Source organism: Papio anubis, chromosome 3 (assembly GCF_008728515.1).
Source record: "Papio anubis isolate 15944 chromosome 3, Panubis1.0, whole genome shotgun sequence".
Lineage (NCBI taxonomy): Eukaryota > Metazoa > Chordata > Mammalia > Primates > Cercopithecidae > Papio > Papio anubis.
This window is the reverse complement of record NC_044978.1, coordinates 113,752,252-113,896,430: the sequence shown is the minus strand read 5'-3', so window position 1 is coordinate 113,896,430 and position 144,179 is coordinate 113,752,252. Positions and strand designations below refer to the sequence as shown.

Here is a 144,179-nt window from a genome sequence, read left to right as displayed (position 1 = left end):
GGTACTCAATGTTTGTTGAAAGAAGTCTATATCCCGATGGAAGGCCTTCAAAGCTGTACTTTGTTAGTGACTGAATCACTTTTTTATGGAACGATATTGCAGATTATTAACTGGCCAGGCACAGACTGGAGACGAGAACTCTGGAGAAAGTTGTATGGGATAGACAGATGGAAGCAAGGACAAGCCAGAGAGATGTTAGAATGAGGGCAAGTGCTTAGAATACAGTTGTGGTTGAGACCCATAAGTATGTAACATTCAAATATATGTGATATGAGAGACAACCTTGAAAGTAAGGGCCTCAAAGGTATATAAAGTTATTTCAGTGATGTTTAAGCTTATTTATTCTAGTAATAGTGGCCTGGTCTCTCTAAGTATGAGGAATGAAAAAAAAAAAAAATCAGCTACAACTTTGTTTGAAATTTTAATGTTTGGCAAGTGATATACAGTTCTATATTTCAGAGATAGTGGAAAAAAGACCTCATTTAATCATCAACACAGTAAATACGATATCACAATCCAGATCAGGCATATCTTACACAAACTAAAAAGATTATAACCAATCTGGAGAATATTCCACACAATCTTCTTTTGGCTCAATACTGTTGACTTTTCAAGAAGCATGCCAAAACATATTGATAGTAGGAGGTGATGTGATAGATGAAAAAATTATAAAGGAATGATTTCTCTAGTCATACCTATGAATAAAGAAAAAATATTGAATTATCTATAAAATTTATATTCCAGAAAACACATACTGTATATAATATGTAAAATACTTGTGCACAAAATACATATAAGCATTCAAACATGCAAGCTAGTGTAATAGAATATAATTATTTATAGTTATTACTAATTGATAATATCTAGAGCTAAAACAGTAGGCTATTAATATTTATTTTATAAATGACTAAATGTTTGATAGTTAATAGCCAAACTCTTCACTGTGTTATGCAAATAAAGATTTTATTTAATGCTCCCATTAAATAAGAAATATTTACATCTCTTATCCAATTTTGAAGAAATATTTTCTTAATTTCCAAATAGTTTACTAGATATAAAATATAATATTACTTCCTACATTGATTATTTCTTGATATATTTGGATTACAGATTTGTCAAATAATTACACTGGGAAAATGTCCTTTTGGAAAAATTTTTAAAAATCTTCAAAAAGTAAAGTCTTCGTAGTCTATTTTATTAGAAACCTTTTTGTTAATAGTTTTATTTTGTAAATATTCTGCATATTTAATTTACTTCTGCCTTATAATATTCTTCTGGCATTGCCTTGCTTTGTTTATTTCTAGTTTACCTAAAGATTCAGGTCTTAATCTGATACAATTGATTTTTTCATTCTATCACAGTATCTTGTTCACAATTCTAATTTTGCACTTAGTAAACTTCTTTGTAAACCTATTTATCCCTCTAGAACTGAGGTTAAGGAAGGTTGTCAGCCTCTCTTTTTTTTTTTTTTTTTAACCAAGTTTCTCATATTGTGGGACTCATGATAAGCAATTTCAAAATACAGAATGAATGACATCAAAGGGAATATCACTATCCAGAAAATACAACTGCAACCTCAGCTCTCATTCATAACAATTATGGTGTTATTTTTCTCATATAAGGTTATTTGGAAGGGTTGCTTGATCTCTTTCCATTGTCAGGAAAACCAAACAAAAATAGAATCAAGCTGTGAGACCAATGCCCTTTCACATTATTCTTGAACTCCTGAAAAAGGATACGGGGTTGTCTCAGTAGTTGAGTCTTTCAGAGGAAGCAACCTAGGGCCAGACAATAGGTTGGAATCTTGGCTCTTTTACTTATCACATACAGTATGATCATGGGTGATTTATGTAACTTTTTTGTGCATTGCTTGTCTCATTTATACGTTAGTTTATAATGATAACAACTTTACAGGGTTATGTGACCATGAAACTAGTTAATATTGGAAAAAAGTTTAGAACTGTGGCTGGCACACTCTAAGAACTCAACAAACATCAGCTATTATTATCAGATTTGCTGTTGCACCCTTTGTCATGATGATGTATACTTATTATTTTACACATCTATGCATATAGGTTTTGACCAACAATTTAAGTTTAGCACATGTAGATAGAACAATGGAGATAAACTGAGGGAGACTAAATTTCAGAATGGAGAAACCTCTAATAATTATAATGAAAACATAAGGAAAAAAGGAGACCAGATAAAGTGAACCATGACTATAAGTCACCATTGACTTGATGCTGTGTCAGACTCTAAATCTACTGTGGAGGCAAATGCAATCTAGACTAGAATCTCAAAGGGAATGAAGTGATCGCAAGTAGGAAAGTAGGCTTTATATATTCATTTATATCTATATCTATATGAGTTTTTCCAGAGAAATTGCTGCAGGAAAAATTCATATAAAGTAGTTCAAATTGTAAAATTTTTAAAAATCTACTAAAAATATATGTATTTCTCCAAGCAGAAATGTTGAGTGAAAGTCTAAAGGCAAACTTCAAAGTAAACCAGAGTAGCCACTTGTCTTTGTGAAGATTTCTTCTAAGAGTCATTACTTCTGGTTAAATGCATCCAGATCACAGAGAAAATTTTCTATAGTTTATTTTTTAAAATTTCCAAAAAAAATATGCCTGAAAGTTACACAGATAACTCTTCTTTGTGAATCAAAAAGTGTATGGCAAAAATTAAAGTATTTTATAAGCCAATCTCTGATTTAAGGAGAATTTATCTAAATTATTAAAATTATTTCTTTGATGTTGTATTCTTAAGTGAAGATCCTACTTAAATTTTTGTTCAATGACTCGTCTTAAAGGTACTTACTCAAGCTCGAATTGCAGCAGTTAATTCAGGAATCTTACATGTTCTTCTTAAAAGAAAAAGAATAATGCATTTTAATGTACAAAGGCTATTTATATCTCACTTGAAATATTTAGAAACAATTTTAGACATCTAACACTCAAGCCTAAATTATGAAAGTCTTATTTTCTATAGTGATAATAATGAAGTCCTCCAAATGTTACATGCCTAAGAAATTCAATCACATCTCAAAGTAAAAATAGAAAATAGAATCCAGAGAAATATCAGATCTCAGACCCAGTCCTAGGACTTCTGATGCTAAATTATTATTATTAATTATTAATATTTATGCTAAATTTTCAGCTTTCTTTTTTTTTTTTTTTTTTTTTTTTGAGACGGAGTTTCACTATTGTTGTCCCGGCTGGAGTGCAATGACATGATCTTGGCTCACTGCAACCTCCACCTCCTGGGTTCAAGTGATTCTCCTGCCTCAGCCTCATTAGTAGGTTCCCGCCACCATGCCCAGCTAACTTTTTGTATTTTTAGTAGAGATAGGGTTTCACCATGTTGGCCAGACTGGTCTTGAACTCCTGACCTCAGGTGATCTGCCTGCCTCAGCCTCCCACAAATTGTTGGGATTACAGGTGTGAGCCACCGCGCCCAACCAATTTCAGCTTTTTAGATTCAATTTCCTGCTCTACCATTTACTTTTTTATGTTAAAGAAAAGGCATCCTAAGGCAAAAGATTTATTAAATGAAGGTAAACTATTAAATACAGCTTGGAAAATTGAATCCACTTCTTTTAATTTCAGAATCTGTTGTAAAATAAAATTAATATTATTTCTATCTTTCTACTTCAATGGATTACTGTAAAAATCAAGAGAATATATACATAAATGTTTAGAAAATTAAAATCTAATATAATGCAATTCTTTTTCCCTAGCATTATGATTGCAGTTATATTTGAACCATATGATTTTTATTTCATTACTGGCCTTGACATTTTGATTTAAATTTAATTTAACTTCTACATGATAACTTATATTCTTTTTCTTTATTTCATTTCTTTTAATCTCATTTTTCACAAAACACAATAATTATATATTTTTTAAAAAGACGAACATACCCAAATGGGAATATATGGGTAGATGTTTTCCTGAATGTGATTCCACAGGTTCATAGACTACAAGGGGAACAGCCTGGGCATACTGGGGGACAGTAAACTTCTGGAGAAACTGGTTGGTTTTCATCTAGAAAGAAATATAATTATTAATAATTAACCCACATTTAATCTCTCCCAGGGTTCAAAAGAGAGCTACATAGAAGCAAAAGAATTAAAACTTTGCCTATTTAGATAACTTTTAACTTATTCCAGATAGAACCAGCAAAAGGAGAGTTTACTTATGTAAAAATCGCTGTAAATATTTATATGTTATGGAGTAAACTTCAGAATTAAAGAGAGTCTCTAATTCTGATACTCACACAAAGATGTCTAAGAGAAAAAAATAAATTTACATGTAAGAAGCCAAGAGGAAAATTATTTGAATTACAGAGATAAGTGTCTCAGTTTATTATTTATTGTTCTGTATATAATCCTTAGAGTCAGAAAGGCTCAGCATAATTTTTTGTGATTTTACTGACTGGAATCTATGATACTGATCTTGTTGCTTAAGCTGTCTGAGTATCACTTGCCTTGCAGAATAATTTAAGTTAATATATAGAGAGCATTCTGATTAGTGCTAGTCACCTATTTTATGTTAAATGGATGTTCTCTACATCCAAGTTCGTTCTTTAAGCATTCTTCATAAACCTTATTATAGATTATTGTAGGTAATAGAGATGGAATTAAAATGGAAACTTTACACAGGATAATTTCCAGTTTTTATGAACATACAGTAAGTGTTGACTGGATCCATGGCTATGATATACAATTGATACAATGGTAGAATTCTTCTGGGATCATTTTGACAAAGTACAAAGATTTTCATAGCAACTAGAACTTATGAAACCAGATAGGTTTTTAGTTGGGAGAATTAGTTTGAGAACATTGAAGCAAATAGTACTTCTATTACAAAAATTTTACAAGAAATTTCAGTGTATAGGAGGATGACGACCATAATATTATAATTACTGCTATAGTACATTTATTGTATTATACAGTTTACATGTATTACCTGAAATGATCCTTACTAAAAAAATTAAAGTCAGAAGTATATTTACATGATCACTTTTTTGTTGAAGACACTGTAGTCGAGAGGGACAAAGTACTTAAAAAATGTCACAGCCATAAAAAAAAGGTGGAGCTGCAGTTGGAATATAAACTGCCTGACTCCAAAGCCTATGTCCTTTCACTGAGATACATACCCCTCTAGATCACACTGACTGATTACAAGAACTATAGTTTGAAAACAATCACCAACAGTCTTTATTTTGAGAAATCAGGTCATAACATACTGTCAAAGAGAAGTTGGAATATAGTTGTACTATACTAGTAACTTGATTAAATCATTTAAAATACAAACATTCTTTTTGAGATTTGTAATTGCTCAAAAATCAATAGATTAAAATTGTTTTTCTTAAAAGATATATTCATGTTTATTTGAAAATAAAGGTGCATACCACAATAAAAACAATAACACAACTACTATAGATTTTGAATTTGATTTAAAATACTTATGTGGTGGTTTAGACATGAAGTCCTTGCCCATACCTATGTCCTGAATGGTATTAACTAGGTTTTCTTCTAGGATTTTTATGGTATTAGGTCTAACATTTAAGTCTCTAATCCATCTTGAATTAATTTTCATATAAGGAGTAAGGGAAGGATCCAGTTTCAGCTTTCTACTTATGGCTAGCCAATTTTCCCAGCACCATTTATTAAATAGGAAATCCTTTCCCCATTTCTCGTTTTTCTCAGGTTTGTCAAAGATCAGATGGCTGTACATGTGTGGTATTATTTCTGAGGACTCCACTCTGTTCCATTGGTCTGTTTTGGTACCAGTACCATGCTGTTTTGGTTACTGTAGCCTTGTAGTATAGTTTGAAGTCAGATAGCGTGAGGCCTCCAGCTTTGTTCTTTTGGCTTAGGATTGTCTTGGCAATGCGGGCTCTTTTTCGGTTTCATATGAACTTTAAAGCAGTTTTTTTCCAATTCTGTGAAGAAACTCATTGGTAGCTTGATGGGGATGGCATTGAATCTATAAATTACCTTGGGCAGTATGGCCATTTTCACAATATTGATTGTTCCTATCCATGAGCATGGTATGTTCTTCCATTTGTTTGTGTCCTGTTTTATTTCACTGAGCAGTGGTTTGTAGTTCTCCTTGAAGAGGTCCTTTACATGCGTTGTAAGTTGGATTCCTAGGTATTTTATTCTCTTTGAAGCAATTGTGAATGGAAGTTCATTCCTGATTTGGCTCTCTGTTTGTCTGTTACTGCTGTATAACAATGCTTGTGAGTTTTGCACATTAATTTTGTATCCTGAGACTTTGCTGAAGTTGCTTATCAGCTTAAGGAGATTTTGGGTTGAGATGATGGGGTTTTCTAAATATACAATCATGTCATCTGCAAACAGGGACAATTTGACTTCTTTTCCTAACTGAATACCCTTTATTTCTTTCTCTTGCCTGATTGCCCTAGCCAGCGGCAACAAAAGCCAAAATTGACAAATGGGATCTAATTAAACTAAAGAGCTTCTGCACAGCAAAAGATACTACCATCAGAGTGAACAGACAACCTACAGAATGGGAGAAAATTTTTGCAATCTACTCATCTGACAAAGGGCTAATATCCAGAACCTACAAAGAACTCAAACAAATTTACAAGAAAAAAAAAACAACCCCATGAAAAAGTGGGCAAAGGATATGAACAGACATTTCTCAAAAGAAGACATTCATACAGCCAACAGACATATGAAAAAATGCTCATCATCACTGGCCATCAGAGAAATGCAAATCAAAACCACGATGAGATACCATCTCACACCAGTTAGAATGGCGATCATTAAAAAGTCAGGAAACAACAGGTGCTGGAGAGGATGTGGAGAAATAGGAACACTTTTACACTGTTGGTGGGATTGTAAACTAGTTCAACCATTGTGGAAAACAGTATGGCGTTTCCTCAAGGATCTAGAACTAGAAATGCCATAAGACCCAGCCATCCCATTACTGGGTATATACCCAAAGGATTATAAATCATGCTGCTATAAAGACGCATGCACACATATGTTCATTGTGGCACTATTCACAATAGCAAAGACTTGGAATCAACCTAAATGTCCATCAGTGACAGACTGGATCAAGAAAATGTGGCACATATACACCATGGAATACTATGCAGCCATAAAAAGGGATGAGTTTGTGTCCTTTGTAGGGACATGGATTCAGCTGGCAACCATGATTCTCAGCAAACTATCGCAAGAACAGAAAACCAAACACTGCATGTTCTCACTCATAGGTGGGAACTGAACGATGAGATCACTTGGACTCAGGAAGGGGAATATCACACACCAGGGCCTATTAGGGGGAGGGGGAAGTGGGAAGGGACGGCATTGGGAGTTATACCTGACGTAAATGACGAGTTGATGGGTGCTGACGAGTTGATGGGTGCAGCACACCAACATGGCACATGTATACATATGTAACAAACCTGCACGTTGTGCACATGTACCCTAGAACTTAAAGTATAATAATAAAAAAAAGAAAAATAAAATAAAATATTTATTTGAAATTCACTGGTGTGAAAGTTGAGAAGAAGAAAGAGTTGAGATTTTTTTTATATATATATATTTATATATATATGTGTATATATGTGTGTGTGTGTATATATACTTTTTTCTTTATTTGCACTGTAAGTTTATGAAATAATTACCAGCTGTTTCAAGTAGTTCTTTTCTTCATTTGACTTAATTTTCTGTTAAGAACCAAAAACAACTGTTATTAAAACAAAATAAATTACTACTGGGTAATATTAATTGCATTTTGTTTCAAAGATAATTACATACCTCAGGGAATACTTCAGCAGATTCCTAAAGGAAAGAAATTAAAAATTAGCTTTACTTGTATGACACACCAGCAATTGCATGTAACTAGTTATGCATACTGAAGAGCTAAAGCTAATTGAAAAATTCAGAGCCAGGTCATTGTTAATGAAGTGATCTTAATAACTGATTAGAGAAATCAATTAAGAATCATTACAACAAAACATTCATTATTAGGGCACACACTCTGTGTTAACAATGACACATTTCTAAAGATATGTGTTATTACAAAGTTTTCATCCAGGTGCCTTGTTCAGACAGTAAAAATGACTAGAGTAGTCAGGTAAAATAATGAACACATAGGCCAGATGAGTTGTGATGTAAACCAAAGCTCACATGCCGTTTCTAGAAGTGATATGGGTTCTTATACTGAGACTGAAAGAAATAATAAAATATGCTTCCTAAGGCACTGATGAGGAAGACCTTGAACCGTGCTTCAGGTCACAAGACTCCAGTTCACAATTCATATTTCCCCCTTCTCCAGGAACTTTTTCAATTGTGCTCACCTACCTGGCTCTTTCTATCACAATAGGCGTTTCTTATGGAAGTCACCAAACAACTCATATAATTCACCCTAAAGGATTATACTTATTATCTCCTAACTAATATTAGTTATCTCCTAAATAATCTTTAGAGAGTAAAACTTTAGTGAAAGCAATTGGCAGATTCTAGATTTTATACTGATCTGTTTTAAAAAATGAAGTTTCAGGCTAGGTGTGGTGACTTACACCTATAATCCCAGCATTTTGGCACAGTTGTATCATAGGTACTATGAAATAAAAAATAACTTTTTAAAATTTATGTAATAAAAGATAACTTTAAATTTTTATTTAATTTTAGTAATTATGACTTACTTCTTGGGAGATGCTGGTAGATTCCTTAGGAAAAGAAAAGATAAGACATCTTAATTATATATCAATTCAGTTACTACTTTCCACCATGCAGTTTCCCACTTTTTCACAAAATAACAAAACTAGGCAAATCATTAGGTGATATTCAGGGTATCTCTAGGCATATGTTATGCACCATTAGTAGAAATATATTTGAAAATTAACAATGTATAAAGTTGAGTCTTTATTCAGAAAACATATAATAAATTCCTCTTATCCAGTTTACAAATTGAGAATGGACACCATGACTCCTGAAGGAATATTGTTATTCAGTGACCGCTAGCAAAAGAAATGGTATTGAACATTTTTTTCTAGAGCCTGGTCCTGTAGAAATCTAATCTTGCTAACTTTGAATGTTACAGTTGTAGTCATCATCCACAAATTATTCTTATCATTGCTGCACTTTTTATTTCCTCTCATTCTGTAACTCTAATTTTATGCATAAAGAATAATAATTTGGAATAAAGGCAGTCTTGTATAGAATTTAATATCTGGAACTGGATGCCAAGACGTTGTCTACATGAGAAACTGCCTTGTCTCACTAGATAAATGATGCTTTTTTTTCTGTATAATAACAAATATTAAAAAAATCAATTTTATGACTTAATTAAATAATCAAGTGAAATATCTGTCCCTTTCTGGAAAAAGTTTAGTTAAAATCAGTCTTTTTTTAATTAAATTCTTGTAGTTTCCTACAGTAGCAACACACAAATAATTCTGTACCTATAAGAAATTACTAACTTAATTATTATATTTAAGAGTTGGCACAACTATTGGATTGTAGTTATTAAAGATGCCACATTTTAAGATGTAGAATACTATGTGTGGAAATGCGCTAAAGAATACTGCAGTGTTTCCATATAGCTATATATTCCTCAGATAAGGAAACGTGTATTTAGTTTTATGATAAATGCTGAAAATTATAGTGTTGAGCAGATGTCCTCTATCAAAGAGAAGTTTTGAACATTAAAGCATTTTCTTTACATAAAAAATCGACTTTAAAATCAAAATGTGGCAAAATGTTAGTGTATTAGCCATCCACTGGTAACTATAATTTACTTTTAGCTAAGCAGAAATATTTTAGTAAGAGGAATGACTGAGGCCAATTAAAAAACAAAAAGATAAGAGACAGATGGTTAAGTCCAGTGGAGTCTAAGGGAGAAAAAACTATTGTTTCCATGTGATAAATGGATCAAGGAAGTATCTTTCTTCTTTTTCCCTAAGTTAGATATATATAGTGTATGCAATTCAGCACCTTACCTTTACTATCTAATTGACTTTAAAGTCAAGGAGACTGCAAAATCTGCCATGGCATATACCTAAGATACAGAGATAAGTGAAGTAACAAAGACTTTGAGCACCATCGATAAATGGTGATCTTCTGAGGGCATGTACATTTGGGGAGTAAGGTGGATTGAAACTGGTAACTCTTGTTAGTAGTGCTTTTTAATAGTATTTTGGCTAATGATTTGTGGTTTATTTGTCTTCTAGAAAATATTATTTAAATTTATTTGAATTTCTACATTCAAAATGATTGGAACATTTTCCCTCTGGTTAATTTAATGTTTTCTTTCAAAAGAAAGTAAGAAAGAAGCAAACAATGCAAAGCTCACTGGAATAGGACTATTAGGATAGGTTATTGTCTTAATTTGATTCCCTGGGTTCATAACCATCTGAGATTGGTAAGAAGCCTGAAGATACTGGGGAAAGCTTAACTCTGGGTAATACTGGTTGATTTTGTTCTGTAAAGGAAGAAAATGATCAATATTTATATTAGTATTGAATCTTCTTCATGGCTCAGAGCATATCTGAGCAAAATTAAAACTTTTTAACATAATATATAAATTATGTCAGATTGACCAAGGAAAAACATTTTCAGTATAAAATTCAATATCATAGTGCTTACATTCAGAAAGTGAACTTTAGAATTAAAGAAATCATGTGGCTATTTTAGTATTTCTGTTGAAGTGAAGCTTTTTGCTGAGTGTAAAAAGCAAAAGAATGTGTATGAAGGGAAGTGGAGGCTTATCAAGAAATTTGTCTGAGTTTTTCATTCATTTTTCCACATCCAGTTGAAGAAGCTTTGCAGTTGAAGTAGGGACATCTCAGTTTACATTCCCTTTCCCCTGGACTGGTTGCTTTACTTCTCATAAGCATCACGTACCTTGAAATTTTATATCGATTGAAATATGAAGAGTGGTTTTTATAGTATCTGTCACATATGTGCATCTGAAAAATTTTCTATTATGTTTCTACTTTGATTTTGCTGTGAATACTTAACCAAAAATTCCTGTAGAAATTAAAGGTGGAATCACTTAAAATGGTACCTTCACTCTTGGAGAATTTCCAGTTCATGCAGACGATAATTAAATAGGTATGTAAAACGTGTTTTTTGTATTGCTTGGGGATAAGTGTTAAATGGACACATGATTACAACAAACAAGGGAAGAATACAATTAAATTTATTTAGGCAAAGTATAAAAAAGATTATTAGGGCAATTAGAATTTTCTAAAAATAGAATAGTTTTATTTTAGAGATCTTGCTTTAACATGCCCAAGATTTAAAATGGATTTTTTGTCTGTGTATACATTTAATAAAAATTGCTACTTTTGGTACATCTTAGAAAATTTTCAAGCAATTGATTATATAACTTACCTGTATTATCTAGCATCATCCTCATAAAAACCTGTAGGATTAGTATTACTAAATTCATTTTCTTTTTTTTTTTTTTTTTTTTTTTTGAGGCGGAGTCTCGCTCTGTCGCCCAGGCTGGAGTGCAGTGGCCGGATCTCAGCTCACTGCAAGCTCCGCCTCCTGGGTTTATGCCATTCCCCTGCCTCAGCCTCCTGAGTAGCTGGGACTACAGACGCCCGCCACCTCGCCCGGCTAGTTTTTTGTATTTTTAGTAGAGACGGGGTTTCACCGTGTTAGCCAGGATGGTCTTGATCTCCTGACCTCGTGATCCGCCCGTCTTGGCCTCCCAAAGTGCTGGGATTACAGGCTTGAGCCACCGCGCCCGGCCTAAATTCATTTTCAGTTGAGAAAAATATAAGGTCGAGAGGTTAAATAATAACTTGGAGAGCTGAAGTTGGAAGGGAAATCACTTGACTCTGAAGCCTATCCTCTTTCTTTGCACTGCACATTTCTCCAGTCCACAGAGGATGAGTTATGTGATTTCCTATGGCTTAGAATGAGAGTAGAGAAAAGCTTATAAATTCCTGTTGCTACTTCATAGAGCTGAGTGATGAATTTTGTGTTTGTTAAACTATGGTGATATCTGCATTAGATCACTTTAATTCCTTTCTTTTCTTTCTTGTTTGAGAGTTGAGGTCTTGCTATGTTGCTTAGGCTGGTCTTGAATTCCTGGCCTAAAATAATCCTCCTTCCTCAGCCTCCCAAAGTGCTAAGATTACAGGTATGAACCACCATGAATAGCCTAATAATTTATTATTATGTTTGCAATTCTTCCAAATTTAGTTGGATTGCTCATTTTTCTTAAAGGATAACTCCAGATATATTTGTTAACATAGTATTTATGTATCACAGTAACTACAACAGGAAAAAGTAACTTTATCAAAAACGTGGTGTTAAGCATTTCAATGTGGTGCTAAATATTTCATTGAGAAGAAATGATGTGATCATTTGGAAGAAGAAATAATTGTAAAATATATTCTTTTACTTGAAATAATACATTGTGTGAAAAATTTACCAGCTGCTTTAAGTCGATCTTTTCTTCCTTAGTCAGTTCATTGTTCTATTAAAACCCAAAGGATATATTAGAGAAATACAAAATGAAAATGTTACTAATTATATTAATTTTTTTGCAGATTCCTAAAGGAGCAAAATGATAAATAGCTTTACTTCAATGACATAGTAATAATTGTCTCTACATAATTTTAGGAGAAAGTTAGGGGTGAGTAATTATTCAGGGTCCAACCCACTAGCACTAAGATACTCTCATTTATTAAGAATTACATATGTTACATTATTTATCACCAGGACTTTTTCTGTCAACATAATAAAAGGACTAAAATATGTTTTATTTTGAATGCTTTATTAATTTAACATTTTTCACTCAATTTCATATGACTACAGAGTATAGGCAGGTGACGAAAAATATGGAAAATAGACCTGGTGAGGTGTAGTAAACTAAACCCTACATGCTCGTTGTTGAAATGACAGACATGGCTTAAGGCTCTCAGATTGAGATCAACACTTAAAATTAAGGAAAGACTAAGGCAAGCTTCCTAAGGCACTGATTATAAAGAACTTAGGCTTTGTCCAAGGTCATGGGGCACTGGACAGTAATCCACGATGACACTGCCTGCTCTTCTAGGGTACTCTTACAACCAGGCTCTCCACCACAGAATGTTTCACGGGTTGGTGACCTACACAAACTCTAACCCAAATCTTCATTCAATCTTTTTAAAATTTATTTATTTATTTATTTATTATTATTATACTTTAAGTTCTAGGGTACATGTGCATAACGTGCAGGTTTGTTACATATGTATATTTGCGCCATGTGGGTGTAAGGCACCCATCAACTCGCTGTCAGCACCTATCAAATCAAGTCATTTACATCAGGTATAACTCTCAATGCAATCCTTCCCCTCCCTCCCCATGATAGGCCCTGGTGTGTGTGATGTCTCCCCTTCCTGAGTCCAAGTGATTCATTGATCAGTTCCCACCTATGAGTGAGAACATGCGTGTCGGTTTTCTGTTCTGTGATAGTTTTGCTAAGAATGATGGTTTCTAGCTGCATCCATGTCCCTCCAAAGGGACACAAACTCATCCTTTTTTATGGCTGCATAGTATTCATGGTGTATATGTGCCACATTTTCTAATCCAGTCTGTCACTGATGGACATTTGGGTTGATTCCAAGTCTTTTTGCTATTAGGACAAGTGCCACAATAAACATACATGTGTATGTGTCTTTATAGCAGCATGATTTATAATCCTTTGCATATACAAATTCGGCAATGAGATGGTTGGGTCATATGGTACATCTAGTTCTAGATCCTTGAGGAATCGCCATACTGTTTCCAGCAATGGTTGAACTAGTTTACAATCCCAACAACAGTGTAAGTGTTCCTATTTCTCCACATCCTCTCCAGCACCTGTTGTTTCTGGACTTTTTAATGATTGCCATTCTAACTGGTGTGAGATGGTATCTCATCGTGGTTTTGATTTGTATTTCCCATGGCCAGTGATGATGAGCATTTTTCATATGTCTGTTGGCTGTATGAATGTCTTCTTTTGAGAAATGTCTGTTCATGTCCTTGCCCAATTTTTGATGGGTTGTTCATTTTTTTCTTGTAAATTTGTTTGAGTTCTTTGTAGGTTCTGATATTAGCCTTTGTCAGATGAGTAGATTGCAAAAAATTTTCTCCCATTCTGTAGGCTGCCTGTTCACCTGATGGTGGTTTCGCTGCAGAGGCTCTTTAGTTTAATTAGATCCCATTTGTCAATTTTGGCTTTTGCTGCCGTTGCTTTTGGTGGGTTTTTAGGACATAAAGTCTTTTGCCCATGCCTATGTCCCCTGAATGGTACTACCTAGGTTTTCCTCTAGGGTTTTTATGGTATTAGGGTCTAACATTTAAGTTCTAATCCATCTTGAATTAATTCTTTTCGTGATAAGGAGGGCAAGGATCCAGTTTCAGCTTTCTACTTATGGTTAGCCAATTTTCCCAGCACCATTTATTAAATAGGGAATCCTTTCCCCATTTCTCTTTTTACTCTAGGTTTGTCAAAGATCAGATGGCTGTAGATGTGTGGTATTATTTGAGGGCTCTGTTCTGGTTCCATTGGTCTATATTCTGTTTTGGTACTAGTACCATGCTGTTTTTGTTACTATAGCTCCAGTATAGTTTGAAGCTTGGGTAGCAGATGCCTCCAGCTTTGTTCTTTTGATCTCTTAGGATTGTCTTTGGGAGATGGGCTCTTTTTGGTTCCATATGAACTTTAAAGCAGTTTTTTCCAATTCTGTGAAGAAACTCATTGGTAGCTTGATCAATCTTTTTTAAAGTGGTTCTCAAAGTATTACGTGTATCAATATCTCCTAGAGGCCCTGCTAAAATACAGATTGCTCAGCTCCAAACCAGAGTTTTTGATTTAGTAAGTCAGCTGTGAAGCCTATGATTTTGTGTTTCTGTTTTCCAGGTGCGATAGTGCTACTTATCTGGGAGCTACCGTTTGAGAGCTGCTGTGCTAGACAATATTGAGAGGGTTTCCAAAGAGAAATGATGGTGAAGGAAATTGGCAAGCTCTTAATTTGCACAGGAATGCAATTTCCTGTAGAGCCATGTATGCCTTTGCAGAGAGAATAGGGCAGAATAAATAATTCTTCTTCTCAAGATAGTCAATTTCAGCTACTCAAAATAATTTTGAGTCATGTATGTGATTTTTCCATTTCTCCCTTTGAGTGTTTAGATGTAAATTATCAAACTATTGTATAATACTACTAGAAAGCTGCTATTTCTTTGATTTTAAAAGAAACCATATCTTATCTCAGTAGATGAACTGCTAGAAGTTTGCTTGATAAATTGAAAAGAAAATAAAAATAAAATATTTTGGTAATAAGAATAAATTGAATCCTTGAATAGCAGTAGTTACCTTAGATATATTCCACATTAATTACCTAATCATTGTACTAAACACCAAAAGAAGGATTGAAATAGGTTTCATAAGTTCTTATTATGAATCACCTTTGGAAAACAAATGGGAGGGATTCACATTATCTGTTATTTAAATGGAAGTATCTCCATTATGAGAATAAGGGCAAATTTAAGGGAATAAAAAGAATGGATGCAGGATGAAATTATAATTTTTAAAAATTATGAAATTAATTTCTGGATTCTTAAAAGAGGAATATTCCAGATGTTTTACAGACTATTATTAGTATTTAACATTAGGTATACATATTGTCAAATATAGTTTAGATGAATAAAAATATCTCACCATCGTATCTATTTTATTTGCAGTTTCCTAGTTAAAAAAGGATTAGACATATTATTCCTGTAGCATTGTTTACAAGGTATATTCTACTGAGTGTAAAGAGAAAACCCACCTACCACAAAGAGAAGCATTCGTTTTCATTTTATGGATTTGAATGAATTATATCGAAAGTGTTCATTTCATAATAAACGTGCTAACAGTGGTAAATTCAAATGTAAGCACCATGAAGAGGGATTTTGCTTGTTGTATTTACTTACTGTGGTGTTTCAGAGCCTCGAATATTGTTTTGGATACATTACTTCCTCAATAATATTTGTTAAATGAATGATTAAATACACAAAATTAATTTAGTCCATAGTTGGATAATTATTTTTAACTTTAAGTAACTGTAAACATTTTAATATATATTTGAAATACATAATTAGGACTTAAACCTGTGATTTGCAGAGAGATTATAAAAGTTTTCATTAAAAATAAATGTATTTAATTTTAAAAGAGAAAATTTTGAGATAAATATTAAAAATTAACTGAAGGAATTAAAAATCACAAAATTACTGGGTCTCTATTCTTTGTTGGAAATAACTCTGGAAGTGTTTAGTGGATTCCTTGATTCTTGCACAAATTATTATGCTTCAATCTAATTATTCATTGAATTAGGACAAGTGCATGCTGCTGTCCTATTTTTCAAATTTCTCTTACAACAAGTATACTTTTAATGTATGCTAATTTCAACTTTACTAAAGATTAGATTTGAAATCAAGGTCTTATACTTGCTAGAATTTGGAGCAAATGTCCTTCCAAAAACAAAATTGGAATTGATTCAAATCCTGATTCAAGAGAGACCTAATTTTCCATAATTCTTATATAGATTTTTTAGCATAAAATAATCCTTAAAAAATACATTAAATGGTCATCCAAAAAGTCAAGAATTAGTGAGGTGAAGAGTAGATGATTGATCATAAATAACTCCATTCAAAGAGATGACACTTTGAAAAGTTGGTTCACAAATGGGCCACAAATACGTTTTCATGTGATCCTTTCACATAATTTCATAGCAGTTAAGACAATAAAAACATCACTCACTTTACACTTGGAGATGAAAAAATAATACTCACACGGAAAATAATTTACAATTGATAAAAATACACCTCGTTAATCAAACACAACATTAACAAATGAATATCACCTGACTGATTTGGCAGACCATATTATTGTTTGGCTTAAACTTCTGAAAAAAATAAATAATATTCATTTTATAGCTATATAAAAATGACAAATTATTTTAAAATATTTAATGTAAGGAGTTATGACTTACTTCTTAGTAGATGCTGGCAGATTCCTTCGAAAAATAAATTAATATATTTGATTACTTATTTTTGAAATATTTTATTCATACTACCCAAATTAGTATCAATCTCTACCCATTATACAGTAGCTCAAGATAAAATACTTGGTCTTTTCCTGAATTGCAGAGTGAATTTGACCAAAAATTTTACTCTCCTCAGATAATTTACTTATTATTATATTCTAGTTAAATAATTTAATTTGAACTCTTAATATACTTGTGGGATAAGCTGGATATAATATTTTTGCAAATGCTAACAGCAAACAGCAAAGGAATAATTTTATTTGTCTGTTGTACGGTTTTCTTTCCTTTGTTTTTTCTCTCTTTGATTTCTAAATGAAATATATAGTAGCATAACAGGGCAATTATTTGGCCAACCTTAAAGAGCTTTGGACATCTTGTATGCAGCCATGAGCAAGAAGACATTTAGAAATGAGCACTTAATATAGATGTAGGTATGCCTGAGCCCCTTTCTCCCTAATAATATGTAATGGACTCCTGTCAGTATGTTCACAAGATTTTGAGTGCTCACCGTTACTTCTGTACTAATATCACCATTACTGGATAATTACCAGAGAATCAAGTGGAAAAGTGCACAAATCTAATCTTGTTACATTTGGATGCATGCATTTTGGTTTATTCTCCCCATACGTTCAAGCAAAAATTACACTTCAAATTTTCCATAATTCTATAACTCTGCTGTTACTGATCACAAAAATGAAACTAACCAGGACATTTATGCTATTATGTGGCAGGAATTGTTTTCATAATAATGTGCCTTGTCTCCCTGGAAGAGGAGGAGTGCCTTATCTCCTATGTAAGTCACAAAAACCAAACACAAATTTAATTTAAAATACCAATGTGAATCTTTGTCTCTACTGTTTAAAGGCAATAAAATATTATAACACTGCTTCTTGGAAATTTAATGAAATGAGGCCTCCTTTAACAAATCATCTCTGTTTCTAATATTGTCAATAAACAATGAAAACATTACTCTGAATTTCCCCGGAAAGCTCTGAAACAAATGTCCCTTGATTTTTAGCTAAGTATCTTTGTCTATTAAATGGAACAATTGAGGCCAACTATCTAATTTTTAAAAGTGGAGGAAAGAGAGTGGTTACATCTGGTAACCGCCAGTAGAGCATAAGATAGAAGAAATTATTGATCCTGCATATTATTGATTATTAAAGCATTGTGTTTTCTTTTTCCCTTTTTAAACCAACTTGTTCATATTTAAAATGAAATTCTCACTTTAGATTTACTCAGTTGGCTACACATTTAAGAAGGCACAAATGCCTGCGTGTATATATCTCTTACATATGGGGATGTGTATTATAAAAGAGTACACTGAGCTCTGTAAAAGTAAACGGTGACTTTATGGGAAGAGTGACATGTTGGAGCGGGAATGAGATGGGCATGTGAGTATTTTTTTCCTGAGAATGAGGGTGCTAATAATATTAAAATATTAAAATTACAGGTAGTACAAAGTGTATGTATGTATATATATGTATCTATATCCATGTATGCAAAGCACTTTTATATGTATTGTCTATTACATACTTACAGTTTTGTGATATGAATATCATTATTATATCCTCACTGGGTTATTTGGCAAATAATTTACAAAGTTGCCACTGAAAGTCTAGAGCTACCTACTCCATCCTCTGTAACATGTCCTTATGTATATTTTATCATCATGGCTTCTTAATTACTTTTATCAAGAGTGTTGAAATTCTGTTACTTCATTGCAGCTACCTTTGGAATCCCCAATTAAAGTAGTGAGGCTTTCTTACACTTCTAGAAATGTGCTGCAGAGTGGAAATAATCCCTCCAGGAATTTTCAACATATTATAGAGGAAAATTCCTGCTTTTTTTCCTGTACGTATAGCCTATCCAATACGATAGTGAAGTCACTTTGTAGAAAGATTATTTGCCTGAACACTCTGTTTAAGGTAGAGTCAATAATGCCATTGATCATGGATTAAAAGGTCACATATTTAGTCTCTGTTTATTACTGTTAATGACTGAATCTTCTGCATATAGTAAAAAGTTCATTCTTCTTATATATTTAAATAAGAATGGATATCACTATATGTCCCAGTATGCTTACATGCTGTGCCAGAGTAACAGCCAAAAGGCAGGTAAAGATGAAGAACTTCATAGTTGTTTGGTCCTGCAAAAACATGTATTGAAAATTAATCACATAATTTATAATTCCAAAACTTATACATTCTTTTATTTATTTACCTATGATTATTTTTATACCACATGATTGAGAAGAGATCATGAAGACTGAAAGCATTTGCTTTTGAGAAGCTCACAAATACAAATATGAATATAATAGTTTATTTTGAAAGAGACTTTTTTTTTTCAACAGGACTATTTTAAAGGCATGTTTGGTAAAATGTGGAAGATTCATTCAAATATCATTGGTTCTTGGGGTTAATCTCCAATGATAGGCATTTTGTGAAGAATGATTATCAGGAAAAAAAAAAAAAAAAAAACCCAGGAACTCCTTTTAAAATCAGATTTCAGGGAGTCAACATGCAGCCTGACTCCCCAGTAGGAAATAGCAGGTGGAATTAACACTGGATTGGGAATAAGGAATCCGGCAGGTCCCAGTTTAACCCTGGACTAGCCACTAAAGCTTCAGTAAGCCACTGAACATCACCGTACCTTATTTAATGCATTTAATAAATGTGAGTTGACTATGCGATCTCTAAGCTCCCTTCCAGCTAGATTGATGTCTCATACTATTGATATAAACAAATCCACAAGGTTTTCTGAATACCCGTAAGTCAATTTCTCTTCCTTATGTTTAAATGAATAAGTAAATATTAAAGTTGTTCTAAAGTATTTTTGATATATGTAACTCTTTATAGAGTACATATTTACAATTTATTTTTAAAGGATAATTTAAAGCTTACCCAATGATAACAAAACGTGCTTATGATCCACACCTTTGTGAATACAGAGAGTGTGTTTATACAGGCATTAAATTATATCTTCATGTTTTTATTGAATAGTTTTTGAATAATTTCTCAATTATAAAGTAAAAAATATCTCACCTTTGAAGTGAATAATACCATACAGTTGATGAAATAATCATTAATAATAATACCATATAGTTGATGAAATATTTATTCTTCTAAGATGCAAATAATAAATACGTATAGAGCATATTTCTTATAGGCGAAGCTTTGTTCACAATTGTAAGGCATATTTCATTATCTTTATATCAAATATCGAAATAATATATTTTATATGGCTGTTTTTCTATCAATTTTACTTCTAAATAGTGTTTTACATAGATGAAAGAATTAAAACATGGAAAATTGTTAGTTCTTAATTAGACATATTCTTAATATTTTGGGAAAGGAAATTAAAAATAGCTGTAACTACTAAGCAACAACTATGGCAAATATTGTGCTAGACATTTTACTATTATCTGTAATCTTCAGAATAACTATGTAATGTCAGAATTTTTGCCTCTCATTTCCAGATGGAGAAAGTGGTTCAGGGGCCATATACAAACTAATTATCTTGGTCATGACTTCAGAACATAGCCTTAGTACTTATAAGACTGAGTCATAATAAGCAATTTTCAGTGTCTACATATTAATTGTATTATGACTTGGGAAGGGGAACATCACACACCGGGGCCTATCATGGGGAGGGGGGAGAGGGGAGGGATTGCACTGGGAGTTATACCTGATGTAAATGACGAGTTGATGGGTGCTGACGAGTTCATAGGTGCAGCACACCAACATGGCACAAGTATACATATGTAACAAACCTGCACATTATGCACATGTACCCTGGAACTTAAAGTATAATAATAAAAAAAAACAAAAACAACATAGAAGTTTGTAATAAATAAAAATATTTCTTTAGCAATTTATGGTATGTTGGTATTGACACCTTAAAAATATTTGCATTTTTATTGTACAGAAGAATAACAAGCTTTAAAATATTTTTTTATAAACACACAATATAAGAAAAATAATATATGAAGATATTACCTTATTTCCCAAATGGAAGACCAGTGGACTACATAGTGGATAATCTGCAGCGGGTTATTTTAATACTATTTAAATGTTGTTCCTCCCTAATATGGTAATTCTGTGGTTTAAAATACCTAAAAAGGCACTAGAATTCTGAGAAGTCAGAATGGTTAGAAATTTTTTTTCTTGATTTTTGTTCTACAAATTCCAAGGAGTGCTTTAGGACAGTATGATTTAGAACATGATAACACGAAACGAGGGTGCCATAATACATAATAATTGGCTTTATTTTGTATGTAGGCTCATCTATGAAATAGTTTTTTGATTTAAGATAAGTGTTTTTTTATTTCCTTCTCTCCTGTTACCCAGTTTTCCATAGCAAATATTTGTGCCCCATTTCTTGCTACTCTTTATGCCTCATTCAGACCCTTTCCTGAGCATACCATGAATTCTTGTGTCTTGTGACTCCTCATTTTCTGTGACCAAGAATTTCCCTCTCTCAAATTCTCATTGAAAATGCATGATAAACTTTTGTTTTAAAACATCAGGTTAAAATTTGGACACAGCTGTGAAAATATCCTGCGATTCTCATACAAACACAATTCCTGATACAGTTGGTGTCTGGCTTTTTACATTTAATTAAAATAAAATATAAAAATTATATGTGGATAGGTGCTAATATTTAACTATATTTGACTTAAAAAGAATTACTGAGAACCTACTATGTGCCATGAACTCTTTTGAACACATAAAATAGAGCCATGAACAAAAGAAAAGTTCCAGGCTTTATGGACTTTATAGTTTAACTGAAAGGGAGACCAATAAACATGATACTTAAGTAATCTATAGTTGGTTCGATAGTGATAAATACTAAGGGGAAAACGGAATTGAAAAAAGAAATAAGAAGTTTCGGTAGGGACAGGGTTTTCAATATTAGATAGCATAGCCAGGAAAACCTTCCTGAGCAAAAGAGTAGAAATGTAAAGAAATAAGTGGATAAACCAGGAAGAATGCTGTGAGAAGAGCAACCTAGTGCAGGCCTTAAAATAGGGTAATGCATGGCATGTTTAAAAATAACAAGTAGAACAGTGTGGCTGGAGTTAAGTAAATCTTGTGAACCTGAGATTGGAGGAAAAAAGGGGCCAAATAATGCAGGACTTTTAGGGCCTTGTGAAAACCTAAGAACACTTTTACTCTGGAATTCAGCTTTTACCCGGAATTGCATATCAGGGACTTAACTCCTGTTTTCAGTAACTAGACAAATAACACAATATATGATACCATAATTTTCCTGTATTATAGAATAAGAAATGCAGTATGGTGATTCCTGAGAGACGGGAAAAGAGTGAGATGAACCCTATAATTATCTCACCTTATGATGAGGAACAAATGTACAAACTGCAGAAGAGAAAGGAAGCGTTTAAAGAGATTAAGCAATTCCCTTGAGTTGAAGAGATATAGCTGAGATTGGTGGATGGAAGCCTCTAAAATTAACACCTAATACTAAAGAGGAGAAGGTTTCAAATATACGAAAGAACTGCACAGGGAAGGAATTCTGGAGATCTAGAGGGTTGTCTTCAATTATCTGCTGAGTTTTGATTAGCAGTAATGAATGCAAGAAAACTCTATGAGTCTGGGGAAAGAACATCAGAAAGAAGCAGGTGGTATAATGCCTGGAGCACCAACTAGGACTGGGAATAGACCATGTTACCATCAGCCAGAGTGGAAATATACATGGCACGGTTAGAATACTTAGAAAGGTATTGCTTGAGTAATGTGTTTTTACCTATCAATGAATGAATTCTCTGCTCTGCATTTCCTAGTAAAGCTTTAAAGTAAGTATCTAAAGTGAAAATTGTTTAAAAACAGCTTTACTATGACCTAGAACATAGCTCAATGATATTTAAAGGAATAAAATAATTCAGGCCTCAAACAAAGTAATCACAAGGTCTGTCAGCCAATAAAGAATTACCAGGCATGTAACAAAGAAAGAAAACATGACTTGCAATGAAGAAAAAAAAAATCAATCAATATAAATACTCCTAGAAGTGATACAAATGATAGAATTAGTAAACAAGAATATAAATATGTGTTGTAACTATATTCTATATGTTAAAATAGAGGGAAGCACGAGTATATTTAAAAATACAATATCTGAGATAAAAAGTACACAATTAACAGCATACCAGATAATAAAGAAAAAAGTTAAGAAAATTGAAAATATAGGAATAAAGCTATCCAAAATTATAGAGAAAAACTAAAAACACAACACAGGATTTCAAAGAACTGTAAAACAACCTTGAGTGTGTTAACACCTACAGATAGAAACCAAAACTAAAATTGTAAGGAAGAAAATTGAAAATATAGGAATAAAAATGTCAAAAATAATAGAGAAAAACTAAGAACACAACACAGGACTTAAATGAACTGTAAAACAACTTTGAGTGTGTTAATACCTACAGGTGTAAACCAAAACTAAAATTGTAAGACCCCTGACCATGTGAATGGACTCCTTCTCTCAGCAAGAACATTCCAAAGCTAACCTGAAAAAGTAGCTCAGGCCATAATGGGAAGTGGAGGGTTAAACATGCCTCATTATACCCTCGTCCCTTTTGGAATTACTGATAGAACAGACTCTTTAAGTCTGATATGAAACATTTACAATCTATTTTCTCCAAAGCCTGCTACATGGAAGCTTCACCTGCATGATAGAACCTTGGTCTCCACATCCCCTTATCTTAACCTAGTCTTTCCTAAGTCTTTAGACAATAACCTAACTCTTTGACTCAACTGGCAATCAGACAATTGTTGAATCTATCTATGACTTGGAAGCCCCTGCTTCCAGTTGTCCCACCTTTCTGGACAAAACAAATGTGTAACATATCTTCCATGTATTTGATTAATGTCTCATGTCTCTCTATAAGGTATAAAACTAAGCTGTACCCTGACCCCCTTGGGTACACGTTCTCGGGGTCTCCTATGGTCTGTGTCAAAGGCCATTGGTCACTCATTTTTGACTCAGAATAAATCTCTTCAAATATTTTACAGAGTTTGATTCTTTTTGTAAACACTAATTTATTGCCTGAACATGTGGGGCCTCAGAGAAGACTCAGGACCCTGAAGGAGTGGCCCAAACTTAGAGCCAGGGTACAAGTAGGGGTCCATTGAAAGCCTCCCTGACTCTGAGCTTCTCCTCTAGTGAAACTGGCACGTCCTCCTGAGCCCTGAAAGTCCCTTTGGTTGAGGGTCCTTGATTTATTCTGAGCTTCATTTTTTTTTCCTCCTAGGAAGTTGTTTCGGATCCTAATTCTATCTGAAAGCTGAAAGGTGCATTTTTTTTTCTTTTCGTTTCTTTCCTTTTTTTTTTTTTGAGGCAGAGTTTCACTCTTTTTGCCCAGGCTGGAATGCAATGGCGCCATCTTGGTTCACGGCAACCTCCGCCTCCTGGTTCAAGAGATTCTCTTAGAGAGGTGCATGCTAAAGGATCTTTTCCATTGCCTGTTTTTAAAGACAAGGAGAATAACCCCCTTTTGGGCAGCCTGTTTGGTTTCTAGTTCAGAGAGGTACATTCTAAAGGGTGTTCTACATTGCTTTTTCTCCCAAATGAGCACAGTTGTCTTGTCTGCAAATTCGTGTGGGGAACTGAACGGTTGTTTTCCTGGATGAGAGGCTGTTTTCTCAATTCCGAAGAGAAAGGGCATTTTGCTCCTCCCAGCCAAAAGGTGCACCTGGGTGACCAGAAGCCAAGTGAGAGTGTCTGGGGAGCTGACCTCCTGTGATGTGCAGCAGCCCTACAGGGAACCCCCAACAACTTTAGTTTAAAAAGACTAATTAAGGAAATGTATATGGGAGCTGTCACTCCATGTTTTGAGCCTTCTTGTTGGTAGGAGACCTCTGAGGAGAGAAACCAAGGCATGTAAGAAGGTGGAAATGACTCAGTGGTGAAACACTATGGAGCCCCACCCACTATCAGGACAGGTCAATCCACTATACTAAACTTGTCATATAATTTAGAATCTAAGGTTATATTACATAATATATATTAGTTAAATGTCTGGGTAATTTCCAATTTTAAAAATACAGAAAAACATTTTAAAAGGTGTTTTTTAGTTAAGAGGTAAACACTTTTTGTCTAATTCAAAGGTTATTTAGAGGTATATAAAATGAAGTAAAAGGAACCAGAAAATAAGAGAAATGTAAGGAAAGTTATAGATATAAAAAGGCACTTTTGGTAAGAAGGAAAAGGTTAATAGAAATTTAATTTTATATGAGAAATGATCTTATATTGTGAATTTTTTCTTCTAAAATAATATGACTGGTTGTTCAAGAAACGTTTCTTTTTGCCATTCTTGAGATGGATATCCCGGAAGTTTGGTGCTTTCTCTCTTTTGAAAAGGCCTGAGATGGTAGACAACTGTCTTTCACCTTTTGTTGGCTCCTGTAACGTTTCTTTATTAATAATCTAAAGTAAGAGAATTTTTTCAAAACAGCCACATGAAGAATCTTTTGGACTGGCCTTTACATGTCTATTACATTTATATATTTCTATGTGTCACATGGAAGTGATATTTCACTACCAAATTATTTGAAAAAGCTCTAATCTACTGGCTTAAAGAAAAGTCAGTGCTTATCAGGCTAATAGAGGCTAACTCAGATACCTTTTATTTCACATGACTTTGGTAATCTTTGGGAAGATTACTTTGGTAAATTTAATATCAAAATTCTCTCCAGAAATTTAAAATCTTAAAGTCATGGTTTGTTAAATTAAGCAACCTCAGTTTTTTCACTGGGAATTGGGTTACTAAGACCTAAAATAGTAGGAGAGTAAAAGGTGTTTCTGGTGAAGTTTATAAAAACACAAAGATGTATTTTTTTTTTTTTGCTAAAGAAAAGTGTTTTTTTTTTTTTTTTTTTTTTTCTTGTTTAAAGACTATTTAAGATTCATTTTTAAATGAAGGAAAAATTATACAGAAAAAAACTAAATGGATTAAGAGAAAAATGAAAAGATGGGGAAAGGGAAACCTTGACTCTTGGGTGGCCATGTGGTTGCCCATCTTCAGGAGCTGCAACTGGGCTGCATTCAGTTACTAAAGATAAAAGTTACCAGTGGAATTTAGAGATGGATCATACCCATACTCTCAGGGAATTAGTTCACCCAATGCATGAGGAAACTCAAATTAATAAGAAAAACGCAAAGTATTCAATTAGTTGCTTATTGTTATCTATAAATAGCTAAAATGAAAGTAAAAGAGTGCTGGGTTGGGTCTTCAGGCTAGACTAAGCTCAGATGTGAGAATGTCTCAGCTCAGGCCACTAACCTCAACGCTATCCAAAAGAAAACTATTAACTCAGGGCAAGAAAAAGTTACCTCTGAGACCTGTGGTTACCAAAAGGATAGTCAATGTGGGGGAAAGGCAAAATCAAGTAAATACAAAAATCCAGAGGGTATAATATAAAATAATTGTTGCATTTTGTAAATTGGTAACATCTCCTTCATGAGAAATCTTTATGATAATGGATTGTAAAAATAAATACTTTAAGGGCAGTATCCTTAATTTTAAATGCTACAGAAAGAAAAAGTGTGTTTGGGCTAATGCAGACTCCACAGCTCACTATTAAAGAATTGTTGATGAGTATATGTGATCTAAATGCATAGGAGTTAATTCCAGAAAGAATGACCAGTCTAGTGGACTGGATAAATGCCATCGTAAGATCTGTTTTTCCTGAGAAGGGGACTGCGCAACTCTCCCTATAAAATGCCAAGTGCAACACCCAGATGAAGGAGCTGATACACTTCATATGCAAGCCATGTGGGACTGGCTTTATGATAGCTGGCATATTCACCCACTGAATATCCAGTTATGGTAAATGCTGCGATTAAGAGGGTTTGTTTTACGTGGGCACTCAAGGTGACATTACTCCTGTAGAATCATACAACCGTTTGAGAAGTCTTATCATGAAGGACTTTGCTGTCCCTTATTAAGAACCTGAGTCTAACGGATTCTTAATAAAACATCAGAATATGGCTGGGCACAGTGGCTCATGCCTGTAATCCCAACACTTTGGGAGGCCGAGGTAGGCAGATCACCTGAGGTCAGGAATTTGAGACCAACCTGGCCAACATGGTGAAACCCTGTCTCCCTGTCAAAAAAAAAAAAAAAAAAAAATTAGCCAGCCATGGTGGTGGGCACCTGTAATCCCAGCCACGCAGGAGGCTGAGGCAGGAGAATCGCCTGAACTCGGGAGGTGGAGGTTGCAGTGAGTCGAGGTCGCGGCATTGCACTCCAGCCTGAGTGACAAGAGCGAAACTCTGTCTCAAACAACAACAAACAACAACAACAACAACAAGCAAGCAAGCAAATAAAAAGCATTAGGATAAGAAGTAAATGCAGTAAATGGAACTTGGAACCAAAAGCCATACAAGAAATCAATGAAACCAAAAGTTAGTTTTTTCAAACGATAAATGAGATCAATAAACTGCCAGCTAGATTAGTAAGAAAAAATAAAAGACAAGATTCAAGTAAGAACCAACAGAAATGACAAAGGTGACTTTACAACTGAGCCCACAGACTTGCAAATATCCTCAGAGACAATTGTGAACACCTCCATGCACACAACTAGTAATCCAAGCAGAAATGAATAAGTTCTTAGAAACAGACAATCTCTCAAGATTGAACCAGGAAGAAATGGATACCTGGAACAGACAAATAATTGAGTTTAATTTTTGAGTCAGTAATTAAAAACCTACTAAAAAAAAAAAAAAAAGCCCCAGATCACGTGGATTCACAGCTTAATTCTACCAGACATACTGAGAGCTGGTACCAATTATACTAAAGCTTTTCCAAAAAATTGAGGAGAAGAGATTCCTCCCTAACTCATCTGTTAAGCCAGAATCACTGGAATACCAAAACCTGGCAAAGACACACACACACACACACACACACGCGAAAACTGCAGGCCAATATACTTGATGCACATAGATGCAAAATCCTCACCAAAATACTAGCAAACCAACACCAACAGCACATCGAAAAGTTAATTCACCATGGTCAAGCAGGCTTCATTCCAGAGATGCAAGATTGGTTCACCATACACAAATCAATAAATGTGATTTGTCACATCAACAGAATTAAAAGCAAAAACCATGTAATCTTAACAGATGCAGAAAGAGCTTTTGATAAAACTCAATGTTCCTTCATGATAAAAACCTTTAAAGAACTAGACATCGAAGGAACATATCTTGAAATAAGAAGAACTAGCTGTGACAAACCCACAGCCACCATCATACTGAATGGGCAAAAACTAGAAGCATTCACCTTGAGTACTGAAGCAAGACAAGGATGTCCAATCACACCACTCCTATTCAACATAATGTTGAAAGAAATAGAAAGAGCTATCAACAAGTTACAGTAATAAAAAACAGAAAAAGTGGAAGTCAAATTCTCTCTCTTCATGAAAATTTGATTCAATACCTATAAAACCCTAAAGGCTCCACCAAAAGACTCCTGGAACTGATAAACCACTTCAGTACAGTTTCATGATACAAAATTAATGGATACAGATCAGTAGCATCTCTATTCATGAATCATATGCAAGGTGCCAAATCAAGAACACAATCTCATTTACAATAGCCACACGCACAAAAAAATAAAAACCTATAAATACATCTAACCAAGGAGATGAAAGCTTTCTACAGGGAGAACTACAAAACATTGTTGAAAGAAATCACAGAAGACACAAACAAATGGAAAACATTCCATGCTCATGGACTAGAAGAATCAATATCACTAAAATGGCTACACTGTCCAAAACAATGTTCAGATTCAATGCCACTCCTATGACTTTATCATCCTTTTACACAAGAGTGGAAAAGCTATTCTACAACTCATATGTAACCAAAAATTCACAATGGATTTGTACTTGTTATTTCTTCTGCTTGAAAATGTCTTTCTTCATGCTCACTCCCATTTTTAAATTATATCTTTTCTAAAAGGTCACCTATACCAGAGAGGTTATTTTTGACTATCCTACTTGAGACTGCCTCTATATCCTAGTCCTGCTTTATACTTCTTTAGCACACTTATTATTACCTAAGTCATGTGTTATTTGTTTACTTTTTGTCTGCATCTCCCAACTGCAATGTAAAAGCTCTGACAAAAGGGCTCTGTCTCTTTTTCTGTGACTGCAGCATCTAGAACAGTATCTGACAGCTGGTATCATTCAATAAATGTTTGTTCAATGGCTATACTGACAAACTGATAGAGATGGTTTGTGTTCTGAGTGCCTGCCTACTGCTGTGGAGTCACATAGGGGTTATCTTCTGGACTGTAGGGCCTGAGATAAGAAGTGTGGGAATGTGCAAGGCTAAGAAATGTGCTGTGACAAAGGACACCAGAGACAAATCAAATGTTCGCATCAGTAGGTCTAGTAATCTGGATGTGATTGAGGACCATATGGTTGTAAGATAAAATGAATATAACATGCTAAATTAAAAATAATCATTTCAAAGGAGCTATGGTATAAAGTACCACAGTCAGTGCTACTCAAACTGGGAAAATGAAGTGAAGAAATAAATCTTTATATATATAAATATAAACAAGAGAAATAAAGAGCATACACCTAATAACGTGCTTGAAATTTGTTGCTTTTGGAGAGGAATGAATTTCTATTACTCAGAAACAGCAGTGAAAATGGCTTAACAGTTTAAATTGCAAGTATCTAATCAAATGATAATTAGGAAGGTAGGTATCATGAAACACAGAATTCAGTAAATCATGATCTTTCTTTTATTCTGCGTTGCCTTATGATAATTCTTCAAAAAGCAACAGTGGTGTGATGCAGTATGAGGAATGAGAATAAACCAGTAAAAAGCGAATTTGCCAGTCAAACCTGTGAAGAAAAAGAAAATAACACTTTATCTTCCAAACCGATACTCCTGTAAATACATTTATACTCTTCCTGGCAGAAAGTATGTATTTATAGATAGTTTTATTTACTATAATGCAGGGACCAAAATAATATTTGAGATAGAGTAGACAATTAAATGCTCATAAAGTGGGTATTGGAATAAGTAAAAATTATCATTGAGCATCTGCAACTTAAATTTAAATTTTTCTTAAGGTTTTCCATAATCATCTTATTTTATTCTCCTGCTTAAATATAGCCTACACATTTCATCTATCTCCCCCAAATGATATTTTAACTATATCCTCCCCTGATTAAATGTCATCAGCAATTATCTAACGTCTGGAGGATCAAGATCAGGCTTTTTCTAATATCACACAGAGCAGGAATTAAATAAGAATAAAATGTCCCAATACATTGAACAATATTTGAAATCTTTTGAACTATTTCAACTTTGAATTGTAGAATAGTATTCTTTTATCCCCAAAATATTGCTTTATTTTGAAGTGTAATCTTTAGTATCTTATAGATTTTGGAACATTTTATGCTGTGAATATAGATAAAGAAAACTAACTTTATAAAAAGGAAATCATTACCATTTCCTATTTCCTTGAAAATTCCCATCTCCTTGTTGATGTTAGATTAGTAATTCCTATAGCAATTGCTCATCAGAGTTACTTAGGCATACAATGCAATTTTTTAATGAGTTCCCAGATGGTGGTTGTCCAGCTTCTCCAAAGATTACAGTTTAGGACAGAAAACTTCAAATAACATCCACATACAGAGTTAGTGGCAGAGAAGCCCATGGTCGCAACCATACACCTTCCAGATCAAGGGTTTCTATGTAATATCTCTCAGTAGTCTTTCCAATTCTATAAAAACTTAAGTATTATTATAATATGTATTTGTCGGTTAGAAAACTGAGGTTTGGAGAAGACTAGGAATATCTCAAGGTCATGAAACTAGTTGTCAGGGTCAGGATACAAATGTTAGAGGTTCCCCTACCCAGAACTCAGCGTGTTAACACTAGTAAACAGAAGCTTTCCCTCAGAGGCATTTTTATTTTATTTCATTTTATTTTTTATTTTACTTTAAGTTCTAGAATACATGTGCAGAACATGCAGGTTTATTACATACGTATATGTGTTCCATGGTGGTTTGCTGCACCTATTGATTAGTCCTTTAAGTTACCTTCCCTTACTCACTACCCTCCATCCCTGGTTTGTGTTGTCCCCTCCCCGTCTCCATGTGTTCTCACTGTTCAGCTCGCACTTATGAGTGAGACCATGTGCCGTTTCATTTCTGTTCCTGTGTGAGCTTGCTGAGAATAATGGCTTCCAGTTTCATCCATGTCCCTGCAAAGGACAGGATCTCATTCCTTTGTATGGCTGCATAGTATTCCATGGTGTATATGTACCACATTTTCTTTATCCAGTCTATCATTAATGGTCATTTGGGTTGGTTCCATGTATTTGCTATTGTAAATAGTGCTGCAATAAACATATGTAGGCATATGTCTTTATAGTAGAATGATTTATGTACCTTTGGGTATATACTCACTCATGGGATTGCTACATCAAATGGTATTTCTGGTTCTAGATCCTTGAGGAATCACCGTACTGTCTTCTACAATGGTTGAACTAATTTACATTCTCACACACAGTGTAAAAATGTTCTTGTCTCTCCACAGCCTCATCTGCATCTATTGCTTCTTGAGACTTTTTAATAATTACTATTCTGACTGGTGTGAGATGGTATCTCATTGTGGTTTTGATTTGCATTTCTCTAGTCATCAGTGATGATAAGCTTTTTTTCATGTTTGTTGACCACATGAATGTCTTCTTCTGAGAACTGTCTGTTCAGGTCCTTCGCCCACTGTTAGATGGGTTGTTTGTTTTTGTCTTATAAATTTGTTTAAGTTCCTTGTAGATTCTGAATATTAGAGCTTGACAGATGAGTGGATTGCAAAAATTTTCTCCCATTCTCTAGGTTGCCTTTTTACTCTGATAATAGTTTCTTTTGTTGTGCAGAAGCTCCTTAGCTTAATTAGATCCCATTTGTCAATTTTGGCTTTTGTTGCAATTGCTTTTGGCATTTTTTACGTGAAGTCTTTGCCAATGCCTATGTCCCGAATGGTATCACCTAAGTTTTCTTCTCAGGTTTTTATGGTTTGGAGTATTACATTTAAGTCTTTAATCCATCTTGAGTTAATTTTTGTATAAGGTGTAAGAAAGGGGTCCAGTTTCGGTTTTCTGCATATATCTACCCAGTTTTCTCAGCATCACTTATTGAACAGGAGATCCTTTCCTGATTACTTGTTTTTGTCAGGTTTGTTGAATATCAGATGGCAAGCAGAGACCCAAATCATGAATGAACTCCCATTCACAATTGCTACCAAGAGAATAAAATACCTAGAAATACAGGTAATAAAGGATGTGAAGGACCTCTTCAAGGAGAACTACAAACCGCTGCTCAAGGAAATAAGAAAGGACACAAACAAATGGAAAAACATTCCATTCTCATGGATAAGAAGAATCATTATCATGAAAACAGCCATACTGACCAAAGTAATTTATAGATTCAATGCTATTCCCATCAAATGACCATTGACATTTTTCACAGAATTTGAAATAACTACTTTAAATTTCATATGGATCCAGAGAAGAGCTCATATACCCAAGACAATGGTAAGCAAAAGAACAAAGCTCAAGCCATCACGCTACCTGACTTCAAACTATACTACAAGGCTACAGTTACCAAAACAGCATGGTACTTGTACCAAAGCAGACATATAGACCATTGGAACAGAACAGAGACCTCAGAAATAACACCACACATCTACAGCTTCAGAAGCATTTATATAAATCAATACACTTGAAGGAGCTAACCCATGCTACATTTCTTAAACTGGAATGGTTGTTGGCTTAATGGCTTTTTTTTTTTTTGTTTTTTTCTTGTTTTAACTGTCAGTGTTGATACTTCTAGAAAGAAAAGTAACTAGAGTCAGCTTACCTTTATAATCATGCCCCAAGATTACTGAGGATATCAATTGTAATACAGATAATTTGATCTGTAGCCTCCATATGATGGAAATTCTCAATGTGAATGATGCTTTTCCTGTATACACACAAAAGGAGATAGAGACAATGACAGTACAAGTGTTTCTCAAAAACTGTCATTAAAAGCTTAGATTGTTAAAGTTGTTAAGACCTTTTATTTTATCTACATAAATATTTTCAAACTTTTACGTTTTTCTTTTTTGTCAGAAAAATGTTTAAAAGTAGGTAAAAATGATGAAGTATTTACTGTTTGTTGATATTTTTGTGACAGTAGTACAGGTGGAAACACTGATTATAGGTAACCTCTCTAACCAGGGTTTAAATCTTCTTTAAAATATCACCTCCAAGCTACTATTTTGCTAACTATTGAGTATTATGGAAAGGATTAAGTTACTGTTTCCAACTTAAGTGGTGCTTCTTAATCTCATTCTTTTAGTGATCTTACTTTGTTTTACAATGCCTACATTCTTTCATACCCAGTGCTGTTAACATAAACAGTCCTCATCCCTTTTTATGCATCTTTTTACTTGGTGCATTTTTAACGTGCATACTTGCTATGTCAGTAAGGAGAACTTTTGAACCCAGATTCATATTGATATTATAGGTCAAAATAATATGAGACTTTATATACATACAGTGAGAAAAATGTTAGAGAAATACAACTTTCTGTCTAATTTAGCACAGTTTAATTTAAAGACTGTATCATCCTCAAAAATTAAGAAGGTAGAAACTTACCATATTACATGAGTAGCCTCTATGCTTCATTAAGCATATATTATACTTAATAGAATTAGGATTTCAACTATTCTTTAGGTCAGTGTGATTATTTACAGAACAAAGATAAGTTCTCAGAGAATAATTGACTTATTTCAGGTGGAACTGAGTTTCCATTGAAATACTGTTAGGACACAAGATATTTGTGACTTTTTGCCTTTGCATCATAAATAAATGAAATCAATGTGCACTTTAGCAATTAATGATTTACATATATTTGAGAGACAACTATTGATTCTTCTAGAAGAATATATAGAGAAGAAAACTTATTCAGAGTGCACATTATCGGAAGAACACTTACATGGAATTTTCTTCTGTGCCCATGATGTTTCTGTGAAATGAAAAGAAAAGATTAAAAATTGAATATAGGATCAGTTATCAAGTTTTCCAGTAAATGAAAAGTCTTACCCCTTTATGTGAATCAGCTCTCTTGGAAAAAAAAGAAAACGAGAAAATAATTAATATTTTAATTTTATAATTCAAGAGTAAGTATAAATATTGACTTAGCCACAATTATGATTAAACAGAATGGAGGCATTCTTTGGTTGATGACACACTAAATTAGTTATTTTAGCTTTATGACATCTTTAAAATGAGTGAAGGGTAAACTCTATAATTATTGTGCTATATTCAAATATTAACTCATTTTGGTTGATATGTCTTTTTTATGTAAGGCAGGAAAAGTCTATCACTGATGAATAAGAGAGTGGAAACTGACAAATGAAACACTGGATTGTTTTTTATATGAATATGTTCTATGTAGCTCAAAAGCTACCAACATACGAATATTTTATTTGCTAATAGAGATAAGCATTATACTTTTCTCTGTTCTTCTTATATGTTTATTTTTCCACTTCTATCCTTTTATAATAAAATAATGTGATAAACTGTGATATCATAACCAATTCAGTTTTCAAAATATTCATTAGAATTTAGTGGATAGTTTGGAATATTATTATTCTTTTGCGACCAATTTTCTATTAACTTCATAGAAAGAGGAGGAGGAGGAGGAAGAGAATGTGGAAGTAGAGAAGCAGAAAGAGTTCCAGAGAGGTCAAGTGCTTTTCCTACTAATACACAGTAGTAAATGGCAGTGCGATCTGGGAACCCATGACACTTAATAAATAACAGAGATTTGTTTTATGGTTGAAAATAGCAGCTTTATTTTAAGAAGAATTAAACAATTCTATGCTAACTTTAACAATTAGGTTGTGCAAGAAATGACTTGAAAATTCATATTTTGACACCCTGTAATACTTGGGTTCCATTTAAGTGTACCTTGTTCTTTCCTCAGATCTCTAACTTCAGATGGCCTAGAGCTTTTCATATTTAAAGATACTTTCACAGTTCTCAATCCCACATATTTAAAAAGCTTGCTAAATTTTCTTTTACTTTTACATTAAAGTAATTGTGCTTGAGTGTTTGCAGGTATGTAATGAATATCTATTCCAAGTCCTTAAAGAACTTATATAAGTTAATTCAAAGAAACTCTTTATATGGAAATATTAAAGCTTATAGAGCTGTTTTGTTGTTGTTGTTGTTGTTGTTGTTTTGTTTGTTTGTTTGTTTTTTGAGACGGAGTCTCGCTCTGTCGCCCAGGTTGGAGTGCAGTGACCCGATCTCAGCTCACTGCAAGCTCCGCCTCCCGGGTTTACGCCATTCTCCTGCCTCAGCCTCCCGAGGAGCTGGGACTACAGGCGCCCGCCACCTCGCCTGGTTAGTTTTTTGTATTTTTTAGTAGAGACGGGGTTTCACTGTGTAGGCCAGAATGGTCTCGATCTCCTGACCTCGTGATCCGCCCGTCTCGGCCTCCCAGAGTGCTGGGATTACAGGCTTGAGCCACCGTGCCCGGCCTATAGAGCTGTTTTGAGGTCAACATGAGTATATGCAGAACACAAGGAATAAGAGACACTTGGGATTAGTACTGAGAATGAATGTATTCTTTAAAATTTCCAGATATACTTACAGTCATGGAAACCATGAGAGCCAAGATTAAAGCAAAGACAAGAAACTTCATAGTTGGCTGAGTCCTATAAAATCATACATGAAAAATCAGTAATCATATTCTTTCTTGCATTCATTCATCAAACTTCTATTGATGACACTATGCTTCAAAGCACTGGGAGACATGCTCTGTTTTCCAGGCTGGAGTGCAGGGGCATGAACACAGATCACTGAAGCCTGGACCACCTGGGCTCAAACCATCCTCCCATCTTAGCCTCCCTAGTTCCACTTGTAGCTGGAACTACAAATGTGTGCCAACATGCCCAGTGAATTTTTTCTTTTTTAGGTAGAGAATGTTTTTAGTCTCACTATATTGCCCAGGCTGTTCTGAAACTCCTGGGCTCTAGGAATCTTCCTGCCTTGTCCTTTGAAAATGCTTGGATTACAGGTGTGAGCCCCAGGCATGGTCTCCTGAATTGATAAGTAAATGTGAGTGCTGTGATTTGGAAATATTAATATGCTAATGAAACACACAAATGAACATCTTAAACAAACCAAGAGGATGGGAGTAAGAAGGTAACGAAGAAAGGCAAACTTTAGTTGGATAATATGGAATGACTAAAGGGAGGTGTTGGGAGCCTATAAAGAAATAAAATGGAGAGGAAAGCATGTTAAAAAAAGAAAACAGTTCAGCATGTAGGGAGGACAAAACTGGAGGAAAGATGATCACTTAGGTTCTTGTGTCATTACAGGGGACTTATATAATGACATTAAGAATGGTAATTAAGATACAGTGTAAAGAGATATTTGGAAAGTAGAATGACAAGCAGCGGGGACTTGCTTTATAATAAAGTCAGTGAATATGAGCCAGATTTCTATTAGAGAATAGCACAGATGGTATAACCCTGAAATTAGAACATTAATGATATTGATTAGAGAAAAATGAAATGAAGAGAATTGACAGGGAATATGTTTGTAGCAACTTTGAGAAGTTGAACTGGTGAAGATTATTTAACATTTCAAATAATATTATTCAACAAAGTTAGCCTCATCTGGGACTCTGATATTCTTTCCATATATGTAATTTTATAATTATGTATATGAAAGTGAATCTAGTTACTTTGCAGATGTAAAAAAGTATAGCAGATTACTTATTTCTAAATTATAAATAGGTAAACAAAAGCATTTCCATTGGAAAATACAATTACCACAAGACTTAGAATTACATGGCATTTTTACCTGTTAATTGCAGCTATAAAGTAATCCATTAATAGGTAATTTAAATATTTTTTTCTAATCTCTCTTACCTGTCACTCGTGATAGAACATTACAGTAACATTTTTCGTCTAATTATAATAAAATGTCCTACTCTTAAAGAGCCCTACATCTCTATTATGGAAAGCAGAACCCATGATTTATGGCATTTACCATATTATTTATTCATTCATTTTGCTTCACTCATTTAAATGGAAACTTCTGCTATAGGACTAACTATAAAAATTATGTATTTCTTGAAGTTTTTCTATTACCTAATATATAAATCCTACTACAACTCTTTTTATGAAACAAAAGGCATGAGAATTTTACTATTGTTATGATTGTCAATTCTGTTGCAAGTACAAAATAAAAAGAAAAGTTCTAAGAAATTGGTCTTCTTTTACTAACACATAAATTAATAGATGAATGAACATAGATAATCAATATATAATTAATGGTTTTGAAAAATATATTTCCCAAGTAACACAATAATACAATAATAAAAATCTGGAACGGTAAACTCTTTCTTTTCTGCCATAACACAAATGAATGAAAATGAGTTAAATAAATTAGTAAGATTGAGATGCTAACTCTTACACAGTATATGCTTTGCATTATAACAGAACTGTTTTAAATGATGGAAAGGTCAATAAAAAACTAATAACATAGTTTCCTATTAAGAAGAAAGTAAATTTTTAAAAATAAATTTTTATGATAATACATTTGCCAAGAGAGAATTTATCAGTATCTTCTTGTAAAATTTGAAATTCTACTTTAAGTTAAATGTAGAATTAATAATTAAGAAAGTAGATACCAGGTATCTAGGCAAGGAAATAAAAAGAGTCCATTGAGGTCCCACCATCAGAGAGGATGTCATACATTGCCATATTCCATATTAGTTATTTTGCATGATGATTGCTGGTATTAATTCATAGGAATTGAGACCTGGAAGTCATCTTCAGATCCCAATAAATTGTCATTATTTCTTTATAATAAGTTATCAATAGATAATATACATTTTTCATAAGTGAGTTACAATTGATTTTAGCAAACAAAAGCTTATGCTAAGACATTCTATTGGATTGTACTTGAACATATTACCTTTTACTCAAGAGGAGAGACAAGAAGTCAGTGAAGCCTCAATAGATGTCCTTTCCTAGATGGCTGATGTATTTAAACACGTTGAAATTTCCCTTTTGTTTTTCTAAATAACATGAATTATGAGATCATATGATCGAGATGGAAAGTAATGCCCAAAATCTGTCTCTACAAATTCTAAAAATAAACTTAACCAAGGGATTTTTACAATAGACCATTGTGAAGACAAAGCAACCAGAAAGCAAATGGACCCATCACATGCTAATCCCAGTGTTAGTCTAGCCATGAGTGAGTCAGACAATGGAAAAGCATGCTGAGGAATCCAGGCATGGAAATGATTGCAGTGATAAAGATGCTTCTGTAGAATACCATCTACTACTTTTCAACAAATATATGTCCAAGATGGAACAACGCTATGTCAAAAATAATACTTACCATGTTATCAAAATTTTACACATTATCTAGTAAATAGTGATAATTAGCATAATAAAATTGGAGTCATTCTATACTTCAGAAGTTTTTCTACTAATCATTATTTATCTTGTATTTCTACCTTTATATTGACTTTGAATATTTTAAGTAATAAAGTGACTGTAAACATTTGCCAAAATTCAATCATCTTTTGGATACCATATGATAAAAATATTCTCATATTTAATGTCAATAGATTCTAGGTGCTTGGTCATATATCTTTCACATAAAACTGATTTCTTATGTTTAGAAATTTGAATTTACTTCCCTGAAGTTTTCAGGAGTTCATATGTCTTTATAGAGGCCATTTGTTGAAATAACTACATTAGATAGAAAGAGAAAAACAGAATTTTAATTTAATTAATAGGCAAACATATACAAACATTCACCTACTCGCTACTGGTTGGATAATTTGATGTGCTAAGAACTGAGTATTCAAAACTTATTTCCAAAGTTCAGTTAAGTTATACAGCCCAGTCCATTGTTCCTCAGAGGGTGCCACATGTGACCATCATTGTGTACTTTAAAGAGAGAAAAACTACATAACAGATTTATAAATGCATTGTCTTTAGCTTGATCTCACTAATAGAAATTATGTTTTTAATTTGTGTCTGATTCAGAGAAGGAAACAACACCCACCAGGTCCTGGTGGTGGGGGAGGGAGGGACAGCATCAGGGCAAATAGCTGATGCATGTGGGGCTTAAAACCTAGATGATGGGTTAATAGGTGCAGCAAACCAGCATGGCACATGTTTACCAGTGCAACAAATCTGCATGTTCTGCATGTGTATCCCAGAACTTAAAGTAAAATAATAAAATAAAATAAAATGAATTTATGTGTGAGTTTTGAAAGGAAATATTTATTAGATGAATCTATGCTAATTTGAACAGTCCTATTGGAAATTATGGTGTTTGATAGGTAATATACAAAAATGTAAATTATTTATTTAGGCAAATATGTAATTCAAGTAAATTAGATTTAAATTATTATTGTTCTTTTGGAATGGAATTTCTAAGCATCATAGATACAAGGTCTCTTCTAGGCACAAAACAAATCCATTCTCTGTACATTCTCAATGAAAAAGAGTTACATAGGATTTAGTGAGTATTTTTTTTTTAATAGGTTCGTGGGCTGCATTCATCACCCAGGCTGGAGTGCAGTGGTGCAATCATAGTAACTGCGGTCTGGAACTACAAGGCTCAAGCAAACCTCCCCTCATACTCCTAAGTAGCTAGAGATACAGGTATGCATGAATGCACCTGCCTAATTTTTTAATTTTAGTTTTTATAGAGATGGGGTTTCACAATTTTGTCAACACAGTTCTTGAACTTTTCATCTCAAGTGATCCTAATGCCTAGGCCTTCCAGAGTGCTGGGATTACAGGCATGAGCCACTGCACCATCTCATGGTTCAGTAACTACTGAACTATGTCTGATTTAAAACACATACCCTGGTTTAATTAATTGCAAATTGTCAAGTGATTTCCTCCTTTCTTCTTTTCTCTTCTGCCTCCTCTCATTTCTTCCCTGTGGTTTTCTTCCCTAGTTTGTTTTTCTAACAATGTTAGGTACAGTTCCAGTGGATCTAAGATATTCATGTTCTTGTGCACAAAAAGCAAACTAATAGTCCAAAAGCACTACCAAACAGCAAACTAACAGGTCAGATATAATGGCAGATGTCAGTATGCTCATTTAAAAACTACAATTAAACCTAAGGCATATGCATTTTATGTTGGAACACCAAAATGCAGGCATTATTTCACCCACGATTTTCTGCTTCTCCAAGTTAGGAAGTGTGGGGATTATGTATGACAGGTGAAACAAGCATGGTAGACTACAAATACAGTAATGACCTTCTCATGCTAGTTATGGTCTCATCCTCCAGGAACAGTAGGCCATTTTAGAAGACTGATGGACCAGAACATGGCTTCATATTTTATAATTAAGTAAAACAGATATCTTGTCTTCTATAAGCAAACACCATGTTCTTTGAAAAGGCCATGCCTTTCAATTACAAGTGAAGTATCAACAACAAGCTACTGACTTGTCACAGTTGTGTCAATACACTTATTGCTTATGGATGCAACCCATGAATGGGTATTTACAGTGATATTTATGCTGGGTTTTTATCCTCCTTCTACACCTTCTTCTGCTTCTCCTCCTCCTCCTCTTTCTCTTCTTCTTCTCTGTTCTCCTCTTCCTCCATTTTCTGCTTCTCCTCCTCCTCCTCCTCTTCCTTATTCTCCAAATCTCCTGTGATGAAAATATGGAACAGTTTGCTACCCAAATCTATGGTGCTTATTTAACAACAACAACAAAAAACACTTATGTTGTATTCCTGTTTGAATTACTAAAATGAAAAATACTGCTGTTGACCTATATGGAACAACATGTGATTGTCTAGTAAATAAGACAGAATCTCCTTTATTCTGGAGATACCATGTGACTAGCTTTTCTCCTATTCTTAAGGAGTTTTTCATGTAATTTGAGAGTCAGACAAGAATAAAGACTCAGAGAAATTCAAGAGAGAACTAATTATATGAGACTAAAAGTGGGAGATGAAGAGAAAGTCACACTGGAGCTGCAGACCGGGGACTTAGAAGCCTATTGATTGTAATCAAGACTGTGAAATTAGAAGAGATTATACAGAAAGGGCGCATAGAATCAGAAGAAAATAGGCTGAAGAGAGATATCCTGGTTAGCACTGATGTAACACGTGGAAGAAAATAGAAAGCTCGTGAAAATATTCATGATAGAAAAGACAGAGAAGAGACGTATTTCTAAGCAGTTTGTATAGTGCAGAAGCCAAGAAGTTGAAACATTATGAAGGAAATATTCATTTCCATAAACAAATGTTGCTCTGAACTTGGCAATTGCTTAATCTCTCTAACTAAATTTTTCTTATATTTAAGGTATTATAATAAGAGTTAAAATTTAACTAAATGAGAATATATAAAAATACATTGTAAATAAAAATGCCCCAAATGCAAACATTAGGTTATATCATTATACTTCTAACCATAAAAACCTTCATTGGAAAGAATATATTAATTTTAAAAATTCTTTAAGAATAGAGAGGAAATGTAAAACAGATAATGGTAAGAAAATATTTTTGAAAAACCTGATAATCAATGATCGATCTGGGAAATTGTGAGAAATTTACATTCTATGGCCTAAGTAAATCCAAGAGCAATTACTGAAAGAATCACTAGTATACTACCAACAAGGAGATATAAAAATGTCATCAATTTCTTTTTTAGAATATCAGTTTTATCTAACTATACACAACATTAAATGTTCTGAAATCTGTGTAATATTAAATATTTATCTACAAAATAAAGCAAATTTTGGGAGATAAAAGATAACTTCTACATTCATCAAAGTTGAAATATTTCATGGAATTTTAAATATTTCTCAGGGCATTGTGAGATTTTATTCTAATTGAATATCCTGTTGACATTAATGATATGGGAAACAGCCTGAACTTGATCCTCTAGGCATTCGATAGGCTTGTACATCTTCTCCAAAGATTATATTTTAGGAGGTGTAGTTTTGAACAACATTCTGAAACAGAGTTAGTGGCAGGGAAATCTGCAGTCATAACTGTGCACCTTTCTAATCAAGGGATTTTACGTAAAATATTTGTTAATAGTTTTCCCAATTCTAAAATGAGGTTAAGTATTATTATAATACTTATTTTGTTGATAAGAAAACTGATGTTTAGAGAAGATTAAGAAACTACTAGTTTCAAGGTTGATATGATTTGGCTGTGTGTGTCCCCACTGGAATCTCACCTTGAATTGTAACAAACCCCATGTGTCAAAGGCGGGCCAGGCGGAGATAATTGAATGGTGGGAGCATTTTCCTCCATACTCTTCTTGTGGTAGTAAGTCTCAGGAGATCTGATGGTTCTATAAATGGGAGTTCTCCTGCACATGCCCTTTAGTCCGCAGTCATGTAAGAAGTTCCTCTGCCCTTCCTTCGTCTCCTGTCATGATTGCGAGGCCTCCCCAGCCATGTGAAACTGTGAGTCCATTAACCTCTTTCCTTTACAAATTACCCAGTTTCGGGTATGTCTTATCAGCAGCATGAGAACAGACTAATATAGTAAAGAAACTAGTAATTGTCAGGAACATGATACAAACTCAGGTTTCCTCCCCTCCAGAGTCCAGCCTCTTAACCACAACAGGACAGAAACTTTCTCTCAGAGGTGTTTGTATAAATAAATACATTTCAAGAAGCTAAACCATCCCACATCTCTTCCTGGGCCTATTGTTTGTTTGATATCTTGTGTTTGATTTCCTCTTTTAACTACGAGCATGGATATTTTTGGAAAGTAAAAAACATCACTAGACCTAGTCTACTTTTATACTTACGTCCTGTGGTTACTGAGGAACACTGTAAGGCTATGGATAGGGATATAGGTAATACGGTGGATATGTTGGATATGGCCAATAGTCTGGATATGGTTGATATTGGTTAGACCTTTCCTGCATACAGACAAAAGAACTAGAGAAAGCTGTGGACCATTGGGACAGTGACAGTGCAAGAGTTTCACAATAATGTGTTTAAAAGTGTAGTTTGTTATATCAACTGCAACTCGTATATCAACTGCAATATCATTTTTAAACTACTAGTTAGATTTACCATTTTTATAAAAAATATATGTAAAAATAGGTAAAAATCATAAAGCATTTACCTTTTTACTCTTTATTGACAGTTTTTGTTTTGTAGTACACATGTGAACACTGATTATAGGCAACCACTCCAAATCAGGATTGAACCTTTTTTTTTTTTTTTTAACACTACCTTTAAGCTACTACTTTGCCCATCGTTGAGTATTACGGGGAAGAAAAATTTAATACTTCCAACTTAAGTGGAGTTTTTCCATGTTACTACTACACTCTTTAACTCTGCCTTCTCTTAACCCAAATAACTATCCTCCCCTGATGTTTATGTTTTTATTTGGTGCCATTTTATCAATGTATTTATTATATTACTAAGAATAATTTTTTAAACTCCATTACTTTAAGATGAGAGATCAAACAATAATGACATATCAAAGATACACATTAAGAAATATATTAAAGAAATACTATATTCTGTTTTATTTAGAATAGCCAGTTTAATTGAAAGACTTTATCACCATCAACAAATCAAAAGATGGGAACTTCCCATATTACCTGTGTGATTGCCAGCACATGTAATATGGCAGTATAAGCATATATTATAATTGGTAGAACTGGCTTTTAACTATTATTTATGTCAACATAATTATTTACCAAGTTTATTTTAGTTCTCAGAGAATAATTGACTTCTTTAAATTGGCATTATGCATTTCCACCTAAATTCTCTAAGACATTTGGGATTTTTGCCAGTGTATCAAGAATAAGTGAAATTAGTATACACTTTAGCTGTTCATGATATACATATATTTCAAAAATTATCACAGATTATACCAGGAGATTAAATAATCAGAAAAGAACACTTGTTTGTGCTGAACAGCATTATCAAGAGACTCCTTGAAAGGCATTTTCTTTTACACCCATGATATTTCTGTGAAAATAAAGACAAGATTAAGAATTCAATACGTGTTTGATTATTAAGTTTTCCTGTGAATGAAGGTGACCTATTTCTTCAGATACATCAGCTCTCTTGGAAAAATGAAAAACGAGAGAATGGTGAGTATCTTAATTTTATAATTAAAGATTGAATATAAGAGTTTTCTCACTTCTATCCTTTTATACAAAAACAATATTATAAATTCTGATCTGATCTCATATGTAGGTTGTTTTTTGAAACATCCGTTAGAACTTAGTGGACAAATAGAAGTGTCCACCTGTCTGTACAAATCCAATGTATAATATATCTTACATGTATTTGATTGATGCCTCATGTCTCCCTAAAAGGTATAAAACTAAGCTGTACCCTAGACATTTTGGGGACATGTTCTCAGGATCTCCTATGGTCTGTGCCAAAGGCCATTGGTCACTCACTTTTGACTCAGAATAAATCTCTTCAAATATTTTACAGAGTTTGATTCTTTTTGTGAACAATAATTTGTTGCCTGAACATGTGGGGCCTCAGAGAAGAGTCAGGACCCCGAATGAGCTTCCCAAACTTAGAGCTAGGGTACAAGTAGGGGCCCATGGAAAGCCTCCCTGACTTTGAGCTTCTCCTCTAGTGAAACTGGCAAGTCCTCCTGAGCCCTGAACATCCCTTTGGTTGCGGGTTCTTGATTTATTCTGAGCTGCCTTTTTTTTTTTTCCTCCTAGGAAGTTGTTTAGGATTCTAATTCTATTCAAGAGGTGCATTAAAACTGATCTTTTCCATTGCCTTTTTCTAAAGATAAGGAGAATGACCCCTTTTTGGGCAACCTGTTTGGTTTCTAGTTCTGAGAGGTATATTCTAAAGGGCCTTCTCCATTGCTTTTTCTCCCCAAATTAAGCACAATTGGCTCGTCTGCACATTTGTGTGAAGAACTGAATTGTTGTTTCCATAGATAAATGAGAGACTAAGTGTTCTCACTCTGAAGAGAAAGGACATTTTGCCTCTCCCAGGCAAACGGTGCCGCTGGGTGACCAGAAGCCAGGTGAAAATGTCTGGGGGCTTGACCCCCTACGATGTACAGCAGCCCTATAGGGAACCCCCAACGAAAGTAGTTATTAAGTAAGTACATGTGGGAGCTGGTTACTCCATCTTTTGAGCCTTTTTGGAGGTGCCAGACCTCTGAAGGGAGAAACCAAGGCATGTAAGAGGGCGGAAATGACTCAGGGATGAAACACTGTGGAGATGCACCCACTACCAGGATACTTCAATCCGCTATACTAAAGTTGTCATATAATTTATAATCTGAGGTTATATTAAATAATAGATATTAATTAAATGTCTGAGTAGTTTCCAATTTAAAAAATACAGAGAAACATGTTAAAAAGTGTTTTTTTAATTAAAAGGTCAATGTTTTCCGTCTAATTCAAAGATTATTTAGAGGTATATAAAATGAAGTAAAAGGAAACAGAAAATAAGAAAAATGTAAGGAAAGTTATAGATATAGAAAGGTACCTGTGATAAACAAAAAGGATAATAGAAATTTAATTTTATATGAGAAAGAATCTTATATTGTGATTTTTTCATCTAAAATAATATGACTGCTTGTTCAAGAAACGTTTCTTTTTCTAATTCTTCAGATTGATATCTCTGAAGTTCAGTGCGTTCCTCTTTTGAAAAGGCCAGAGATTGTAATTCTCTCCTTCACCTTTTGTTGGCTCCTGTAACGCTTATTAAGGATCTAAAGTAAGGGAGCAAATGAAAAATCTTCTGAATCTGCCTTTTTATATCTGTTATATATATAATTGTATGTGTCACATGGAAGTGGTATTTCACTACCAAATTATTTGAAAGATCTCTAATCTATTGGCTTAAAGAAAAGTCAGTGCTTATCAGACTAATAGAGGCTAACTCAGATGCCTTTATGTCACATGACTTTGGTAATCTTTGGGAAGATTACTTTGGTGGTGGGCTGGCTTCCAAGATGGCCAAATAAGAACAGCTCCAGTCTTCAGTTCCCAGTGAGATGGATGCAGAAGACTGGTAATTTCTGCATTTCCAACTGAGGTACCTGGTTCATCTCACTGGGACTGGTTGGACAGTGGGTGCAGCCCATGGAGGGTGAACCGAAGCATCATGTGGCATTGCCTCACTCAGGAAGCATAAGGGGTCAGGGAATTTCCCCTTCCTAGACAAGGGAAGCCGTGACATACTGCACCTGGAGAAATGATACACTCCTGACCAAATACTGTGCTTTCCCATAGTCTTAGCAAACAGCAGACCAGGAGATACCCTCATGTGCCTGGCTCTGTAGGTCCCACACCCACGGAGCCTTGCTCACTGCTAGTGCAGCAGTCTGAGTTCTACCTGCGAGGCTGCAGCCTGGCTGGAGGAGGGGTGTCTGCCAGTGCTGAAGCTTGAGTAACTCAGGCTTGAGTAGCTCACAGTATAAACAAAGAGGCCAAGAAGCATGAACTGGGCGGAGCCCACCACAGCTCAGCAAGGCCTACTGCCTCTATAGATTCCACCTCAGGGGACAGGGCATATTAGAACAAAAGGCAGCAGACAGCTTCTGCAGACTTAAACTTCCCTGTCTGACAGATCTGAAGAGAGCTGCGGTTCTTTGAGCACTGTGTTCGAGCTCTGAGAATGGACAGACTGCCTCCTCAAGCAGGTCCCTGACTCCTGTGTAGCCTGACTGGGTAACACCTCCCAGTAGGGGCAGACAGACACCTCAAACAGGTGGGTGCCCCTCTTGGACGATGCTTCCAGAGGAAGGATCAGGTAGTAATATTTGCTGTTCTGCAGCCTCCACTGGTGATACCCAGGGAAACAGGGTCTAGAGTAGACCTCCAGCAAACTGCAACAGACCTGCAGCTGAGAGGTCTGTTAGAAGGAAAACTAACAAACAGAAAGGAATACCATCAACATCAACAAAAAGGACATCCACACCAAAACCCCATCTGTAGGTCATTAACATCAAAGACTAAAGGTAGACAAAACCACAAAGATGGAGAGAAACCAGAGCAGAAAAGCTGAAAATTCCAAAAAACAGAGTGCGTCTTCTCCTCCAAATGAATCGTAGCTCCTTGCCAGCAATGGAACAAAACTGGATGGAGAATGAGCTTGACGAGTTGACAAGTAGTCTTCAGAAGGTCAGTAATAACAAACTTCTCAAAGCAAAAGGTTCATGTTCTAACTCATCACAAGGAAGCTAAAAACCTTGAAAAAAAGGTTAGGCAAATGGCTAACTAGAATAAACAGTGTAGAGGAGACCTTAAATTACCTGATGGAGCTGAAAACCATGGCAGAAGAACTTCGTGACACATGCACAAGCTTCAATAGCCGATTTGATCAAGTGGAAGAAAGGATATTAGTGATTGAAGATTGAATTAATGAAATAAAGTGAGAAGACAAGATTAGAGAGAAAAGAGTGAAAAGAAATGAACAAAGCCTCCAAGAAATTTGAGACTATGTGAAAAGATCAAATATACCTTTGATTGGTGTGCCAGAAAGTGACAGGGAGAATGGAACCAAGTTAGAAAACACTCTTCAGGATATTATCCAGGAGAACTTCCCTAACCTAGCAAGGCAGGCCAACATTCAAATTCAGGAAATACAGAGAACACCACAAAGATAAATTAGTAATTAATAAGTTAGTTTGACCATTGTGGAAAACAGTGTGGCAATTCCTCAAGGATCTAGAACCAGCAGTCCCGTCTGACCCAGCAATCCCATTACTGGGTGTATACTCAAAGGATTATCAATCATTCTACTATATAGACATGTGCACATGTATGTTTACTGCAGCACCATTCACAATAGCAAAGACTTGGAACCAACCCATATGCCCATCAATGATAGACTGGATAAAGAAAATGTGACAGATATACACCATGGAATACTATGCAGCCATGAAAAAGGATGAGTTCATGTCCATTGCAGGGACATGGATGAAGCTAGAAACCATCATTCTCAGCAAACTAACAGAGGAACAGAAAACCAAGCACTGCATGTTCTCACTCATAAGTGGGAGTTGAACATTGAGAATACACGGACACAGTGGGGGGAACATCACACATCGGGGCCTGTCGTGGGGTGGGGGCTAAGGGGAGGAATAGCATTAGGATAAATGCCTAATGTAGATGATGGGTTGATGGGTGCAGCAAACCACCATGGTACTTATGTAACAAACCTGCATGTTCTGTAAATGTATCCCAGACCTTAAATAATAACAAACAAAACAAACAAACACAAAATGAAAAGAGAAAATAAAGCAAGTTGTGTTTTTTTCTTTTTCTTTTTATTTCAGGATGCATAGTAGAGACTTTTGACATGCTTCTGACACTTGAAGATAGTAAGATAGTTCATAAAGATCATGTCTCTGAGTTTTAATTCAAGAAGGAAAGTGAGATTGTACTGGAATCACAAAGGACACCTCAGGTCCTACAGAGGAGAACAAGTGCAAACATACCCCATGATAACATTCAGCTGACCAAAGTGGGTGAAGCCCCAGTATGTGAGAGATGCAGAGGGCCTCCCTCTGTGACTCATCTTTCTACTGAGGATCTGAGCAACCTAGCCCAAAGGAGAGGATTTTGTTTCTTCTAAGCCTTGAAACTAACTTTGGGAGAGGTTATGAGACACTATGAAGGGAAAATCTGCAGACATTTTCACAGACCCAGGACTGATGGCAGGATGCCACTTTTAATACAGGTGCTTTACATGGAGGACTTTAATACAAAGTCAGCCATTCTTTGGTGACTTGAGAACATGGCTGTGCAGGCTTTTGAGTCTCAGGCCGGAGTTTAAAGTGCCTGCTCTGGAGTGGGTTAAGAACCTTCATAGCCAGAATTATGGAAAGCACTGGAAAACTAGGCACCAGAATTGTGCTTTTACTACCTCACAATCATGGTGCAGAGGAGAGCTGCTAGAGCTGTTATTTCTCTTTTGTGATGAGACATGCTGCAAGTGCAAGACTGCTGACCTAGAACCAGTCTGCATGCGTCACTACTAGGTGCCTTCTCCTGCTACCCCAAGATTGTGGTGTGTAGGGCCCTCTCTGCTCTACCTCCAGGCAGAAATTCAGGCATTTAGAGCCACTCCTTGCCTGGAACATGAGTCTGAGCCACCACACCCTTTATGGACATAGACTGGGGTGTAGTGGGTTCATTTCCTCTCCACACTCAAGCAGATCTCCAGGTATTGAGAACATAGTCTTGCCTGGATCAACAGCCTAAGCCACCCCACCATTCCTGTGCATAGGTCATGGTGCAGTGAGGCCCTGTCTACTCAACATGTAGGTAGATCTCCAGGAAGAAGTAAATGAAACTTGGAAGCAAAAACCATACAAGAAATCAATGAAATCAAAAGTTAGTTTTTTGAAGTACAAATGAGATCAGTAAACTGCCAGCTAGATTAATAAAGAAAAAATAAAGGACAAGATTCAACTAAGAACAAACGGAAATGACAAAGGTGACTTTACAACTAAGCCCACAAAATTGCAAAGATCCTCAGAGACAGTTATAAACACCTCTAAGAGCACAATTAGTAAATTGAGCAGAAATGAATAAGTTCCTGGAAAGAGAAAATCTCTCAAGATTGAGCCAGGGAGAAATTTATACCCAAAACAAATATTTAGTTTCACTGTTGATTCAGTAATTAAAAACCTCAAAAACAAACAAACAAACAAACAACAACAACAACAAAAAAACAAAAAAAACAAAAACCAAAAAAAACCCCAGACCACATGGATTCACAGCTTAATTCTACCAGACATGTTAAGAAGAGTTTGCACCAATCATACTGAAGCTTTTACAAAAATTTGAGGAAGAGGGGCTCCTCTCTAACTCATTCTATGAAGCCAGAATCACCAAACCTGGCAAAGAAACACACACACACACACGAAAACTACAGGACAATGTACTTGGTGAACATAGATGCAAAATCCTAAACAAACAAAACACTAGCAAAGCGATAGCAAAGCACTTCAAAAAGTTCATTCACCATGGTCAAGCAGGCTTCATTCCAGAGATGCAAGATTGGTTCGCCATACATAAACCAATAAATGTGATTTGCCACATAAACAGGATTAAAAGCAAAAACCATATAATCTTAACAGATGCAGAAAGAGCTTTTGATAAAACTCAACGTTCCTTCATGATAAAAACCTTTAACCAACTAGACATCGAAGGATCGTATCTCGAAATAAGAAGAACGAGCTGTGTCAAACCCACAGCCATCACCATACTGAATGGGCAAAAACTGGGAGCAATCACCTTGAGAATTGGAGCAAGACAAGGATGTCCAATCACACCACTCCTATTCAACATAATACTGAAAGAGACAGTAAGAGCAATCTACAAGTTACAGTAATAAAAAAAAATCCATAGAGGAAAAGAAGTCAAATTCTCTCTCTTCATGGACAATACAATTCAATACCTACAAAACCCTAAAGTTTTGGAACGACTCCTGGAACTGATAGACTACTTCTGTACGGCTTCAGGATAAAAAATCAATGCACAAAAATCAGTAGCATTTCTGTTCATGAGTAATGTGCAAGATGAGCACCAAATCAAGAACACAATCTCATTTACAATAGCCACAAAAAATAAAAACCTATAAATATATCTAACTAAGGAGGTGAAATGTTTCTACAGGGAGAAGTACGAAACGCTGCTGAAAGAAATCACAGAAGACACAAAGAAATGGAAAACATTCCATGCTCATGGATTAGAAGAATTAATATCATTAAAATGGCTATATTATCCAAAACAATGTACAGATTCAATGCCACTCCTATGAACTTACCAACATTAATTTACACAGAAGTGGAAAAACCTATTCTACAACTCATAAAATTCACAATGGATTTGTACTTGTTATTTCTTCTGCTTGAAAATGTCTTTCTTCATGCTTGCTCCCATACTTAATTGGCAGCTTTTCTAAAAGGTTGCCATACCAGAGAGGCTATCCTTGACTATCCTACTTGAGGCTGCCTCTATATCCTAGTCCTGCCTTACACTTCTGTAACACATTTATTACCTGAGTTATGTGCTATTTGTTTACTTGTCTGCATCCCCCAAATGCAATGTAAAAGCTCTGACAACAGGGCTCTGACTGTCTTTCTATAACTACAGCATCTGCAAGAGTGACCGCTGGTATCACTCAATGAACTTGTGTTTGATGGATATATTGACAAACCGATAGAGAGCATTAGATGGTTTGTGTTCTGAGTGCCTGCCTACCGCTGTGGAGTGACATAGGGGTTATCTGCTGGCATATAGGGCCTGAGATAAGTTAATGTGAGAATGTTCAATGCTAAGAAATGTGCTGTGGCAAAGGACACCAGGGACAAATCAAGGTTTCGCATCAATAGGTCTAGTAATCTAGATGTGATTGAGGACCATATGTTTGTAAGATAAAATGAATATAACACGCTAAATTAAAAATATCATTTCAAAAGAGCTATGGTATAAAGTACTACAGTCAGTGCTACTTGAACTGGGAAAATAAAGTGAAGAAGTAAATCTTTATATATGTAAATATAAAAAAGAGAAATAAAGAGCATACACATAATAATGTGCTTGAAATTTATTACTTTTGGAGAAGAAAGAATTTCTATTACTCAGAAAGAGCAGTGAAAACAGCTTAACAGTTTAAATTACAAGTATCTAATCAAATGGTAATTAGGAAGGTAAGTATCATGAAACATGGAATTCAGTGAATCATGGTCAATTCTGCATTGCCTTGTGATAATTCTTCAAAAAGCAGCGGTAGTGTGATGCAGTATGACGAATGACAATAAACCAGTAAAAAGTGAATTTGCCAGTCAAACCTGTGAAGAAAAAGAAAATAACACTTTATCTCCCAAACTGATACTCCTGTAAATACATTTTTACTTTTCCTGGTACAAATTATTTATTTTTAGATAGTTTTACTTATTATAATGCAGGGACCAAAATAATATTTGAGACAGAATAGACAAATACTCATGAAGTGGGTATCAGAATAAATAAAAATTATCATTCAGCATCTGCAATTTAAATTTTTCTTGATGTTTTCCATTACTTTATTTTATTCCAGCACTTAAATATAGCCTCCACATTTCATCTATCTCCCACAAATAGTATTTTAACTATATTCTCCCCTGATTAAATGTCGTTAGCAATTATCTAACATCTGGAGGATCAAGATCAGGCCTTTGTAATATCACACAGAGCAGGAATTCAATAAGAGTAAATTTTCCCAATACATTTAAAAATATTTGAAAAATATTTGAAATCTTTTGAACTATTTCAATTTTGAATTGTAGAACAGTACTGTTTTATATCCAAAATATTGCTTTATTTTGAAGTATAATATTAATATCTCATAGATTTTGGAACATTTTATGCTGTAAATATAGATAAATAAAAATGACTTTCTAATGACGAGTTGATGGGTGCAGCACAGCAACATGGCACAAGTATACATATGTAACAAACCTGCACGTTATGCACATGTACTCTACAACTTAAAGTATAATAATAATAAATAAATTTAAAAAAAAAATAAAAAAAATAAAAATGACTTTCTAAAAAGGACATTGTTACCATTTCCTATTTCTCTGAAAATTCCCATCTCCTTGTTGATATTTTATTAGTAATTCCTATAGCCATTGCTCATTAGAGTTACTTAGGCATAAAATGTTAATATCTCATGAGTTCCCCGATGGTGGTTGTGCATCTTCTCCAAAGATTACACTTTAGGACGGAAAACTTCAAATAACAACGAGGTACAGATTTAGTGGCAGAGAAGCCCATGGCCATAACCATATGCCTTCCAGATCAAGGGCTTCTCTAAAATGTCTCTTAATAGCCTTACAAATTCTATAAAGAGTGTAAGTATTATTATAATATGTGTTTGTTGCTTATGAAACTGAGGTTTGGAAAAGATTAGGAATACTTCAAGGTCATGAAACTAGTTGTCAGAGTCAGGATACCAACGTAGGGGTTCCCCTACTCAGAACTCTGTCTCCTAACAGTAGTGAACAGAAACTTTCCATCAGAGGCATATTTATTTAATTTTATTTTTTATTTTACTTTAAGTTCAGGGATCCATGTGCAGAATGTGTAGGACTGTTTCATAGGTATACATGTGCCATGGTGGTTTGCAGCACTATTGATCAGTTCTCTATGTTATCTTCTGTCACCTCCTACCCTCCATCCCTGGTGTGTGCTGTTCCCCTCCCTGTGCCCATCTGTTCTAATTGTTCAGCTCCCACTTATGAGTGAGACCATGTGCTGTTTGATTTTCTGTTCCTGTGTTAGTTTGCTGAGGATGATAGCTTCCAGCTTCATCCATGTCCCTGCAAAGGACAGGATCTCATTCCTTTTTATGACCACATAGTGTTCCATGGTGTATACATACCATATTTTCTTTATTCAGTCTATCATTCATGGACATTTGGGTTGTTTCATGTCTTTGCTATTGTAAATAGTGCTGCAATAAACATATGTAGACATATGTCTTTATAGTAGAATGCTTTATATTCTTTTGGGTATATACCCAGTAATGGGATTGCTAGGTCAAACGGTATTTCTGGTTCTAGATCCTTGAGGAATCACCATACAGTTTTCCACAATGGTTAAACTAATTTACATTCTCACCACCTATCTCTTCACAACATAGCCATCATCTATCGTTTCTTGACATTTTAATAATCACCATTCTGACTGGTGTGAGATGGTATCTTACTGTGATTTTGATTTTGATTTGCATTTCTCTAATGATCAGTGATGTTGAGCTATTTTCACATTTTGGCCATATAAATGTCTTCTTCTGAAAAGTGTCTGTTCATATCTTTTGCTCACTTTTAGATGGGATTGTTTTTGTCTTGTAAATTTGTGTAAGTTCCTTGTAGACTCTGGATACTAGACCTTTGTCAGATGCGTAGATTGCAAAAATTTCCTCCCATTCTCTAGGCTACCTGTACACTCTGATGATGGCTTCTTTTGTTGTGCAGAAGCTGTTTAGTTTAATTAGATCCCATTTATAAATTTTGGCTTTTGTTGCCATTGCTTTTGGCATTTCCTTCATGAAGTCTTTGTCCATGCCTGTGTCCTGAATGGTATCACCTAGGTTTTCTTCTAGGGTCTTTTTTTGGTTTTGGGTTTTTCATTTAATTTTCAATCCATCTTAAGTTAATTTTTGTATAAGGTGTAAGGAAGGGGTCCAGTTTCATTTTTCTGCATATGGCTAGTCACTTTTCCTAGTACCCATTTATTGACTAGGAGATCCTTTTCCCATTGCTTGTTTTTGTCAGGATTGTTGAAGATCAGATAGCAAGCAGAGACCCGAATCATGAATGAAATCCCATTCACAATTGCTACAAAGATAATAAAATACCTAGAAATAGAGCTAACAAATCATGTGAAGGACCTCTTCAAGGAGAACCACAAATCACTGCTCAAGGAAATGAGAGAGGACAGAAACAAATGGAAAAACGTTCCACTCTCATGGATAAGAAGAATCAATTTCATGAAAATGGCCATACTGACCAAAGTAATTTATAGATTCAATGTTATTCTCATCAAACTACCATTGACATTTTTCACAGAATTAGAAATAACTACTTTAAATTTCATACGTATCTACAGAAGAGCTCATATACACAAGACAATTGTAAGAAAAAGGAACAAAGCTGAAGACATCACACTATTTGACTTCAAACTATACTACAAGGCTACAGTTACCAAAACAGCATGGTACTTGTATCAAAGCAGACATATAGACCAATGGAACAGAACAGAGACCTCAGAAATAACACCACACATCTACAGCTTCAGAAGCATTTATACAAATCAGCACACTTCAAGGAGCTAACCCATGCTACATTTCTTAAACTAGAATGGTTGTTGGCTTAATGGCTTTTTTCCTGTTTTTTTTCTTGTTTTAACTGTCAGTGTTGATACTTCTGGAAAGAAAAGTAACTAGAGTCAGCTTACCTTTATAATCATGCCCCAAGATTACTGAGGATATCAGTTGCCATACAGATAATTTGATCTATAGCCTCGGTGTGAATGATGCTTTTCCTGCATACACACAAAAGGAGAGAGCAAATTGCAGAGAATAGAGACAATGACAGTACAAATGTTTCACAAAAACTGTCACTGAAAGCTTAGATTGTTTAAGTTTTTATGACCTTGTGTGTTATCTACATAAATGTTTTCAAATTTTTACATTTTTCTTTTTTATCAGAAAAGTGTTTAAAAGCAAGTAAAAATGATAAAGTATTTACTGTGTGTTGACATTTTTGTGGCAATAATAATGCCCAACATTGAGTATAATGGGTAGGAGAAAGTTACCGTTTCCAACTTAGGTGGTGTTTCTTCATCTCATTCTTTTAATGAGCTTACTTTCTCTTACAACACCTACATTCCTTCATACCCACTGCTGTTAACACAAACAGTCCTCATCCCTTTCTATGCATCTTTTTACTTGGTGCTTTTTAAATATGTATACTTGTTATATTAGTAAGGAGAACTTTTGAACCCCTATTCATACTGATATTAGAGGTAAAAATAATACGAGATTTTTATACACACATTTAGGAAAACATTAAAGAAATAAAATTTTCTGTTTAATTTAGCACAGTAAGTTTAATTTAAAAACTTTATCATCCTTAAATATTTAGAAGATAGAAACTTACCACATTACATGGGTAGCCTCTATGCTTCATTAGGCGTATGTTATACTTCATAGAATTAGGAATTATTCATAGAATTAGGAACTATTCTTTAGGTCAATGTAATTATTTATAAGAGAAAGATACTTAAGCTCTCAGGGAATAATTGAAAATTGACTTATTCAGAGTGGAATTGAGTTTCCGTTGAGAGGCTGTTAGAACACAAGGTATTTGTGACTTTAACCTCTGTAATATAAATAAATAAAATCAATGTACACTTTAGCAATTAACGATATACATATATTTGAGAGATAAGTATCAATTATTCTAGGAGAATAGATAGAGAAGAAAACTTATTCAGAGTGCACATTATCAGAAGAACACTTACATGGAATTTTCTTCCATACCCATGGTGCCCATGACGTCCATGATGTCTCTATGAAATAAAAAGAAAAGAAAAGATTAAAGATTCAATATATGATTAATTATCAAGTTTTCCAGTAAATGAAAATGTCTTACCTCTTCATGTGAATCAGCTCTCTTGAAAAAGAAGAAAATGAGAAAGTAATTAATATCTTAATTTTATAATTCAACAGTATGTATAAAAATTGACTTAGCCACATTTATGATTAAACAGAATGGAGGCATTCTTTGGTTGATGACACACTAAATTAGTTATTTTAGCTTTATTACATCTTCAAAATGAGTGAAGGCAAACTTCTCTATAATTAATGTGCTATATTCAAGTATCAACTCATTTTGGTTTATATATCTTTTTTATGAAAGGCAAGAGAAGTCTATCATTTGTGAATAAGAGAGTAGAAACTGAAAAATGAAACATTGGATTGTTTTATATATGAATATGTTCTATGTAGCTCAAAAGTTTATTTGCTGATAGAGACAGGCATTACGCTTTTCTCTGTTCTTCTAATATATTTATTTTTCTACTTCTATCCTTTTATAATAAAATCATGTGATAAACTGTGATATCATAACCACTTTGTTTTTTGAAACATTCATTAGAATTTAGTGGATAAGTTGAAGTATTAGTATTCTTTTGTGACCAATTTTCTATTAACTTCATAGAAAGAAGAGGAGGAGTGGGAAGAGGACGAGGAAGTAGAGAATGAGAAAGAGCTCCAGAGAGGTCATGTGCTTTTCCTAATACACAGTAGTAAATGACAACACAAGCTGGAAACTCATGATACTTAATGAATACAGGCATTGGTTTTATGGCTCAAAATAGGCAGCTTTATTTTAGAAAGAGTAAAATAAATTATATGCTACCTTTAACAGTTGGGTTGTGCAAGAAATGAATTGAAAATTCCTATTTTGACACCATCTAATACTTGGGCTCCATTTAAGTGCACCTTGTTCTTTCCTCAGATTTCTAACTTCAGATGGTCTGGAGCTTTTCATATTTAAAGATACTTTCAAAGTTCTCAGTCCCACATATTTATGAAGTTTGTTTAATTTACTTTTATTTTTACATTAAAGTTATTGTACTTGAGTGTTTGCAGGTATGTAATAAATAAGTCCTTAAAGAAATTATATAGGTTAATTCAAAGAAATTATATAGAAATACTAAAGCTATATTGAAGTGAACATGAATATATGGCAGAACATAAGGAATAAGAAAGACCCTTGGGATAAGTACCGAGAATGTATCCTTTAAAATTTCCGGATATACTTACAGTCATGGAAACCATGAGAGCCAAGATTAAAGCAAAGACAAGAAACTTCATAGTTGGCTGAGTCCTATAAAATCATACATGAAAAATCAGTAATCATATTCTTTCTTGCATTCATTCATCAAACTTCTATTGATGACACTATGCTTCAAAGCACTGGGAGACATGCTCTGTTTTCCAGGCTGGAGTGCAGGGGCATGAGCACAGACCACTGAAGCCCGGACAACCTGGGCTCAAGCCACTCTCCCACCTTAGCCTCTCTAGTTCCACTTGTAGCTGAAACTACAAGGATCTGCCAACCTGCCCAGTGAATTTTTCTTTTTTAAGTAGAGAATGTTATTAGTCTCACAATATTGCCCAGGCTGTTCTGAAACTCGTGGGCTCTAGAATCTTCCTGCCTCGTCCTTTCAAAATGCTTGGATTACAGGTGTGAGCCCCAGGCATGGTCTCCTGAATTGATAAGTTAATGTGAGTGCTCTAATTTGGAAATATTAATATGCTAATGAAACACACAAATGGACATCTTAAACAAACCAAGAGGATGGGAGTAAGAAGGTAATCAAGAAAGGCAAGCTTGAGTTGGATAATATGGAAAGAGTAAAGTGAGGTGTTGGGAGCCTATAAAGAAAGAAAATGGGGAAGAAAGCATGTTAAAAAAAGAGAACAATCCAGCATGTAGGGAGGACAAAACTGGAGAAAAGATGACCACTTTGGTTGTTGTGACATTACAAGAGACTTAGATAATGACATTAAGAATGCTAATTAAAGTACAGTGTAAAGACATATTTAGAAAGTAGAATGACAAGCAATGGGCACTTGCTCTCTAATAAAGTTAGTGAATATGATCCAGATTTCTATTAAAGAATGGCACGGATGGTGTAACCTTGAGATTAGAACATTAATGATATTGATTAGAGAAAAATAAAATGAAGAGAAGTCGTAGGGAAAATATTTGTAGCTACTTTGAGAAGTTGAATTGGTGAAGATTATTTAATATTTCAAATAATATTATTCAACAAAGTTAGCCTCCTCTGGGACTCTGATATGTTTTTATAATTATGCATATGCAAGTGAATCCAGTTCTTTGGCTGATATAAAAAAGTAAAGCTGATTGCTTATTTCTAAATTACAAACATGTAAATAAAAGCATTTCCACTGAAAAATACAATTACCACAAGACTTACAATTACATGGCATTTTTATTTGTTAATTGCAAGCTATAAAGTAATTCGTTAATAGATAATATTTTAAAATTTTTTTCTAATCTCTCTTACCTGTCACTTGTGATATAACATCACAGTAACATTTTTCATCTAATTATAATAAAAATGTCCTACTCTTAAACAGCCCTACATCTCTATCACAGAAAGAAGAACTCATTTGCATTATTATTTCTTCATTCATTTTGCTTTACTCATTTAAATGGAAACTTCTTGTATAAGAATAAGTATAAAAATTATGTATTTCTTGAAGTTTTTCTATTACATAATAGATAAATCTAATTTTGACTCTTTTTATGATATAGAAAGACAATTTTACTGTTGTTTGTGACTGTGAATTGTGTTGCAAATAGAATATCAAAGAAAGGTTGTAAGAAAGTGCTCTTCTTTTACTAACAGATAAAATGATAAATAAACATAGATAATCAAGATATAATTAAGAGTTTTGAAAAACGTATTTCCCAAGTAAAAGAATAATAAAAAATTGGAATAATAAACTTTCTTTTCTGCCATAACACAAATGAATGAAAATGAGTTAAATAAATTAGTAAGATTGAGATGACTAACTCTTATACAGTATATGCTTTACATTATAACAGAACTGTTTTTAATGATGGAAAGGCCAATGAAAATTGATAAAATAGTTTACTACTAAGAGGAAAATAAATTTAAAAAAATAAACTTTCATAAAAATGAATTTGCAAGAGAGAATTTATCAGTATCTTCTTGTAAAATTTGAAATTATACTTTAAGTTTAATATAAAAGTAATAAGAAAGTAGATATCAGGTATCTAGACAAGGAAATAAAAATAGTCCATTGAGGTCCCACCATCAGAGAGGATGTCATACATTGCCATATTCCACATTAGTTACTTTGCAAGATGATTGCTGGTGTTAATTCATAGGAATTGACATCTGGAAGTCATCTTCAGATCCTAATAAATGGTCATTATTTCTTTATAATAAGTTATCAATAGATAATATACATTTTCATAAGTGAGTTACAATTGATTTTAGCAAACAAAAGCTTATGCTAAGATACTCTATTGGATTGTACTTGAACATATTACCTTTTACTCGAGAGGAGAGTCAAGAAGTCAGTGAAGCCAAAGTGAAGCCTCAATAGATGTCCTTTCCTAGATGTCTGATGTATTTAAACACGTTGAAATCTCCCTTTTGTTTTTCAAAATAACATCAATTATGAGATCATATGATCGAGATGGAAAGTAATGCCCAAAATCTGTCTCTACAAATTCTAAAAATAAACTTAACCAGGGGATTTTGCAATAGCTCATCGTGAAGACAAGGCAAACAGAAAGCAAATGGACCCATCACATGCTAATCCCAGTGTTAGTCTAGCCCTGAGTGAGTCAGACAATGGAAAAGCATGCTGGAGGAAACCAGGCATCGCAAAGATTGCAGTGATAAAGATGTTTCTGTAGAATGCCATCTACTACTTTTCAACAAATAGATGTCCAAGATGGAGCAATGCTATGTCAAAAATAATACTTACCGTGGTATGAAAAATTTTACACGTTCTCTAGTAAATAATGACAATTGGCATAATAAAATTGGAGTCATTCTACACTTCCAAAGTTTTTCTACAAATCATTATTTGTCTTGTGTTTTTACCTGCTTACATTGACTTAGAATATTTTAAGTAATAAAGTGAATGTAAACATTGGCCAAAATTCAGCCACTTTTGGATGCCATATGATAAAAGGATTCTCATATTTAGTGTCAAAAGTTTCTAGGTGCTTGATCACATGTCTCTCACATAAAACTGATTTCTTATGTTTAGAAATTTGAATTTACCTCCTTGGAGTTTTCAGGGGACCATATATCTTCATAGACGTCATTTATTGAAATAGCTACACTAGACAGAAAGAGACAAACAGAATTTTAATTAAATTAATAGACAAACATGTATAAAAGATTACCTACTTGCTACTAGTTGTATGATTCGATGCGCTAAGAACCGAGTATTAAAAACTCATTTCTAAGTTCAGATAAGTTGTACAGCTCAGTCTATTGTTCCTCAGGATGTTCCACATACTACCGTCACAATCAGCATCAGCTGGTACCTGCTGAAATGCAAAATCTTAGTCTACTTTTCCAAACTTACTGAGTCAGAATCTTGGGGCGTACACCTGGAACCTGAATTTTAAGAACATATCCAGGAGATTATAGTAAGTATTATAGTACTTTAAAGTTTGAAAAACTGTATAACAGATTTGTAAACGCATTGTCTTTAGATTGATCCCACTAATAGAGATTATGTTTTTAATTCGTGTCTGATACCGGAAAGGGAACAACACGCATCAGGGCTGGTGGTTGGGGCGGGAGGGAGAGGCTCAGGGCAAACAGCTAATGCATGTGGGGCTTAAAACCCAGATGATGGGTTAATAGGTATAGCAAACCGCCATAGCACACATTTACCTGTGCAAAAAATCTGCACATTCTGCACATGTATCCTAGAACTTATAAAATAAGAAAATAAAATAAAATAAATTTGTGTGTGATTTTTAAAGGAAATATTTATTAGGTAAATCTTCTATGCTTATTTGAACAGTCCCACTAGAAATTATGGTTATTCTCTAGGTAATATACAAAAATATATATTATTGTGCCTAATATTATTAGGCACATGTAATTTATATATAATATATCATTCATATACCAGTGTATTGCCACAACTGTGATAAGGCAGTAGCTCTTTGTTGATATTTCCCTTGTAATTGAAAGGCATGGCCTTTTCAAAGAACATGACGTTTGCTTATAGAGGACAAGATACCTGTTTTACTTAATTATAAAATATGAAGCCATGTTCTGGTCCATCAGTCTTCTAAAATGGCTTACTGTTCCTGGAGGGTGAGACCATAACTCACAAATATATAATTCAAGTAAATTAGATTTAAATTATTCTTGTTCTTTTGACATGAAATTTCTGAACAACAGAGATACAAGATCTCTTCTCTGGAGCAAAACAAACCCATTCTCTTCACATTTTCAATGAAAAAGTGTTACACAGGATTCAGCGAGGTTTTTTTTTTTTTTTTTTTTTTTTATAGATACATAGTCTGCATTCATCATCCAGGCTGGAGTGCAGTAACGCAATCATAGCTAACTGCAGTCTAGAACTATGGGGCTCAATCGAACCGCCCCTCAGACTCCTAAATAGCTAGCACTACAGATATGCACCACTGCTCCTGCCTAATTTTTATTATTACTATTATGTTTTGTAGAGATGGGGTCTCACAATGTTGTCAACACAGTTCTTGAACTTTTGGTCTCAAGTGATCCTCATGCCTAAGCCTTCCAGAGTGTTGGATTCCAGGCATGAGCCATTGCACCATCTCATGTTTCAGTAACTATTGAACTATGTCTGATTTAAGAAAAATACCCTGCTTTAATTAATTGCTAAATGTCAAATGGTTTCCTTTCTTTGTTTTCTTTTCCATCTCCTCTCATTTCTTTCCTGTGGTTTTCTTCCCTAGTTTATTTTTCTAATAATATTAGGCGCAGTTCCAGTGGATCTAAGATATTCATGTTCTTGTGCACAAAAAGCAAACTAGTAGTCCAAACTAATAGTCCAAAAGCAAACTAACAGGTAAGATATGGCAGATGTCAATATACTCATTTAAAAATTACAATTAAACCTAAGGCATATACATTTTATGTTGGAACACCAAAATGTAGGCATTATTTCACCCATGATTTTCTACTTCTCCAAGTTAGGAAGTGTGGGGATTATGTATGACAGGTGGAATCAGTGTGGTGGACTACAAATACAGTAGTGACCTTCTCATGCTAGTTATGGTCTCACCCTCCAGGAACAGTAGGCCATTTTAGAAGACTGATGGACCAGAACATGGCTTCATATTTTATAATTAAGTAAAACAGATATCTTGTCTTCTATAAGCAAACATCATATTCTTTGAAAAGGCCATGCCTTTCAATTGCAAGGGAAATATCAACAAAGAGCTACTGCCTTATCCCAGATTTAGCAATACACTGGTTGCTTAGGGATACAACCCATGAATGGGTATTTACAGCGATATTTATGCTAGGTTTTTATCTTCCTTCTTCACCTTCTTCTGCCTCTCCCCCTCCTCCTCTTTCTCTTCTTCTTCTTTGTGCTTCTCTTCCTCCATTTTCTGCTTCTCCTCCCCGTCCTGCTCCTCCATATTCTCCAAATTACCTGTGATGAAAGTATGGACCAGATCTATGTGACCAAAATCTATGATGTTTATTTATTTAACTAAAAAAAATCTTATGTTATAATCCTGTTTGAACAACTAAAGTGAAAAATACTGCTATTGACCTATATGGAACAACATGTAACTCTCTACTAGATGAGATAGAACCTCCTTTATTCTGGAGATACCATGTGACTAGTTTTACTCCTACTCTTAAGGAGATTTTCATATAATTTGAGAGTCAGACAATATTAATAGACAAAGAGATAGAGAAATTCAGGAGAAGACTAATGACATGAGACTAAAATTGGAAAATGAAGAGCCTCACTGGAGCTGCAGATTGGGGACTTATAAGCCAATTGATTATAATCAAGATTGAAATTGGAATAGATCATACAGGAAGGATGCATAGAATCAGAAGAAAATAGGCTGAGGAGAGAAAACCTGGTCCGCACTGATGTAACATGTGGAAGATAATAGAAAGCTCATTAAAATATTTGTGATAAAAAAGATGAACAGAGAAGAGATGTATTTCTAAGCAGTTTGTATATTGCAGAAGCCAAGAGGATGAAACAACAAGAAGGAAAGCATTTCCATAAACAAATGTTGTTGTGAACTTAGTGGTTGCTGAGTTTCTCTAACTAAATTTTTCTTATATTTAAGGTATTATAATAATAGTTAGAATTTAACTAAATGAGAATATATCAAAATACATTTTATATAAAAATGCTCTAAATGCAAACAGGAGGTTATATCATTATAGTTTTACCATAAAAGTCTTCACTGGAAAGAATATCTTGATTTTAAAACTTCTTTAAGAATAGAGGAGGAAATGCAAAACAGGTAACGGTAAGAAAATATTTTTGAAAAACCTAAGAATCACCTCAAAGATCGAGATGTTGGAGAAAGTCAGAAATCTGATTAAATGTGTAGTAATTTATAGGAGAGTGAAAGTGGGAAGTTTAAAGAGGTAATGCAAAATGGGCTTAATTTTTTCTTTTCAAAATAGCTAGATTTTTTTTTCTGGAATTTACTAGTAGGTGAGATGAATTGGATGCTTCAGAATACTAATAATATATTTGGACATTTTGTTGGAAAGAAAGAATGAGAGTATAAAACTAAATAAAAGAAAAATAGTTGCTAAGCAATTTTGTACTCCATATTTAGAAAGCAAAAAAGAAACATTTTTTTTCTTGTACATTAGAGTTTTCTTGGTAAAGGTGCAGTGTAGGACAATTTATCAATTACTAGGATTGAGATTTTAGTGAATGGAGATTCTAAAACCCAGAATTCATTAGAATTGTCTCGGTTATATTATTATGTATTAGATGACGAAGATCAAGTCCTGGGTTGAAAGAATGAAATACAATAAGAATGAACAGACAGAATAAATCAACATACAAATATTAAGGCTCTACAGTTTTCTGTAAGGTCAAAGTACAGGTATCTACGCTTCAAACTTTTTCTCACTTCCAAAATATAAATCAGATCATGTACTCGTCCAATGACATCCATCCCAATTCAAAGGCTATGCTTGATCTACAGAACTTGAATCATCTGCATGCCCTTTTTCTGTGACCTAATTTATTTTGATTCACTTTTTGCTCTCTCTGTTCATATTAATCTCCTTGAAGTTTTCCCAAATACAACAAACATACTTGTACCACAATAGATTGGCATTTGCTATTTCTTCTGCTGGAGAATCTCTTTTCTCATGTTCATGCACATAATTAGTTCGTATCTCTTCTAAAATGTCACTATACCAAAGAGGCTGTTCTTGACTATTCCATTTAAAATATCATCTATGCCCTTGACTTACCTTATATTTCTTCAGTATACTTATCTCCTGAGATACTACCTATTAATGTTTTACTGGTTTATATTTCCAAACAACCATGTAAACTCCCCATAGGCAGGCTTTCCTCTGTCTTATACCTTGCTGTGTCTCCAGCATCTAGAAGAGGCCTGACAGCTAGCGTCACTCAGTAAGTATTTGTTCAATGAAAGTCATTGCTGACAAACTTATGGAGGGCATTTGATTATTTGTGCTCTGTGTTCCCATTACTGTGCAGTGACAATGCGTGGGGGAGGGGGTTACCTTCTGTCCTGTGGAAACTGAGATAAAAAATGTGAGGACCTTCGAGGCTGAGAAAATTTGCTGTAACAGAGGAAACCAGGAGCCAATCAAATGTTAGATAAATAGGCCCAATAATCTAGCTGAGCTTAAGGATTACATGCTTAGAAAATATAAAATACTGCAGACTAAATTAGGAATAACTGACTCTAAAGGACCTCTGACATGAAAAACAGAAATAAAGAAATTTCACATAAGAGTATATTTAAAATATATTGCATTTATCAAAACAATGGATTTCTGTTACTCAGAAACAGCACTGCAAACAGCTTAATAGTTTGAAATTGCAACCATCCAATCAAACATCCATTAGGAAGGCAGGTATCTTGAAACAGAGAAAATACACTAAATCATACTCTTTCTTGTATTTTATTTTGTCTTTTTGATAATTCAGCCAACTCCTGTAAAAACATTTATACTCTTCTTGGTACAGAATAGCTATTTATAGATCATTTAAGTTAATATAATGCAGGGCTCAAAATAATATTTGACATAGAATAGATAATTAAATACTTGTTAAATGGGTATCAGAATAAATACAAATTATCTTCAAGCATCTGCAAGTTAAATTTAAATTTCTCTTAAATGTTTCAATTATTATTTTATTTTTTTTCCCACGTAAATATAGTCTACACACTTTATTCATATTTATTTTCCCAAATAACATTTTAAATATATCCTTTCTTGATTAAATTTCACCAGTTATTATCGAATGCCTAGAGGATCAAGTTCAGGCTGTTTCCCATATCATTAATGTCAATAGGATATTCAATTGGAATTTTTTAGCTGCTTTGCTCTCTCCTTTAAGGAGCTATTATATGGAAATTGGATTTTTTTACAGCTTAGGTAGAATTTCTGAAAGTAATGGATTTGACTCCAACTTAAAAGTTCACAAAATCATTTTTAGATTCCATAATATTTGGAAACTGAAATTTTCTTTCTTCCATTTTCATATTCTAATGCTGTATATAATAGACGGAATAATTGGTCACCGATAAAGTGAATTACTGCTCAGTCAAATGTGTCTTCAGTTAAGGTACTCAATTTTAATGATAATGATTAGGATTATGTAACACAGTCGAGAGGAGGCAACTTTGATGATCATTCATTGTGGAAATGTATAATTTATCTTTATATACAACTATCTTTCTTATGACTGTAATTTCATGTTTAATTATATTTCAGAAAATTAGATACCAAATTGAAGTATGGCAAAAGTACCATGAATATTGAACGGTTTTTTGACCTCAGCTTGTATTTACTTTCTTTAAATGTCTTTTGTTCTCATTCAAAGTTATAGTTAACGAATTATAAAATATTAAAACCAAAAGTGACTTTAATGCATAGATAAATTTTCTGTGCACGACATGTACCAATTCTTTATCAGTTCTTGAAAACGATCATTTTATATCTACTTGAATTATCAATTTATTGTTTTTTTCAGGCATTACCTTTGAGTGCAGGGTATTTCTAACGTCTAATAGCCGGAAGCTGATTACATCCTAAGGGTGTGTTGTAGGCAAACCAATACCTTCCCATCCCTCAAAGATGTCCACATTCTTATTCCAGGAATCTTGGAATACACTAGGTTACATGGCAAAGGGAAATTAAGATTGCAGATGGAATTAAATTTGCTAATCACCAGATGTTGAGATTATTCAGGTGGATCCAATGTAATCACAAGAGTCCTAATACGTGGAAGAGAAAGACAGAGGGTTCAGAGTGATGTAATGTGAGAAGACTCAAGTGGCTATTGCTGGCTTTGAACATGGAGGAAGGGGCCTATAAGTCAAAGAATACAAGCAGCCTCTAGAAGCTAGAAAAGGTGAGAAAATCTGGACATTCCTTGGCAGCCTCCAGAAAAGAATGCAGTCCTGCTAATACTTTGATCTTATTCTAACAGGACCCATTTTGGACATCTGACCTCCAGAATTGTGAGATAAAAAATTTTGTTGTTTCTGGTAATTTGTTACAGCAGCAATAGGAAACTAATGGAGGCAGTGAGTAGTGTGCCTACATATAGGGAGTATGATACTCAGCTTGGCTTTTGAGATCTTATAGACCTAAATATTTTTCTTCTACTAATTTACTAAATGTATGACATTGGGTAACTAACTTAATCCTGTCCAATGTTGATTTCTTTGGCTATAACAATGCATGCTTCAACAGAATTGTATAATGATTAAATAAATACCTTGTGGTAAAGCACTTAGCCCTTGAGAACAGTAAGTGACAAACATTATTGCTGCCATTTAAAGTAATTGTTCTATGCCAGGAATTGAATAGGTGTCTTACATTTGTTATGACATTAATTCTTCCAACAACTCCTTTAGGATGTCCTTACCCAAGATAAAACTTGGGTTCAGACAGGGTAAGTGACAGAGCCAAAATAATGTCACCAGAAAGTGAAAGAGTCATAATGAAAACTTAAAAAAAAAAAATTAAAAGCATATATATATATGCATATTGAGGGCCAGGCCATTGCTCTGACATCTAAAAGCTAATACTTCAATCTAGCCTCTTCCAAAAGAAAACCTCAAAGCAAAGTTGTCTCTCAATGCCTGATTTATTAACAATGACAGATTAATAGAATGTCTATACAACCTCTTGCCATCTTAAAAATGTATATATTTTGGAGCACCCTGTACTTGAACTCCTTTATGAATGAAACTTTCATGCATAATAACTAGTCATAAGAGCTAGCTTAGATTTTATTAAACAGTGTACATACATCTCTCTCTATATATATATATGTGTGTGTGTGTGCATGTATACATACACACACATATATGATGTAGAACCCATCAGATGGATATGCATTCATTATGTATACAGAGTGAATGGCAGATATCCAGGAGAAAGAAGAAATAGGTTTGGCAGCTAGCCAGTCTCTTCCACAAGACTTGAATAAGCCAACTGAAGAAAGTAGAGTGAAGTAAGAACCTGTCAGCACATTGTTAAGGAGATGAAAAAAAAAATTGTGAATAGGAGGCAGGACTAAATTGCAGCTCTCACTCTGACAGACACCTCACATTGTGAACTTTTGCTCCAAAAACTACTGCAGGAATATATCAGTAAAGCTGAGAGAATCCATATACACTTTGAAGGAAGTGAATTGCTCCTGCTGGACCTAGAAAACAGCTAATATACTATGCTGGTATCCACAGCTGAGAGACCTGAGGACAGGTCACAGTTTTGGACTCTGTGGAGACATTCCCAGGTTCTGTCCCAGAGCCTAGTAACCCTGCTGGGTTGCTAGATCCTGAAGAGAAATAACAATCACTACAGTTTGGCTCTCAGGAAGCCACATCCCTAGGGAAAAGGGAAGCGTACTATATCAAGGGAGCACCCATGAGATAAAAGAATTGGAACAGCAGCCTTGAGCCCCAGTTCTTCCTTCTGATATAACCTACTCAAATGAGAAGGAACCAGATAAACAATTCTAGTAATATGACAAAACAAAATTATTTAACACTCCCCACCCCCCCAAATCACACTAGCTCATCAGCAATGGTTCCGAACCAAGAAAAAAGCCCTGAATTGCCAGAAAAAATAATTCAGAAAGTCAATTATTAAGCTAATCAAGGAAGCACCAGAGAAAGGTGAAATCCGACTTAAGGAAATAAAAAATAATGATACAATATATGATGGGAGAAATCTTCAGTGAAATAAATAGCATAAATAGAAAACAATCACAACTTTAGGAAATAAAGGACATGCTTAGAGAAATGTAGAATGTATTGCAAAATGTCAGCAATAGAATCAAACAAGCAGAAGAAAAAACTTCAGAGCTCGAAGACAAGGTTTTTAAAATAACCCCATCCAAGAAAGACAAAGAAAAATAATCTAAAAAAATGAATAAAGCCTCCAAGAATCTTGGGATTATGTTAAATGACCAAACCTAAGAATAATTGGCATTCATGAGGAAGAAGAGATATCTAAAAGTTTGGAAAACATTTTTGGGGAAATAGTCAAGGAAAACTCCCCTGGTCTTGCTAGAGATCTAGACATCCAAATACAAGAAGCTCAAAGAGCACTTGGGAAATTCATCACAAAAAGATCATCGCCTAGACACACAGTCATCAGGTTATCTAAAGTCAAGATGAAAGAAAGAATATTAAAAGCTGTGTAGTAAAAGCACCAGATAACCTACAAAGAAAAACATATCATATGAACAGCTGATTTCTCAGCAGAAATCATACATGCTAGAAGGGATTGGGGCTCTATCTTCAGCTTCCTTAAACAAAACAATTATCAGCCAAGAATTTTGTATTCAGTGAAACTAAGCTTCAAAAATGAAGGACAAATACAGTCTTTTTCAAACAAACAAAGGCTGAGAGATTTCACCACTACCAAGCCAATACTACAAGAACTCCTAAAGGGAGCTATAAATCTTGAAACAAATAATGGAAACACATAAAAAGAGAAACACTTTAAAGGATGACTCTCACAGGACATATAAAACAAAACAAAAATAGAAAAACAGCAGAAAAGAATCATGATTTTCAGGCAACAAATAGCACAATGAATAGAATAGTACCTCACATCTCAATACTAATGTTGAATGTAAATGGTCTAAATGTTCCACTTGAAAGATAGAGAATTGGCCAAACACGGTGGCTCACGCCTGTAATCCCAGAACTTTGGGAGGCCGAGGTGGGTGGATCATGAGGTCAAGAGATCAAGATTGTCCTGGCCAAAATGGTGAAACCCTGTCTCTACTAAAATACAATAAATTAGCCTGGCATGGTGGCATGTGCCTGTAGTCTCAGCTACTCAGGGGGCTGAGGCAGGGGAATCACTTGAACCTGGGAGAGCTGAGATCATGCCACTGCACTACAGCCTGGTGACAGAGCAAGACTCTGTCTCAAACAAAACAAAACAAAACAAAAAAACCCAGCATTGCCAAATGAATAAGAATTTGCCACCCAAGTGTCTGCTGCCTTCAAGAGACTCACCTAACACATAAGGACTCACAAAAACTTAAGCTAAAGGGGTGGCAAAAGATATTCCATGCAAATGGACACCAAAAGCAACCAAGAGCTGCTATTCTTATATCAGACAAAACAAACTTTAAAGCAACAGCAGTTAAAACAGACAAAGTAGTACATTTTATAATGATAAAAGGCATTGTCACTGGAAAGTATCACAATCCTAAATATATATGCACCTAAAACTGGAGCTCCCAAATTTATAGAACCATTACTATTAGATCTAATAAATGGCATAGACAGCAGTACTATAGTAGTGGGGGACTTCAATACTCCACTCACAGCACTAGACAGGTTTTCATCAAGACAGAAAGTTAACAAAGAAACAATAGATTTAAACTATACCCTAGAACAAATGGACTTAACAGATATTTACAGAACATTCTATCCAACAACTGCAGAATATACATTCTATTCATCAGTGCATGGAACATTCTCTAAGATAGATCATATGATCAGCCACAAAACAAGTCCCAATAAATTTAAGAAAATCGAAATAATATCAAGTACTCTCTCTGACCAAAGCAAAGTAAAATCGGAAATCAACTCCAAAAGGAAACTTCAAGACCACGCAAATACATTGAAAGTAAATAACTTGCTCCTGAGTGATCACTGCGTAAACAATGAATTCAAGATGAAAATGTAAAATATTTTGAACCGAATAACCATAAAGACACAACCTATCAAAACCTCTGGGATGCAGCAAACGTGATGCTAAGAGGAAAGTTCATAGCCCTAAATGCCTAGATCAAAAAGTTTTGAAAGAGCACAAATAGACAATCTAAAGTCACACCTCAAGGAACTAGAGAAGAGAAAACAAACCAAATCCAACCCCAGCAGAAGAAAAGAAGTAACCAAGATGGGAGAATAACTAAATGAAATTGAGACAAGGAAAAATAAAGATAAATGAAAGAAAAATCTGGTTCTTTGAAAAGATAAATAAAATTGATAGACCATTGGCAAGTTTAACCTTGAAAAGAAGACAGAAAATCCAAATAAGCTCAATTAGAAATTAAACAGGAGATTTTACAATCGACACCACAGAAATACAAAAGAACATTCAAGATTACTCTGAACACCTTCATGCCCATAAACTAGAAAACCTAGAGGAGGTGGATAAATTCCTGGAAATACACAACCCCACTAGCTTAAATCAGGAAGAATTAGAAACCCTAAACAGACCAATAACAAACAGTGAGATGGTAATAAAAAATTTCAACAATAAAAGTTCAGGACATGATGGATTCACAGCTGAATCTATCAGACATTCAAAGAAGAATTGGTACCAATTCCACTGACACAATTATATAAGATAGAAAAGAGGGAATCCTCCCTAAATCATTCTATGAAGCCAGTATCATCCTAATACCAAAACCAGGAAGGAAAGGATATAGCAAAACAACAAAAAACTACAGACCAATATTCCTGGAAAACATAGATGCAAAAATCCTTAACAAAATACTAACTAACTGAATCCAATAGCATATCAGAAAGATTATCCACTATGATCAAGAGAGTTTTATACAAGGGATGCAGGGGTGGTTTAAAATATGGAAGTCAATAAATGTGATACACCACATAAACAGAATTAAAAACAAAAATCACATGATATCTCAATAGACACAACAAAAGCCTTTGACAAAATCAAGCATCATTTTATGATTAAAACTCTCAGCAAAATCAGCACACAAGGGCCATATCTCAATGTAATAAAACCCATCTATGACAAACCCACAGCCAACATAATACTGAACAGGGATATGTTGAAAGCATTTCCTTTGAGAAGTGGAATAAGACAAGGACGCCTACTCTCACCACTTCTATTCAACATAGTACTGGAAGCCCTAGCCAGGGCAGTCAGACAAAAGAAATGACATCCAAATCATTAAAGAGGAAGTCAAACTGTTGCTATTTGCAAATAGTGTAATTGTATAACTAGAAAACCACAAGACTCCTCCAAAAAGCTCCTAGAACTGATAAATGAATTCAGCAAAGTTACCAGATAAAAAATTAACGTACACAAATCAGTAGCTCTGCTATACACCAACAGTTACCAAGCTGAAAATCACATCAAGAACTCAACCACTTTAACAATAGCTGCAAGAAAAATAAAATACTTAGGAATATACCTAACAAAGGAGGTAAAAGACCTCTACAATGAAAAACTACAAAACCCTGGTGAAAGAAATCATAGATGACACAAACAAACGGAAACACACCCCATGCTCATGGATGGGTAGAATCAATATTGTGGAAATGACCACACTGCCAAAAGCAATCTACAAATTCAATGCAATTCCCCTCAAAATACCACCATCATACTTCACCTAACTAGAACAAACCATTCTAAAATTCGTTTGGAACCAAAAAAGAGCCTGCATAACCAAAGCAATACTAAGCAAAAACAAAAAAAACAAAAAAACAAAAAAAAATTTGGAGGCATCACATCATCACATTACCTGACTTTAAACTATTCTGTAAGGCCATAGTTACCAAAACAACATGATCGTGGTATGGCAGTTAGACCAATGGAACAGAATAGAGAATCCAGAAATAAAGTCAAACACTTAATATCTAACTGAATTTTGACAGAGCAAACAAAAACATAAAGTGGGGAAAGGACACCTTATTCAACAAATAGTGCTGGGATAATTGACAAGCCACATGAAGGAGAATGAAACTGGATCCTCATCTCTCACCTCATACAAAAGTCAACTGAAGATAGATCAAGAACTTAAAATCTAAGATCTGAATTCTAGAAGATAGCATCAGAAAAACCCTTCTAGACATTGACTTAGGCAAAGAGTTCATGACTAGGAACTCCAAAGCAAATGCAACAAAAGCATGTTAATAGGTGCAACTTAATTAAACTCAGCAAAAGGAATAGTCAGCAGAGTAAACAGACAACCCAGAGAGTGGGAGAATATCTTCATAATCTATACATCCAGCAAAGGACTAATATCCATAATCTACAATGAACTCAAACAAATTAGCAAGAAAAATACAAACGATGTCATCAAAAGTAGGCTAAGGACATGAATAGACAATTCTCAAAAGAAGATAGACAAATGGCCACCAAACATATGAAAAAATGCTGAACATCATTAATTATCAGGGAAATGCTAATCAAAATCACAATGCAATACCACCTTACTCCTGTAAGAATGGCCATAATAAAAAATCGAAAAATAGTTGATGTTGGCATGGATGTGGTGAACAGAGAACACTTTTATACTGCTGGTGGGAATGTAAACTAGTACAACCACTAAGGGAAACAGTGTGGAGTTTCCTTAAAGAACTAAAAGTGGAACTACCATTTGATCTAGCAATCCCACTACTAGATATCTAACCAGAGGAAAAGAAACTATTAGATTAAAAAGATGCTTGCACATGCATGTTTATAGCAGCAGAATTTGCAATTGCAAAAATATGGAACCAGTCCAAATGCCCATCAATCAACGAGTGGATATATATGATGGAATACTACTCAGCCATTAAAAGGAGCGAATCAATGGCATTTGCAGCAACTTGGATGGAACTGGAGAATATTATTCTAAGCAAAGTAATGCAGAAATAGAAAACCAAACGTTATATTTTCTCACTCATAAGTGGAAGCTAAGCCATGAGGATGAAAAGGCATTAAGAATAACACAATTGACTTTGAGGACTTCGGGGAAAGGGTGGGAGGGGTGTGAGGGATAAAGGAGTATACACTGGGTTCAGTGAATGTTGCTTGGGTGATGGGTGCACCAAAATCTCTCAAATCACCACTAAATATTTTACTTATGTAAGCAAATACCACCTGTTCCCTGAAAACCTATGGAAATAAAAAGAAAAAAAGTGTTTTTTAAAAAGTGAGCGACTCTCTGCCAGAGATGTAAAAGCAATCAATTATATCCTTAAGCTTTTAATCTGAGCAAGAGGATGGTGCAGTTAACGGACAAATGAGACAAGGATACAACAAGACATCTAATTTAATTTGTCAAACTTCCACAGTCTTTCACATGCTAAGTGTGTAAGGTGGACTGTCAAAGGCAATTCAGGAGAAAGCACACACTACATCCATCTCACAGCATTCAGTGACTTCCTCTCTCACTGACTCTGGTTTCAAAATCTGAATCCTAGCACTCTCCTTCTCCCTTAAAAATGGTTTTGGTCCCAACAACGACTCTCTGTGCTACATGTAACTCTTTGTAGATTGAAGGTTGGAATTGATTTTTGACAATTTTTGTCAAGTTACTTTTAAGATAAATATAATAAAAAAGACAATGCAAATAATTCGCTACTCTTTCGAATTATTCTATAAAACATGCTTTTTAGACACTGGAAATATTGTATGTGGCTTAACGTGTTGTTAGATAGGTAAAGGGATTTTTTGAATAGGAAGAATCATATGAGTACAGAGCAAATAAGACTTACTTACACCCCTGTAGGTAAAGGAAAATATTTAATAAAAATTCTTTTTATTAAATTTGAACTACTGATTAATCATTCCTAATTCTCTTATGTTTTGCAGACATATTCCTGAGTGACTGATTAAGTATTCACAATTACCCATTTCTTACTCTTTGCTTTGTCTTGACCAAATATTATTCTGGCTTCTCTCCATTCGACAGGCCTCGAAATTCTGCTGCTCTTCAAGCCTGAGCAAACACTAAACATTGGAATGTGTCCCTTCATTAGCTTATCCTGAGAATCAGCAGACCACAGTGGAATACTTTTCTTATCAGATTCTCCTGGTTGTTTTCCCTTGCTTGCCCAAATTCCCCCAAAGGCTCTGCTAATCGTTGCTTACCACCTCTGTCTCAGTGGTAAGCAAAATTCTTACCAGTTGAGAAACTTCTTGTTATGTTTGATGTTGACATGCTTGAACATTTTTGAGATCAGATCTTTCTTCCTATTTTAATGATCTTTCAACTGAATAAAGTCTCTCAATGTATGTTAGTATTTGAGGTGATAAAAAAATCCTTGCCTAAAACTTGTGCCTTGGTTAAAGTTATGCATATAAAAACACTTTGCCAAAAATGTTCTAAAATATATGATCAGAATTTCCAATAAATTGCTGATATCTCTACCACTTCTTTCTTAGTTCTAGCTCCGATCTCTCATCCTAAATTATTTTGCTAGATTTCCAGTGGTCTTCCTTATTATCTCTCTGCATGCTCTCTTATCTTAACTGCCATATTCCTGCTGTTATAATATGCCTAAATACTCATCCAATCACTTGACATTTTAATTACGTGATATTCTAACTGTCTGAAGATTGCCTGTATTTTATCCACCTATCTCCAAAAATAGACAAAAAGTTCTTGAAGAGTTCAGTAGTTCAGTTCTAACATTTAACTTGCTTCGATTTTTAGTTTAAACGCTTTTTCAATTGTTGTTCTAAGTTAGCATAGCCAAATTAATTTCTTCAACGTCTTCCACCTAAACCAAACAAACCATATACATGGCAAAATTCCTTGGGAAAAAAAGAAACAAATACATAAATAACCGCCAACCATTATCTCTTTTTTGAAAGGCATAAAAGTGCTTTGCGCTTTTATTTGCTAATCCAATCCTGACACGTTGCACCCATTTGTTTTTTCTCCTTTGCTGAATTGGTCTCTCATTCAATCTATCATTAAACCTGTTAATATCCTTTACAAAGACTCCTTTTCCACATTTCTTTTAAGTCTTTCTATAACCTATTTCAGTCCCCTCCTTAAATATAGCTGACATATTTCATTCACATTTATTGTTCCAAAATAATATTTTAAATATATCCTTTCTTGATCAAATATGATCAACTCTTACCTAATGCCTAGAGTATCAAGTTCAGATTCTTTCCCATATCATTATTGGCAACAGAGATTTCGACTGGAATAAAATCTACAACTGCACTGAAAAATAATTGAAATCCTATGGATGATTTCAACAGTAAATCACAGGACAGTGTTCATATTTTTAAAAGTTTACTTTGATTTGTAGTGAAAAACTATTTTTTCCTAGAAATACTATTTTTTTCCTAGAAATTTGAAACAGTTTGTATTGCATATAAATAGGTAAAATTGAATTGACTTTCTAAAAAGGAAATTGATAACATTTTCCTCTCTCATTTTTGATATGATATTAGTGATTTTTATCCTAACTACTTATTAGAATTACTTAAGACAAAAATTCTCAAAGTTATTGTGTTATACATCACATAAGGATGTTATTAAAATGCAGATTCTGATTCGTTTGGTTTAGATGTGGTTTAGAGTCTACATTTCTCACAAGATCCCAGATAGTGCTTGTGTAGCTCGTCCAAAGATTAAATTTTAGGAGGAAAAGTTTTAAACAACATCCAGATACAGCTTTAGCGGCAGTGAAGCCTGCCGTCACAATTATGTACCTTTCTGATGAAGGGCTTTTATGTAATACGTCCTTCAATAGCGTTACTAGTTCTACAAAGAGTACAAGTATTATCATAATATCCACTGTGTTGATGAGGAAATTGAAGTTTGGAAAGGATTAGTAATACTTCAAGATCGTGAAAATAGTAGTTGTCAGGAGCAGAATACAAACACAGGCGTTCCCCTCCCCAGAGCTCACCCTTTTAATCATAACAGGGCAGAAGATTTCCCTCAGAATCATTTATATAAATGAATACATTTCAAGGAGCTATCCCAGGCTACATTTCTAAAGCTAGAACTGTTTTATGACTTGCTTATGTGTTTCTTCTTTCTAACTGTCAGCACTGATATGTTTGAAAAGTAAAAGGAAAAAAAAAAAAAAAAATCACTAGACTCGTCTTACCTCTATAGACATGCCCTGCGATTGCTGAGCAACAAATGACCGAAAGAAATTCCTACAAAATACTGAGATTGAACTCGACTGGATTATTTTACGATAAAGATTGTGATGACAAAGAAATCAGGAAACAAATGGATCCATCATATGTTAATTAGTTTAGACATGTGAGAATAAGATGAGGGAAAAAATCGTGCTACAGTAACCAAGCATAGAAATGATTACATCTATAATATGTTTGCGTGGACAACATTCTATTTTATTTCAACAACTATATGTCCAAGATGAAACAACTCTGACAAAAATGATACTAAAATCCTTCCAAAATTTAATCTATTTTCTAGGAAATAGTGATAACTGACATAATATAATTGGAGTCATTATATATTTTTATAAATTTTTCTAAAAATTATGAGTAATACTGTGCTTTTAATTTCTTCCATGGACTTTAAAATATTTTAATTCATAAAGTGGATGTAAACATTTGCCAAAATTCTGTAATCTCTTGATTACTACTATGTAATAAAATAATTCTTATAATTACAGCCAAATAGTTCTAGGTGTTTAGTATAATAATATACATCATACATAATAACTGGATACTTATGTTTGGAAATTCAATGTACTTCTCTGGAGTTTTTAAAGGCTCATATTTTTATATGGAAGCCATGTGTTGCCATGATTGCACTAGACAGAAAGGAGGAAAAAAAAAAGAACATTCACTAAGTTCCTAGATAAATTTGTTCAAAACCTAACCAACTGGTGACTGATTGGATAATTCAAACACTTAGAACTCAATGTTAAAAACTCATCTGTAAATTGAAGATAAATTATAAAGCCTAATCCATTGTTTCTGTGTGTGCTACATGGAACCATGAGAATCACCATCAGCTGGAGCCTATTATAATGAAAATTCTTAGTCTCACTTTCCAAACATGCTGAATCAGAATCTTGGGAGTACACCAGAAACTTGCATTTTAACAGTATCTCTAGGTGGTACTTTCTGTACTGTAAAGTTTGGAAAAACACATGGTCAACTCACAAATGTGTTATTTGTCCTTAGACTTCATCCTACAAATAGAACTTATGGCTTAATGTGTCAGATTTATTAGGAAAATATTTATAAGGTAAAGCTTCTATGTTATAATTGAACAGTCCTATTGGAAATAATGGTTATTCTCTAGGTAAATACAAAAAGATAAATTATTTCTTAAGGCGAATAAATAATTCAATTCAAAATAGATTTATTCTAAGCACTGGAGATACAAGGTTTCTTCTCGTGATCAAAATAATACAATCTCTCATCACTTCTTAATGGAAAAGAGATATATAGTTCAGTAACTTGAAGTATGTCTGACTTTGAAGAGTAAACACTGCTTTGGATATGTTTGAACTGTGAAATGATTTCTCCCCTTTCTTCTTTCTTTCCTGTCTTTCTCCTCTACTTTTTTTCCACTATTTATTTCTTCACTAACCATTTAAACAACAATGTAAGGCACTGTTGTATTACTTCTATAATATTCATGTTCTAGTGAACACAAAGCAAAGTAATTGTCCAAAGGTATTGACAGACAATAAGCTACCCGGTAAAAAATGTTGATATATTTTAATATAACATTTTACAACTACAAGTAAACTTAAGTCATCTATATTTTGTGTTGGAACACCAAAATATAGGCATTATTTCACATATCGTTTCCTGTTTCCCCAAGTTAGGGAGTGTGGGAATTGTGTATGACAGTTTGAACAAACATAGTGGACTAGATACACAGGAGTGACCTTCCCTCCAGGAACAGTAGGCCATTTTGGAAGACTGATGGATCAGACATGTCTCATCTTCACATTTTATAATTAAATAAAACAGTTATCTAATTATTTATAAACAAACACCATGCTCTTTGAAAATGCAATGTCTTTCATTTATAAGGGAAACATGAAAAAATAGTGAAGGCTTTATCACAAGCATGTCGTTAAATTGATGTCTTAAGGATGTAACCCATGAATAGGTATTTGCAGTCATATTTATGCTGGGCTTTCCTCCTATTCTTCTTCTTTCTTCTTTTCTATTTCTACTATGATGAAAGTATGCAACAGTTTATGAAAAAATCTGTGATGTTTATTTACATAAAAATATATTATATTACAGTTTCCATATTAAGAGGAAAAATACTTCAAATGACAAATGTGAAACAACACTGGACTGTATTCTATATAAGATGAAACATTCTAGACACTGGTGATACAAAGTAAATGTTCTTTTCTGCTCCTAAGGAGGTTACAGTTTAATTAATAAAACATACAAGGTTAAAGGCAACTGCACATCAATCTAGAAGAGTGTTTATTATATAAGTCTAAATTGAGAGAAAGGAACTCTTCTTCCCACGCGTGAACTGTAGACTTTGGACTTATCAGCTCATTGATTTTAATCAATTATGAAAATGACCTATGAAAAGAAATGAAATCATACAGGAAAGACGTGTACAGCCAGAAAAAAAAGAAGGTTGAGGAAAGATCCCCTAGACAACACCGATGTAGTATGTTGGAGAAAATAGAAAGCCCATGAAAATCTCTGAGAAGGAAAAGAATAGTATAGTATTTTCAAGCAATATACATACAGAATGGAAGCAAAAGAGATGAAATTTCAAAGGGAAAATGTTAATCACAATGAACAAAAGTTGTAGTGAAATAGGAGATTCTGTAATTTCTTTAAACGACAATTTAGTTACCCAGACCATGTTATAATAATAGTTGAAAGTGAATTAAATAAAGATATATATTCCATATATATAATATGAAATGTGATTTATATATTATATGAAATATTTATTTCATATATATGAGAAATTAAAAATATAAATTATTTAAAGGTAAACATTAGGTAGTTTTATTATTATTTTTAGCATCATAGTATTCATTTGAAAGAACATCTTAGTTTCAAAAATTTCTCTGAAAATAAAGGAGAAAATGCAAAACAAAGAATAATGAAAAAATATCTTTGGAAAACATGACGGTCATCTTCACCTTTAAGACTTTGAGAATTAGAAATCTGGTCAGATATAGATTAATTTATTAAAAGTGAGAGTAAGAAGTTTAAGACACTTATGCCTAATGAATTCATTTCTCCCTTCAAATACATAGACTATTGTTATTATTATTATTATTATTATTTTGAAATTGACTACAGACTGAGATGAGTTGGATCCTTCAGAAAATGAATATTGGGGCAATTTATTTTAGGTTAATAAGAGAGGTATTGCATCAAATACAAGGGAAAAACTTGGTGAGCAATGTCGTACTCCAAATTTAGAAAAAAAAATACATTTTTTTTCTATATATCTAGGTTTTGATAAAGAAACATATAAAATTTGGGGATTTGTAGGATTGAGATATTAGCAAGTAGGATTACTCAAACCCAGAGCTCACTGGAGTTGTTCGAATTATTGCAAGTATATAGTGAATGAAAAATATGTAGTACGGGGTTAGAGGAAAATAAAATAAATTGTAAAAGGAACACATAGAATACAAGGACATAAAAATAGGAAGGACTCACAGATTTCTGTAAGGCCCAAGTGTAGATATCTATGATTCAACCCTTGATTCCCTTCCAAAATATAAGTAAGATTGTATCTTTCTCCAATGTTATCCATCTCAAATCAAAGACTTAACATGGGCTAAAAAGCTTTAATTACCTGCATATCCCTTACACTGTGAAGTAATTTATTTTGATCCATTTGCCTTCTCTGTCTATATTGGTCTCCTTGAATTTGTCCCTAATGAAACAAACATGTTTCTATCAAAATAAATTTGCATTTGCTATTTTTCTGCTAGAAAATTTATTTCTCTATATTGGCTCTCATGCTTAGTTCATAACTTTCATAAAATGTCACTATATCAGAGAGTCTTTTGTTGACTATCCTGTTTAAATTTGTTTCTATGCCCTAGACATGCTTATACTTCTTTAGCACACTTATCATTGCCTAAGATATGTACTATTTATTTACTTTGTGTCTGCATCTGCCAGTTGCAATGTAAACTCTCTAAAGGCAGGACTTTTGTATCTCTTTGTCTGCAGCATCTAGAAGACGGCCTGACAGCTGGGGTCATTCAATAAATATTTCTTGAATAAAAGTCGTTGCTGAAAAACTAATGGAGGGCATTAGATGGTTTACATGCAGAATGCCTACATACTGCTGTAGAGTGACATGGTGGTTATCTTCTGACCTACAGGGGCTGAGATAAAAAATGTGAGTGCTTTGGAGGCTTAGCAACTGTGGTGTCTCAAAGGAAACCATGGGCAAATCAAATCTTGGCATAAATAGCTCTAATAATAAGGGAGTTTGAGTACCATGTTTGTAACACATAAAATATGACAGACTCAATTACAAATAAGGACCTCTGACATTATGTGCTTCAGTCTGTGCTAGTCAAACTGGGAAAGAAGATGATGAAAGAAATCGTTATTCCCATAAATAGGAAAGAGAAAAATAAGGAGCATACACATAAGAATGTGCTTGAAATTTATTGCTTTTAGAGAAGAAGTGATTTCTATTATTCAGAGACAGCACTGAAAACAGCTTAACAGTTTAAATTGCAATTACATCACCAAATGATAATTAAAAAGGCAAGTATCTTGAAACAAAGAGTACACAGTAAATTATAGTCTGTTTTTCATTTGCATTGTTTTTTGACGATTCTTCAAAAAGTGGTGGTAGTGTGATATGGTATGAAGGATGAGAATATGCATGTAGAAGTTGTATTTGCCAATCAAACCTGCACAGAGAAAGAAACATTATCTGTAAAATTTTTACCCCTGTAAATACATTTATATTCTGGCCTGGTACAGAGTAGATACTATATAAAATTTTAGTTTATAAAATGCAGGGCCCAAAATAATATTTGACACAGAGTAGACAATTAAACACTTATTAAATTGGTATCTGAACAAATAAAAATGATCATTCAGCATATATAATTTAAATTCAAATTTAAATTGTTTTTCAATCATCATACTATTTTATTCTTCTACTTAAATATAGTCTACACATTTCATTTATATACATTTTCCCTAAATAATATTTTAGTACATCTTTCCTTGATTAAATGTCATCAGTTATTACCTAAAACCTAAGGGATCAAGTTCAGGCTCTTCCTCATATCATTAATGGCAATAGAGAATTGAATGGGAATATAATCTCCCAAATGCACTGAAAAATGATTGAAATCCTTTGGACTGTGTTAACTTTGAATTGTAGAACAATCCTCCCTTATCTCCAACAGTTTGCTCTATTTTGTAGTGAAATATTTAGTCTTTCATAGAATTTAGAACATTTAATGTTGTGTAGACACAGGTAAAACTGACTTTCTAAAAAGAAATTGATGACATTTTCGTATTTTCTTGTTAGCATTATGTTAATAATTTCTATAGTAATTGCTCAGTCGAGTTACTTAGGGTATAAAGTGCAAATTTTTCACGAGTTCCCAGATGGTTCCCAGATGTAAGCTTCTCCAAAGACTGCATTTTGGGAGTGAAAACTTTAAGCAACATCTAGGTACAGATTTAGTGGCAGGGAAGCCCTGCAGTTATAACTATAAACCTTTCTGATCAAGAGATTTTATGTGATATGTCTTTCAAAAGTGTCACCAATTCTAAAAAGTATATTTCAGTGTTATAATACACAATTTTTTGATGAGAAAACTGAGGTTTGGGAGCATTAAGAGTAGTTTAAAGTCATGAAACTGGTAGTTGTCAGGGCCAGGATACAAACCCTGGTGTTCCCCATCTTATAACCCAGCCTTCTAACCATAGCAGGACAGAGACTTTATCTCAGAAGCATTTATATAAACTAATACACTTCAAGGAGCTATATCAGGCTGCTTTCTTATACTGGAACTGCTGTTGGTTTAATGGTTTGTTTTTGTTTTTCTTCTTTTAACTGTCAGCACTGATACAGAAAGTAAAAATGTCACTAAACCCATCTTACCTCAATAATCACGTCCTGCAGTCACTGATGATATTAACAGGGATATTGTTAGTATTGTGGTTGGTATGGTTGGTATGGTAGTGGGTATAGTGGTGGTTGTACAAATGGCTGATAAGGGCCATACCGCCTTTCCTGTATACACACAAGGAGAAAGAAAATTGCAGAAAATTGAGATATTGACAGTGCAAATGTTTTTATTAGAAGCTCAGATTGTTAAAGTTTTAGGAACTTACATATTACTTATAAGATTTTTTCCAAACTTTTAATTAGATTTTTCTTTTTGGTTATAAACACATTTTAAAAGCAGGTAAAAATGATTGAGTATTTACCTTTGTACTGTATGTTCACAGTTTTGTGGTTTTATTTTACATGCAGGAACACTGATTATAGGCTATCACTCCAAAGAGGTTTTAAATTTTCCTCAAAATACTACCTCCCAGCAACCAGTTTGCCCACTTTTGAGTATTATGGGAAGGAGATATTTACTAAATTCAGCTTATGTGGTGACAGCTTATGTGGTCACTCTTTTAATGAGCTTACTGTCTCTTATGATTCCTACATTCTTTAATACTTCTGCCTTCTGTTGACACAAATAACCATCATCCCTTTTAGAGCACCTTTTTATTTGGTGTTACTTTAATCCATGTATTTACTATATTAGTTAGGAGATCTTTTGCAACCCTATCAGGTTGACATTATATGCCAACATACGGGGACATCAAGATACATACATTAAGAAAAAATGTTAAAGAAATGAAATTTTCTATCTCATTTATCATGGCCTGTTTAATTTAATGAGTTTATTGCCCTCAAAAAAAATCAGAAGATGCAAACTTACCATATTTTATGTGTAATTATCAGCCTTTATGCTCTATGAGGCATGTTTGATAATTAATAGAATTAGAATTTTAACTATTTTTTAGGTCAATGTGATTACTCAGGAGATGATACTTGAGGACTCAGAGAGTAACTGGTTTCTCTGGTTGGCATTATAAGTTTCAATTGAAATGTTGTTAGGACACAATACATTTGTGACTGTTACCTGTGTATCATAAATAGATGAAAACAAGTACACTTTTGCAACTACTACATATATTTGAAAAATAAATATTGACTCTTCTAGAAGAATAAGTAATCAGAGAATAAAATTTATTTGGACTACACAGCATTATCAGAGAATACTTACATCGAATCTTCTCAATCTATGAAGATATTTCTGTGAAAAATGAAGAAAAGCTTAATAATTCAATACAAATGTAGGGAGGACAAAACTGAAAACAAGTTTTCCAGTGAATGAAAATGACTCACCTCTTCAGATGAATCAGCTCCCTTAGAAAACAGAAAATGAGACAATAGTTATTATCTTAATGTTATAATTCCAGATTGAGTACAAAAATGAACTCAGCAGCTACAATTGTGAGTAAACAGGATGTAAGCAAATCATCAATAGACACTAAATTAGTTATTTTTGCTTTATGACATCTTTAAAATGTGTCAAGAGTATGCTTTTCTGTAATTAGTGTGCTATATTCAAATATAAATTTATTTTGATTTATACTTCTTTGGTGTGTGAAAGGGAGTAAATGGTTATCATTGATGAATGAAAAGTGAAACTGTAGTTTTTCATATGTTCTCAGTAGCTCAAAGGCTACTTACATATAACTTTTATTTACTGACAGAGACAAGCATTATGTTTTTCTCTGTTTTCCTTACATTTTTATGTTTTATTTTTCAGACACCTATCTTTTTATAACAAATAATGTGGTATACTATGATTTTATAATCAAATTAGTTTTTGAAATATCTGTTAGAATTTACCAGATAAGTTGGAGTATTTTTATTCTTTCATGGCCAGTTTCCTACTAATGTCATAGACAGAAAAGGAACAGGAGAAAGAGAAGGAAGTAGAGTAGAAGAAAGAGCTCCAGAGAAGTCAAGTGCTTTACCTGGTGATACAGAGTAGTAAATGACAATACAGACTGGGAACTCATAGCATGTAATAGATCTGAAGTTTTGTTTTGTTTTAAAGTTAAAAATAAGCAGCTTTATTTTGGAAAGTGTGTGCTAAATAATTGTGAACTAATTTTAAGTTAGGCTTTGCAAAGAATGACTTGAAAATTTCTACTTTGACATCTTTTAATACTTGAATTCCACTCAAGTGCACCTACTTCATTCCTGAGATTTCTAGCTTCAGATGGTCTAGAGTATTACGTGTTTAAAGATACTTTTACAAGCTCTCAGTTCCACATATTTAAGAAGTTCAGTAAAACTTTATTTCACATTAAACTAAATATACTTTAGTGTCTGTAGGTGAATAATGAATATTCATTCTAAATGCTTAAAGAACTTATGTAGGTTAATACAAAAAAATGTTCATATAGAAACCTTAAAACATATAAAACTGTATTCAAGTAAACACTAACATATGCAGAATACAAAGAATAGAGAGACTCTTGGGATAGGTACTGAGAATATATTCTTCAAATGTCCTGATATACTTACAATCATGGAAACCATGACAGCCAAGATGAAGGCAAACACAAGGAACTTCATAGTTGGCTGGGTTCTCTGAAAACATACGTGGAAATTCAGTATCACATTTTTTCTTGTATTCGCCCATCAAAATTTTATTGATTATGCTATGCTCCAAAGCACTGGGAGACACATGCCAGATAGAAAGACAATTAAAACCCATTGTCTGACATAATGAAATTTGGAGACTTGTTGGAGACATTGATAAGTAAAAGTGAGAGCTCTGATATGGAAATGCTAAGGCGTTAGAGAAACACACAAACCAACACCTTACACAGACCAAGTGAATAGGGGTGTGAAAGTAAAGAATAAAGTAAAGCTTGAGTTGGATTCTGTGGGATGAGTAAAGAGGTGTTGGGCAACTATAAGAAAATGAAAAAGAGAGAGGATACCATATTGAAAGTGCAAGCAGTTCAAAATGTAGGGAGGATAAAACTGGAGACAACATGATTACTTGATTACTTAGGTTTTGTAACATTATGGGGCACCTTAAATAATGGCATTAGGGATGATATTTAAGGTACAGTGTAAAGAGATCTTAGGATGTTATAATGACAAGCAATGGGCAATCGCTTTATAATAACGTCACTGAAAATGAGCCAGATTTCTGTCTTGAGAGTTGCAAAAATGGTGTAACATTCAGTTTAGAACATTAATGATATTGGGTAGAAAAAAATCAAACTGATAAGAAGTCACAGAGAAAATATTCATACCTCCTCTGAGAAGTGGAATTGGTGAAGAAGACTTAATATTTTAAATAATCTCATTCAACAAAATTAACCTAATCTGGGACTATGATATGTTATCATAAACATGTATAAGCCAGTTAACCCAGTTCCTTGGTTATTAAACAAAAAAAAAAGTTAAACAGATTATTTGTAAATTATAGACATCTAAATAGAGATATTTTCAGTGAAACACATAATTGCCACAAGACTTACAAATAAATGACATTTTTACCTGTTTATTGAAAACTATAGAGTAATCCATATAAAGGTAATGGTCTTCATTATTCTAATCTCTTTTACCAGTAACTTGTGATAAAACATTACAAGAATATGTTTTACTTAATTATAAAAAAATTGCTGTTATTAATAACCCAAAATCTCCAAAATATAAAGCAGAACTCATTATTTATGGCATTTGCTTTTTTACTTATTCACTGATTTGCCTCAGTTATTTAAATTGAAATTCCTGGCCTGGCATGGTGGCTCATGCCTGTAATCCCAGCACTTTGGAAGGCCAAGGCAGACAGATCACCTGCGGTCAGGAGTTCAAGACCAGTCTGACCGACATAGAGAAACCCCGTCTCTACTAAAAATAATAATAATAATAATTTAGCTGGGCATGGTGGTGAGCGCCTTTGTAATCCCAGCTACTCAGGAAGCTGAGGCGGGAGAATCGCTTGAGCCCGGGAGGCAGAGGTTAAGGTAAGCTGAGATTGCACCATTGCACTCCAGCCTGGGCAACAAGAGTGAAACTCTGTCTCAAATTAAAAAAAAAAAAAGGAAATCTCTGGTATTAAGAGCAACTGTAAAAATAATATGTACCTTGGGGTTTTTCTATCACCTGATAGATAAACCTACCCATCAGTCATTTTATGATACAAAAAGAACAAAAACTTTAGTGTTTTTTATATCTGTAAACTGTATTGAAAGTATGGAATCAAAAAATACTTATAGAAGAGTAGTTTTCTTTTACTAACCTTGATAAATTGAAAGATGGATATACAGACATAGATGTATAAATATATACGCAATGGTTTAAAAAATATTTCCCCAATGACAAAATAATAAAAATATGAAAGAGTAAAATCTTTCTTTTCTGCCATATCACAACTGAATGAAAACAACTTCAGTAATATAAAACAGTAAGGTAGAAAAGCATAACTGTTATATAATATTTTTATTATACAGAATAACAGAACTGTTTAAAATGATGGGAAGGTCAATGCAAAGGTAGTGAGAAATGTTTACTTATGGGAATAAAGTAAATTTTTAAAAGTGAAACTTGTGAAACAAGATATACATTTGTAAAAAAGAGAACATATGCTATTTTATTAAAATATGAACTTTGAATTTAAGTTAAGGGTAAAAGTAGTAAGTAGGAGAGTAGATGCCAGTATGTAGACAAGGAAATAAAAAGGTTTTTAGAAAGTTCCATCAGGAGAGAAGCTGGAATATGTCTCCATATTCCACATTATTTACTTTGCATGATGCTTGCTGATTTCAACGTATAGGAATTGAGATTCTCAACTTACCTTCAGATCCTAAGAGGGTCACCATATCTCTCAATTGTTTCTTTATGAGAAATTATCATTACACAAATACGCATTTTTATAATTAGTTTTCAAAAGATTTTAGGAAGCAACACTCTAGATTAAGATATCATATTCGATTACACATGAACATATTACCTTTTACCCAAGATGAGACTACAGAAGTAGTGAAGTTGAAGTGAAGCTTCAAGAGATGATGTGCTTCCCTAGAGGGCCAATGTATTTAAACACTCTGAAATTCCCCCCTCCCCCCGCTTTTTTTTTTTGGTTGTTAAATAATGGCAATTGTGAGATCATATCATGGAAACCAAAAGTAGTGCCCAAAATCTGTCTCTACAAATGATAAAAATAACCCTAACAAAGTGATTTTGCAACAGATAATTGTGAAGACAAAGTAATCAGGAAACAACTATACCTATCGCATGTTAATCCCAGTGTTAGTCTAGCCATGAGTGAGTCAGATGACGGAAAAGCATGCTGGAGGAAACCAGGCATAGAAATGATTGCAGTGATAAAGATGTTTGCACAAGTATGTGTCCAACGTGGAACAACTCTATGACAAAAAGAATACTAACCATGTCATCAAGATTTTACTTGATGTTCTCTGATAAATGGTGATAACTGGCATAATGAAATTATAGTCATCATATACTTCAAGAGTTTTTCTTCGAATCATTATTTATCTCATACTTTTACCATCTTCCATTGACTTTAGAATATTTTAAGTTACAAAATGAATGCAAACATTTGCAAATTCAGTAATCTTTTGGCTACAATATGATAAAAAATTCTTATATTTATGGTGAAATGACTCTAAGTGCTCAGTGATATATATCTCACATATGACTGAATATATACATATTTGGAAATTCAATTTAATTTCCTGGAGTTTTTAAGGCTGCATATTTCTCCATAGCAGCCATGTGTTGACATGATTACACTAGAGTGAAGGAAAAAATGTTTTAATTACATTCCTAGGAAAATTTGTGTAAAAATTACCCTACTCACTGCTGGTTGGATAATTCAATGTACTAAGAACTGAATATTAAAAACTTATGTATAAAGTTGAGGTAAGTTATACAGCCTAGTGCATTGTTCCTCAGAGTGTGCCACATGGGACCATCACAGACAGCATCAGCTGGAGCCTGTGGAAATGCAAATTCTCAGTCCCACTTCCCAAGCTTGCTGAGTCAGAATCTTGGGGTTGCCCTAAGGAGCCTGCATTTTAACAGTATCTCCAGGTGATTCTTTGGGTACTGTGAAGTTTGAAACAAGGCTGGTCTCAGTGGCTCATGTCTGTAATCCCAGCGCTTTGGGAGTCCAAGGCAGGAGGATTGCTTGAGTATACAAGTTGAAGAACAGTCTAGGTAACATAGTGAGACCCCATCTCTACAAAAAATAAAAACAAAAAATAAAAAAAGTAAGCAACCACATATTTGTCTTGTGAATGCATTAGTTATCCTTAGGCTTTATCCAGTAAAGAGAACTTGTGGTTTAATCTCATATCAGATTTTTTAAGGAAGTATTTATTAGGTAATTTTTTTATGCTGTATTAGAACAGACTTACTGGAAATTATGATTATTCTCTGGGTAATATACAAGAAAATAAAAGTCATTTCTTAAGGCAAATAAGTAATTCAAATCAAATTAGATATATATTACTCTTGTTCTTTTGTCATGAGATTTATAAGCATTATAGATACAAAGTCTCTTCTTAGGTAAAACAAATACAATCTCTTTACATTTTGAGTGGAAAAAAGTTACATAGGGTTCAGTAACTATTTTATTTTTCCAGAGATGGGGTCTTGCTGCATAGCACAGTCTTGAGTGCATTGGTGAGATCATAGTTCACAGATGCCAGGAACTCCTAGGCTCAAGTGGTCCTACGACCTCAGCCTCATGTTTAGCTAGGACTACAGACATGTGTTACCACTCTTGGTTAATTTAATTTAAATTTTTCTTTAGTAGAGACTTGGTCTTGCTATGTTGCCCATGCTGGTATTTAACTTTTGACCTCAAAAATCCTTCTGCCTTAGCCTACAAGTAGTACTGGGATTGCAGTCCTGAGCCATTGTGCCTGGCCCATGGTTCAGTAACTACTGAACTATATCTGATTTTAAAAATAAATTTTGCTTTGATTATTTGGGAAAAGGCAAATGATTTCCTTCTTTTCTGCTTTCTTTCTTCTCCCTCTCTTCTCCTTCCTTCCCTCTGGTTTTCTTCACTGCTTCATTTATCCAACAATATTAGGTACAGTTCTAGCAGATCTAAGGTATTCATGTTCTAATGAACATAAAGCAAACTAGTAGCCCAAAGGCACTAATAAACAGCAAACTACATGCTAAGAAATATTGATACATCTTAATATGCATACTTTAAAATTACAATTAAACTTAACTCATCTTCATTTTATGTTGGAATACCAACATGTAGGCATTATTCCACTCATCATTTTCTGCTTCCCCAAGTTTGGAAGTGTGGGGATTATGTATGATAGGTCAAACAAGGATAGTGGGCTAGAAACACAGGAGTGACCTTCTCGTGTTAGTTATGGTCTCACCCTCCAGGAAGAGTAGGCCAATTTAGAAGACTGATAAACCAGAACATGACTTCGTATTTTATAATTAAAGAAAACAGATATCTTATCCTCTATACCAAACACTATTCTCTTTGAAAATGTCATGACCTTTTGTTAAAAAGGAAACATCAACAAAGTACTGCTTTATCACAGGTGAGGCAATACAATTTTTGCTTAAGGATGCAACTCATGAATGGATATTTGTAGTGATGTTTATGCTGGGCTCTCCTCAATCCTGCTTCTCCACCTTCTTTACTACCATCTCCTTCTCCTCTTCCTCTTCTTCCTCTTTGTCTTCCTGCTGCTCCAGTTGCTGCTCCTCCTTCTCCTTATTCTGCAATTCTCCTATGATGGAAACATGAAACCATTTATGACCAATATCCATGATATTTATTTATTTAACTAAAAACGTTGCATTATGCTCCTGCTTAAATTACTAAAATGAAATATATGATTGACAAATGCTGAACAACATGATAATCTACTAGATAAGATAGAATGTTGTTTATTCTAGAGACATGGCATGACAAGCTTTACTGTTGTTCTTAAGGAGTTTACAGTATAATTTGTGATTCAGACAAGGATAAAGGCTAAGACAGAGAAACCCAGGAAAGGGCTAATTACATGAGTCTAAAATTGGGAGAAAAAGGTCAACACTGGAGCTGCAGATTAGGTACTTACTATCTTATTGATTGTAATCAAACTATGAAATTATTACAGCTTATACAATCAAGATGTGTAGAGTCAGAAGAGAATAGGCTGAGGACAGATATCCTACTTAGCACTGATGTAATGTGCAAGAGAAAATAGAAAGTCTATGAAAAAAAATCTGTGGTGGAAAAGAATAGTAGAAGAGGTATTTCTCAGCTGTTTATATGTTGTGGAAGCCAAGAGGATGAAACATCGGGAAGGAAATGTTAATTCCCATGTTGCAGTGACATTAGAGGTTGCTTAGTTTGCTTCATGTCTTTGAACTAAAATTTTCTTATTTATAAAGTGTTACGATAATACTTGAAACTTCAGGGAGAGTATATAAAAATCACATTGTCAATTAAAATGACTGAAATGCAAATATTAGTTTCTATCATTATTATAATTTTCACCATTATAATCTTCATGGAAAAAAACATGAATTTTTAAAATTCTCCAACTATAAAGGAGGAAACACAAAACAAGGAACAATAGGAATATATAATTCTGGAAAAACAGAATCATGTCAATGATCAAGATGTTGCAGAGAATTACAAATTTGGTCAAGTATAGATTAATTTACAAACAAGTGAAAGCAGAGAGCTTAAATGGGTTAGATCAAATAGGCTCAGTTTTTAATCCAGAGTAGATTTTTTTCTGGAACTGACTACAAGATAAGATGAGTTGGATATTTCAGAAAACTTAATGATACATTTGGACATTTTATTGAAGGGAAAGGGTGAGAGCTATAAAACTAAATACAAGAATAATATTTGCTTAGCAACACTGTATGCCAAATTTATAAAACATAAAATAAATTCTTCTCTTTGTACATTTGAGTTTTCTTAGTAGAGCTGCAGTGTAAGAAGATTTAACAATTTGTAGGATTGAGATTTTAGCAAATATAATTACTCAAAACCAGGCTTCACTGGAGTTGAGTTATTGCAAGTATGTAAAATAATATGAATCATATTCAAATCATAAATATGAAGTTCTAGGTTAGGAGAATATGGGAAAAACGAATGAACAGGTGGAACAAAAGGATGTAAAAATATTAAGGGCCAACAGGTTTCTGTAATGCCAAAATAAGGGATCTGTGCTTCAACCCTTGCCTCTCTTCCAAAATATAAATCAGATCAAGGCCTGATCCAATGGCATTTATCTCAATCCAAAGGCTATCTTTGACCTATGGAGCTTCAATTATCTACTCACCTCTTTTCTGTAATACAATTTATTTTGATCCACGTCTTGCCTTCTCTATTCATGCTGTTTTCATTAAAGTTTTCCCAAATGCAACAAATGTATTTCTACCACAGTAGAATGCAGCCCTGCTATTTCTTCTGCTGGAAATTTATTTTTCATGCTAACTTATGAACATAAGTACTTCATATGTTTTCTAAAATGCCACTGTGCCAGAGAGGTTTTTCTTGACCATCCTATTTTAAATAGCCTCTTTGCCTTAGCCCTGCCTTATACATCTTTAGCACACTTATCATTACTTGAGATACTATGTGTTATTTTTTCACTTGTTGTTTCTACCTCACAACTACAATGTAAACTGCCTGAAGGCCAACTTTCATCTCTCTTAGACCTTGCTGCATGTGCAGTATCTAAAGAGGGCCTGACAGCTAGTGTCACTCAATGTATAAATGAAGGAAAGTCATTGCTGACAAACTCGTGGAGAACATTGTTGTGTTCTGAATTCCTGCCTAAAGCTATGGAGTGACATGGGGGTTATCTTCTGGTCTGTAGGGACTGAGATAAGAAACGTGAGGACTTTGGAGGCTTAGCATATGTGCTGTGACAAAGGCTTCCAGGAGCAAATCAAATGTTAGAATAAATACGTGCAATAATCTAGCTGCACTTGAAGTCCCTATGTTGGTTAGATATAAAAGATGACAGACCAAATTAGAAATATGTGACTTCACAGGACCTGTGAAGGTGCTTCAGTCAGTGCTACTCGAACTTGGAAAAGGAAGTGATGAAAGAAATGTTTTACGTCTGTAAATATAAAAAAATAGAACTAAAGAGCATATACATAAAATGTGCTGATATCCACTACTTTTATGAAAAGAGTAGTTTTTTATTACTCGGAACAGCAGTAAAACCAGTTTAGCAGTTTGATATTAGAACTATCTAATTAAACATCAACTACGAAGGCAAGTATTATGGCCTTTGTTTTATTTCACATTGCCTTTTTGTCAATTTTGCAAAAATTGGTGGTTGTGTGATGTGGCATGAGGGATGAAAATATGCATGTAGAAACTGGATTGGCCACTCAAATAGGTACAGGAAAAGAAAATAACAGATTGTCTATAAAATGTTTCTTCCTGTAAATACAGGTAGGTCCTGGCCTGATGCAGACTAGATATTTATAGATAATTTTAGTTAATATAATGCAGCACCCAAAACAGCATTTGACACACAGGAGACAATTAAATACTCATTAAATGAGTATCTGAATAAAGTTATTATCCACCATCTGCAATTCTAATGTAAATTTCTCTTGTTTTTCTGTCATCATCCTCTTTTATTCTCCAACTTACATACAGCTTAAGTATTGCATTCTATTTAACTTCCCAAAATAATATTTTTCATATATCCTTTCTTGATTCAACGTCATCAGCTATTATCTAGGGGATCAAGTTCAGTCTCCTTCCCATATCATTAATGGAAACAGGGAATCCTATTGGAATACAATCTTCCAATATAATTAATAGAAACAGGGAATCCTATTAGAATACAGTCTTCCAAATGCTCTGAAAAATAATTGCAATCTTACGAACCATTTAAGTGTTGAACTGTAGAGCAGTCCTCTTTTATCTCCAAAAGTTTGCTTTATTTTGTAGTGAAATATTTCATCTCTCATAGAATTCAGAACAACTAATTTTGTACACAGAAAGATAAAACTCACTTTTTGAAGTGGAAATTGATAATATTTTTATATTCCCTTGTTAGTATTATGTTAGTTCCCATGGTAATTGCTTATTAGAGTTACTTAGGCCATAACATGTAAATTTCTCACATGTTACAGATGGTGCTTATGCAGCTTTTCCAAAGATTACATTTTGGGGCATAAAATTTAAACAACATCCAGCGACAGATTTAGTGGCAGAAAAGCCTGAAGTCATAACCATACATTTTTCTGAGATTTTATGTCATATATCTTTCCGAGATTTTATGTCATATATCTTTCAGAAGCGTCACCAATTCTCTAAATTTCTTAAATATTATATTAATGCATATTTTGTTGATAAAACTGAGGTTTAAAAACAACAACAGTAAACAACAGTAGTTATCAGGACCAAGGTAGAGGTTCTTCTCCACAAAGCCCAGACTTTTAACCATAGTGGGACAGAGGCTTTATCTCAGAAGCACTTAAATAAATGAATACATCTCAAGGGGTTTCAGAAGACTAGAGTTTTTAGACTGGAACTGTTGGTGTTATGGTTTGTGTTTGTTTTTCCTCTTTTAACTGTCAGCATTGATATTTCTGGATAGTAAAAACATGTCACTAGACTTAGCTTACCTTTGTAATTATGTCCTGTGTTTACTGAGGTGCCCTGTAATCATATGGATAGGAATAAGGATAATACGTTGGATATGCTAGATACAGCTGATACTATAAATATGGATTATATTGGTGATACCTCCCCTGGATACACACAAAGGAATATAGAAAATTGCAGGGAATTCAGACGATGACCATGCAAGGGTTTCACAATTGTTCTTAAAAGCTTAGATTGTTAAAGTTGTTAGTATCTTATATACAATGTACATAATCACTTGAACTATTATTGATATTGTCCCTTTTCTAAAACACAAATGGTTAAAAGAGTGTTATAAAAAAAGATAAAGCATTTACATTTTCACTGTTTGTTAGAGCCTGTGGTTTTATTATACATGTGGGAACACTGATTACAGGTAATCAGTCCAAACTAGGCTGAAATCTTCTTAAAAATAATACGTTTAGCTACTACTTTGTCCACCCTTGGATATTATGGGGAGGAGACTCTTACTACATCCAACTTAGGTGGAGTTTCTCCACGCCACTACTCCTACATTCTTTAATATTCTCTTCTGTTAACACGAATAGCTATCCTCTCTCTTTGTTCATCTTCGTATTGGGTGCTTGTGATGGTTAATATTAAGTGTCAACTTGAATGAATTAAAGGATTCAAAGTATTGTTTCTGGGTGCGTCTGTGAGGATGTTGTCAGAGGAGATTAACATTTGGGTCAGTGGACTGGGAGAGGAAGACCCACCCTCAGTGTGGATGGGCACCATCTAATTGGTTGCCTCTTAGCTCCAAAAGCAGGGGGAAGAAGGTGGAATAATCTGGATGGCTGAGTCTTCTGGCTTTCATCTTTCTCCCATGCTGGATACTTCCTGTCTTTGAATGTCGGACTCCAGGTTCTTCGGCCTTTGGACTGTTGGACTTACACCAGTGGTTTGCCAGGGGCTCTTGGGCTTTTGGCCACAGACTGAAGGCTGCACTCTCAGCTTCCCTACTTTGTGACTTTGAGATTCAGACTGAGCCACTGCTGGCTTCCTTGCTCCTTAGCTTGCAGATGGCCTATCATAGGACTTCACCTTGTGACTATGTGAGTCATTTCTCCTTAATAAACTCCCTTTCATATATACACATATCCTATTAGTTCTGTGCCTATGAAGAATCCTGACTAAAACAGTCCCATATTTAACAATATATTTACTGTATTAGTAAGGATAACTTAAAAAAACATATCACATTGATATGACAGCTCAAAATAATATGAGACATCAAGCATACACCCATTAAGAAATGTTAAAATAACATTTTCTATCTTACATATGATAGCCAGTTTAATGACTTTATCACCATCCAAAAATGAGAAGGTGGGAACTTACTATATTAGGTGTGTGATTGTCAGCATCTATGCACTGTAGGTTATATATTATGCTTAACAGAATTGAAATTGAACCATTTTTTAGGCCAATGGAATTATTCACCAGGCAATGTTAACCTAAGTTCTCAGAGAATAATTGTCTTCCTCAGATTGGTATTATGAGTTTCCACCTAAATTCTACAAGACATTTGGGACGTTTGTCAGTGTACTGTAAATAATGCAATCAATGTGCAACATTAGCCATACACAATATGCATATATTTCAGAAGTAAGTATTGATTCTTCCAGGAGAATAAAACATGTTTGGACTCCACAACATCATCAGGAAAATACTTACATTGAATTTTCTTCTTTACCCATGACATTTCTTTGAAAAATTAAGAAATTATTAAAAGTTCAATACATGTTTTATTATCCAGTTTTCCAGTGAATAAAAGTGTCTTACCTCCTTAGATGTATCGGCTCTCTTGAAGAAAAAGAAAGTGAGAGAATAGTTTATATCTTAATTTTATAATACAAGATTGAGTATAAAAATACACTTAGCCACAATTATGATTAAGCAGAATGGAGACAAAATTATAGGTAAATGATACATTAAGCTGTTATTTTTTAGTTCATAACATCTTTAAAGTGAGTTAACAGTAGGTATTTCTATAGTTAATGTCCTATATTTAAATATCAATTCGCTTTGATTCATATTTCTTTTGTATGTGAAAGGCAGGGAAAGTTTATCATCATAGATAAGGGAGTACAAACTAAAAAGTGAAACTTTGCATTTATTTTTTATATGAATGTGTTTATAGTAGCTCAAAAGCTACTATAAACTAATAGAGAACACCTATGTGTTTTTCTCTGTTTATTCTGTTCTCACAGTTATGAAGAAATATGGAAATATTTCTTTTATCAAAAATTTACAAGTTCTCTAATTAATAATAACTCACATAATACAATTAAACTCATTATTTCAAATGATTTTTCTATAAATCATCATTTATATTGTTATTTTACTTTCTTCTATAAATAATTATCTGCAGCTGATAATTATCAGCTGTTTGCAGCTGATTAGATAATTCAACTTACATAGAAATGAATATCAGAAAATCATTTGTAAAATTCAAATAAGTTGTAAAACTTAGTCCATTGTTCCTCTGAGGGTGCCACATGAGACCATCAGAATCAGCATCAACTGGTGCCTGTTAAAACGCAAATTGTGAATTCCCCTTGCCAAACTTGCTGACTCAGAATCTTGGTGGTACACCAGACCTGCATTTTAGCAATATCTCCAGGTGATTCTTTGTGTACTATAAGTTTGAAAACCCACATAATAGATTTTCAAATACATTATTTGTCCTCAGACTTGATCCCATAAATAGAACTTGTAGTTTAATTTTGCAAGTTGGTTTAGGTAATGCTTTTATTCTTTAGTCAGGTCAACTTTCTGTTAAGAATAAAAAATACTTATGTTACAAAAACACACAGACCCCAAAGCACTAGATAATATCAAATTAATTTTATTTAAGTGAAAAACGATTGATACAAACAGGAGACAGGGAAATACTAGGTAGAAGAGAGTGGTTCCCCTGCAAAGGCCCCACCCTCAAACCTGGAAACCGACGGCCCTAAATGGGAACAGGTATTCCTGTTTTTATGCCCCAAAGTTGCCTTTTGGCCCACCATGCGCCTCTATCCTGTATCTGTATCAACCCCAGACCCCAAGCTCCAGAAGCAGATGAGCAGAGGAGCAGAAAAGCCAAAGAATGGCAGACTGGGATGGCAGAGAAAGGGCGTCTGAATGCTAAGAGGAATTCGGCTGGGGATGATCAGAGAGAAGATCGGCCACTGGACAGCCAAACTCTAGGGGAAGATCAGCTTCCCACTCCCCATCCCTTTTCCAGCTCTTCACTCATCCCACTGAGAACCACCTCCACCACTCAATAACACCCGCTTATTCATCCTTTAAGTCTGTGTGCAACCTGATTCTTCTTGGACGCCGGACAAGGACCGGGGTACCAAGAGGGCACTGAGGAGGTTAACAAGCTATCTGCAGACAGCAAAGCTACAAGAGTGCACTGTAATACACACCCACCTGGGCTTTGGGAGTCATGGGCTGGAGTCCCAAAGCGCTTGATGTTACCATGGGGCTGGAGTCCCAAAGCGCTTGATCTGGCTGCTGTACCTGTCCATCTGCATGCTTCCCCTCCTGTAAAAGGTTTGAGCAGGTGTGGTGGCTGAACAGACAAGCCACACACCTGTCACACATCTTGCAAGGGGTTCAGGGAACTCTCCCATTTCATGATAATCAACCCAAATTATTTCTTAAAATCCTTTTGGAAGGAAAATAAGAATCAAATTTACTTTATTGACATGTCAGTGTTTGCAACAAAACACTTTTCAAAATACTACTGGCAGTCACTGGAAACCACCCCTACTTAGAAATAAAGGCCTAGGCCAGGCGCAGTGGCTCACGCCTGTAATCCCAGAACTTTGGGAGGCCGAGGAGGGCGTATCACGAGATCAGGAGATCGAGATCATCCTGGCTAACATAGTGAAACCCCGTCTCTACTAAAAATGCAAAAAATTAGCCAGGCATGGTGGTGGGCACCTGTAGTCCTAGCTACTCAGGAAGTTGAGGCAGGAGAATGGCGTGAATCCAGGAGGCGGAGCTTGCAGTGAGCCGAGATCGGGTCACTGCACTCCAGCCTGAGCAACAGAGTGAGACTCCATCTTAATAAATAAATAAATAAATAAGTAAATAAAATAAAGAAATAAAGTCCCAATTTACCCAATATAGGAATTTATTAAGAATTAAATAAGTTAAAACCTGCTTTATCGGAGCTTTTAATGTCCATGGGTGGGGGTTGGGGGGCAGGCAGATAAAATATAAAATAAGCAAAAAAATTTCTGGTACAGCTAAAATATATGTCCTTTCTAAGGTTACAATTGCTAGCCATATACGACCACTGACTCTCAGATTACTCCAAATTGAAGGAGAGTTAATGTGTGAATACTAGTTTCTCCATAGGAAACCCTTAGACCGTGCCCCAGAAGTGTTTTGTCTCTCTCCTGGAATAGCCCTTTCTGGGGCGCAGGTGCATCCTGCTACTGCGATCTACTCCAGGTGTTTCTTGTGTCAGTGGCCTACCAACCACTGATTTACTCCTTCAATATTGAGGAAGTAACCAGGTAAAGGCAATTGCCATCAATTGGTATAAGCTTGGAGACAGAGTTCAGATGTATATTGATAAGGAGTAAGGAAAAAATGTGAAGTAAAAAATAAAAATACTACGTGCTGACACTTGTAAACCAAAAATAAAATCCTAAGAATCCCCCCAACCAACTGAATGAATCCCTCCTTTAGGTCAAGGGCATTCCAAAGTAAACCTGAAAAACTAATTCTGGCCATAATAGGAAGAAGGGGTCAGACATGCCCCATTATACTCCTCTCCTTTTGGAATTCAGGCAAAACTGACCAGCATTAACATTAAAACAGAGAACTTAAGACTGACGAAGCAGTCTGTAACAATAAAATACCAAATTCCAACCTCACTCTAGAATAGTATCACATCAGATATATTAACAGGCCCTGAAAGAAATCTGTCAGGTTATAGCTCAAGCTAAGGTGTGAGGGGAGTTGGTGGAGCGGTAGTAGGTTGCTGAAAGAGCACCTGGGGGACTGTAGGTAACTGGGACATGGCCTTATTCTCTCTCTCTGAGAGCCCTGCCCTCAGTATCAGCAGCTTTACTCTCTCTCTCCCCTTCCAGCAGCAGCTCTACAGCTCCTGCTGCCCCCACACCTGCAGCTGCACTCCCTGGAGCTCATGCCCCTTCCTTGATCTCTCCTGTCTGCCTCCAAGGCGGCCGGCTGTCTTATGCATGCAGGCACATTAGCAGCAGCAGCAGCACTATTCACAGCATCAGCAACTTTACTGTCTCTCTCTCCCCATCTCTGGCAGGACAGTTATACTCCTTAAAGACAATAGTGGCTCAGAGCCAAGTATGAGCTTACACAAAACAGGTTACATAATGAGTGGCGTTGTGTGCCTGCGTTCCAAACTCGCTGAGTCATGTTGGACCAGCTATTTGCATTGGCCTATTCTTGAGGGCAGCACATCCATTTTCCTTAGAAAAAATCAAAGTATTTTTATTCAAAAATATATTTCTTTGAATATTTTCAAATTATCCTGTAAAGTTGTCTCTTGTGGGGAAAATCAACACTCTGCAGAGAATCCCCTTCCCTTTACGGGTCTTTTTTTGATCCAGGAGAGACTGAGAGTCTTTCACCTTTTTTGGTATGATTGGAGACACTTGCCATCTATTCTCTCTGAAGACTGCTACCTGGAGGGTTCATCTGTAGAATGTTGTTTTCACAACCCCTTATCTTAACCCAGACACTCCCATTTGTTGATTCCAGGTATGTAGATAATAACATACCTCTTTCAACCAAATGCCAATCAGAAAACCTTTGAATCCTCTTATGACCTGGAAGCTCCTCTACTTCAAGTCATCCAGCCTTTCAGGACCAAACCAATGTACACCTTACATGTATTGATCGATGTCTGACTGTAACTTCTGTCCCTCTGAAAGGTACAAAATCAAGCTGTAACCCAACCATCTTGTGCATATATTCTCAGGACCTCCTGGGGCTGTGTCACTGGTCTTGGTCACTCGTATTTGGCTCACTATAAACCTTTTATATATTTCACAGAATGTGACTCTTTTCCTTGACACACTGTAGTTCTGACAGCCACATTCAGCCCACTAAATAACTTGGATTTTGTGTGTAATAACTTTTGTATTACATTTTCCTAATTGCAAGTTTGATTTAGCTGAAAATTAGCAGTGTTACATAATACCACGAAATAATAGGAATAAACACTAGTCTCTATTAATTAATTCTTTGATTTTGAAATAAATCTTGCCTTATTAGATGTGCTGCTAGAATGCTTCATAATGAGTTTTTAAAAAGAAAGAAAGACAAAGCCGGGGTCTGGAGGATATTGAGACGTCAGCATTTCTTGTGAAGTGTCATGATGACTTTAGATTTCTCTTATATTATGAACATAGTTATTAGAGTAACAAGTAAAAGGGAAGGATTTTTATCAGGGAAAATCAATAAATTCTGTTTTTCTTAGCTCTTGAATGTTAATTGCTTCCAGAAAAGAAGATGAGAAATATGATAAACACCTTACATTTGGTAGAAATATCTTAATGGAAACAATTCAGTATAATTGAGAAGGGATCTAGCCTATTAACCATACAAAAATACAGATAGGTTTTGAGAGTATAAATTATATTGAGAATTCTAAAATAGTTTTATATATATAGAAATATCTTACTCCATTGTCTATCTTCCTTGGGGTTTCCCTAGGGAAACCAAAGAAGAATTAGACCCACTGCTCCCTATGTTTTGCTAAAGAGTATCTTTTCTCTTCACTATAAAGACAATTTTTCACCCTGAGGGTAGTTTCTTTTGCTGTGCAGAAGCTTTTTAGTTTAATGAGATCCCCTGCACGTTATGCACATGTACCCTAGAACTTAAAGTATAATAATAATAATAAATAAAAAAAAAGAAAATTTTGAAATCTAAAAAAAAAAAAAAGACAATTTTTAAAAATAATATACATTGCTATTTGTAATGTTAGAAACTGTCTCAGTTTGTACACTCTTGTATCTGCAGTGCCTTGGAATAATATCCCCCATGTAGTACGTGTTCAATGAATATTCTGTACATGAATGAACAAATAAAAGTACAAGATTATTTCATGCAGTACTTGAAGTTGCATTTTATGCTTGTATTAATAATTATTTTTTAAATGTACATATACTTGCATAACAAACTTGTGATTAGGTTATGATTACATAAACTTTCTATTTAAAACATACTGAATAGTATTAATTAAAAATAATTAAATATAGCATAAGTAGATAATAAAATGGTAAATTTTTGAAATGGCAAGTTTGGGAAACACTTGTTTACAATAATGCAACACACTCGATGACAAGGTCTCCATTACTTAAAATAATTAGGGAAGGTAGATGACTAGTGATACTATGCAAGAATAAACCTCGCTTAACTGAATTATTCATGGCATTAAACCAAAAATTTTTTCACCATCATTAATACAAAGCATTCATGTTTTAAATGTATTCCTACTCTTTATGTACCAAAATGACACTATCAAAGAAAAAAATTATATTTTCAACTAACACATTTATTAAAAAGAGCAAATATACATCTACTAATAATAATTTACATTAATACATACATATAACACTATTACCAATGTCGTACCTCTTCCCAGTTGGGAGAAACATTCTGATGTATATTCACAGACTTTTACACAGCTCTGACGAACACAATAGATTTCCTCCTTGGAAAAAATGTAGATTTTTACAAAAGAGTGAGTAGTTAATAGTTTTTTGCTAATTCTGCAGTGGAATTCATCAATAAATCTCAGTTTAGTAAATCTGGCTTTGTCTTAGAGCAGGGTCAACAAACATTTCTTTTTTTTCTGTAAAGGGCCAGAGAATAAATATTTCAGATCTTCTAGTCATACAGTGTCTGTTGCAACTGCTTATTTTCGTTTTGGTAGCAAAAAGTCCAAGTCATCACAAACAATGTGTAAAAGAATTAGGTGTGACTGTGCGTCAATGAAATTTCATTTCTAGCCACTGAAATATGAATTTCTGTATACTATTCACATGCCATAAAATCTTTTCTTTATAATTTTTTCAGGCATTTAAATATGTTTTTAAAAATGACCTCTGGCCAGATTTGGCCTGCAGGCCACAGTTACCACCCTCTACCTCTAAGAAGGTTAGAGATTAGAGGCAAAAGTGAGAGAAGTGAACATGAACTCAAATCCATAGGGCAGATTGGGAGCAAAGAAGGGGCAAGAAGAAGAAAGGATAGGTTTTCATCTCAGGCTCCAGATAGTCTGTCTAATATGCATAACATCCTTGACTTAAAAATATCATTTCTTTTATGACAATAAATTAAAAACTTTATTAGGTATAGAAAGATATGGTGATGCAAATTTTCAACCTGAATTTAAGTAAAAAGAATGAACTAAATAAATTATTTCAAAAGAATACATACAAATGGTCAACAGGTATGTGAAAAAGTGCTCAACTTCCCAAATCATTAGGGAAATGCTTATTAAAATCACAATGAGATATCTCACCCTGGTCAGAAAGGCTATTATCAAAAAGACAAAACGTAATAAATGAGAATGCAGAGAAAGGTGAACTCTTATCCACTGTTAGTGGAATGTTACTGGAAAGGGGTCCCAACCCAGACCCCAAGAGAGGGTTCTTGTATCTTGCACAAGAAAGAATTCAGGGCAAGTCCACAGAGTAAAGTGAAAGCAAGTTTATTAAGAAAGTAGAGGAATAAAAGAATGGCTACTGCATAGACAGAGCAGCCACGAGGGCTGCTGGTTGCCCATTTTTTATCAGCAAGGTTTATATGACCTGTATTTTGTGCGGACTTACTATCTCATGCTGTGACTTGGAATGCCTGACCATCTGAGAATGCAACTCAGTAGGTTTCAGCCTTATTTTACCCAGCTCCTATTCAAGATAGAGTTGCTCTGGTTTCAATGCCTCTGGCAGGAATATAAATTAGTACAAACATTTTGGAAAACAATATAAACATATCTCAAAAAACTAAAAACAGAAGTAGCATATGATCCAGCAATTTCACTACTAGGTATATTCCAAAGGAAAGAAATTCATTATGTTGAAGAGGTATCTGCATTTCCACGTTCATTGCAGCACTATTAAAAATAGGCAAGATATGGAATCTACCTAAGTTGCCATCAAGAAATGAATGGAAAAAGAAAATATTGTACTTGTATACAATAGAGTACTATTCTGCCAGAAAAACAAATGAAATCTTGTCCTTTGGGACAACATGGATGATCTTGAAGGACGTTATGTTATACAAAATAAGCCAGACACAGAAAGACAAACACTGCGTGTTCTAACTCATGCAGAAGCTAAAATAGTTGATCTCGTAGAAGTAGAAAGTAGAGTAATGTCTACTAGAGACTGAGAAGTATAGGGAGGATGAGGGTAATAGTGAGGCACTGATTACCCAATATAAAATTATAACAAGGTAAAGGAAATGAGGTCTAATATTTTGTAACATAGTAGGATTATAATTAACAACAATTTATTGCATATTTTCAAATAGTATAAAAAAAGATAATTTTGAATGTTTCCATTGAAATAATATATTTTTGAGGTGATGGATATGCTAATTACCCTGATTTGATTATTACATATTGTATACATTTATTGAAATCACAGTGTACCCCATAAATACATATGATTATTATGTGTCAATAAAAATTACAATAAAAGCCAAAGAAAGAAAGAACAGAGTAAGAGTGAACCATGTAACTGAGGCAGAACATGGAAAAAGATGTAGGTGGGGAAAGATATGGTAATATAACTTTTAAAAATCTTACTTTGAGTATTTGTATTTTCTCAGTAAAATGGGAAGCAAGGTCCTCTGCTACTAAACATGAAGACAAGGGAAATGCTATTGCTGCTTTAAGGATGAAATAATGGTCTGGGAACATGGAAGCCAATATTTAATGTGACTGCCTATCTTCTTTAGGAATTATTACATGCTAATGACCTTTAATTTATAGTCAGAACAGTGGTTATGTCTGAATATTTTTTCTCAGTCATTTTCTCTGGTTCAGAAGGTATAATTTGGGTTAATCTGGAAGATGATTTAGTTAAGCCAGTATAGTAAAGTCAGAGACAAGTAAGGCATTTGGGTATATGTGCAAGAGCCTGATAATAATTATTACCATGAAAATCAAAGTAGGCAAAGGACAACACATATAAGCGGTTTAAAGGTATTCAAATATGGACAAGATCATGGGAAGGTACTTGGTTCTGGTGGGAGCAAATAATTTTCTTTGGAATTTTAAAGAGGGTTTAAAGCATAGGAGACTAGGAAGGATAATGATAAAATTATGGAGTAACAAAATAATATATATGACATGATCTAGATATGTGTTACCTTATAATTATGATCTACTCATTAGCAGGGAACATGGCCTTTTCATCTTTGTTTTATAGTGTAGTCTTTTGCATCATATAACACAATCTGGGGCTTTTCATGTCTCTTCAGAACACATTGGAATTTTCTCAAGACGTTTTTGGCTCTACATGCTGGTTGGTTGGTTGGTGCTAATAGCATCTGATATGTGGGAGATCAGAGATGCACTCAACATCCTACAATGAGCAGAATAGCCCCCACAATAAAGAATCGTCCTAGACCAGCTCTGTAACCCTAACCACTACTGTCATCTGGCTGAGGACGGCGCCCAGGAACTACTGCAAGCCTCCATCACAGTGCAGTTGACTTACAGAAAAGTGGGAAGGATGTTTTTCTGTGGGTCGCTGCCCCTGCTATTCCTACCGGGCAGGGCCTCCTTAGCTGGGCCTCCAGCACAACTGCCCTGCCTCTACCAGAGCACTTCAGTTGGTGGCAGCTCTGTCTTGGAGGACTTCCCAGAGACAACCCTCAGGCTCTCTGCCAATGCGGCTGCAGTTGTAACACCCTCGCTGCCCTCTGGCTGGGGAAAGAATAGAGACCATAAGCCCTTTGATGAAACCTCCAACGCTGTAAATGCCATACAGAGAGAAGTCCAGTCTCTGTTCCCTGTGAGCCCCCGACTCTCTGCTCTTCCCCAGGAAGGGCCCAGGCATGGTCCTACAGTGCAGCCACCCAATCCCTAGCTGAATGTTTCCATTGATAGCAGCTCTCTGTCTCTCTAGGGTGGAGCTCCCAGAGGCAACTTCCAGCCTTCTGCTGTTCCTACTGCAGGATCACCTTCCTTGCTATCCTTGGGTTGGAGGAGGGACAAAGAGCCTGACTGCTTTGCTGGCACCTCCAGAATACTACAGCTATCATATGGAGAGGAGTCCAGTCTCTCTTTCCTATGAGCCCTCTCTACCTTTCTGCTCATCACTAGGCAGAACCCCCCAACTAGGGCCTGCAACACAGCTGTCCCAACCCACACTCATCATTCTGATTGGCAGTAGCCCTGTGTTTTCAGAGGTGAAGCCCCAAGACACAAATGAAGGACCTTCTGCCATTGGCACTGCCGAGGCCTCCACCCTAGCTACCCCCAAGCTGGGGAGAGAACATAATGTATGAGCTCACAATGGGGCTGTAGTTCACAGTCAGGGAGTCCAATGCTGAGATCTGCAGCCAGCCTTCAAGTGGGAAAGGAGCTCATAGTCTCAGAGCACTGAGTGGAAGCATGGCTGAAAATGCAAGGAAATACAAAGGAGCCACCTAGATGAGCAAGAGCCGACCTACTGGCCATTATGCTTAAGCGCCATCTACTAAATCACAGCCCAAACTCCAACACCAAAAATACTTTGCTAATATTCCTCCCTGTGAAATCAAAGACAAGAACTCAGCTACAAATAAAGAGCCTGCACAAAGCCTCTACCCTCTGAAAGCATCCAGAAATGAAGGCAACTGACTGTACTCCAATTACACCACAGTTAAGAGAACATCAGCCCACACAGTTGGGAAAGAACCACTACAAGAACTTGGGCAACTCCAAATGCCACAGTATCCTTCTAACCTCCAAATGATCACACTAGCACCCCAGCAATGACTCTTAGCCAGGATGAAATGGCTGAAATGATAGACATAGAATTCAGAATTTGGATGGCAATGAAGATCATCGAGATTTAGGAGAAAGTTGAAACCCATTCTAAGGAATCTAAAGAATCTAGTGCAATGATTCAAGAGATGAAAGGCAAAATAGTCATTTTAAGAATGAACCCAACTGAGTTGGTAGAGCTGAAAAGCTCACTTACAAGAATTTCATAATACAAACAAACAGAAATATTAACAACAGAATACATTAAACTGAGGAATGAATCTCAGAGCTTAGAGTCAGTTTCTTTTGAATTAACTCAGTCGGACAAAAATAAAGAAAAAAATTAAAATAATAAACACAATATCTGAGAAATATGGGATTATGTAAGGAGAACCAAATCTACAAATCACTGGTATCTCTGAAAGAAAGGGAGAGAGAGTAAACAACTTGGAAAATATATTTGAATATGTGGTCCATGAAAACTTTCCCAACCTCACTAGAGAGGTCAAGATGCAAATTTAGGTAATTCAGAGAACCCCTGTGAAATACTACACAAGCCGACCATCCCCAAGACACATACTCATCAGGATCTCTAAGATCAAAGCAAAAGAAAAAATACTAAAGGCAGCAAGACAGAAAGAGCAGTTCACCTGCAAAGGGAACTCCATCAGGCTAACAGCAGACCTTTCACCAGAAACTCTATAAGCCAGAAGAGATTGGGGGCCTATATTCATCATCCCTAAAGAAAAGAAATTCCAGTAAAAAACTTTTATATCCAACCAAACTAAGCTTCATAAGCAAAAGAGATATAAACTACTTCGGACGAATAAATAGTGAGGGAATTTTTTACTATCAGACCTGCCTCACAAAAGGTCATTAAAGGGAGTGCTAAACTTGGAATTGAAAAACTGTCACTGGCCACAAAAAAAAAAAAAAAACTTTCAAATACATAGACCATCAACAGTATAAAGCAAATACACAATCAAGTCTATATAACAACCAGCTAACAACACTATGACATTATAAATCTGCTTCTATCATATTAATCTTGAATGTAAATGGTCTAAACACCCCACTTAAAAGGCAAAGAGTGGCAAGTTGAATAAAGAAGGAAAACTCAACTGTATGATATCTTCAAGAGACTCATCTCACATGCAAGGACACTCATAGGCTCAAAGTAAAAGAATGGAGAAAGATCTATTAAGGGAACAGAAACAAAACAAAACAAAAACAGGGATTGCTATTCTTATTTCAGACAAAACATACTTTAAATCAACAATGATCAAGAAGGACAAATAAGAGCACTACATAATAATGCAGTGTTCAACAAGAAGATTTAAATATCCTAAATAAATATGCCCCTAACACTGAAGCACCCAAATTCACAAAACAAGTTCTTAAAGATTGTTGAAGAGACTTAGATAACCACATAATAATGGTGGGAAAATTCAACACCCCACTGACAGTATTGGAGAGATAATTGAGGTGGAACACTAACAAAATATTCGAGACCTAGACTTGACACTTGACGTAATGGACCTAGAATACATCTAGAGAATACTAAACACAATAACAGAATATACATTCCCCTTATGTGCACATGGCACATACTATAAAATTAACTACATTCTCAGCCATTAAGCAATTCTCTCAAATAAAAAAAATAAAAAAAATAAACTTAAATCATACTGATGTACTTTGGATGTGTGTCCCTGACAGAATCTCATATTGGAATGTAACCCCAATGTGGGAGGAGGGGCCTGAAAGGAGATTAAGTCATGAGGGCAGATTTCTCATGAATGCTTTAGCATCAGCCCTTTTAGTACTGTCCTCTCAATACTGAGTGAGTTGTCATAAGATCTGGCAGTTTATAAATGTGTAGCACCTCCACTCTTTCACTCTTGCTCTTGACTTGCCATGTGATGTTCAACCTCCCACTTTGCCTTCCTCCATGATTGTAAGCTTCCAGAGGCCTCCCCAGAAACAGATGCCAGTGCTATGCTTCCTGTACAGCCTGCAGAACCATAAGTCTATTAAGCCTTTTTTCTTTATAAATTATCCAGTCTCAAATACTTTTAACAGCAATGCAAAAATGGACTAATATGCATATCAAACACACTCTAAGACTACAGTGCAATAAAAATAGCTATCAATAACAAGATCTCTCAAAACCATAACATTAAATGGAAATTAAATAACCTGTTTCTGAATGACTTTCAGGCAAACAAAGAAATTAGGGCAGAAATCTAGAAATTATTTGAAACTAATGAAAACAGAGATAAAACATACCAGAATCTCTGACATAGATGATGCAGTGCTGAGGAAAGTTTATAATGCTAAACACCCACATCAAAAAGTTAGAAAGATCTCAAATTAACAACATAGCATCACATCTAGAGGCCCTAGAAAAACAAAAGCAAACTAACCCTAAAACTAGCAGAAGAAAGAAATAACCAAAATCAAAGCTTAACTAAATTAAATGGAGATGAGAAAAATGAAAGATTAATGATCCAGAAGATGGTTCTTTGAAAGACTAAATAAGATTGATAGACTTCTAGGTAGACTAATAAGAAAAAAGAAAATGAGAAGATCCAAATAAACACAATCAGGAATGACAAAGGGGACATTACCACCAACCCCATAGAAATAAAAAAAAAAAAAAAAAAACACCCTCAGAAGCTTTTAGGAACACCTGTAAGTACACAAACTAGAAACACTAGAAGAAATGGAGAGATTCCTAGAAAAATACATTCTCCCATAATTGAGCCAGGAAGAAATTGAAACTCTGAACAGAACAATAATGAGTTCTGAAATTGAGTAAGTCATAAAAAACTTTCTAACCAGAAAAAGCCCTGAAGCAGATGCATTTACAACTGAATTCTACAAGACATATAAAGAAGATTTGGCACCAATCCTCCTGAAATTATTCCAAAAAATCAAAAAAGAGGGACTTGCTCATAACTTATTCTATGAAGCCAGCATCATTCTCATCCAAAATCAGGCAGACACACACACACACACACACACAAACTTTATGTCAATATCCCTGATGAACATAGATGCAAAAGTCCTCCATAAAATACTAACAAAGTGAATATAGTAGCACATCAAAAAACTAATCCACCATGATCAAGTAGGCTTTATTCTTGGGATGCAAGGTTGGTTCAACATAAACAAATCAATAAATGTGATTCTTCACATAAACAGAAATAAAAACATAACCCATATGATCATTTCAATAGACTCATAAAAAGCATTAGATAAAATTCATTACCCTTTCATTTTAAAAACACTTAACAAACTAGGTATCAAAGGTACATACCTCAAAATAATAAGAGTAATCTCTGACAGACCCACAGCCAAAATCATAATGAATGGGCAAAAACTGGAAGTATTCTCCTTGAGAACCAGAACAAGACAAGGATATTTACTCTTGTCACTCCTATTCAACATAGTATTGGAAGTCATATTCAGAGCAAGCAGACAAAAGAAATATAAGGTATCCAAATAGGAAGAGAGGTAGTCAAACTATCTTTCTTCTCAGATTTTATGATTCTATACTTAGAAAACCCCATAGTCTCTGCCCAAAGACTTATAGATATGATAAACAACTTCAGCAAATTTTGTTTGAGTTAGTTTCATAATACAAATTCAATGTGTTAATCTCAGTAGCATTTCTATACACCAATAACATCCAATCTGAGAACCAAATCAAGGATGCAATTGCATTCACAGTCGCCACAAAATGAATATAATACTGAGAAATACAGCTAACCAAGGAGGTAAAATATCTCTACAATGAAAATTACAAAACATTGCTGAAAGAACTCAGCGGCTACACAAACAAATGGAAAAATATTCCAGGCTCATAGGTAGAAAGAATCAATATTGTTAAAATGGTCATATGGCCCAGAGCAATTCACAGAATTGATGCTATTCCTATGAAACTACTAATGATATTTTTCACAGAATTAGAAAAAAAATTCTGAAATTCATTTGGAACCATAAAGAACCTAAATAACCAAAGCAATTTTAAGCCAAAAGAACAAAGCTGAAGGCGTCACACTGTGTGACTTCAAACTATACTACAAGACTAAAGTAATCAATACATCATGGTACTGGTACAAAAACAGATATATAGACCAATTGAACAGGTTGGAGAAAGTGGAAATAAAGCCACACACCTACAACGATCAGATCTTTGACAAAGCTGACAAAAACAAGCAATGAGGAAAGGATTTTCTGGTTGATAAACGGACTTTTTAGTCACTGAATGATAACTTGCTAACAATATGCAGAAGACTGAAACTGGACTTTACTTTTCACCATGTATAGAAATTAACTCGTGATGGATTAAAGACTTAAATGTAAAATCTAAGTCTAAAACTTTAAAAATTCCAGAAGAAAACATAGGAAACATCATTCTGGACATTGGCCTTGGCAAAGACTTCAAAAAATCTCCAAAAGCAACTGCAAAAAATAAAGAAACGAACAAACAAAAAATATTGATAAGTGGGACTTAATTAAACTAAACAGCTTCTACACACAAAAGAAACTATTGAGTAAACAGACAACCTACAGAATGGGATAAAATATTTAGAAACTATGTATCTAACAAAGGTCTAATATCTCGAACCTATAAGGAACTTAAACAAGTCAACAACAAAAAAAATGAACGACCCCATTAAATATGGGAAAGAAGCATGAACAGATACTTCTCAAAAGAAGACATACATGTGGCGAACAATCATATGAAAAAATACTCAACATTACTAATCATTAGGGAAATGCAAATCAAAACTACAGTAAGGTACCATCTCATACCAGTCAGAATGGCTATTGTAAAAAAGCCAAAAAATAACCGATGCTGTTGAGGTTGTAGAGAAAATGGAATGCTTATACTCTGCTGGTAGGAATGTAAATTAGTTCAGACCCTGTGGAAAGCATTTTGGTGAAATCTTAATTCACTCAAAATATAGCTACCATTTAACCTAGTAGTCCAATTACTGGCTATATTCCCAAAGGAATACAAATCACTCTACCATAAAGACATATACATACATATGTTCGTTGCAGCAATATTAATAATAACAAAGACATGGAATCAACCTAGAAGCCCATCAGTGGTGGACTGGATAAAGAAAATATCGTGCATATGCACCATATAATATTAATACTATGCAACTATAAAGAAGAATGATATCATGTCCTTAGTAGCAACATGGATGGAACTGGAGGCTATCCTGAGCAAATTAATGCAGTAACATAAGACTACTACTTGTTCTCACTTTTTTAAGTAAGAGCTAACCATCAGCAACACACGGACACAAAGAATGGAAAAATAGACATTATGGTTTACTTGAGGTTAGAGGTTGGGAGGAGAGTGAGGACTGGAAAATTGCCTATTGGGTATTACGCTGATTATCTTGGTGACCAAATTATCTGTATACCCATCCTCCACAACATGCAATTTGCCCACATAACAAACTTGTGCATGTACCCCTTGAACCTTACACAAAAGATGAAAAAAATAGAAAAATAAAATAAATAAAAATCAACGAAAAAATTTACAGGCATACCTCACAGACATTGTAGGTCCACTTCCAGATCACCACAGTGAAGCAAATATTTCAATAAATATAAATAAAGATTTATCCAGCCTAAAATGTCAATAGTGCTGAGGTTAAGAAACTCTGGTCCAAAGTATAGTATGTGCTTCTTAAGTGTATCCTGAGCTGGAATGAAATTTTATGATTATATGTACAATAAGAGCAGTTAGTGTCAAATGAGAAGTGTGTCCTATGAATCAGGGTTATGGGCTTTATGCGTTCGTGATACTTGCTTCATGAACGTGTTCTCTAAGCTCGTTTTTCTTATCCCATGATTCTTGCTTACCTTTATTAGTTAATTTTAGTAGCCATATTTCAGAGATGTCATTTATTATATTCAAATAATCCCATTGAAGGAATTAAAATACTCTAACTGTATAAGAAATGCTACACTATTTTTCTTTATATAATAATTTAATTACATGTCATATTTTTCATAAATTTGAATCATTATATAAATCCACATGATTTATTTATTTTCCTTTTTCCTTCTATATTTTGATGGTTTTTAAACAGTATTCCAAATGTTATAAGAAAGAGGTTTCTAGTACCAACTCTATCTCTAAATTAGAGATAAAATCTTGAACCAATCATGGAACCTTGCAGGTCTAATGTTTTTCCTTCTCTAAAATAACCTTAGAATGTTACGTAGATAATATGTAGGTTCTCTTCCAGTTATTATTCCTTGAACATTTGATGTCCTTTTATTTTACTCTTTATCCTGCCTTCATACCTGCTTGCTTTCTTCAAGGCTTTATTTACATGGCTTCAGTTATTACCTTTATGCTTCACCCACATCTCATGCTTGCGTATCTCATATTCATCACCCAATATAGAAAAGAGCATTGGGTGAACAAATTCTGTTGCTGACAAGTAGTACTAGAACTCTTTGCACTGAATATATCCTGCTTCTCATTCAGGGCTGTTTTATAAAATTTCAGTGGGTGCAGTTCTAATTTTACCTCTGAAAATAACAATTCTTAAACTGTTCATTGTGAAAGCCTGGGTTGCCCCACATGGTATTTTGCTTATTTGTCATTGTGTTCTGATGCTTACTGGGCTCTTAGCACCTGGCTTTATCTTATATCTCTGGCTTTTCAATTTTTCCTTAGGCAAGACTCTTATTCTAGTGCTTTCCTTGTTCATGGTTTTGCCCGCTTTTCTGGCCTAATCAAGTCTGTAATTATACTTTTTAGTGTGACTAAAAATTGATGAGCTTTACAAGGATGTGTTGTATTTATAGAATAATGCATAAAGCATTTTTCTAAGAAAATACAAATGATATGCAGAATGGATAAAGCATGCTTGTTTTTGTATTATTTTCTTAGAAATCTTACTTTGTTGCCTGTGACCTTGGCAGCTCAGAGCTAAACCACAAAGCCACACTGGGTAGCTAGGGCCTTTCCTAGTTGGTCTTAGGACACTGGAATAATTTCATCATTTATTTCCTGGCTTCCTCCTGGCTCAGTATGAACAAAAAATGAGTATCAGCAGACCAATTCAAATGTATAGTAGACATTGACTTGGGTTTTCTGAGAAATATGGAATATATGTGACAATCAGGAGTGTCCCCCTCATTCATAGATCTAGCATGATATTAATGCAAGGTATATTATAAAGAAAAATTATTATTTAGGTCTACACTCTGCTTATTTAATTTAGAAGGGCATCTATTTGTGCTTAAGTTCTGAATATATGTGTTATAGGCAGTGAATAGAAAAAAATTATAAGAATTAGTAACATGCCACACAGCCAAATACTTATGAATAGCAATCACTAAAGAGGCAAGGAAATTTGCAGACCGATTTTGTAAATGGGTACAACTCAAATATTTTGAAGCCTATCTCAGCCTCTACTTTCATACTTTGCCCAAGGCCCTGCTCTTTTCTATGATTCAGTATCCTTTTTTGCCTCCATTTTCTATACTTTCATAAACATTAGCAATCAACATTTACCTACTGGAAAACAAAAACAGAGAACGTGAGCTCAAACTTGGTCAGTTTCATTTTAATAAATGTGTACCTGTATCATTTGTTCTCTAAAAATAGCCATTCTCTAAATGTTACTGTCCATCTTAAACCTTTCAATAGATCCCTCAATCTACAGAATAAAATGCACATTCCTTAGGAGCAATGCATGCTTTTTCCATCATCGTCTGATCCCTTTCTCTTTTTCTGTTCACATCTTCATCCACTCTCTTCCTTGCACTTCATTATCCAGGTTCACTACTTTCACTACTTGATTTAGTTCTGGTTACTTGTTTCTCATATCCAAGACTACAATCTTTAACTACTTTTAGCTAGAATTCTCTTTCCTCTTCAGATTAACTGATTTATCTGGCTTCAGGATTCTGCTCATGACTCACGGCCTCATGGAGATTCTATTTTCCTCTGCCGTGAATCAACTAAAATGAACTAGCTATTCTCCTTCTGTCAATTGCACCTTCTTACAGCTTTATTAACATATCCCTTACATGTTGTAACAAGTAGATTTTTGTATCTGTTTTCTCATGAAGATTTTGACCTCCTTGTGGTCAAATGCACCTTTTATTTATCATTTTATTCTGGATAATTTAGGAAATGCCTGCAAAGATAGATATTTAATATGAAATACATTTTCCCCTAACAAATTTTATGTTCAGCTATTTTCAGCATTCTGAATGCAAGGCTATTCCTTGGATCTAGTCATTATCCAGAAATTCTCTTCTTTCTAATGCTGAAATTCCCGACTGAAAACATCTTTTTCTGTACTTCTCAAAATTGGTCTCTTATTAGGCCAGGTCTTTGCCTTTCTTGCCATCACTAGTCATTCAAGCCCGCTTTTTAGTACGCTAGCTTAACCAGTACCTCATGGTTTGCCATTTTTAACACAAACACTATTAATCCCAACCCTACCCTAACAATTCTCTTAACTTATTGATACTAAATCTCCGCCATCTTGCCATCCATCTACTTAGATAAAAAATCTGATATATAATCTCATATAAGTCATAATTATTGCTCGTGGATTTGTTATTCATTTTCATTTTCACATAAACCAAAATTTCTACTCTTTCAAAATTACATATATTTAACATGTACAGCATGTTTTGATACTTATATAGTGAAATGATTACTGTAGTCAAGCAAATTAATAAGTCCATCACCTCACATAGGTTACTCTTTTTATCTTGTGGTAAGAACACCTAAAATCTACTTTCAGCAAATTTTTATTATATAATAAAATATTAATGATTATCATCCTCACACTGTACATTACATGTCTAAACTTATTCATCCTACATAACGGCAGCTTTGTTTCCTTTGACCTACATCTCCTTATCTATCTCCCATCCTGAACCCCTGATACCCATCATTCTACTCTTTGTTTCTATATATTCAACTTTTAAAACAAGATTCCACATGTAAATAACATTGTGTAATATTTTTCCTTCTGTATCTGGCTTAGTTCTCTTAAAGATTCAACTATGTATAACCATGTCCTTCAATTTCAGTTGAGAACTCCCCCTTTCACCTCACTAGAAAATTAAGACCATTCAACATCAACTTCTCTACCTTTTATTTCAAACATGTATTATATCTGTTTATCTTCTTCCTTTTTTATTTTATTAGGAAAACTGGTACATTTTTTATAGGTCTTATTCTTTTCACCATGACTCTATAGGAACTTGTTCCATTAATTTACTCCAACTTATTTGGTATGTTTCAACTCTCTCTTTACTGGCCTCTTTCTTGTAAGCTACAAGTCTTCCTAACCCTAAAAATACCTTCCCGTGGTTCTGACTATCCCGGTATACCTAGTCACAATGTTATAGTTCTCCTTATCTCCTCTTCTAAATTTCTCAGAAGGGCAGTATACATATGTTGCTTTTAATTCCTCACAAATTACTTACTTCTTAACCATTTGGAGTGTATCTCAATCATCTGTGTAGCATTTCACTGTTGACTTCAGTTGCTTCCTCTAGCAATGCAGGGTATCAAGGAGAAGGGATGGACTCTGTACTCTCTTCTTCTTGATACTGTGGTTTTTTTTTTTTCCTATGTCCTTTCGTTATACCAGTCCCTATAAAAGAAAGGATACTTGAATTTTGTTTTGTACAATTTCTTTTCTCACTTGATACTCTTTCCCTAGAGACGTTCACTTACTCCTTTGAGGGGAGAAATTATCTTTAAAAATTATACTCATGATTATTTCTGGAGTATTACATTTAATTTAAAACATCTTCTGGACACCTTCAAATTTATCATGAAGTGTTTCATTTCTAATTTCAGCCTGGTTTCATATCTTGATTTATAATATGGCTAACTTTTCAGTCACTCAGGAATAATATATTAATTCATTTCCCCAATTTTTCACATTTCTCACGTTTTAATGAGAAGTTTGTCTTTCTATTGCCTAAGATGCCCAGGACCATTTCCCCACTTGAAATCATCATAATGTCTGTCTTAGGCTACTGTAATAACCTCACATAACAACTTCCTTTACTAGGTTACCTGAGTTACTGTCATAAAGTTATAGAATCCAAGAAATTTTGCAATCCATTTTTCTTTCAAATCTTTAATATATTTGCTTCCAGTGAATTATGTCACAGTGCATGTATGACATGCACAGTCATCCATGATCTGATGACTCTGCAATTGTAACTTTTATTGTATGCTCTATGAATATCCCCAAACTTGGTATATTGCTCTTTCAGTTCCTGTGTTTTCTTCAGCCAAAATACCTATCCCCATTTAATCATCGCTCAATATTCTACTCATTCTCTAAGGCTCAACTAAAAGAGCAGTTCCTTAATGGCAAGCTCCCCTACCACACTCAGCACAGAGGCCCTACTTTTCCAATTCAGGCATGATTAAATTCTACATATTTCCACCAAATGCTACATTGATAGATTAATTTTATTTTAAAAATCAGGGGGTTAAAACATGGGCTCTGGGACTCACATGTGATCAACCAGAATCACATGTAGTCAGACAACCTGCGTCCAAATGCTATCTTTGCCATTAACAATATAGTTTTGAGCAAGTTACTTAACCTTTTGGCATCTCTGTTTTCTCAACCTAAGTATGGAGAGGAGAGCTACCTCATGATGTTCTTGTGAAGATTATACAAGATAATGTCTTTGCTTAGTGCTTGGCAAAGGGTTAGAACTAAGTAAAAAATAACCATCATTATGTTATCATAATTATGCTTGACATGAAAAGACATAATCAATATTAAAAGGTAAATAAAACTCCGTGATACTTTGCAAAATTTTTATTACAGATTTACTGAGGATTTTGCCTTTACTAGCCACCCAGATTCCTTCTTTGAGTTGTTCCATTACAGAGGAAAGTTTATTTATCTTGTGTATAAAATATTTGTTTTAACTAAATAATTCATTATTTTTTTTCCAAATCAAGTGGCCCTGGGAGAAAAACAGTTTGCCTCAAATAACAGTTTGCCATCACGGACTTGTTATCTTGTCAGTTTCTTCATTTCAACATAAAGCTCTGACAACTGCTCAGGTTCACATGAAACTGTGGCCTTTGTGAAGCCCTGTGTATCTCTAGCGTTCACACACAATTTTCCCACAACTGAAATCTCAAGGCCCCACTAAGCCCTAAAGAGACCTAATTATGTCCATAATAACTTGGGGACAGGGCCAGAGGGTCACTATCCTCCAGTCATTGTCTGTCGTTATTGAACAGTTGCATTTCCTGGACAGGTTTCCTTTATCAACTTGTGAATTGTTCCCTTGTTACAATGATCCCCAGAATTTGTGGGGACATATAATAGGCAGAAATCATTTTCTAATCATGTGGACTTCTTGGAATTAAAGCTCACTGTTGATCTAATTTCACACCACAAAATTAGCATGTCGTTAAATATTGTATATAAACAGCCACAGAAGCTGACAGACCATCATCTGTCCAGCACTACCTTCACTTCTCTTCAATCTTGGAAAAACGGTAAGAATTTTAGATACAGATTTGTTGTATCTTCTCTTAATCACGTATTTCAAAGTAGCTTGAGCTATAGAAAGAACATAGTTGCTTAAAATATAGTGTTTGAAATAAAAGTATTTAAGGTATTACTGAAATTATTTTTAACACTTAGGCTAAAAAAGATAGAAGTGCCCTGAAGAATTTGGTAAAAAAATTGCAATGACATATAGCCTTCGCGAGTTTAAGAAAATGTAATATCTAATTTTATGCATATGTATATTTAGTATGAGGCTAGTTCGTAGTTAATATTAAAAGGAGATTCATTTTTGAATTAATCTTCCAATTTGATTTAGCATATCACAGTCATAAAAAGAAATATACTTAAATTACAGTGTGGGTAGATAAATAATTACTGGAAAAGCTTTGTCCAACAGGTAGTTTGCAGCAGTAGCATACTGAGTCAAGAAACAGAGTGAATGGTTTGGGGGTATTTACTACTTTAAATGTTTATAAACAATGTTTTTAGAAGAGTTTACTCATCAAAAGTGTCTAGAACTTCGAATTTCCCAGTTTATTATCTACTTTGTAATATTTCAGAACAATATTAAAATGAGACAGAAATACAGAATTAAGTTAAAAAGAAACAATGTGATTTACTTTGTAAGAAAATTCTTAATGGGGTAGAGAAGACTTGGAAACCATAAAGAAAGATAATAGATGATATAAAAGAAAAAGTAGCTTAGAGCGTACCAGTCGATAAAGAAACTCTGACTTAAAAATTAGTATATAGTATATTTATAGTATATAAATTAGTAGAAAAATTAGTATAATTGGTATTAGTATATATTAGTATATTTGTATGTAGCATTAGTATCATAATTATATATTAGCATATAAAATTAGTATATATTAGTAGATTAGTAATAAAATTAGTAAAGTTTGTAAGTAGATTACTTATAAAATATAGAAAATGCTGTGGGATCCTCCCCACGTGTAATTATATATAAAATAGAGTGTTATATTCTTTTTCTGAACCCTGACATAAAATATTTGGAAACTTATGGAGGTCTTAGGCCAAGTAAAATTAATAAAAAATTATTTAACATTCATAAAAAATCTAGAAAAAAATTTATTTTCCATGATAGAGAGAATTATGTTCAACCTTCAAATATTGAAAAGAACATTTTTCAAATAAATTAGAGACTTTTTTCATGAAGTATTTTTAGTCCAAAAATTGAGTTTCAAAATCTGAACATGAAGATTTGAGTGTCAAGTAATATTGTGGCATAAACATTATTTTGGAATAAAAAAAAATGTAAGAACACATAACAAGGAGATGATTTCGTACATTTTGGTCACAAATGTTAACATATATTTCACAAGAAGAGGTAGTCCCAAGCTGGACAGTGGGCAAGAGGTCCTGACTCCTTGGCAGATCATCAAGAGACCTTTGTGTACATTTTAATACAGAGAAGAGAAGAAGCCTAGTGTATAATCTCTAAAGTCATGGGGCATAAAGGAGAACAGATATTATTAGCTATTTGGGGAAGATGGATATAAACAGAGAAGAAACAAACTTTATAGTCCAACAATTCTCTGGATAGTGACACAAATAAGGAAAGTGTTAAAATGAAAATCTCAGTCTTATTGGAAATGAGGAGAAATAATTAAACTAAAATATTCATGGTAACAGTTTAGTGAAAAAAAAAAAAGATAAAAATAAAATGTGACTTTTTTGTACACATTTTCTTGATTAGTCTCTTCCAGTAGAACATCAGGGAGTAATATCAAGACTGTAATATTTTGCTCATTGCTGCAGTCCTGGTCCCTAAACAGTATCTGGCAAGAACAGATTCTAAGGAAATATTTTTAAATTAATGAACAAATCTTTCCATATATATTTATAACTTCTTTATGCCTTTTGAAAAATTCAATACTGTAAATGGGACTTTTTTAAAAGTGGGGATGAGTTGTTAGCTGAAAAATCTGAATAGCTGGCAATGAAGTTTGGAATTTGATAAATGAGAATAGCAAGCCAGAGTAGATTTTGACCTCAGTCATATGATATAACTTCTATTTAGTATTTATTCTATTTATTTTCTAAAATGCAGACTTTTTTGTTATACATTATCTCTCTTTTTAATAAAAAGTAACCTTACCTAACTAAATAAGAAAATATATCTAATTGACCTATCTATCACCATTCCATTTTTTCTCCGTTCACAGGACTTAGTAGCCATGAAGGTCATCATTCTCGCCTGCCTGGTGGCTCTTGCTCTTGCAAGGGAGGTATGTGCACAAGAAAAAATTCCTAAAAATCAAGAAATAGTAGACTATATGCCTATTTGTAGAGAATAACATCACCAACATTTTTTACTGTATAATAAAGAAGAATTTCATGAAAATTATTTTGACTTCTATCAAAATCATTTATATTTACTCACTGTCTTAACAGTTTCCTATAGTGCTCCAAATGCTTCCTACACCAATATGCTGCTAGTCACTAAAGAAAAAGCAAACAAATCAATAAGTAATAAAAAATCATAAAAATGGCAACAAATATATGCATAAATAACAACTCCACAGATGCTCAACCTAGATAAACATATCTTATTCCAGTCATAAAATGTATATATATCTTATAGCCTAGGGCACTGGGTCCAAGTCTGTCTATACAAAGACATCCATAGGATGAAGTACAGACACAATCATAATCCTAATCATACATTCATAATAATATAATAATAATATTTAATACAAATTAAAATGACTCTTAACCATCAAAAACTATCTTTAATAAATGTAAGATAAAAGTGTATTAATAAAAATTACTAAATGTAAAAGACATTAAAGCAATTACCTTTCAAGCCTCAAAAGTCATATAACATTTTTAATTTGTCAAATTTGTGAAAGAGATAGATCTGCATAAATGATGTAAAAATTAAGTAGGATACATGTTTAACAATGAATTAGCTATGGAAACTGAATTTTTAAACATCTTTTCAGAGGGAACAATCCAGTGCATCCTCTGAGGTAAGATTTTTTTTTTTTAGAGAAAATTTATGAACCATAAAATAGTAAAATTCTCTAATGATCTAGAAGATGTAGCTGGTTGTCATTTTTTTTTTTTTCCACAGACTGTAGAAAATCTTTCAAGCAGTGAGGTAAGTTAACATTCTGCCCAATTTTAGAAGAGTAAAATCCTGTGCTATTTTTCTATGATGTTACATCATGGCAGTTAAGCTAATGCCGCTATATCAATGACATATAAGTTCTAGTATACATTTCCTTTATATATGTTTAAGGACAATAAGTATCTGGAAAATACAACATTCTAGAACTTTCTAAATTGGCTTGCTACTCGAAATTGTGTTATGTTGCTTCCTTTTTTTTTTTTTTTTTTTTTTTAATGAACCATACTGTCCTGTTTTCTGCCTTGAACTCTCTTTACTCTGAACTCATTCACTTTGAGCATATATTGAGGGTCTTCTATGGGTCAGACATCGACTAGGAGCTGTGGTACAAACTGAAAAGATAGAGATGTGAGTGATAGTTAAGAGCTTGCTAAGCAGTAGGTAAGCAGATATGCAAAAGTACACATTTTATAATTACAATAGCCACTTTAGTAAATAAGTGAGATTTAGTGTAGTCCTAAATCTACCTGAGAGAGTCAGGTAGATATTTATTCTTACATCTCTCTTCTTGGGTGTGTGATCGCTTGATAAGTAAATGGTACCTCAATAGACTGTTTCTTCAGGAAGGTTATATGATCCTTAAGGGAAATGTTTAACTCTTCTGATTCATTTGAAGTGATCATAATGTATCAATTGTTATTAGAATATATTTTCAAAGAGTATTTCCTTTTTTAAAAAACCATATGGGGTTTTAGAGATCATTTGTTGTCAGGGAATGACCATGGTGGTAGAGAGAAATTAGCATCTATTAATTGCTTTTTTTGTGCCATGTCCTTGACTGCATTCATCTGACTTTCTTTTATACAACAAGCTTATATAGAACAATTTAATATATAAGCTTTAATGATTATACAAAGTTATTAATGCTATTATCAAACAATTAATGCCTTTATTTCCTGATTTATATTGCAAAGTAAGAATTGTTAAAACTAAATCTAATTTTATTTTATATTTTTCTGTAGGAATCTATTACACAATACAAGGTAAATTTTCACATTTAAAATGTACATATTTTCAAAATTTCCTCTAATTTTTACAGATGGTAACATATTTTTATATATGATTTATTTTTAGCAGACAGTTGAGAAGGTTAAACATGAGGACCAGCAGCAAAGAGAGGTAATTTGTTAACGATAAATATATTTCTAAAATTATCATAAAGTATAATACATACAAAAATATTTATAATGTATATGTTGATTCTAAAGAATGATAATAAAATAAATGCCATATACCCATGAACCGCTGTAAAAAAATTAAACATTGATAAAGTCAATATATTTTCTAGGATATGCATGCATTTTTAAACTTATAATTAATTTCTGGAATATAGACTAAATACTTAATGATATTACTAATGGTATATCTGTTTTCAACAAGTGCACATTGGTGGGAACATTTCCAGGTTGGGAACTATGATCCTCTTATTTTCAAGGTGGATATGGTAATGAAAAGGAGTATACAGCTGGTAAAAAAAAACCAAAACTATGTAGAATTTGTGCCATACTGCCTTCATTCCCATATGGACAACACAAAATCCTGTATTTCATTAAATTACATTTATGGTGATATGTTTACCTAATCATAATTTTCAGTTGCTTTGTGTATCAATGAATTGTTTTGTGTCACATAAAATATTTTTTAAATCAATTTTAAAGAAAAAACTCAATGTCTCTTGAAAGACTCAAGAGACTATCTTCTCCCAAGGGAAGGAACGCAAGAATTTGGCTGGTGTTAAATCACTTCCTGAGATAAGCCGCAAATTAAGACTGATTTTCTTTTTCATCAAACCAAAACAAAACAAAAATGAACCTTGGAATTGTCCCTCTAAGTCTTTTTAAACTGACCTCTTTTCACTGTGTGAAAACAATTTGGTCTATTATTGGCACAACTGTGTTGAAAAGTAAATTCTCTCTGAAGACCAAAGTGTACGGTTACAGCTAAACAGGCAATTCAGGCAAAGGTTAAAAGAATGTTTCTGAAATATCCAAACATTGATTTCACTTTGGCTGTGTAGTTACCCATGAAGTGAGTGGATTAAAATCTTTCAACAAACATTTTACTCATTTTTCTTCACATGACTCAAGATAATTTCTTAACAAAATAAGTGAAATATTTTCTTCCTCTCTTTCTACTCATTTATCATTGCCTAAAAGAGAGAAATGAATTCATTATGAATGGCAATTATAGCTGAATCAAGGACTCAAAGATTCTTTTTCCTTCTTTCCAGGATGAACGCCAGGATAAAATCGACCCCTCTTTCCAGCCACAGCCTCTGATCTATCCATTCGTTGAGCCTATCCCCTATGGTTTTCTTCCACAAAACATTCTGCCTCTTGCTCAGCCTGCTGTGGTGCTGCCTGTCCCTCAGCCTGAAATAATGGAAGTCCCTAAAGCTAGAGACACTATTTACACTAAAGGCAGAGTGATGCCCGTCCATAAATCTCCAATGATGCCCTTTTTTGAGCCTCAAATCCCAAAACTCACTGATTTTGAAAATCTGCATCTTCCTCTGCCTCTGCTCCAGCCCTTGATGCACCAGGTCCCTCAGCCTATTCCTCAGACTCTTGCGCTTCCCCCTCAGCCCCTGTGGTCTGTTCCTCAGCCCAAAGTCCTGCCTATCCCCCAGCAAGTGGTGCCCTACCCTCAGAGAGCTGTGCCTGTTCAAGCCCTTCTTCTCAGCCAAGAACTTCTACTTGATCCCACCCGCCAGATCTACCCTGTGACTCAGCCACTTGCCCCAGTTCATAACCCCATTAGGGTAAGTCCAAATTTACTGACTTTGCTGTTTCATTCAAGATGTGTATGTGATGGTAGAATAAAAGAATAAATGTAGAGTAAATGAATAAAATAAAGCAGTTTAGATAAGTGATTCTTAATGCTTACCTATACAATAGAATCATCTGGAGAACTTTTCCCCACAAATCCCAATGCCTATGCCTACCCAGATATTCTAATATAATTGTTCTGGTTTTTTGTGTAGAGGAAACTGAGTGCTGAGAAAAAAGCTATTGCATGAATTCTGATTTAATTAGTCTGTTGAGAATTCTGATTTAGATAAAGTAATTAAGGCTTACAAAAGCCAGAATTAAATTTAATAGTATGCTTGAATTTGGAATAAAAAAGCTAAAAAATATTCTATCATTTTCCTTGTGCACATCTATTTTACGCAAACCTTAGTTCACATCTTGTTTTTGCTGTAAGTATATATGAAGGCAAAAGATTGAGATGCTTATTTCACTACTTATGACATTCCTAAGGCAAGTTTTCCTACTAAGAGGCTAATTATTTATTTATTTATTTGTATTTTTTTTATTTTTAAGGTCTAAGAGGATTTCAAAATTAATTTTCCCTCCTCATTTTTGGTAAGTTTTGGGAGTTTGGAGATAAAATTGATCATTTTTATACATGATGTCTTTTCACATTTAATTCTAGAGAAGACCAATATAGTGAAAATTTCATACATATAAGAACTTTTTTTATTAATTATCAACTTAATGGTTGACTATCATTTACTGACCTGAAACTATCTATCTTTTTCATTTCAAATAACTTTAATTTTATTTATGTACTATTGATAGATTTGACTGACTTGCTTTCAAGGGCCCATATACTTACATTTGATTATCACTATTTTTAGGAAAAACAGAATATCTTTTTTATTTTACTTTTATGGAAATACATTTGAGCCTTTGTCAAAAGCCCATTTGCAGTTTTATTTCTAACCTACCCTTCATAAAATTTGTATTTACTTTACTTAAAATTATCTTTTAATTCATGAGTTCAAATTACTCCAAATGTAAACGTTAAAAAGAGAGAATAGTATTGCAATTCTAAGATGTAAAGCCTTTTGTGATTATGAAAGACTAGACATTTCACCGAAGCAATTTCAAGTTCGCTAATATTTGGTTATATGCAAACTTTATATGCTTCCAAGCCACAACAGAATGCATTTGCAATACAATTTATTTTGTGAATTAGTCACATCAAAGTTAGGAGTGAAGAGAGGTGAATATTTACATGTTATAACATAACTAATTGTATATTTGCTCTCTATTCCACAGAATTGACTGAGACTGGAAATATGATGCCTTTTTCACCTCTGTATCATGTTACCCCTAATTAAGTATGTTTGAATGAGTTTATATGGAAAAAACTTTATTCCTTTATTTATTTATATATTATATGTCATTCATTTAATTTGAAATTTGACTCATGAACTATTTACATTTTCCAAATTTTAATTCAACTAGTACCACAGAAGTTCAATATTCATTCGGAAATGCTACAAACATATGAAACATATGTATACAAATTGTTTCTGGAATTGTGCTTATTATTATTTTTTGAAGAATCTATTTCCTTTCCAGTCATTTCAATAAATTATCCTTAAGCATATTTAAGTTGTTCTTTTCTTTAAACCTAATCGACCTCTTTAAAGTTACCTTTGATTTATTATTGATGTTCAAAATAATCCTGGAAGAATGCATCAAAATTGAATAGAGTGTTTTGAGTTGAATATTAAAAGATATCAAACAATGGAGGAAAAGAAAGGATGCTTTTATACTCCATTTGCTATAGAAAGTTTTGGTTTATGCCTATTTTCCCAGTGTCATCATTATAGCTATGCCTTTCACTTTCAAAATGATCCAGCATTGGATGTTAAATTTTGTGGTGACCCGGGGAAAAAGTTTTAAACATGAAACCTGAAGCACAACTTGCCACAGGGTAGCTACATGATGCTGTAAGAGCTTTAATTCCCACATGGATAAAATACTGCAAAGAATTTTACTGCAGGTTTGATCACATATTAGTAACATGATTAGTGTACTGTATAGTACATGATAGATGATCCCTATTGCTCCACATTGCTGATATTGCTTACACCACAGCACCAAAGCATTCTAACAAATCAAAATGAACTGGGTTAATATGGTGAAACTCTGACAGCCATTAATTCTAACTGTGAAGTAGTTGTTTATTGTGATTAATTTTCTCTCTTTCTATACCAACTCCTCCACTTGTACATTCAATTATATCTTCCTGAGTTTATGTAGTGACTCATGTCTAGCAATTATCCCATCTTTCCTATATTTCCAGTGTTTCCCTGTCCCTTGTTATAACATAAGCATCATGGAAGACCTTATACTATAGTATCTCCCATCGTTGAAGAACAAACTTGCATCCTTAACACTACCTCCAAACCTCTCCCAATTATTTGGATTACTTTATATCAATTGTCATGCAAAAGTATCCATAGGGCTGTTTCCATATCTCATATCTTATTCTATTATTAACCCACTCCAATCAAATTTTTGTCCCCCACTGAAACCACTTCTTTTCAAGGTTATCATTAATTTTCATACTGCTAATTTTTGTTCATTTTACCCAACCTCTCAGTGTTATTTGGTAGAATTTGTCATCTTGACTTCCTTGAAACATCATTCTTCTCTTCATTGGAAATCCTTAACCTAATAAACCCTTGGTTCTTCTTTAATTCAAGAGACACTTCTCAGTCTCCCTTCTTCTATTTTCTCCTTTTCCAAATCCTTAAGGGTTGGAGTACCCTAGAGATTAGCCTTACTCTGGCTGATCCTGTTCAGTTCCCTGGCTTTAAGTACATTCTTATGCTAATGGCTTCCAAATCTCTATCTCCAAACGTCTTTGTTTTGTAACTCAAAACTTATGCACTCAACTGCCTTCTTGATCTCCACATCTAAGTATCTAATTAAAATCTCATACCTGGCATGACCTAGCATAGCTCTTAATCTGAATCCACTCCCCAACATGATCTTTAATCAATCTTCTCCACATCAATACATAGCTCTACACTCTCCGCTGTCGTCAAAACTAAAAGCTTAACAGTCACTATTGATTTATTCTTTTATCCTTGTTCTAGGTTGGATAGTGCCCCTCAAAATGCCATGTCTTTCTGGAAGCTCATTATTTGGAAATAGGTTAGTTTCAAATATAATTAGTTAAGATGAGGTCATACTGGAGTGATACGGGCCCTTAATCCAATATAACTGTTACTCTTATAAGAAGAGACACAGACAGAAACAGGGGAGAATGTCATATGACAACAGAAGCACAGATTGGAGTGATGCATCTACAAATCAATAAATACCCAAGATTTCTGGCAGCACCAGAAGTTAAAAGAAAGGCATGAGACTGATTGTTCACTAGATTATTCAGAGATCATGGACCTATCAACACTTTATTTTGAACTTCTAGCTTCCAGAATTGTAAGAAAACAAATAGCAGTTATTTTAAGCCACTTGGCTTATGATATTTTATTAAAGCAGCACTAGGAAATTAATACACGTTTCACATCCATTTATTAATGAGTATAGAAATTTCAACCTAGGAAATATACGTTGAATTTCTCCAATGCTCGGTAGCTCCACTATTAATAGTTTATATTGATTCATCATCATAATCTCTTACTGAAATACTATAATGGCCTCCAAAATGACTTCCCAGTTGTCCCTTCTGCAGATGTTTCTCACTAAGCAACCAGAATTATCTTTTATGAGTGTAGGTTTTCTCAAATCTATGTAGTATGTCATACAAAATAAAAAGATGAAATCTGTCATTCATTCAAAACCTTTTTTGGGGGGAGGATGTTCTTTTCATAAAATATAGACTAGATTTTTTAAACCAGTTTTATAGTGAACAAAACTAGAAAATACAGATTAAATACTTGAAAAATGTCTTTTGAAAACACTAGGGAGCTAGCAAGTTAAAAAGCATTTGTAAGACTGGGAAGAAAGTATGCCCTAAAGACAAGTCCACCATGGGTGCCTTTGTTAAATGCTAGGCATTTTTCAATAACAAGAGCACAAACTAAGAGCCTGAGAAGCTGACCCACAGACTCAGGATATGAAAATTGGGCTTGAGACCTGTCAAGGATGACAGATACTAGAAAACTTCCCAAGATATTTGTTGAGTTGATGAAAAAATATACTTCACCAGTAAAATTGAACTGAGAATAGAAAAACCTCACTGAAACTCAGCTTTGAATAATATCAATCCCTGACTGGGTAAACTGAGTGGATTAAGCTGCCAACCGGATACGCCTATGGAGAAATTAAGTGTGGATGCCTTCATCATAGGATACACAAAAATCAACGCAAGATGGACAACAGATCTAAGTGTGAATGGTGAAACAATAAAACTTCTAAGAGATAACAGAAAATATCTGTACTATTTTTGATTCAGAAAATATTTATTAACAATAACAAAGAGCACAGTAATACCATAAATTATTGAAAATTTAACTTCATTAAAGAAGTGATCATCACAGGAAACCATTCAGAGAATTAAAAGGCAAGCCAGAGTTAAGGGTATATTAGCAAAAACTATAACTGCTTGTTTCTAAAATATATAAAGAACTTCAAGTCAGTAAGAAAGACAACCAATAAAATAATCTGTAGGTTCATATGACAGTATGAGCTAGTCATGCAGCCATATTCTAGCTACATGACCAGTCTTATATTTTAATGAATGTAAAATATACATCTGCATACCATGTGACTAGTGGTTCTACTTTTTTCAGGTATATAATGAGAAAGACAAAGTTTATTCAATGACATTTATTAAAGCATGGTAAGGAAGACTTTCTTCATAACTATTGAGATAGGTACAGAGATCACTATAATGAGATTTTACATTAGGAAAGACAAATTGGGCTCAACTCCAAATACAGCATGAGCAAATAGGAATTTATAGCCAAGAAGCAGAGTGATGGTCAGTAAATGAAAAATTGCTAAGAGGAAACAACAGAGGTCATGGGGATTCTGGTTAGGCTGACTTAACAGGATTCTTGCTGAGAACAGGCCTGTATGACATTACCTGGGAAATTGTGGGGGATGAGAAACCACATCAGATATTGAAGAGAATCACATATCAAGCATGGAGGATTATTGCTAAGCAGACTCAGCAAAGTTCTTTGCTTAAACTAGATTTTACAAGGAAGTACACAGATGGGCCTAGAAGTTTTAGGAGCCTGAGTAATGTTTGGTCAAGCAAAAAAATCCTTGTCAGTGCTGGCTTCATCTACAATTCTCAATCTACCACTGGAGGTCGTTCAAATCACCTCAGTGCCAGGATGCTCAACGCTGCTTTTGATTAGGGTTTCTTGTAATGAGTTAGTCATGCAAGCATATTCTAGATGCTTGAATAATATAAACAACGGAAAACCACACTCACTGGATCACTTGAACTTAGGAGTTTGAGACTAGCCTGGGCAACATGCTGAGATCCTGTATCTACAAAACCTACAAATATTAGCCAGGTATGGTGGCACACATCTACAGTCCCAGCTACTTGGGAGACTGAGGTGGGAACGTCGCTGGAGTCTGGGGAGCGAATGTTGTGGTCAGTCAAGATCACATCACTGCACTTCAGCCTGGGTGACAAAGAACTTCTCTAAAAAAAGAGAGAGAGAGAAAAAAAAAAAAAGTGGGGGAGGGGCGGGACTGTGTGCACACACACACAGAGGAAAGATGGCCTCAGAAGATCGAGGCAGAGGTTGGATGATGCAGCTACGAAATACAGCTACAAGTTTAAGGATGCCGATGACTGCTAGCAACTACCAAAAGAAGGGCTCTTCCCTAAAGCCTTCAAAGGGAGCATGATCTTGTCAACACACTGATTTTAGGCTTCTACCTTCCCAAACTGTGAGAGAATGAATTTATGCTTTTTTCTTGAACAGTTAGTTTATGGCACTTTGTTACAGCAGTCCTTGGAAACTAATAAAAGAAGGCATCAAGATTTTGGTTAGATTTTGTTAAAAAAACTGGTTGAAATCTTGGCTCAAATTATTTAAAAAATGAAGAACCAGAAAATCTTAGCTTTACTGAAATTATTGGAAGCAACTTTTGCAAATGGGAAGACTTCGAAATATATTCTTCAAGAGAGAAATTTTTAAAATAATAAAAGCTCAAATAATGTACCAAATTTAAGATGAAATTTTACAATTTCAATTTGGTGTATCTTAAGATGAAGAATAAAGAGTTTAATGATTCTCAGCTAAATAAGTAAGCCTATAATTCAGGCCTGGGGTTATCATGGAACCACAGTCCCTTATCCAAAGGAAGAGGCCCTTCCTACCAGCAGAACCAACTAGCATTGCTCTACTGATGTATGAACACTCAGAGAAGCTGCAATGTGATCACTTCCTTTGGGTTTAGGTTCTGAATAACTGTCAGGTCTCAAGATCTGGGCAAGCCATCTTTTCAATCATATGAACATAGCTTGCAAATTAAGTCAGTACAGAAAAGAATAATAATGAGAGATGGACAAAAGAGTTAATACCCACCTTCAAGCTCTTAAATACAACAACTGTATTTCACTCTTGTAATTTGTTATGATATAATTTAAAAAATTCCTTTCTTGTTTTTGTCAGTTTGAGAGAAAGTTTATTTCTGTTACTTGGTACTATGAGAGCCCTTACAAAATCAAATCCACTTCATGCGTGCCATGTTTCTATGCTAATAGATCTTTCACTACTTATAGCTACAGAACTTAAATTTTTGAAAAAAAAAAAAAAACTGAGACCAAGATTTTGAATTACACAATTTATGTTATGGTCAGTTTGCACTGCCATAACAAAATAACATAATAAACTGGATGGCTTAAACAAAAGAAATTTGTTTCTGTTAGTTCTGGAAGTTGGAAAGTCCAAGATTAGGGTACTGGTAGATTCAGTATCTGGTGAGGGTCATTTTCCTGGTGTGCAGACAGTTGCCTTCTCGCTGAATCCTCACAAAACAGAGAGAAAGAGATCATCTCTGTGGTGTCTCTTATAAAGGCATTAATTCCATTCAGAGGTGCTTCACCCTCATGACCTAATTAACTCTCCGAAGCTTTTCCTCTAGATACAGTCACATTGGAGATTAGGTCTTAAACATATGAATGTAGAAAGGGCACAAACATTCAGTAATAATGATTAAAATAACAGGAATTAAAAAACTTGGTAGGTCTTGTGAAAATTAGGAAAGTGGAACCCCAATTTCTAAGTATAATATATTGAAATAGATGGAAAAATTAGTGAACCCATCACTCCAAAGTGTTTCTGAAATTCTTCACACCGCACCTGTTTTACATGATGAAATAATAAATTTTTTGTTTATCTTCATTAATGGCTACCTTAATTTCCCATTCTTTCTTATTGTTTCACCATGACAAAGATTCAAGTTTAATGCCAACTGGAAATACAAATTACAACCAACCAACCAAGCAAACAGAAACCTAGAAAAGGCTGCCTTTAATGTATAGCAGAGTATATGACTGGTATCTTAGGATCCGAATATGGTCAGTGAACTTTGGTTCGTTGGGGAGAACAGGACTGCACACTGTATATTAAAAATATTGACATTAAAATCAGGAGATTTTACAGATGAATCCACATATCTAGTTTTTTTTTTCTATAAGTCCCAGTATCATGTCACACTTAGATTTTGTATACCTGAATATCAACAATGGATTTGAAAGAACAGTGGAAGGGGGAGGCATGCAATCTTCAGTTCATGTTTTTTTCGCAGCCATTATCTTACTCAGGTGAAGTGAGGCAGTACAAAATAGTTTTTAGCCATAGTGAAAACAGAAACTTTCAGAAACATCTATAGATAGATATTTTAATTCTAATTATACATCCACGTGTTTACAGACAAAGCATAGATGACTATCATTTCACCTATTCACCCTGAATAAATATTAAAAGGTATTTTTTAAGTACTTTTATTTTCTACCCAAGTGTAGTTGACTAAAAACTCTAGTGAGAGGCACGGAGAAATTGAAATTGCCTTTTTGAGCTAGGGAAAGTGGAAACAGCTAAGCTTGGTTTCAAAGTAAGATGGTAACAGGTAAACTTCTAAACCAAAGTGGTAGCTAAAATTTTAGAGATAAATAATTATTTCATGAGAAATGGTTAAACCAGAAGTGATTTCTGTTTGAGACTAATGATCATATCTCCAGGTAAAAAATTAATGACAGTAACACTGGAGTGATTTTTGATTTAAAAATATAAATATATTTATGACTGGTGAACACAATTCTGGTTCAAGCTATATAAAAATTAATGAACCTTCTTACCTCCCAATTTCTAAATAAGAAGAAGTTTATGAATTCATATTCCCTGAATGAAGAGAAAAAACAAAGATCTATAGGACGAGTCCTATTATAACATCTTGTATCTAATCCTGGTTCTTACCATGAGTCTGTAAGTTTTGGATATTTACTTGAAGAAAGGGAACTAACTGATCTTCTTACAGATATTGGAATCCATGCTCTTACCACAAATTCCTTGGAATGAATAATGTCTCCATGATCTGGTGTTCATTTGGGGATTTCTTTGAGCCTAGCAATAGATGGTGTTGCCAACAGAGTTTGCCTCCTTTTTAGCCTAATGACCGACTAAGCCATTCATGGTAAGTTCCCAGTTTAGAGACTATAGTTTATTTTTATTTTTATTGATTGATTAAGGCAGAATATTTAGAACACTGTTTTATGTATTTTTGTGTGTGTGTGTGTGTGTGTGTGTGTGTGTGTGTATAAAACACCCGATATTTTATGACTTAAAAATCTGAAGAAACCAATTTTTGGTGCTGCCCAGACTGGAGAGTAATGGCATGATTTTAGCTTCCTGAAAACTGTGTCTCCTGGGTTGAAGCAATTCTCCTTCCTTATTCTCCCAACTACCTGGTATTACAGGCACCTACCACCATGCCCAGCTAATTTTTGTATTTTTAGTAGAGACGGGGTTTCCCGTTTTAGCCAGGCTGGTCTCGAACACCTGACCTCAGATAATCAATCAGCCTGCCTCGGCCTCCCAAACTGCTGGGATTACGTGAGCTACTGCACCCGGCCCTAGTATATAGTTTAAATACGTATAAACTGAACTAATCCCCATATTGCCTCCCTGCTGTATGCAGTAAGGAGGTCAACAAAGACTGACTAGAAATCATTATCATGTCTTTTTCTATCATAAAAGAATAAATCAAAAGCCGTACTGCCTCTATAGGGAAAATGCCGTGAATATTAAAGACTAAAACAATACAAGTGTGGTGAATCATATTATAATATTATTCTGTTTTCTTACTTGGCCTTTGCAGATATATATTTTATGAAGATGCGGGAGCCTGCCTCCTCCATTAATTTCCTGCAGGCCCAGTAGTCTCAATATTTTGACAGGCTTTCTCTAGATCAGAAAACAAGTTGTTTCTCCTTGTACTTCCTAACATAGAGAGAAGGCAGGGGACCCAATGCTAAAATGGTTTCTTCAGATTTTTAAGTCATAAAATATTGGGTGTGTTATACACACACACATACACATACATAAAACAATGTTCTGAATGTTCTATCCATACATACAGAATACATTATCATTTTACATTCTTTCTATATATGTAGAATACTAATGTATGTAAATTTGGTAGAATACTGAGCATCTGGTGTCTATCTAGATGGTCTAGGCCATGAGGTGAGAAGCTTTTTCACTTGTGTGTTATGATCTGGTGGATCCAATGGGTCATTAAAGGATTATGGCAGATTGGTTGGTGTGGGGAGTTTGGAGTAAACCTTACCAGGTAAATCTTACCTGGGGCTTTGAAAATATTGGAACAAGTAACTATTTTTATTTAGAGAAATAGCTACTACTTCGGCTCTGAAGGACACCAGGTTACTGTGTTCCTGAGTTGATCTTTTAATGACTATTATCTATTTCTCTAGCTATAAAGTTATGTATAACCAACCGGATTGGACTCAAACAGGTCCAGATGGCATAAGTAAACTGTATAATCAGGTTGATCAAACTCTAGTGTGCCCACAACTGCCACACTGTTGTTTCTCTCCGCAGCTCTGACTATATCCTCATAGAAAATGTTCTACAAACCACTGACTATAAATTAAAGACATTGGACAAGTTTACAAATGCCTTTTATGATCTGGCTGCTAGTGCCAGCCAGAAGTGAACAGTTCTACAAATCTTCACTAAAATGTGATTCAAAGTGTCATAAAAAATTAATGAAAACAAAATGTTACATACATTACACTATTAACAGGATTATGTAAATACTGGTGATGGAATAATGACAGAAAATATGGATTTTAATTTAATGTAAACAAATGTTATATGCAAAGACTCTTAAGATGATTATGTAAATACTGCTGAATAATGACACAAAATAGGGATTTTGCCTTAAAGTGTAATTTATTGAAAAGGAAAAAGAAAACAATCTCTGTCACTGCATAAAATTATTTTAAATGATGGCACTTACAGAATTGACAATTCAAAGGCCTTTTAAACAAAAAGTCCACTAGAGAAACTCAGTAAGGACTTTAATACCCTCTGATTAGGTGCCCTCCATATGGCACGATACAACTGAAATTTAGACAAGAAACTCTCTAGGAAAATTTAGCTTAAGAAAAAGAATGATATGCTATAAGTAGATAACTCAAAAAGAACAATTTCCTTCAATATGGGATTTTACTATTCTAAAACAACAGTCAAGTCTTCAGACAAGATGGTTTTTCATGAGAGGAGAAATTCAGAGAATGAACTTTTCAGTCATATCTGTAAATAGAAATAAATATGTGGTGAGTTATATCAAATATTTTTGAAGAAAAGAAAAGTTCTTATGATAGAACACATTTTACTATTTTCTCTTCATATTAGACAAGCTCACAATGTTATTTATGCTTTCCTGTTACTGACATACATATCCATCGCTCTTGGTTTTTAAGCTGCAATGACAATTTTATTACTATTTTTTTTTTTGTTTTGTGGTATTGTTGAAGATATGGCAAGGCAATTAGTGTAAAAGGCTTTTGCATAGGTTAGTGTTTGATCATTTTCCTTGGTTTAATGTATTAGAAGGGAAGTTTCCGCTACTGGAAAAGGAAACACACACACACACACACACACACACACACACACACACACACAAGCTCCAATGTAGTGGATGAAAATAATTAAACTTACAGACCTTTTCAACTGGTGTTGACAGACTAAAACTGTATTTCACTATGTGACTTGTTAAGGGTGTCTATTTGACCATAAAAAGTAAGATCAATGGTTAGATACATAATTTCCAAACTTACCAAGGGCCCTAACTGTGGAGTTCCTGAGAATTTAGTTAATTCTTCTGAAATCACGAAAATTGTTAAAATCATGTGATTAAAGGAAGTCAGCAATAAAAGTTTGCTAAATCAAGAAAAATACACTTCTACCTATTCAGTGTTTATTTTGCCCAAAATATGCTTAACAAAGATTACTGCATTTGATCACCCTAGGGATTATAATAAATAAGGATTATTATAAAATTTCAAGTAAGCAAAAAGGTCAGGATTTGAATTTTGGACTACTGAACACCAAAATATGTGCTATATTACCTACCCAGTGTTTTTATATTTATCACTGGTATAACCAGGAAGAAGTCACTTAAAGATTAGTAAAAGCTCATAAAGGATATTGTTGAATTACATGTCAGAAGTCTTTATATTTTTAACTTGAAGTTATTTTCCACTCTCATTAGAATAAATATCACTTATAGAATATATAATACTGCTCCACATGTTACTAAGAAATTGATAATATTAGCCACAGCTGCCAGAAAATATTATCAATTTTCCATTTCAGAACATATTAGTCCTTTACAGCAGGCATTGATTTGCCATGTTTAATCTAAATCTGTTCTTATGGTATGTTCTCCAAGCTATTTTATTTGATTAGTTTGGTAGAACATCAAGATGTAGTAATTTAAATGAACTTACCACCACTGTAGCATGGCGTTAGTTTTTTCCTAATTCTCAGGAGCGGTGGGATTGGAGATGTCGGAAAATGGTGGGAAAGGAACATACTGCACGATTTGTGGATAGTACCAAACAGCATAGGGGTAGGCAGCAAGTTGGCTGAGCTGCTGGAAAGGCTAGAGGGGAAAACATTTGAAAAGCAACAGTGTATGAGCAATTGCTGTTTTCAATCCCTGAAAAATATCAATACATTTCATTCATTTCCAAGATGCCTGTTAGCATCATAAAAAATGATTACTCTGTGAGGGAAAAGAATAAATCAAAATCTTCTATGGTGAATTATGTTGAAGAAACTTTCGGAAGTGCTCTTTTAAGAAACCTGAGGGGCAATGAATAAATCACTTTTTTAAGGACACCATTTAAGACTGAACTCCAAGAACCCACATTACTCACAGGTCCACTTATCAGACCCCAGAAGAGACTAGTAGCATACATTTCATTATTATTTACTTTATAAACTCATGGGTATTTTTGCTATTTAGATCTATAATTTTCCTTAAAGCCACTTGGGTCAAAATACAGGCCCTGTGCCCAGGGTCAGCACAGCTGTCTTTCAGAAATGCCAGGAACGGAAAATAATAATAATAATAATTCTTTAATTCCTAGGCCAATGTTCTTTTCAAACACTAGAGTTTTGGGGCCAAAGCTATTTTCCTTTCTATAATTTTGGAATAGTTGCCTCTGTTAATTCATAATGGGATTACACTTAATTTTTTCAATGTACTAACAATTGAATTGCACATAGAAACAGTTACATATAATTCTCTACATATTCAGGTGGAAGTTCTTTGCTGGAATTAGGAAAAACTTTAAAAGCATTTAAAATTTTGCTATGGACACCTGCCTATGTAAAGATTAAAACAAATATAATATCTGGAACTTTTTAAGATAAAATAAGGTAACTACCTCAAGACAGAACTGGCCCTGTTCTTAACAGAGAGACAGAGACAGAGAGAAAGAGAAAGAGAAAGAGAGAGAGAAGAGTGAGACAGAGACAGAGACAAGAGAAATAAGTTTCTATGATTTGAATGTGTTTCCCAAAGATCATGTGTTGGAAACTTAACATCCAATGCAAACTGATGAGAAGTGGGACCTTGAGGAAGTGATTAGTTCACAAGGGCTCTGTTCTCACAATTTAATTAATGCTATTATCACAAGAGTGGGCTCATTGTTGCAAGAGTGAGCTTGTTTTGACTGAGTTTGACCCTCTCTTGTGTATTCTTTTTGGCTCTTTCCCCATGGGATGATGCAACAAGAAGGCCCTCGCTTGACAGATACTGGCCCCTCTATCTTGGACTTACAGTTTCCACAACTGTTAACCAAATACATTTCTGTTCATTATAAATTACTCAGTCTGTGATAGTCTGCTGCAGCAGCGCAAAACAAATTAAGGCACTAGTTTAGTAACTTACATCCAACTGAACACGAGGATAGGTCAAATTATTGCTACCCCAAACCCTCATTAATATGAAAAATGCATATATAGTTGTCACAATCTTTTTAAAAATAATTACATTGACTTGATGGGTCATGTCTGTAATCCCAGCACTTTGGGAGGCCAAGGTGAATGGATCACTGGAGGTCAGGAGTTTGAGACCAGCCTGGCCAACATGGGGAAAATCTGTCTCTACTAAAAATACAAAAATTAGCTGGGCGTTGTGATGCGTGCCGGTAATCCCATCTACTTTGGGATGCTAAGGGATAAGGATCACTAGAATCCAAGATGAAAAGGTTGCAGTGACCCGAGATTGTGCCACTGCACTCCAGCTCAGCAACAGAGTGAGAATCTGTCTCATTATGATGATGATGATAATAATAATAATAATAATAATAATATTTACATGGGAAGTTAAGACCAATTAATTCTTTGCGGCCCAAATGAAGAGAATGCTTGCCTTTATTTTCCTTTTACTTTGTAAAGTGATTATAGAATTTCATAAAAAAAGAAAAAAAAAAGAAAAAAAAAAAAAGCCCGGGCACGGTGGCTCACGCTTGTAATCCCAGCACTTTGGGAGGCTGAGGCAGGAGAATGGCCTGACCCGGGAGGCGGAGCTTGCATTGAGCCGAGATTACGCCACTGTGCTCCAGCCTGGGCTACAGAGCCAAACTCCATCACAAAAAAAGAAAAACAAAAACAACAACAACAAAAAACTGAGGGTAAAATTTGATGTGCTATGAGGAACTAAAAGTTTCTTTCTCTAGTTGCATTCATACGAAGGATGTTCCATGGCTTTCTTTACATAGTTTTTTTTTTTTTTTTAAATTAGTATGTTGTATATAAATTGAATCATTAATGGACTAGAGCCACCGAATTAAACATACAGTTATTATCTTTAAATGTGAAGACACGACATATCACTGTAACCATTAAGACAAGGGAGTTTTGGAGGAGGAAATAAATTGATAGACACATATTATTTTTCTCCACAAATGAGAAACCAAAGGTCCAAGAGAGTATACAATGTGCTCAAGGTCATATGCTTAGAAGCTGTCAGAACTGAGATTTAAGTTGGGAGTTAGAAATGTTTGAGAAGAAAAAAATCTCTTCAAGAGTAGGGGGCTATTTAAGAGCAAACATATTTAAGCTTAACAAAATACTATTGTTTTGTAATATATTAAGCAAGATATTACCACTTGGACATGACTGTTTTCACTCATTCTGCGAATTTGTTCCTGCATAAAAGGAAATACATTCTAAATTACTTAGACATCTTCTGGTATAACACATTTATCTTACATTGCACCAGAAGTATATACAACATCATTCATGAAATTTAGAATAGACCGTATTCTATGCCAAAATTAGCAAAAAATGTCAAAACCCTTTTTATTTTCTAACGTTAGAAAAAGAAATTAGCCAAAGGCTAAGCTCACTATAGTTTGGAAAAATAAACAATTAGTAAGGTTCATATTCTGAGGATAAATAATAACCTACCACTTCTCTAGGACTATGTATTTTTCTATTTAGGGCTATTTATTAATTATTTAAATTCTATCTTTTGCGACTTTTAAGTAAAATATTACCAGGTAGGGTTGGTAAGAACACTCTCTCTCAGAGTATATTTATGTTAAAAAAGAAGCATGCATTATAAAAATATAACACATGAAGGAAATACTAAAATATTTTAGATTTAATAAATAATCTCACCTGGGCATGGGCAGCTTGCTAGGGAGGAGAAAACATTCTGTTTTAGTATTTTCATTTTATTTACTCACGAATAAGAAACATTTGCTGGGTACCTTCATTTGTTCAGGGACAATGTTAAATACTGGAGACAACACTGTAAAATACTACAAAATCTCTCAGGAGGACCAGTTGGTTCTAACAGTTATGGAGGCTACATACTAGCCATATCATACATATGGTACTAAAATATATTATTCAGGTAATTTTCTAGATCAATAATGATGAATTCTATTGGGGCACTGATATGTTTAAATTTATTTGGATACTATTTTAAACACAAGTTACCTGAAAATGGAAACAAGAGTAACAGTTGGGGTCCAAATTAAATTAATTATTGATTTTCATCTTCCTCTATTGATAACAATTAAAAATGCTAGCATGTAATTTTGCTAAATTAAAACAAAGCATTTCCCAAAGTCTTCATTATGTCAAATTTACTTATAGTAACTGAAAGGTTTCTATTGTCCTCCCTAAAGAAAGACTTTTATGTTACTCAAAAGGGTTGAAACCAATGAAAAGCAGATTAGGTGAGTTTTGACAGAAGCAAATCTGATGTTTAGCATTCCTGTTTCCTTTCTCAGAGTCTATACTGTTCCTTAAATGGAAAGTTTATTTGACATATCTGTGATTTCACAGGTAAGCATATTTATGAAATTCTCAACCAGAATGTATCATCGGGGAGGTTAAAAGTGAATTTGTGGTAGAATGTACTCACTTTCTCCCTGGTTAGTAATTATGGATAAGATATACAACTTTAGTCCAGAAATAAAGAGAACGAGCATTGCCAGCAAATATGCAGGCAAACATACAAATAATATGCCAATTATTGGTCAAGGTTAGAATAAATAATTTCTTAATAAAAATAAAAATATATTTAGAAGTGGCCTCAATTTAAAATTTCTTTTAATTCTATAGTAGAATATGGTTTTGTATTATAATGAATAAAATATTACCAGCTGAAGTTGGTTGTATTCGTTCATTCTACGAAACTGTTCCTATTAAAAAGAAAAATATTCTCAATTGCTTGGATGTCATTCAATCCAACCCCATCACTTTCATATGATGAAACAAGAATCTTACAATGCTCTTTCCCAAGGGTAGAGAATGAGGAACTATTAAACCTGATTGCCATTTCTACCCCAAATAATTTGGACCTCTTCCATTATTCCCTTTTAAAAACATTTTAAAAAGCAACTTCTTGAATTTAAATTATAATTCTGTCTGATATAAATTAGTAACAGCCAATTTTAGTACAATATATCAGAATTATTAAGAAAATTAAAACTTTTTTATTTGCTGACTGTGAAGATTTAACTTTGGCCAAATTAGATTAGAATATTAAATGGACAGGGAAAAATAATTTTTCAAATATTATCCAACATTTATTTATAGTTTACTCTGTGTCATGGATTGCATTAATTGCTTTACATCATCTAATATTTATTATTATTGCCATTTTGGGGTTTAGTTATAGACTTATACTGGATAAGTGAACGGTTCAACATCACATATGTGTGGGTAGAGCTATGAGTCGAACTCAAGCGTAACCAAATCTACAGACTGCCACTTAAATACTATGTTATGTGGATTCAAAAGGAGACGATAAAATACAAATGTTCAAGTGAAACTGTGAATTAGATACCCAGGATAAAAAAAGTTGCTAGTTTTATTTTTAGAGGGGAATAAGAAAGCATCTAGATCCCATCAGACTACTTACAATAAAGTCTAGCAGATATTGAAAAGGATAAATAATTTATCAATACAACATTCTCACTCTTTCCTTGGTATATTTGCCTTTGATAAATCTTTAATGCCACTTTTTCAGATGGCATTGGTATAGTATGTCTTCCCTTGGGGGGTGTGTGTGTGTGTATGTGTGTGTGTCTGTATATGTGAAAGTAAGTGCATTTTAATTTATCCTGGAAAATATTAATATATTTTAAATTTAGCAAACATATCTTACCGCAGACTTACTGAGAGAATTTTCCTTTAAAAAAATAAAAATATGCATAGTTTTAATTTCAGGACATTAATTTACATTTAAAGTTAAAATATGAATCAACAAAACTATTACTAAACAATTACAGTAAGTTGATTTTCATTATAAATTCCCCAAAAGCTGAGACAAGATTAATAATTTAAAGCACATATTATAATCACATTGCTTTTCCTTTTCTCACTGCTTTAACCACTACATCGCTCCAAATGTTGGGGGTGGAGGTGAAGTAATGATTTGTATTCAATTAACAGAAATCCCGCTTAACTGAGTTGGTTTTATTTTGGTAACTTGCATGAAGGTCTTCTCCCAAAGTCAAAGGAAAAACAACACCACTTTTTATGTAGGCCGACTTTTGGTCTCAAGATTAACACAGGGCAAAGTGTGGGGAGTAGTTAGAGGAGACCAACATCTGATTAACCTAGAATTGGTTAAATTCTAAATGGTTTATGAAATGTTTACTTCATTGGCTTATAGGCATTGTAATTGTTAGAATTTTTAACGATAAGATTGAGTTTTAACAAAATCTGAGAAGGACAAAGTAATTGGTTAAAAAATAATAATTTGGACATCACAGATGCCAGATAAAATTGTTTGCCCAGAAATAATGTCAATTTGTCTCTGACAAACAATTGCTTTCTTACTTCTTTTGGATAGCTACTCACATACTAAAACTAGAGTAGTGCCACATATACACTGCCTTGTACAAACAGACCTTATGGGATATGTAATCCTCACAGTACAAGTTTTCATAATGTTTTAAATTAATTGGGACTCAGAATTAATATCAAAATTATTTACCTCACTTGATGAACTGATGCTAGATTCCGTCTTCTAAAATAAAGAAAACTAGTGTCAACTATACCCTGGGATTTTTAGAATTTGAAGGAAACTAGTTCCATACCATCATGGTGAAATGCTTACCATGGTAACATTGTAATTGAATTAGTGGTATGGGAAAATTCAGGTGTACCATATTGTATTTTCTTGGAGTGTCAATTTTACTTGAAAATTTATGGCTGTAGGTTTAATAACTTATCTGGGAACATAAAAACTTAAAAGCGATAGTTTTTAATTTAGGAAAACAAACACAAGTTTATCATTGAGTAGAATGCAAATTTTACATAGATTTTTGTGACACAAATGAAACCTCTAAGAAAGAACTGTATTTAGCTGGGTACCTATAACCCTGGGTTAAACATCTATTCTCATCTGCCCTTGGGGTTTCTGTGATGTGAATAAAATGGAAACATTAAATACAATACACAATCTTAAGATGAAGCTAAAATTACATTAGCTTTTAAAATACTTACTTTGAACTATTTATTTTTTATTCAAAGTCCTTTATGTTTATATTTATATATACATATAATTTTACTTCCCAAGTACATACATATTTTAACCGATTAATTTTAATATTCAACAGACTTTATCTCTGGAGATGGTTGATTAACCATATGCAATAAGTCAGCATTTAAAAAAATATATTTGTAAATAGTGTAGCTCACTGATTCTAGGTAATTGCTGCAATAGATTCTTTCTGCCCAAGGAGAGGAAGAGGGGCATGGGTTGACAAACTATTAGGTTGGTGCAAAAGTAATTGACGTTTTGCCATTACTTTGTAAAAACTACAATTACTTTTGCACCAACCTAATAGTATTTCCATTATTTTTAATGGCAAAAAAGCACAATAACTTTTGCATTAACCTATACCTATTGGGTAGTACGCTCACTACCTGTGTCTGATATACTCATGTAAAAATCTTACACGCATACACTTGTATCTAAAATAAAAAAGTAATCTCATGCCCTGGGATGTCAGAGCCAGCGTTCTGTGGGACTCTCATTTTAAACATCCATGCACCTTTTGTTTTCATTTTGTATTTAAATGAATAAGCAATCTTTTTACTAATTATTGTTTAAATGGCTTAAATTCCATCTTCCAATTTCAACTTTACATAGCACAACATTGTACATTTTTGAGTATAATATTCCTGTTTGAGAAGTCCAATAAGTTAAAATTAGAATAGAATTAATTTAAAATTAAGATGTTAGCATTTTAAAATTCAGTGTCTTATTCTGCTTAATTTCAGAAGACAGTCTTCTTAAAATGAAGCATACTGCGTACACTATGTGTGATACATAAGTGTAGAGTTCACTAGAATTAACGGGTCTTACCTCAGACTCTGCCATAACATGGTTCTTAAGAAAGGAAAGATAATTAATTTCATTTTTCATGGCAAATAGTCAAACACAAAAGTAATGATTACCAAATAAAATGGATGTCAAAGAAAATAGAAAACTGAGACAATATCAAAGTAATAAGAAAAACTAAAAAGCCTGCCTACCTTATCTCTGAGCTACCTGAACCTGCATTTTGAAATTTAAATAAAACGTTTTCGATTCTTCTATGTTGTAGTAAATCAGTGAAAGCAAGTTTACATTTTCCTTTATCCAGCATGACTTTTCGTTTTCCCTCTTTTAAAACTTAGCTTCTGGACACTGAACAGAACACTGCACTGAAGCTCATGAAGTAAATACAACTGGGCTAAACGAGAGCACTAATTCAATGGTGTATAAATACCTAAGCAAATGAAGTTGCTTCATCTAGTACGTTTTGCTTAGTTTTCACGACTACAGCAATACAGAGATCAGTGACATTATCCATAGAATTTAAATTCAAAATATTTGTGTTGGTTTAGTTACTCTGGCCAATGTATGGTGCAGTATATCTTTTCTTTCTTTGAATTAGAGTTATCTGTCATAGTTTTTATTCAAAATAATAATTTATTTTTGGAAATATGTATTGTTTCTTTTCCTCATATTGGTTTAATAATTTTAAAACAAAGGGTCTCACCTCAATTGACTCATTCCTAGTATCCTGCCAAGACAATCGATCAGTCAGTTATGAAAGATTGTTAAGAAGATTTATATTTTATCCCATAAAGTTTGAGCACCTGCTGTCTCAATACCAATTCTACTAAAAAACTAGTAGACAATCCGAATCAAAGATATTACGTTTAAAGAAAATAATTGAGTATGACTATGTAAATATTCTTGAGCCAGATATTGTATTACTTCATATAATATCCTTGATAA

General features: G+C 34.1%; 3 protein-coding genes and 2 long non-coding RNA genes across 6 annotated transcripts; 1 reads left to right on the top strand and 4 right to left on the bottom strand.

Moving 5' to 3' along the window:
• Positions 1 to 32,495: 32,495 nt before the first annotated feature.
• HTN1 (histatin 1) lies at positions 32,496 to 36,781 on the bottom strand. Its single transcript, XM_009207000.4, is given in 4 exon segments — positions 32,496 to 33,053; positions 34,071 to 34,100; positions 34,178 to 34,198; positions 35,736 to 36,781. Coding segments are annotated over 4 exon segments (174 nt in total). The 5' UTR covers positions 35,787 to 36,781; the 3' UTR covers positions 32,496 to 32,981.
• A 2,631-nt stretch (positions 36,782 to 39,412) lies between these two features.
• On the top strand, positions 39,413 to 125,481 carry CSN2 (casein beta). 2 transcript variants are annotated; one of them, XM_017958782.3, is made up of 9 exons: positions 39,413 to 39,783; positions 120,116 to 120,178; positions 120,896 to 120,922; positions 121,027 to 121,053; positions 122,046 to 122,066; positions 122,158 to 122,202; positions 123,314 to 123,844; positions 124,407 to 124,448; positions 125,148 to 125,481. In XM_017958782.3, the coding sequence occupies exons 2-8, from the start codon at positions 120,128 to 120,130 to the stop codon at positions 124,410 to 124,412; spliced, it is 708 nt and encodes a 235-aa protein (XP_017814271.1). In that variant the 5' UTR covers positions 39,413 to 39,783; positions 120,116 to 120,127; the 3' UTR covers positions 124,413 to 124,448; positions 125,148 to 125,481. The 2 variants fall into 2 exon arrangements, with proteins under 2 accessions (XP_017814271.1, XP_009205261.1); XM_009206997.4 differs by lacking the exon at positions 39,413 to 39,783 and adding an exon at positions 112,435 to 117,913.
• Positions 51,665 to 62,773, bottom strand: LOC103884417 (histatin-1). The gene is made up of 8 exons (XM_021938570.2): positions 62,757 to 62,773; positions 60,481 to 60,536; positions 59,736 to 59,838; positions 57,449 to 57,512; positions 56,274 to 56,294; positions 56,143 to 56,190; positions 55,075 to 55,161; positions 51,665 to 51,923 (listed from the first exon to the last, which is right to left on the bottom strand). The coding sequence occupies exons 4-7, from the start codon at positions 57,497 to 57,499 to the stop codon at positions 55,108 to 55,110; spliced, it is 174 nt and encodes a 57-aa protein (XP_021794262.2). The 5' UTR covers positions 57,500 to 57,512; positions 59,736 to 59,838; positions 60,481 to 60,536; positions 62,757 to 62,773; the 3' UTR covers positions 51,665 to 51,923; positions 55,075 to 55,107.
• Positions 81,264 to 87,797, bottom strand: LOC101015236. Its single transcript, XR_647005.4, has 6 exons — positions 87,693 to 87,797; positions 85,247 to 85,312; positions 84,053 to 84,073; positions 83,931 to 83,960; positions 82,745 to 82,876; positions 81,264 to 81,533 (listed from the first exon to the last, which is right to left on the bottom strand). It is a non-coding gene; the product is annotated as an uncharacterized LOC101015236 (long non-coding RNA).
• A 13,563-nt stretch (positions 125,482 to 139,044) lies between the features above and the next one.
• Positions 139,045 to 141,916, bottom strand: LOC116274184. Its single transcript, XR_004182777.1, has 4 exons — positions 141,882 to 141,916; positions 141,048 to 141,071; positions 140,038 to 140,079; positions 139,045 to 139,063 (listed from the first exon to the last, which is right to left on the bottom strand). It is a non-coding gene; the product is annotated as an uncharacterized LOC116274184 (long non-coding RNA).
• Positions 141,917 to 144,179: the final 2,263 nt, after the last annotated feature.

Bases quoted from the DNA above. Each gene is read 5' to 3' on its own strand.
- LOC103884417 (XM_021938570.2), bottom strand. From the start codon at position 57,499: ATGAAGTTTCTTGTCTTTGCTTTAATCTTGGCTCTCATGGTTTCCATG. The intron at 56,295-57,448 runs GTAAGTATATCC...TTCTTTTTCAAG, and splicing joins CTCTCATGGTTTCCATGACT to AGAGCTGATTCACATGAAGA. The intron at 55,162-56,142 runs GTAAGTGTTCTT...GTGTGTATGCAG, and splicing joins GGTATGGAAGAAAATTCCAT to GAAAAGCATCATTCACACCG.
- CSN2 (XM_017958782.3), top strand. From the start codon at position 120,128: ATGAAGGTCATCATTCTCGCCTGCCTGGTGGCTCTTGCTCTTGCAAGG. The intron at 120,923-121,026 runs GTAAGATTTTTT...TTTTTTCCACAG, and splicing joins AATCCAGTGCATCCTCTGAG to ACTGTAGAAAATCTTTCAAG. The intron at 122,067-122,157 runs GTAAATTTTCAC...ATTTATTTTTAG, and splicing joins AATCTATTACACAATACAAG to CAGACAGTTGAGAAGGTTAA.